The sequence below is a fragment of the Carcharhinus amblyrhynchos genome, chromosome 2 (genome assembly GCF_965287045.1).
Source record: "Carcharhinus amblyrhynchos chromosome 2, sCarAmb.v2.hapA, whole genome shotgun sequence".
Taxonomy (NCBI): domain Eukaryota; kingdom Metazoa; phylum Chordata; class Chondrichthyes; order Carcharhiniformes; family Carcharhinidae; genus Carcharhinus; species Carcharhinus amblyrhynchos.
The window spans coordinates 67,065,630-67,209,808 of record NC_137325.1 but is presented as its reverse complement, the minus strand read 5'-3'; the positions used below and the strand labels follow the sequence as shown (position 1 = coordinate 67,209,808).

The 144,179-nt window shown below is 40.6% G+C and overlaps 1 protein-coding gene and 1 non-coding gene across 2 annotated transcripts; one reads left to right on the top strand and one right to left on the bottom strand.

Annotated features, from left to right (window-relative positions):
- Nucleotides 1-32,970: 32,970 nt before the first annotated feature.
- Nucleotides 32,971-33,126, bottom strand: LOC145362132 (U1 spliceosomal RNA). Its single transcript, XR_013889946.1, has one exon. It is a non-coding gene; the product is annotated as a U1 spliceosomal RNA (small nuclear RNA).
- A 22,753-nt stretch (nucleotides 33,127-55,879) lies between these two features.
- itgb8 (integrin, beta 8) lies at nucleotides 55,880-136,081 on the top strand. Its single transcript, XM_080207146.1, has 15 exons — nucleotides 55,880-56,284; nucleotides 56,467-56,552; nucleotides 58,430-58,595; nucleotides 67,800-68,046; nucleotides 68,131-68,296; nucleotides 75,477-75,635; nucleotides 88,210-88,305; nucleotides 88,780-88,869; nucleotides 101,456-101,590; nucleotides 108,496-108,904; nucleotides 123,348-123,570; nucleotides 125,654-125,751; nucleotides 127,843-127,962; nucleotides 130,778-130,944; nucleotides 131,078-136,081. The coding sequence occupies exons 1-15, from the start codon at nucleotides 56,161-56,163 to the stop codon at nucleotides 131,192-131,194; spliced, it is 2,403 nt and encodes an 800-aa protein (XP_080063272.1). The 5' UTR covers nucleotides 55,880-56,160; the 3' UTR covers nucleotides 131,195-136,081.
- Nucleotides 136,082-144,179: the final 8,098 nt, after the last annotated feature.

The window sequence follows — 144,179 nt, the reverse complement described above, 5'->3', positions numbered from 1 at the left end:
CTGGCATCCAGGCACTGTCCAAGGGCTTACTGGCATTGTCCACTGGGCACAGGGGCATGGCATACTGGGGTAGGGCCTACTGAGGGATCAGTGGTGTGGGACCATCTGTGATTGAGATCAGTGGAAGAAGGAGGGAAGAGGTGATGGGACTGACTAATGGGGGGGGGGGAAATCAGGCCTGGTCATTGGGGTAGAGGGGTGAAGGCTGGCCATCAGGGTGGGAGAGTCAGGGCTGGCCATGGGGAGGGTGTCAGGGCTAGCTGGGGGGTTGGGGAAGATCAAAGCTGGTGGGGGAGTTGGGGGAGTTCGGGACTGGCTGGATGGGTAGATAGACATCAGGGCTGGCCCAGGAAGGAGTGGTAGGCCAGCAATCGGGTGAGGGGGGGTCAGGAAGGACAGTGACCAGTGGTTGTCCAGCAATCGGAGGCCAGTAATTGTAAGGCCAGCGATCAGGAGGCCAACTATGGGCATATCTCTGCACTGACAGGTCAGCACATGCACAGGGGCCTGTCCGGCACCTTGATTCCAGCCTCTCGGGGCAGGACTAGGCCCCGGTCCCTATTTACCAGAGGGAGTCACGCTGAGCATTCTGCAATGCTCAGATGTTGGAGATTCATTCGGGTAATACGCCCCCAAAAACTTTGGCTTGAGAGAATCCTGGCCTTGAAATAGATTGTAAATAGTTGAGGATCCAGCACTGATCTCTGTGGCACTCCACAAGTTATTTTACCATTACAAAAAAGAACCACTTATCCTTACTTTGTATTTCCAATCAAACCAATCCTCTTTCCATGCTGATATGTTATCCCCTACACTATATGCTCTTAACCTGTGTAGTTACCTTTGATGTAGTATCTTTAAAAAGCCTTTTGGAAAACCAACTATACCACATCTATCGATTCTCTATCCATCTTGGATGTTACTTTGTCATAAAATTTTAATAAGTTAATATTAATACGATTTACCTTTCACAAAAGCATGTTGGCTCTGCCTTATTAAGTTGTGATTATCTGAGTGCCCTGTTATAACTTCCTTAATAATGGATTCTAGCACTTTCCCAATGACTAAGTGACCAGTAGTTACTTGCTTTATATACAAGCAAAACACACTGGTCATAGGTAGTTGGAAAGCCCATAAGACGTGTCTGTGACAACATGCCATTGATGGACTGATATTCTGTGTTTTTTTGCTGATGAATCTAAAACTTGAGTAAATTATGAGCTCTTGTATCTTTCTTTTAACTTGACTGTTAATTTATTTCATTGTCAGGTCTCAACATATATTCATTCACTCTCTTGCTCTTCACTGAGAAATGTAAATCTGAAAGGTATTTTAAATTCCTCTGTATTTTGAGTTCTGATGCAGTTGATCACCTTCTTGCCTCATCTATAATAGCAGCAAGCCATTTGCTGATTGTGAAAAATTGGTTGGATTTCATTCTGGTGTATTGGTTATTTATTTTCACATTGTTAGGATGGTAGGATGTCTTGCACAAACCTGCATTATCCATTTCTTCTGGTCACAGACTAGCTGAACATTGAGAGACGGAAGCCTCTATGATTTACATACAGGACTCCTTGTTGCCAGGGAGATTTAAGAGCCATATGAATGCAATTAATAACTCCCTATACCCACGGGAATCTGGAAATTGCTGCAAATGCTAATGGTCTTGCTTGCTCACCTGATCTCTGCTGAATTTGATTAAGTTGTGTGCCTTGGAAATAAAGACATCCATAACCTCCTGGATACATTTGTTGGTGGAGCCTTGCACGTTCCCATACAGATCCCCAGTGGGGACCTGGATTGAACCATTGCCATAGAAACTGAGTGCGGCACTTTCATTACCACTGGCTGTGGATGCCCCCGAGTCCCTGTGGCACTAAATCTGTGAAAGTGACAAATGTGTGTGGCCACTTCCCTTGACATGCACAGTCATCTGCAACACTGATCGTCTCTCACCTGCAGGTAGCACATATGCCTTCTATAGTCCCTCTGATTAATCAATTTGATTACCTGTTAAGACTTGCATTCCAACCATTATCTTGCAATTGAGTCTCTTTCTATATATGCCGTGTTTGTGAACCCCACTCTCCACTCACCTGATGAAGAAGCGGCACTCCGAAAGCTTGTGATACCAAATGAACCTGTTGGACTTTAACTTGGTGTTGTGAGAATTCTAACTGTACTGAAACATGACACAAAGGATTAGGAGTGCACCTCTCTGTCAGTTTCCCATGACCACCTTTACAAGGGCATCCTCAAACTTCCCCAGTTGCTCTATGGATCTGCAGCACCATAGCACTCATCCCATTTTGAAGTTTGTAGACACGGGGTTATGAGGAGCAACAATCACCTGCTGGATTTATGCTGCCGGGAAGTGTGCCCAGGGCTTTCTCATGAGATTTTCCAATCTAGCCATTGAAACACCTTGCCCTCTTTTCCTATCATTTTACTATTTATATGCCTGAAGACTTACGCATTCCCTTTTATACTAGCTGCTTGTCTCTTTTCAAACTTTCTTTGCTTCTCTTATATGCTTTTCACTTCCTCTCTGAACCATCTGTATTCAGCCTAGCTCATAGTTTTATTGTCCACATGATGCCTATGATAAGTACACTTTTTCTTCTTCATCTTAATTTCTATCTCTTTATCGTTCAAGGAGTTCTGGATTTGTTTGACCTACCTCTGTATTTTCTGAGAATATACTTCCTCTGTGTCCAAGCTATCTCTTTTCTAAAGCCAGCTTATTGTTCAGATATTGTTTTGTCCGCCAAGTTTTGATTCCAATTGAGCGGGACTAGATCCATTCTCAGCTCATTGAGGCTGGATTTCCCTAGTTGATTATTCATACTCATGATTGTTATTTGAGCTTTCCCAAAATCAATCTAAAATTTATGACACAATGACTACTATCCCCTAAACATTCCCCCACTAACACTTTATCTTCTTGGCCCACTTCATCCCAAAATCCAGGTATAAAATTGCTTCCTTTCTCATTTTACTGGAAACAAACTGCTGTAGACATTCTTCCAGAACACACTCTAGGAATTGTTGCTCTCACTGCCCTTTACATTACCATATCCTAATCTATATTCAGAAAATAAAAGTGTCCCATTATCTATTAGTACTCAATCATTCTTGTCCCTGTCTGTAATTTCCTTGCAAATCTGTTCCTCCATATCTTTCCCACTCGTTGGTGGCCTATAGACCACACAGAATAATGTAATTGCTCCTTTTTGGTTCTTAGTCTGATCCAAATAGATTCTGTCCTTGACTTCTCTGAGACATTCTCTTTCTCCAGCGCTGCAATCAATTCCCCTGTCCCTTTCCAGATTTCCTGTGGACATTGCATCTAGGAATATTTAATACCCAGTCCTACCTTTCTTTGAGCCAGATCTCTGTTACTGCCACGTCATCATACTTCCTCATGGCAATCTGTGCCAGTAACTCACCAACCTTATCCACCATACTCTATGCATTCACATAAACACACAGTAACCCTAATTTAGACTTTATTACTTTCTCCTTTAATTTGAACCCACCTAGTATTTTACTATTTTCCCTCAGTTCTTTCCTTTCTAATACGGAACTCTTCCTTTCCCTAACACTGCCAGATGTTCCAGTTTTATGCACCTTATTCCTTTCTTTTACTTATAAAGGTTTATTCTTCACATTTGAGCAGAATTAATTACAAAGTCTTAGACTCTGAGCAACTGACAGAAGCACCTTGAACCTCAAATGCTCATGTTTTGTGATGAAGATCCTTTCGTATTAATTGTTAGTTATCCACTAAAGGTCAGAAGTTAACATGGCCACTTCAACCAGTTTCAAAAATCCTGCATGTCTCTCAATTGTTGCATTCCTCCATTCACTAAACCCTTCTGGAATGTGTCACCTGAGTACTCATTCTGGGCCACTAGCCTTTCGATGTGATAAGTGCATGAAAATGTGGGTGATGGAGAAATGGGAATACCTGGAAGAAGGGTGAAAAGATATTGAATTCTGTCGGTGAAGGGGGCAGTGTGCAATCCTTTTCATGCAACAACATGGTCACTCATTACAACATTACCCAGCCCTTGATGACTCTATTTCGTTTCTCAGGATCAATTCAGTAATTCTCTGCAATGGATCAAAACATTAGTTGGTTTTATAGTGCTCTAATTGGTAAGTTCTAATTGGCTGTCAAATACCCTCTAGGGCCAGTTGGCAACAGCAGACATGGGCAGGAGGTAGGAGGCTGAAAGCGCAAACCTGATTTCAAGGGATGATGGCAGCAATATCGCACATGGCAGCTTTCTTCCAAGTTAATTGGAGGTAAAGGTGCAGGAGGGGTGAAGGCCACACACCCATAGAAGGATATCCTAGAGGTAGTGGAAGAGAGGAGAGATGCCTTGTTATCAGAGTATGGCAGGAGAAGGACCAGACAAGCCAGGCTGGAATTGACAAAGCACATTAGCAGCCACAATGTTGTCAGCGGAACCCACCATAAGAAGGTTAATGACCTTCTTTGTTCTGGTAAGTTGAGTGCACCACAAGACCTTCAGCAGCTACCCCAGACGCACCAGCTGAGCAGCTAGAGGATGTATCATGCTCCTGACCATCAGAGATATGAATGGCCAGGGTAATTACTGATCCCTGACAAAGGCTCAAATTTCTAGTACTATTGAGGAGCTGCAGCAATGATGCAGTCAATATCTTATTTGCTGGCATTTGAGAGAAGTCAGCATTGCTGACCTCTCTCACCAATGAAAAGGAATAAGAGAAAATAACTCTGCAAAAAGTGCAAAAAGAATGTAAGCTAAAAAAAAGTGTTGCCGCAATTTTTTTAAAAAATAGCACATAGAAAGCAATGCTTTAAGTAAATGAACTTGCCTTAAGTAAACTGCAGTGGTGTCCCAAAGCACAGGAAAATGAGGAAGCTAAATGTGAGTGACAAGCTTCCAACGTGCAGGGTCTTCAGTAAAAATGGAAAAATTCAAACAAAGGAGCAGCCAGGTTTGCGCATAAACTCCTAGGGCACAGGGCAAACACAGATAAGGCAAATAGCTACTGACATCTGAGAGTAAAAAAGGACAGTCTTAAAGCGATAATACTCTTAAAGAGGTTATACATTTACAGGGGCAATGAACTTAAAGCAGCAACCACAAGGAACAAACAGCTATGGACAGGAAAATTGAAGAAGACCCTGACAGAGGTCAACTTTCAAAAAAAAAGTTCAAGAGGAAATGAAGACCCCAAAGAGGATGCAATAGAGGACACCATAAAGTGGACAAAAGGCTGCAGAAGAAAGGCAAAGAAAAATCCAGCAGAAGAACATTGAAAGCCCCTAAAAGGAAGGCAACAAGAGATTGGAAACAAGTCAACAATTTATTGGAGACAGGCCTGACTAACAGTGAAGCCAAAAAGGTTTTGGCTGAAGTTAAGACAAGTAGAACTGAAGGTTCTGTTTGTGAAATGTATCATGTCCAGTAAGAACTTGATGGATTCCCCTTGGAAGAAATGCAGAAATTAAAGACTTCAAAAGAAACTTGGAAATATTTAATATACAGAGGAATCAGCAAAAAGATGAAATGGCTGACAGCAAACCTGGAGAATAAAAAAGTTGCAAAAATTTACAAAATGAAGTTAAGAAGGAAAAATTAATGAGGCAATGGAGAATAAGCTGAACTCCATGAAAAAGCAATGAGAAAATAAGAACAAGTCCAGTGAACAATTGAATCAGGAGAATAAGAGCTTGAAGAAGGGAATCTTGGCAATGAAAAATTTATTGAAAAGTTAAGAAACATTGGAATTGACAGCAGATTCAGCGATTCAGGCAGAGAAAGAAACTATAGAACATAGAACATTACAGTGGAGTACAGGCCCTTTGGCTGTCAATGTTGTGCCAACCTGTAAAACCAATCTAAAGTCCATCTAACCTACACTGTTCCAATATCATCCATATGTCTATCCAATGACCATTTAAATGCCCTTAATGTTGGCAAATCCACTACTGTTGCAGGCAGGGCATTCCACGCTCTTATTACTGAGTAAAGAACCTACCTCTGACATCTGTTCTATATCTATCACCCCTCAATTTAAAGCTACGTCCCCTCGTGCTAGCCATCTCCACCCAAGGAAAAAGGTTCACACTGTCCACCCTATCTAATCCTCTGAACATCTTATATGCCTCTATTAAGTCACCTCTTAACCTTCTTGTCTCTAACGAAAACAGCCTCAAGTGCCTCAGCCTTTTCTCATAATACCTTCCCACCATACCAGGCAAAATCCTGGTAAATCTCCTCTGCACCCTTTCCGATTCTTCCACATCTTTCCTATAATGAGCCACCAGAACTGTACGCAATACTCCAAGTGTGGCCACACGAGAGTTTTGTACAGCTGCAACATGACCTCATGGCTCCTAAACTCAATCCCTCTACCAATAAAAGTTAACACACCGTACGCCTTCTTAACAATCCTATTAATCTAGGCTCCAACATTCATGGATCTATGCACATGGACACCAAGATCTCTCTGTTCATCCACAATACCAAGTAACTAACCATTAGCCCAGTACTCTCTATTCCTGTTACTCCTTCTAAAGTGAATCACTTTACACCTTTCCACATTAAACTCCATTTGCCACCACTCAGCCCAGCTCTGTAGTTTATCTATGTCCCTCTGTAACCTACAACATCCTTCCACGCTGTTTACAACTCCACCGACTTTAGAATCATCCGCAAATTTACTAACCCATCCTTCTACGCCCTCATCCAGGTTATTTATAAAAATGACAAACAGCAGTGGCCCCAAAACAGATCCTTGCGGTACACCACTAGTAACTGAACTCCAGGATGAACATTTCCATTAACCACCATCCTCTATCTTCTTACAGCTAACCAATTTCTGATCCAAACTGCTAAATCACCCTCAATCCCATGCCTCCATGTCGTCTGCAAAAGTTTACTGTGGGGAACCTTATCAAATGCTTTACTGAAATCCATGTACACCACATCAACTGCTTTACCCTCATCCACCTTCTCAAAGACCACAATAAGGTTTGTGAGGCATGACCTACCCTTCACAAAACTGTGTTGACTATCCCTAATCAAATTATTCCTTTCTAGATGATTATAAATCCTATCTCTTAAAATCCTTTCCAAAACTTTGCCCGCAACAGAATTAAGATTACATGCCACAACAAGATTGCTGAAATGGTCACACAAATAGAAAAGCACAAGACCCAATGTAATAAAATGGTTGATGATAAAGATGCTGAATTGAAATACTGGAAAAAGAAGAAATTCTATCACATGACCTAAGTACCAGAAACAGAATACCATGACCATCCCTTCACACACGTCAGATCAAGATTGTAATAAAACTGTCAAGATGTCAGATTGTGTTGTATTGTGATAATATTTGCCTGCATGCATTAAGATGTAAACTGCACTGCAGAGCAAGAGCCAACATGGAACTGGAGACAACACAGGTCAGAGAACAGTCTAGGCAGAACTCAGTGAGCAGCTAACCCTCCATACCATATTTGGAATTGTACATAGTTGAAGCCTACCAATAAAAGTGGTTACATTTAAACACACAAATCTCAAGATCTTATCATGGGCCATCACCGATGAAACTTAAAAAAAAATTGGTCATGATTTTATCCCGCCCAAGGCCAATGGAGAATTCCCTTCTGCAAGCCTCACCTGCCCCGATTCCAGGGCTGGCATGCCAGTAAAATTCCAGCCATTAAGTATTTAATATGACATGGTATGACAATATGAAACTTCAATTGTGGATCAAGTTATATCCCTAGAATTATTTTCTCAAAGGTCAAACTAAGTGGACATGAAGGCTCAGATCGTCCATTAACACATGAATTATTTGAGGAGTAGAGAGACATTCCAGCAGTCAGTGTTGCTGTTGTGGTAATATAATCAGGGCCTAGTTTTGAGGCTGATTAAATTGGATATCCTAAATTAAAGAATTGACATATTAAAATCAAACACAGTCAAACCTTGGGCAGGCTAGATTTGACTAAGGTCAAATATACAATCACACAGAAATATGCCTGGGCCAGGCCCACCAATCACCCAAAGATCATTGCACTGAGACCTAGCAGAAGATCACTGTAACCCATTGAAATGCACCAGCCTATTGTTAGATACCCAGATCAGCCAAACTTTCTGCCACCTAGGGTGCCTTATCTGGCAACAGGTTACATGTAAGCAACACCATGGAGATGGACACTTGGGAGTGGGCCCCAGTGTCCTGTCAGGCAGACATCAAGAAACCCACTGGGTATTGTGACCCCCTCCCGAGACCTCATTAACTGGAAGCCAGAGAAGTTTCTGGAAAGGCAGGGAGTGAGGGAGATAAAGGAACACTTCTCAGACACATCGGCAGCGAAGACTCGATGAGGGAGGTGGCCTTGACCATCCAAAAGACTGACCAGTGAAGGAAGAAGCTGCCATCGAACTCAGCTTCGTGACGACATACCAGAGGGATTCAGAGAATCAGGCCTGCAGTTTAACCAAACCATCTCTATGGATAGTACATTTGAACTGGGGTATCCTTTTGTTTTGTGTGGGTAATTTAAGGGTTAATAGTGTTACTAATAAACTTATTGAAGCTTTACTTGTGTATGTCTTTTGTCCATCTTGCAAATAAGGGCATGGGGTAAAACTTTTGAATATGTAAACTGGTCAAAAGTATCTGAGGTTTTACAGGTACAACACTATCAAGAAATATTTTCAAAACCATTAGCACCAAAGTACCTGATTGATGTGTTATAGACATAACTGATGTCTCTGTGGAAGCAAATAGTAATGAGCTGCCTGTGTCAGACGGGGTACCCGTTATTGCAGTTCCTTTTAATGTCGATCCTGTGGAAGCATCTCAGTCTCCGGAATTACGCTGTTCTACATGAAACAGAGAAACCGCTCAAAGAGTCAACTTATAATTGTCCAACTCATATGTACAATATGTAGTTAGAATTAGATTGAATAATTCAGGTATTGAAAATTATACATAGAAATTAAAGGGGGAGTGATGTGATAGCTCTTTAAGGGCAACACAGCAGAGTTTGTTTTTTATTCATTCATGGGACATGGGTGTCGCTGGCTGACCAGCATTTATTGCCCATCCCTAGTTGACCAAGGGCAGTTGAGATTCAACCACATTGCTGTGGCTCAGGAGTCACATGTAAACCAGACAGGTAAGGATGGCAGATTTCCCATTACTGAACCAGATGGGCTTTTCTAACAAGTGACAATGGTTTCATCAGTACCATAGAACCCTACAGTGCAGAGAGAGGCCCTTCGGCCCATCGAGTCTGCACCAAACACAAACCCACCCAGGCTCTAGCCCCATATCCCTACATATTATACCCACTAATCCCTCTAACCTTCGCATCCTGGACATTAAGGGGCAATTTATGAGCATGGCCAATCAACCTAACCCGCACATTTTTGGACTGTGGGAGGAAACCGGCGTACCCAGAGGAAACCCATGCAGACACGAGGAGAAAGTGCAAACTCCACACAGACAGTGACTCGAGCCGGGAATCGAACCCAGAACCCTGGAGCTGTGAAGCAGCAGTGCTAACCACTGTGCTACCGTGCTGCCCAGTAGATTCTTAATTCCAGATATTTTCTATTGAATTCAAATTCCACGACCTGCCATGGCGGAATTTGAACTTGCTTCCCCAGAAGACTAGCTGAGTTTCTGTATAGCCTAGTGATAATGCCACTAGGCCATCGCCTCCCCGTAAGGGTCATCTGATCTGGGGAACCAATGCCAATTCAGTGAGGGAGTTCTCTTAGGCAAAGACTCATTTAGGGAGCTAGTTACAGCCCTTAGGCTGCTGAACAATTCTGATTTTGAGTTAATGGAGTCTCTAAAAGTGCATCTTTACAACTTCCAAAATAGTATCATAGTTATAATCTATTTGCCAATGTCAAAGATTAAAATATGCCCCAAATACTAACTTTTCCACTCCTGCCAAGTAATTAAATAATGGATCTCTCTGCTTCAGCTTGCTGCTTTATTTGACAAATAGAACTGTTACTACCAAAAAGCATGAATTCTGACGAGTGAACAAGATCAGATTTATTGCTTGGTTTGGCCAAACTACTGAAATTTGAACCTGTTTTGAACCATGAAGATTACTTCCTCCTCCAGTTTCACGACTAAACCAAAATTTGGCTCAATTTGCTAACTGTGTATTTCAGAGCTGAACAAAATGTTGTTGAAGATCCAAGTTTTGGTTCAATGAAACCAACCAGTTTTGGGGTCAGGCATCATTCAGTTGCAGTTAGAAACAGTTATCATCTCCCTTTTCTCTTGATATAGAAAAAAAGAAAGCTCAATGATATTTTTTGAATTGTGACTGATTTGTTGCTACAATTTTAAATTGTCTTATTTTTGACTTCCTCTGATTTTTCATGATGTATGTCCTTGATTTTGATTCAAGCTGAACTTTACACTTCTGTCATAAGACTGTCTATACAGTCTGCTCTCAGAAAACCAGCAGCCTACGTGCACCTGCTACAAGGCTTTGGGTATTGTATTACATATTAATTCCCCCTCCCACTTACAGGAAATGTTTCAGGCTCCAGTCAGAGTGATCCTGCTTAGCAGTTCAGATTGAGAATTATGAAAGGACTTATGTTGATCCCACTTCTAGGAATCCTGTGTTAGCGGGGCTCCAGTTTAAATTAATATTCAGCATGGCTTGACAGAATGTGTGTATATCTTTGTATGTATGAATATACATGTTGTTTTTAGTGTGGCTGTATGTCTATGACTGGATATGGGCAGCACGGTGGCACAGTGGTTAGCATCAGGGACCTGAATTCGATTCTGACCTTGGATGACTGTGTGGAGTTTGCACTTTCTCCCCGTGTCTGTGTGGGTTTCCTCCAGGTGCTCCAGTTTCCTCCCACAGTCCAAAGATGTCCAGGTTACATTAATTGGCCATAGTAAATTGCCCCTTAGTGTCAGGGGGACAAGCAGGGTAAATAAGTGGAGTTATGGAGATAAGGTCTGGATGGGATTGTGGATGGTGCAGACTCAATGGGACAAATGGCCTCCTTCTGCACTGTAGGGATTCTATGATTCTATGTCTTTGTGTGTGTCTCTGTGTAGTATGAATATACATGTCTCTGGTGTGTCTCTATATCTATGATGATGTGTGTCAGTGGGTATGTCGATGTATATTACTGAGTGTGTCTCTGTTTGAACAACAGTGACATGAATTTTATTGCCCTACCCACCACAGGAATTGGAGTGGGTGAGGGGCGGACAATGGGAAGGTCCATTGATCAGGGAAACTGCAACCTGGGATACCTTTCCACACTGGGGGGCTCCAGGGGGTGATTGGAGCCTAGTAAATTAATGGAAAGATCAAGGCCTTGGAGGTGGGGCGATGGGGAATCAGGGCCTTGTTGGGGGCAACTGGGGGGGGAGGGGTAAGGTGATTTCTGGAGAATCCCAATCATGGAGGCCTCTCAGGCAGGAACCTGGAGTGCAGGTCTCAGGGAGAAGGAATGCACCTCCTCAAACCATCAAGTCTTTGCCTTGAGGAAACTGCCTGTGTACCTGATGACCAGGCCAACAGTGGGAAAAGATCAAAAGTAGAATGAGGTTTGCAGCCTCTTATTATAGTTGAAGTTGCAACCTGCTGACTTCAATCATTTTGGCTCCTGGCCTATTTTCAGACTCGAGGGAAAGAGGTATGAACCAATGGCAGGCAGAAGGGATTAGTTTAATATGGCGTCATGTTCAGCACAACATCGTGGGCCCAAGGGCCCATTCCAGTGCTGTACTGCCATAAACATTGTACATGGTTCAAGCCAGAAATGGGCAGGCTGGAGGTGGGTTAGGGCAGAGAAACAAATCTCTGAAAGCTTAACTTCCAACCCCACTCCCACTGCTGATCTGCCTGTTACCTGCAGTTAAAATTCAGCCCTGAGTTGTTTCTGTGAATTATGTAAGACTGCTTTGAGTTTGGTTTGATTGTCTTTCAAGGCCAAATAGCTTATTGAAGCTGATATAGGAAATCCGATTCTTGAATGAGGCACCAACAGGTTACTGTTATCCTGAAACCACAATCTCTACCTTGAAACCATAAGCTGCATCCTGAAACTTCAATATCTCCAGAAAAAGGAGTGAAAGAAATTGTGTGTGTGTGTATGTTGGGGGGGCTGGTGGTTTAAAAAATTCTATTGTCAACCTTCTTATTTTTTCCTTAAATAAGATTTGTTTGTTTCGGACAATGAGTTGCACTAATTACTGTTGGTTTCATTGTTGGAAAGAGCTATTTTTGCACAGCTAAAAATATAGATAATGAACTTCTATTGCTGTCATTCCTCCATGGCACTGAATTCTCTGGACCAAATGCAAGTTGTTCTCTCAGCACTAAATGTTTTTGTGCTCCAGGGATGGAATGACATTTCTATCCTTAAACAGACTTAATAAGGGGGTTATTATATCAAAATAATAGTAATACCATGGTATTTTAAATAAGATTCTTCCAGTTTGACAGAGTGGTGTAGAAGTTAACCTTTACCCTTATTGTAATACTATCCATGGGAGCAAAGCAATTCACATGCTATAAAAAGGTGCATGATCTGGCGAAAGTCCACTCCCCCACCCGCCATAATGTAATATGAAACTCCTGGCAATCAATGTCTGGTAGCATTATAGGAGAGATAATGTTTAACTGAGAACTCAGCAATGATGACGGAATGCATACTTAAATAACTAGGATTCATGCAAAATTGAAAACATAATATGTTACCTCATCCTTAAAGATGGGTTGTAAAAGTAACAGCAGTCTGACTCACAAGTTTGTAGCTTTACAAAGACAGGTCAAAGAAGAATCTGACTTCCGACACAAGTTAACCCTTTTTCTTACTCTTTAGTTTTTAGTTCACAAAAAGACACCGAAAGAATCATTAAATCGATGGCCAAACCAGCTTTATTATTCTTGTAATATTAACGTTATATAATTAAAATAAACACTTACAGCAAAAATGTAACTAAAAAGGAAACACTTTCATTCTCTACATGTGCTGTATATATATCCTGCCCTTCTGCTCTATTTCTCTCTCAAAGGTCCAATGGAAACGACACGAAATTTTCTGGTGTACACTCATTTGTATAATTATTCTCCATGTCAGATGCAGATTGATGGAAGGATGAGACAAAAGCCTGCATTTTTCTTAAAATTTCTCATATATCCAGTGTTGATTGTATATTCATTTAATATTTAATTATATTCAGCACAAGTACTCACTTGTGCACCACTAATGCCCAGAGCTTCCCAAGAATGTTACAGTATTTTAATGTAAGTTGAAAGATTTCCTTTAAAGCTTTTGTTTTTACCAGGCTGAGGTATTAGTGCCTCTTTCAAATGGTGCACTTAATTGAGTTGTCATTGGTTCAACAACAATGTGTGTGTATGTGTTTGGAGGTGTATATTCACAAGGTGTGTCTCTGTAACTAAAAGCTTTCCAATTGTTTTATGTCTAGGCTCTAGTTCCAACCTTCACTGCCTGGCTATCAAATGTTTCAGCATTTTGGCTAAGATCAAGTGTAGATCAAGCCAAAAAAAAATTTACCACATGCAGACCAAAAGTTCCCTCCTGCGGCATTAATGTTGACATATTGTCTCTGCCGTGAGCAACAGTGACGTTTACACCTACCTCTTACAGCTCACTTGCACTGGGCATGAGGTTGATTGTGTTTGTGAGTCTGCATCAAAGCAGGTCGACTTGAAGGAAAGGCCCATTTGAGAGTGTTAGGTTGTTGTCAGATGTTTGTTCGTTTTGCACCTACAACAGATACAAAGGAAATTGATCTTTTTCCTCTATTCTCAGAAAGATATGACTAAACAATAGGAGAAGGCTTTTCAAGGAAAGACCTTTTTCTGGAAAATGGGAGACTGTGAGATGAAATTGATTTAAATTGCGAAATGATTGAATCACTTGTCAACTTGAGGCAGGGAGTCCAAAACTGGAAGTCATGCATAGTGGTCACAGCAAGGTTAGAAAGTGGAACTTAACATGAGAAGTTGTGGTGAAGAACATTGATGCATTTTGAGGGAAGATAAATGCAGGAGGGAAACAAAGACTATCATATATTTTCGTGGCTACGGCCATCTCCAAGAAGCTTTGAAGTCAATAGACGGAATGTTCCCGTCCTGCCCGTGGGTGGGGAACGGACCATGCAAAGGTCCGTTGACCTTTTCCATTTTGGGGCGAGTGCCATCGGGAAATCTTGCCCAATGAAGCACTTTTGAGTGGTGTCATTGTTGTAAGGTAGAAAATGCAGCCATCAATTTTAACATGGCAACATTCTAGAGACAGCAATGTGACAATGGCCAGACAATTTGTTTTTGTGATGTTGACTGAGGTATAAATGTTGTCCAGGTCATCTCTTCTCCTCTTCAAAATGGTACCATGGAATCTTTTACATCTGCCCAAGCAGGCGATGGATAGGTCCTCAGTTTAACATCTCATCCAAAGGTCAGTGCCTCCAGCAGTGTAGCACTCACTGGCGCATTAACCTAGATTTCTGTGGCTTAATTCTGCAGATGCTGGAAATCTAAAATATAAAGAGAAAATGCTCGAAATACTCAGCTAGCAACTGTGGGTAGGAACAGAATTAATGTTTCAGATCAATGACATTTCATCAAAACAGTTCTGAAAGCCACAGTATAGCTGTGGATGGATATTGACTCCAATGGCAGAGGTGATCAATCTCTATTCTTATAATGTCCACACATTGCGTGAGTGAGAATGAGAACACAGCTTAAAATGATTGGATCCTTTTCTTGCAAAACCAGAAAATAATATGGAAATGTGTTTGGAGATGGAGCTAGTTTGTAAGCTATAGGCTGAGTTAACTTAGCACTCAGTCATGGGTGTTCTTTTGTATTGTGAATTCCTCATAGGACAACATTGCAATCCTGGTGCGTTATGAAGGAAGTAGAAAGTAAAGATTTCATTTTGTTTGCTTTTGCTTTTCTTCTGTCCTGACTTAAAGTTGCCGGCCAGTTATATGAGATTTTAGTAAAGCAGCCACAGAAAAGTAGAGCAGAGGGAAAGATTGTGGAGTGAATTTGCTTTATTCTGGGTAAGACATAGAATTTTCTATTATTATAGTCTGGAATTTTATACCATATAAGATGGTTTTTTCACATATTTTTCAGAACATAAGCAAGATAGAGTTTAAAGAGGTTACAATGGCAAGATAGTTACAACCTATGTGTGGGAATCTTGTAACATGTGGGAGTTCCTGGATAGTTTTAGTTTATGAGGCAAAGGCATCTCTCCAGCTGCATTTATTCAGTCTTGAAGTGACTAATGTTGAAGTAGTGTGGGAGGCTGTCCGCTGTATGTGGGAGGTGATGTCAGGAACTTACAGAGGACTCCAATTTTCACTGGGATTTCACCCCAGTGCACAGAAAACTATCCTTCTTTTTCCCCTGCCTCAAATTTCTTCTCAGTTAGCAAGAGATTTGGGAACCATTCATCACCTTAATTTTCCACTAGTAACTACAAACAATATTAGCTTTTAAATTGAGGCACTGACAGTGTCCTATGTTGGGCCTGATAACAAGATTGCCTGCTTGAAATGGTGAGCAGAAGAGGAAAGGAGATACTTGTTTTTTGGTGGGACGTCAATTCACATTATCCTGAATTTTCACCTATGTTTTCTGGCATGGCCGATAGGGTTTGTAAAATGTTTATTAAACTTCTTAATGCAATCTGGTAGAATCAACAGTCAATTGCAGAGCCACCAGGTGTCAGGTATGTAGCAGTGCAGGGGATTAACAAGACATTGTTACTAATATGAGCTCTCATATTTCCACCTAATGGGCAGAACTTTAGTGAAATCCACCTGTTCGCATTGGGTAATAAGCGTAGTTGTTGCTTGGGTGGGATTTGTTATAATCGTTTAATTCAGCACCTTATTAGTAACTTAGCTAACTAAAGATTGGGAGCATGATAATGACCTGCATCTGTCAACGGAAAGATCCCTATTTAAAGGCATCCCAGTAGAAGCCAGAATAGCTCCAGTACTTATCTATCAATGAAGATGCAGCAACCAGAAGAATGGATAAGCAATTGGGAAGACTACCTCACCCTCAGCTCCCCAGTTACTGGACTCTTCTTTGGAGATCATGCCACAGACAATGAGGGTCTGCAGAGAAGTATCATTCCCTGTGAATGGAAGGAAGAAGGCAGCCTCACAAACCAAGTAGACACAATCCTTTCCCATGCGTGTCTTGTCTACCAACTGTGTGCAACTGATTTAAATTACTGAAAATGATTATCAAAACCACAGAAAGCCATTTACTAGTTACATAGCTGTCAGTATCTTAGTGAATTGCGAAGAAAATTATAAATCATTAAAAGATGTCTATTAATGTCCTTCTGCCTGAAAAAAGCTTTAGTTTTAAGAAACTCTACAAAGGGATGCAGAAGAAAACAACTCATGGAAACTTTTGATCTTTGGGTTTGGCCAGTGTCTTTCACAAATTTGAGCACAACCTAGCGGAGTCACCAGACTAGGATATATTTATAGTGGAATGTTTTGGCAGGTTGTGTTTCTTATATATATAAGTTATTTTCCCATGTAAGGTGCCTCAAGCATGAATTATTTGAGCGTGTATGATACAGAATAAATTTTATGAGGCTCTACAACTGACATGAAGCTATATTTGGAAGGATTGAAGTTCATTCATCGATAATGGGGTTAACGCCTCATATTCTATATTTTTGTAATATACTTATCTTCTCATAGCCACTTACTAAAATTTTAAAACTGGATATCGACCTTTTAACATATTGGATTGTGATCCTCAAACAACAAAAGATATTTGGTGGTGTCGTAACACTTGGCACCTCTTATCTTTGAAGATAGTCTAATGATCCCTGTGGGCTGTAGAGGTCAAATTCAAAGAAGATTATACAAAGGCTATCTACATTTCCTAAGCCAGGTCTGGTCACTGGAGTCGACTAGCCTTCTAGAACAAAGCATCCTGCAAACTGCCTTCTGTATTCTTCATAGTTGAAATGTTGACAATCTCAGGAACAAAGGAATATATACCCTTTATCAAAGCTGAAGTGGAACAGAGGGAGTCTCATGACATGTTTGCCCCCACCCCGTCCCCATAGTTAGAAGAAGCAGTTATACTGTCTTGCTATACTTCAAATCAGCCTGCCACTTTCCATCTACCAATCAGCAGCAAAGAACAAGGGCTCTGTACAGGTTTGAATACCTGGCCCCTAACTACACAGTTTCTACTGAAACTTCTGCACTGTCGCCTACAAAATAAATTAATCTCTGTGTGCCTACCTCATGGTGGATGTCAGCCCTTCTAGAACAGTGAAATTTTCAACCTGTGAATGAATTTGATTCGAAACTCTGGTCATAAATGTACAGGGGGTAAGGGCCCCTCCCGCATTTTGAGTAAGTGCAGAAAGAACCCCTCTGAGTTCACCCTATCATGAGTTGTTGTGGGATTATTAAGGGAAATTAGATCGCATCAAAATTGAGGGGTTGGAAAATTCACCACTGCTTATAAAGGGGGAAATCAAAACACCTCTCTGTTCATGGACAGGTGATGAGAGGAGAAATCAGGACTGCTTAAATTAATCCCCCCCCTGTCCATAACACATTCAATTTACAACATTCCCAATTTGAATGATGCAACCTCTTTTTGTGTATGATGCTTTGACCATAACCCTGTTGAACAGGTTTCCATGTTTAGAACAGAGACTCTCAAAACATACATTGATCTATAACTTTTACAGGCGGTGTGTAGGCCATCTATGATCCAGTACTGATAATTCAATCTTAACTTTAACAGAACAGGGGGCATTAAAATAATGGATGAAAAATATTGATTAATGGAAATGGAAATTCCAAGTGTGAACACATGAACAACTCTGCCATGAGATTTTGTAAAATCAGCTTTGTGAAATAATATTTAATATTCTTTAATTTAATATTCCTTGATTTAATGCAATCGATATTTGAATTAAATATTTTGCCAATAGTCTAGACATGATATTGTACAGTCTCTCTCACTTGTATTTTCTTGATTGTGCTTCAAGATTAAGATAACCATATTCTTCACCTGGACTGTTTGTAGGATTCAGGTGGGTACATAGGTACGGCTGAGGTTGATCTGCAGCTGGAATGTTCTTCTGCAAAGAGGATAGGATACTGCAGATAAGATTGCATTCTGGCCAAGTTGCTGGATCAGGATTTCCTCTTGCATTTCCTCAGCACATTTACTAAAAGTGCAACACTACAGAGAAACTTAGCATAGTCCTTGTGCAGGAATGATAGACAAATTGGTGAAGTGGTCTCTCCAGTGCTTATGAGAATAGCTTAATGTGAATGATGTAGAGAGTGTGAGAAAAAGAAACGAACAGTGATAGTATGGGGGCGCTCTACAGGCTGTGGGAAAGGAGAAGCTTGTGTGAAGGAATGATGCAATGTGTTGTTAAAACAGCTAACATCCTGAATACCTCCCCTGAGGCCTGCACTGACTTTAGCTCATTGTTCATGGTATGTGGAGGAGAACAAAGAATTTCTCGTGTTTTAAACTTTTAAAATCTGCTGTACAAGTAATTTGCAGTATTATATTCAGTGATTCGGTGACAACAGTCTGAAGCTGAATCAGATTGTTTGCAACATTGGTGTGAAACTTGACCACATGATGAGCACATCCCGGCCATCACTGAGACTATTAACTTCCAACTCCATAACATCACTTGATTCCATCTCTTCCCTATCTGGTGCTGAAACCCTTATTGGTGCTTTTATTTTAACCTTTTTTAAAATAGTCCAACACACTCCTGGCTAGCCTTCCACATTTTACTCTCTATTAACTTGATGTCATCCAAGCCTCTGCTGCCAGCATCCTAACTAATACCAAGTCCTCTTCACACATCGCCCCTGTACTCTCACTGACTCCCAACTAAGCAACATCTCAATTTTAAAAATCCTCAGCCTTGTTTTCAAATCCCTCCAGGGTCTCCTCCTAAACTCTGGAATTTCCTCCAGGGTCCAAGATATCTGCAGTCCTCTCATTCTGGCCTCATAAGTGTCCCCAATTTTAATTGTTTCTGTGATCACCAGACATTTAGCTACCAAGTCCTTAAGTTCCAGAAATTCCTCCCACAATTTTTCTACCTAAGTCCACTTACAGGTTTAATATGTTCATAAAGCCAATCTTTCAATCCAACTTCTGGTCATCTTCTTTGACGGGCAGAATTTTAGCTGTCATGAGGATGTGGGTTTAGGTGTGAACATGTGGCATGAAGGTGAGGATTGGGAGTGGATGGGAGGGACGGGGTGGGGACAGTATTGGTTTAAGTCCCAAATAATCCTTTTGGGTCAGGAATCCAACATAAGTTGATCCATTTCCTGGTTTTGCAAGCAAGTGGGGAATCCATGTGAAGTTAGGATGGCAAGGTGGCACACTGGTTAGCATTGCTGCCTCACAGTTCCAGGGGCCCAGGTTCAATTCCCAGCTTGGGTCATTGTCTGTGCGGAGTCTGCACGTTTTCCTCATGTCTGCATGGCTTTCCTCCAGGTGCTGTAGTTTCCCCCTACCATCTGAAAGACGTGCTGGTTAGGTGGATTGATCATGCTAAATTCTCCCTCAGTGTACCTGAACAGGTGCTGGAGAATGGCGACTGTGGCATTTTCATGGTAACTTCATTGCAGTGTTAATATAAGTCTACTTGTGACTAATAAATAAACTTTACTTACTTTAAGATGTTGGGCGAGCAATTAAAATACTCAGAAACCATTAACTGAAGCATGCTGGCTTTAACAGTCAATGCATAGGTTTCCTGAGCTATGTGAAACTCAACAGGGTCAAACAGGTGAGAGCATAGTGGGGAGCGCTTCCTTAATGTTAGCACTGTTGCCTCAGAGCACAAGGAATCCAGATGCGATTCCACCCTTGGGTGATTGCATGAGTTTCCTCCGGGTGTTCCGGTTTCCTCCCACAGTCCAAAGATGTGTAAGTTATATGGATTGGCAACACTACATTTCCCTTTAGTGGCCCAAGATGTATAGGCTAGAGAGATTAGTGGGACAAGGTGGACCTGAGTAAGATGCTCTGTTGAAGAGTGGTTGCAGACTTGATAGGCTGAATGGCCTCTTTCTGCACTGTAGAGATTCTATGATAGGATGGGAAGCCTTCAAACACTGAGACTGACTAGCTGCTGCCGTACCTAGGTAAGAGTTTGCTGCTCATAACAGTTCTTCTGAGTGTGTGCTCTTACTACTTGATGGGTGACTTTCAATTTCTTCTAATTTCTCCTGTCTTGGACAGTGCAAGACAAATGGAGCATCTTCTGCTTAGGCAGCTGATGAGAACAAGAGCAACAGCATTAGGAGCAGCAGGATCAATGCTAGCAGCAGCAATAGTTGCCTTCTCCTCAGCCACATATGCTCTACAAGGCAGAGAGGGTGGAGAGGGTGCCTTCATTCAAAGGAAGTAAGATGCCAGAACAGGGACTGAAGACTTCTTGCCATAGCTGAGAACCAGTACCTCAGGTGGCTCAGGCAATTATGGCAGATCACTGCTGACATCTGCAGCATCCTGGAACAAGATCTCTTTGCCAGTCAACCAGATGGGCACATACTACCAGTGATAGACAAGGAGGCTAGCACTGAAGAGTCACCATCATCTTCACCCTGCACCAGAACAGGACGTGTTACTCCAGTTGAGACTGAACCCATGTTTTATGCAGGTTTGATATAATCTCCTTGATTTTGTACATTATCTCCTGGATTATAAAGCTGCTTTATGCTTTATTAACCATTTTCTCAATCTATCCTGCCACTTTCATTATTTTACATATTTAGGCCCCTCTGCCAGCAGTCTCTATAGAATCATTATCTTTGCTTTATACTGTCTCTGCTTTCTTCCGTGAAAATGAATCCATTCACACTTCTATATTAAACACATCTGCTACTTGCAACCCCCATTCCACCAACCTATGACTGTTTAAAGTTCTAGACTACCCCCAAATGGTTCACAACATTTGCAAATTTTGTATCAACCTCAGGTTTTGGTGTATGATGATCGAAAAGTGAGGTTGAGAGTTTGTGTTTACTGTGCAGGTGGAGATGTAAAGTGCTTGGAGAGAGAGGGAGAGGGGAATAAGCGGTGTGTGGTACAGATGAGTGCTGAGAAAGTCAGTGTGGAGCTTCACATCTGTCAAGTGTACCAAATGCCTTTTCATTCTCCTGAGATCCTGGAAAGCCTGGGGCAAGGTCTTTGGGTTCAAGGGGCCACATTACTGCTGTTCACTTCCTCAACTACTTTCATCCACATCTACTTGGTTTGAGAAGCTGACTTCCTCTTCCCAGTCTTGGCATTCATTACTCATTCGGTCCCTCAATCCCTGAGGGATGGCACACTGAGTTCAATTCTGGCCTTGGGTGACTGTCTGTGTGGAGTTTTCACATTCTTCCCATGTCTGCACGGGTTTCTTCCGGACGCTCCAGTTTCCTCCCATGGTCCAAAGATGTGCATGTTAGGTGAATTAGCCATGTTAAATTGTTCCTTTGTGTCCAAAGATATGTAGGTTGGATGGATTAGTTATGGTAGATGTGTGAGGTTACGGGGATAAGGTTGGGGTGGGAATGGGTGGGAGAGGGCCTGAGTAAGATACTCTGTCAGAGAGTCGGTGCAAACTCAATGGGCTGAATGGCCTCTTTCCGCACTGTAGGGATTCTATGGATCCCAAGGAGAACTTCCAGATAAGAGTCTGAGACCCAGGAAGGCAGTCTTCTCAGCTCTCCTTTCTGATCCTGTTGTTGTTGAAGCCACTCCCAGCATCTCTGTCACCCGCAGGTTTACTCCAACAACCCTCTATCCAATATCTCCCTTTCTCAGTGTCAAGCTTTGTTTTATAATACCCCTGGAATGTTATTACGTTAAAGATGCTCTATCATTATGAGTTTGATGTTATCGGACGCCTTTTATTTACTTCACTGCGATGAAGGGAATCTCCACACCAATAAAGGGGTTATTTTCTCCTGCACAGTGTGTAAATAAATATCAGAGCTGAATTTTCCTTCCCCATCATTGCATCATAAAATTGAAAGGATGCTGGTTAAAAGCTTTGTTTTTAAAGTGCTTGAGCAATTTGCTTTCTGCTGAGATAGTAATGATTCATACTAAATTCGGTAAAATGGAATGGCAAGTGACTGAAAGGTCAGTCAAGAGCTTGTGTTTTGAATAACTAACAAAGAATGCTTGGTTTTACAGCACAGTAGGATTTTGTCAGAGTTCTCGGGACAATGAATACTATTTGTCACAGCTCTGTATAAAGAAATGGAGCAATGATAAAGCCTTTATTGTTGAAGTTAATACATGGGAAGTACCCTTGAAGGAATGATAGTATTTTGGTATGAGTCATCATGATTAGAATCCAGTGGGAAGGTAGCGGAGCTTTTTTAACCAGGCCACAAATGGTTGTTTTGCAACCATATATGGGCTTAGAGGAGCAGGATGGGACAGGTCATTTTCTAAGTGATTGAACATTACTATACACCTGCTTTCCTAATCAAAGGAAATTCATTTCAAAGCATAATTGCGCTGAATTGAAAGCAAACAAAGAACTGATTCAAGTTATGAAGTGATAACTTGCTCGTCCCAACAAAGAAGCGGTGAGTTGCTGTGAAAATAACTCGCAGAATGAGTCATTACCCTCCACAGCCCCCTGTAAAGACTTAACTGGTACCAATGTAGGAGTAATTTTAATTTAACTCATCAGGTATCTGATAGGATTGCATCGGATGCTGATCAAATCAACATAAAGTGAAAAAGGACACCCCGTATGACGCTGTTGAATTTTCACAGACCTCCATTTATTTTCAGGTCACCAAGAATGGAGGGTCAAAGTCAGTGATCAAACACCAAAGTCCCTCTTTCCTGGGACATGGTTTAAAATCTTACCATATAAAGTAATTTCTGTTTCCTACTCTTACTTCCAAAGTGTGTTATTTCACTTTTCCCAGCAATGCATTGCACCTAGCTTACACTTACATACCCATTTTTTAGCTTATTTGCAGCAGCTTTTTACAATCCTCATTACATACCCTTCAATTTGATGATGGGGAGATGCCGGCGTTGGACTGAGGTAAACACAGTAAGAAGTCTCACAACACCAGGTTAAAGTCCAACAGGTTTATTGATAGTAAACGCCACTAGCTTACAGAGCGCTGCTCCTTCATCAGGTGAGAGTGACGAATGCCTGATGAAGGAGCAGCGCTCCGAAAGCTAGTGGTGTTTACTACCAAATAAACCTTTTGGACTTTAACCTGGTGTTGTGAGACTTCTTACTTCAATTTGATGCCATTAGCAAATTTCAGTATTGCTCCCTCAATTCATAAGTGTAGGTTATTTATGTTTGTGGTAAAAAGGGTCAGAAACAGCACTCACCACATCCTTCCAGTCGAGGGAACAACAACATAGTGGTAGTGTTACAGGACCAATAAAGCAGAGAGTTGGACTAATGCTCCAAAAACATGTGTTCAAATCACTCAACTGCTGAGTCATTGCACCTCCATGTTGAATATCATGTGAAAGAAACATTGAGGGTTGCAATGCATTCTGGGTGAAGGATTCTACACCAACAATGGCTCCATGGCACTACTCCTGAACAAGTGGTCAGGTGCTTAAGGACATATCTGCCAGACTGGACCTACAACAGGTAGTGAGAGATCGGGGGAGGGGAGGTTGGAGGGGGGGAATATACATGATCTTGTCCTCCCTAATTCACCTGTTGTAATTGTATTTGACCAAGGCAGTGTTTATTGAAATGACCATGTCTCAGCACTTGTAGAGACCAAGTCACAACTTTCACACTGAGTACCTGCTCCATTATGGTGTGCTGTCCAATGTTTGTGCTGAATTATATAGTTGCAGAACAGATATAGCATCTCAAATTTGGACATCCTTGAGGCGCGTAGGCCACTGTCATCAGTAGAATTGTATTCCATCACAATCTACAACTTTGTGATATGCATTTACCCTCATTCTATCATTGCCATGAAGCCAGGGAATCAACCCTGACTCAATGAGAAGTTTTGGAGAACTTGTCAGGAGCAGCTCCAGGATTACCTAAAAAAAAAGATGCCAACCTGGTCAAGCCACACCACATGTATGTCAAACAACAAAAGCAGCATGTAGTAGATAGAGCTAAGCAACAGATCAGATTTAAGCTCTGCAATCCTGTCGCATCCAATTGTGAATGATGGTGGATGATTAAACAACAAACTGATGGAGGAAGCACCATAAAAGTTCCCATCCTCGATGGAGAAGATTAGTACATCAGTGCAAAAGATTGAAGCATTTGCAACCATCTAAAGACAGAAGTGTCAAGAACATGATTCATCTCAGCCTCTCCCAGACTTCAGATGCCAGTCTTCAACCAATTTAATTCACTTTATGTGATATCAAGAAAGTACAGGATACAACAGGCTGTGGTCCTACTGACATTAGGAGTGAAGAATTGTGCTCCAACCAGCTGTATGATTAACCAAGTATTGCAGAATGGCTACAACACTGCATCTATCCAACACTGTGGAAAATTGCCCAGGTATGTTCTGTTTATAAACAGCAGGACAATCAAACCCAACCAATTATCACCCCATCAGTCCACCCTCTGATCAGCAAAGTGATGGGAGGTTCCACCAACTGTGTTATAATGACATTTACACAGCAAAAAAAACTTGGTCACCGATGCTGTATTTCCATCCTGCCAAGTCCTCACAACTCCAGACACAACTTGGGTTCAAACATGGACACACAGCTGGACTCAAGAGGTGAGGCAAGAGTGACTGCTGTTAACATCAAGATAGCATTTGATCAAGTGCAGCATCAAGTAGTCCCAGAAAACTGAAGAAAGTAGGAATTAGTGAGGAAAACACTCACATTGAATGATGATTGTGATTATAGGTCATTCATCTCAGCCTCAGGTCATCGCTGCATAAATTCCTCAAGGTAGTGTCCTATGTCAAATTATCTTCAGCTGCTTCGTTACTGACCTCTCCTTCATTTTAGGGTTAGATTAGGGTTGTCCACTTTATTGATAATACAATGTTCAGTATCATTCATAACTCATTTTGTAATGAAATGGTTCATGACCATATGTAGCAAGACCTGGACAATATCCAGACTTGGGTTGATAAGTGACAAGTAATATTCACATGACATACAATTTCGAAGCAATGAAAATCTCCAACGAAAAAGAACTTAACTGTCTCTTTTTGGAATCAGTTGCATTACCATTGCTGAATCTCCCACCATTAACATCCTGCAGGTTATCATTGACCAGAAACTGAACTAGACTGGCCATATAAATATTGTGGCTACAAGAGCAATCAAAGGTTAGGAATCCTGCAGAGATCAACTCAGCTGTGTACTCCCCAAAGCTTGCCAATATTTACAACCTGCATGTCAGAAGTATGATGCATAACCTCCACTTCCTGGATGAGTATAGCTTCAATAACTTTCAAGAAGCTTGACATCAACCAGGACAAAACAACCAACTTGATTTGCACCCAATTCACTACCTTAAACGTTCTTCTGCCTCAAATGATACACACTAACATCTACAAGATTGCCAAGATTTATTTGACAGCACCTTCCAAATCTATAATCTCTATCACCTAGCAGCAGATGGTTGGAAACATCCCTTTTGAGTCACAGTCATCCTGACTTGGGAACTATATCACCATTTCGTCAGTATTCCTGGATCAAAATCCTAGAAGTCCCTTCTTAGCAGTACTATGGGTGTACCTGCACCACATGGAGTGTAGCAGTTCAAGAAGATGGGTCACCATTAACTTCTCAAGGGATAAGCAATAGGTACTGACCTTGGCAACAATGGTCACAACCCACAAATATATTTCTTCAAAAAACCTTCATCCTATTCTTTATTTTCCACCTTCAACTATTCACTTCCCCCTTAAAGTGCCATTGTCTTTGGCATAACTTTCCTGCATTGTGTCTCATAAAAATTCACATAATCCACATCTCCTGCATCTCTTTTATCTTTGCTTTTTTTTGCTAGAAAGTTGTCCAAGCATATGGGCTGCCTTTTACACATTACTGCTGATTGGCCTGCATTCATTCTTGTTTCTCCAAGGTTTTGGAATTTAATTCCATATTAATAACTCAATTAAATCAATTTTTATTTTAATCAGGGAAAAACTCTCATTTATGGAAAGGAGGTGGTGATGGTGAAGCTTATGAGATATACATTCCAGTGAATTCTCAGGCTGGGAAACCTTCTGGTTCATGCTTTTGGACATTAACATAAAGGCTTTGTAACAATTAGTCATTGTTCCTCATTACCCCATAGCCTAAGAGTGGTGATTGCCTTCTCACTCCCAGTCAAAGAGTAGGCCTGTGCTAGGCCCACTGAACTGACCTGAAACCAGAAACGCAGATGGGTTCAGATTTCAAGTGCATTTTAGCTGGCTTGTACCTAGGGTGTGCGGTTTCCGATCTTGGAGTGAGGTTGTTGAAACATGAGGAAAATTAACCCTTTGTAGTTTAGCAGCAACCAAAGTAACCTTCAATAGTTTCCCATCTCATTTCTGCCTTTTTCTCCCCAGAGGAAAGTTGCATTTTCCATCCTCTAGTTCTCTGGTACAATTTTTCTTTTCATGGAATTTTAATTAATCTCCTGTGATATTGAAAAGAGCTGAACGAAATCCAGTAATCGGATCAAACCAAACGTAAAGTACAGATACTGTGATGGAAGCAACAGAGGTGACATCAATGAGGGGAGTAGAAGGTAAAGAAGACACAAGCAGAGTTGGGAAGAGTGTGGGAAGAGAAAGAAACAGGACAAAAAGCAGAGAGTTTTGAATGAGCAGAGAGGTTTGGATGAGAAACTGAAAGGGCAAAGTGATAGATGTGCAAGAACAGGGCAGGAGAAGTGGGGAGGACGAAGGAAAGAGGGAGATGAGGAGAGAGGAAAAGGAACTAGAGAAGGTGAATGGGGAGGGGGAAGAGAAGAAGGTGGGGACATAAATGGTTGAGAGAAAGTAATGCTGAATGGGGAAGATTGGACCAATTTCCTTCCCAGTGAGAGCAAGACCTGCATTTGATCAGGGCACAGTTCTATCTGTCTTTGGAAAGGAAAAGTTTTTATATGTATTTGTAGGGGGCTACAGACTGTAAGACCTTTGATCAGGGTGTAGGTTGTGCCCTGGAAGAAGTGGGAGTTGAATCTAAGTGGGTGGAAAATGAAGCGGGGCCAACTTACTACTCACTGGGCACATGGATAGGCTTACATTTGTTCAAAGCTAAAACAGCAGATATAAGCTTTAGCAGATTTATTTGTACTGGAGGATGAACGGAAAGCTGAGGTTTGCATCCAGTAGCGTTGGTGCACCATCCAGACAAGTGAGGAGTCATGGGAGGAAAGTTGAGTGCTATTTTGACAAAGGCTGTCATCTTTATGCTCAGTGGGAACAGGGTCAAAGATCACATTTGTCCTCAGTGTACAGGGAAGGTTTGACTAAACCGCCGCTAAATGAATGGCTTTGGCCAAATTGCTGGTGAGTGGAAAGGTCCAGGGAAGGATGATTGTACTCCTTAATATGTTCAGCCGAAAATTAATGGCTGTCATTCTGCTCAATTTATGAGTGTTGATGACCACATTTCTATTCAGTGGGTGGGGTATTTCTGCTTGCGAGTGAGTGGTTCAGCTAGCTTCTGGAACTTTACGATAAATTTCCTGACCATATAAAGAAAGGGCTCACATTTGTTGAAATTTCACGTGACTACAATGCCCTGATGCACAACACCCTGAAAAATTAACTCCGAAATGTAATCTCTGTTACACTGTAGGCAAAAAGCATTGGTCAACTTGTGCATATTGACCTGGATTTCTGCAAGTAACTACATGACTTGGAAGTTGGGGTCCGAATTACTCCATAATAATGGCGAATACTGATAGTCTCACTATTATTCCAAAGGCATGCGCCAATATAATGAAGCCTTTCCAATGGGCATATGTTTGTTGTAACACATTGATAATATAAGAATATTTCTAAAACTAAAATCTAATTTGACATTATGCCCTTGGCTACAGGCTGCTGTACCAAAATATCTCGTAAGTTCAAAGGATCAGTAAACAGCAGAGAGCTTCATGCAGAGCCTAGCTAAGGTATTTTAGCAATGCAGTAGTCATACTTCAAAATACTCAGTGTACTGGACACTTTGTTCATACAGGAAGGACTGAATGTTAACATGGTGCAAAAGATTGAAAATGTTCTAAATCATGAAGCTTAACAAGTCACCACATATATTTTATGTTGATTCATTGAAACACTGCTTAACATTCAACCTTTTATTTATCTCCACAGATCCCATCTGGAAAACGTATGGGTTTAAAAGCAATAAATTTGGTCAGGACTGGAAAGTTATGATTCTCCCTATCTCTGACTATCTTCAGAAATATCATCAGAATCTAGCCCTGAAACTTTGATCACAGTATAAACGTCAGTAAGTGTCTGCTGGTGACTTCCAGCGCTGACCTTAGCAAAGTTGGCGAAATCAGGGGGGATAATTGCCTTTTTAAAATAAATTGAGTGAATGCCTACATCACTGAGGGATAACCTATTGTGGTCACTGTACGAGAGAGGCACAAAAATAACGAGGAGTGTTAGTTCAGTGGCTTGCAGAGGACCCATTCTGAAAGATGTGTCTCCGAATAGCTGTATATGTAATGAACTGTGAGTGTTAGTACTTTCCCACTGACTGCAAAATGCAGCCCATAAGTTTTTAAGTGTATTTATTAATGTTACAAGTATGCTTACATTAACAGGGTGATGAAGTTACTATGAAAATCCCCTAGTCGCCACTCTTGTTTTGGTACACTGAGGGAGAATTTAGCATGACCAATGCACCTAACCAGCACACCTTTCGGACTGTGGCAGGAAACCGAAGCACCCAGAGGAAACGTACACAGACATGGGGAGAACATGCAGACTCTGCACAGACAGTCACCCAAGCCGGAATTGAACCTGTGTCCCTGGCATTGTTAGGCAGCAATGCTGACCACTGTGCTGGCAATTTTTTCAAGCTAGTGATGTGAAAGATACCAGCTTAGTCAGCTGTTCGGGGAAATCGGCAATGTTTTAATGGCTGTGCTAATTTTTAACATCTTGATCCTCTTTCACCAATGTCTTTACATTAGGGCAACAAATTGGGCCTTATTTTAATTCGATGCAAGTAAATGGGTTTTGAGTAAGTTAAACTGACAGGGTTTATTTTTTTTTCTCCTTGGGAACAGGAAACAGGAGCCAGGACTGTTTCAAGGCCCCAAATCCATTCCCTGGGTAAACACTTCCTCTTCGGAATTTTCTTTGGGGCTTGATATGGAGACAATTTTCCTGTCCATTTAAGGACGGTGGGTGAGATCTCAAAACTGGAGGCCATTTAGCTTCAGAGGAGCACCTGGCTGTAATATTAGTAACCAGGAGGGTGTTTCAAGAAAGTTCCCCTCTTAGCTGCTTCTTTTAAAAAATAGATTAAAAATGAGAGAAAGCAGCCAGCCACCACACTCTCTCTTCTACAATGTGACCTTTGGTTGCATCCATTCTGGCAGGCTGGCGGGGAGGGCCTATAGGCAGAAATTTCCTCCAATTAACTATTGGGAAGATAGAAGCTGCTGTTTTCAGTCTGTGCTCCAAACTTGTTTCTCTAACTACTGATTTCATTCCTCTCCCTGGCAACAATCTGAGATTAAGCCATTAAGTTTGAATACTTGATCCCATGATAAAATTCTGAGCTTGTATTCATGCCACAAGTCATACCTGCCTTTTCCCACTTCTGTAACATTGCTCAAATTTTCTCTGTCTCAGTTCATCTGCCGCTGAAACCTTCATCCATGCCTTCATTATCACAAAACTTGATTATTTCAATGCACTTCTGGTGACTTTCCAAAACTGCTCTGCATGTCCTAATTCCTCACCAAGTCCTGTTCCCCTATCACTCGTATGTTCGGTGATCTACATTGGCTCCCAACCAAGTGATATATTGATTTTTAAATTCTCAACCTTGTTTTCAAAACCCTCCATGGCCTTGCCCCTCCTTATCTCTGTAATATATCCAAAACTACAGCCCTCTGAGATGTTCACACTCTTCTAATACAAGCCTTTTGTGCATTCCCTGTTATAATTTCTCCACATTGGTGGCCATGCCTTCAGTTGCCTCAATCCCATACTCTGGAATATGCTTCCTACGTCTCTCCAGCTTCCAGCACTCATTTTCCTCCTTTAAGACACTCCTGGAAACTACCTTTACCTTAGCATCCGACCGAATGGGCCTGATTTTACGATCAACTTGCGCCCGTTTTCTGGCATGAAAACTTGGTAAAATCAGGCATGAGGCAAGTAGTGCAATTTGTACACGCCTCTACGCTGGTTCCCCTTCAACAAGGGCCAAAAATGGCCACTGTTGGGACCGCGCCTGAAACGGGCAAGACGTCAATTTAAATGTATTTGCGCGCATTTAAATTGACTTAATAGGCTTACCAGCACTTCACCCTTTACCACTGCATTCATCCATCCAGATTCAGCAATGAAACAGACATGGTCCACAAAGGTCTGATTCAAAGGCGCTCCAACTTCCAAGGAGGTAAGTCTGGCTCTCTGCTTCAGATCATTGGCCGGGGGGCGGTGGGGAGTGGGGTGATGATGATGATGAGGGAGGTGGGTCAGATGGCTCGCTGACTCAGATCGGGGGGCGGTGGGTCAGATGGCTCCCTGACTCAGATCAAAATGGGGAGGTGGATCAGATGGCTCTCTGACTCAGATCGGGATGGGGAGGTGGGTCAGATCGCTCTCTGTCTCAGATTGGGGGGGGTGGCGATGCTGGGGGGGGGGGAGAGGCAGAGGTGCAGGGGTCCACATGACCACATTTGCACTGTTTGCCTATAATGAGAGCCAGAGAGTGATGAGAACTGTCATGGAGCAGACTACTGGTATACAGAAACCACCATTCTGCTGTCTGGAACACAAGTGGGAAGCCTTCCTCTACTAGCCAGAACACACTTCCCAAGATTATGGTGATCTACTGTGTCATCCATAACTTTGCGAACTTAAGGGAACAATCTTTGCACCAGGACTTCAATGGACACCTCAGGAGGAAGAAGAAAGAAGATATCTGGTACCACTTTGATCCAAACATGTCATCTCTGAGCAAGTAATCTGACTCTGGCTCCCGAAGATGGGATTCCTGTATCACAGTTGCTCTTGCTCCCCATGTCTGCGTAGGTTTCCTCTCTGTGCTTCGATTTCCTCCTACACTCCAAAGATGAGTGGATTAGGTTGATTGGCAATGGTAAGATGTCCCTGAGAGTCAGAAGTATTAGCAGAGCAAATACTTGGGATTACGGAGACAGGGCCTGTGTGGGATTGCGGTTGGTGCAGGTTCGATGGGTCGAATGGCCTCCTTCTGCATTATAGGAATTCTAAGATACTGCCAAGCGGCCCTACTGAGTTTGCATTTGCCGATTCTGGACTGTGAGATTCATGCCTTGCTCCCTTCCTGGCAAAAATTGGAGCAGTCAGAAAAGGGATGGGACTTCTACATCCAGGTATCATCCACACTTATGAAAGGTCTCCAGACACGGCTCTAATCCACAAAAATCCAGCTTTTTCATTCCATCTCTATGGTGTCACACAATACATCATTGAAGAAATTGAATTAAATAAGTGACAGTGAACCATTTCCGCCTCTTTTTAGGAAAGTACAATAAGAACACAAGAATTAGGAGCAGGAGAAGGCTACCTGGCCCCTCAAGCCTGCTCCGCCATTCAATAAGATCATGGCTGATCTTTTTCTGAACTCACCTCCACTTACCCACCAACTCACCATAACCCTTAATTCCTTTACTGTTCAAAAATGTATCTATCCTTGCCTTAAAAATCTTCAATGAAAATTCCACAGATTCACAACCCTTTGGGTGAAGAAGTTCCTCCTCAACTCAGTCCTAAATCAGCTTCCCCTTATTTTGAGGCTATGCCCTCTAGTTCTAGTTTCACCTGCCAGTGGAAACAACTTCCCTGCTTCTATCTTATCAATTCCCTTCATAATCTTATATGTTTCTATAAGATCACCCCTCATTCTTCTGAATTCCAATGAGTATAGCTCCAGTCTATTCAGTACCTCCTCATAAGCCAACCCTCTCAACTCAGGAATCACCCTAGTGAATCTCCTCTACACCCCCTCCAGTGCCAGTATATCCTTTCTCAAGTAAGGAGACCAAAACCGTACATAGTACTCCAGGTGCGGCCTCACCAGCACTTTATACAGCTGCAACATAACCTCACTGGTTTTAAACTCCATCCCTCTAGCAATGAAGGGCAAAATTCCATTTGCCTTCTTAATTACCTGCTGCACCTGTAAACCAACTCCTTGAAATTCCTACACAAGGACATCCAGCTCCCTCTGCGCAGCAGCGTGCTGTATTTTTTTACCATTTAAATAATAGTCCATTTTGCTGCTATTCCTACCAAAATAGAGACCTCACATTTACACTGTTCTAATCACTGGGGATGATTGAATTAAGCTCAGTATAGGGCAAGGGGAATGCACAATAATCTCTGCATGTTTTCATTTAAGTAGACAGCATCTGGACACTAGGAATTGACAATATTGTTACCTGCTCCCATTCCCTGTTTGGGGTGTATTTTGACCCCATATGGAAACATACGGCTTTCCTTAAGATCTCCATCACAAAGGGCTTCAGTGCTGTAATAGGAAAACTGTAAACACTGTCTTTGACCTTTTGCTGTCCTGCACATTTTACCAATGCCTTTCCGTGAGTGTTAAAGTAGTTCCTGGATTATGACTGCAGCTTCTCTTTAAGAGGTGCAGGCTAACAGTACATCTATTTTTGATGATTAAAGCAGGGGAGAGTGTGAACGCAGTCCCCCACTACCTCAAATTTTGCAGCTGAGTATCCCGCATTTGGGGACACCGCGGGTGTCAGCACTGCAATGGGCTAGCCACGTCCTGGGCGAACCACCAGCTTGACCATGGCTTCACCCCTCCCAGATAAGCTAACAGTGCATCATGCTACATCGAGCCCTTTGCTCAGCATGTAGCCTGTCAACTGTGCATGTCATGCCACAAACATGTTAAGCAGGCGGCACAAAGTTTGCATGCTGTCTACTTAAATGGAAACATGCAGAGATTATTGTGCATTACATTCCCCTTGCTCTATACTGACTTAATTCAATCATCCTCAGTGATTACGCTTCCCTTAAAAGAGATGAAAATTGTTCACTGTCACTTATTCAATTCAATTTCTTCAATAATGTGTTGTGTGACACTATAGAGATGGAATGGGAAAGCTGGATTTTTGTGGATTAGAGCTGAGTCTGGAGTCCTTTTATAATTGTAGATGGGGCCTGGATGCAGAAGTTCCACCCCATTTCTGACTGCTCCGATTTTTGCCAGGAAAGAGCCAGGGCATGAATCTCACAGTCCAGAATCGGCAAACACAAACTCAGCAGGGCCACTTGAAGCTGGTGCTGAGTTCAAACTGACTTCATTTTGCCTGTTCTAAGGGCCTTAACCTGCAGCATGGGAGAAACACACATTGATGGAGGAAGTGTAAAAGCTCCTGAAGGTTAAGGTTGGTAAAGTGCCTAATGTAACTTGATCTGAATATATTTAAATCCCTAGCTATTTAAATATGAAACAAAACAAAGCTGCAGCTGTCAGAGTAACAAACCAAACAGGTATTCCTGGAGTAGCTTAGAAAAATACTAATACTGCTGAAAAAAAGAGACAGTTTTCATCTTGCACTCATTAGGACAGACAAAAGAATGGGAAATTTCACAGGGAATAATTTATACTGCACGATAAAATGATGCTGATTGGTTGGCATGTGGACTTTGGTAATGGTGTTGCCATGGAATATGTACCTTTTTATATTTACTTGTATGATGTGAGCATCACTGGTTGGACCAACATATATTGCCCATTGAGCCTGGAGTCACATGTAGGCCAGACCAGGTGGGGATAACAGATTTCCTTCTCAAAATGACATTAGTGAAAAAGATGGGCTTTTACAACAATTAACAATCATTTCATGGTCATCATTAGACTTTTATTGAATTCAAATTTCACCATCTGCCACAGTGGGATTTGAACCCAAGTCCCCAGAGTCTCTTGATTACTAGTCCACTGACAATGCCACCATGCCACTGCCTCACCACTAGGCAACAGTTATCCATGAACCTTTTGTTTAAATTCCAAAAAGGCAAGTCAACCTGGGGAATGAACTGGGGAATTGTTCTTCCCAGGAAGTCAGGAGGGGGCCCAGGGTAATCGAGTCTGGTTGGGTGTCCATGGAAGATCAGGATGGCTCAATACTGTAGTTATTCAAAAGTTAGAAGTGGGTTTAATTCTTCTAATTTCTTTTGGGTAACCATTACTGTATGACAGTCCAAACCATCAGAAGTTTGTGATTTAAATCAGGCAGGGGGGTCTCCCAGCTCACTTTTGGGGTACATTCTGAGTATGATGCTTCGGAGCTTGGAAATTATTGACCATTGTGTTGTCAGTCAGGATTTAATCTAGGCTACCTGCCTTCCTAAACTACATGGTATGCGACAGAGGAGATTTCTTTGACCCATATCTGACATTCAAGTCCAGCTATCAGGTGTGTCTGTAGCCAGAGAGGAAAGTAGATACAGGGAAGGAAGATGCTACCTTAGAGGGAAGTCAGCCTTACATCCGGCTTGCATCTTTGCAGAAATAGATTACATAAGAACCTGAATTAAGCAATTTATGATGGCAACATATATGTAACAATATTGGATCTGGATAACGTCTACAATATCAAGATGTTTGTTATGATACTCTAATGGGGGGGAATCTTTGGGACAGGAGTTCAGAAATTAAAATATGTTCTCATCTATTCTGAGATCAGTTCCTACTATGATTGGTTGATTAAAATACTTGATACTTTACACTTCACACTGGTGGAACCAGTCCATTGGTGCTATCATTATACTGTGGCTTCATACTGATATCTGCTTCACAACAGTGTAAATTTAGCAATGCTATATTTTCAGCTCCACACAATGTCAGAATGACATTTTAATCTAGTCCCACCCTCAAGAGTCACAGCGCAGCACTGAGTAGTTCCAACTACGCCAGAAGAAAGTGGAGGCCCCTGCATGGACTACAAGGGAGTCCCTGGGAGGAAATGTCACTGATGTTATGGATTGGTGCATGAAGCTAAAGCAAATCCTTTGATTTGATTTATTATTGTCATATGTATTGGGATAAAGTGAAAAGTATTGTTTCTTGCATGCTATACAGATAAATCATACCCTTCAGAGTAAATAGGGAAGAAGGAAAGGAGAATGTTGGAATGTAGTGTTACAGTCATAGCTAGAGCGTTAAAAAAGATCAACTTAATATATGGTAGGTCCAGCAAGAAAGGGTATCCTTTTTGGATGAGATGATCACCCAGAAAAGTAGGTTTTATTCCATAACTTACTTGAAACACTTGTTTAAATAAGCATTGACAGATAGGAGCAGTTTCCAAGTGTTGCAGCAATATCATGGGTCACTCCATTTATTCCTATTATATGTTAAACCTCAATGAATTGTGGGTGCATTCTTTGTATTGAGATTATTTAAGGCTTGCAGTTTTGTGCACTGTCTACTAACAGGACTGGGGTCCTGTATGAGTGGATGTAAACTAAGCCTCCGGAAGTGATTAATAGAAGCCTCAGAATCTGAAGAATAGCTCTGTTTCAGCTGACACCGATCTGTTGTGCAATAGCCTCTGCCTCAATCACCACTTGTGGTAAAACGTTGCATGTTCTAATAATCCTCTGTGTGAACGATTTCATCGAACTTCCCCATTCTGATGTTCTTCTCAAGCTTACAGCCTTCTTAATTATACTGATAGTGTTATGAGATATTAGTCAGCCTTAAATAGAATTGATGTTATTCAATGTTCAACGTGGAGCAAAAAATAGTTTTGTGGCAGTTCTGGATTTCAAAGTTTCAAAAGCTTTTCTGTAGCAGTCTGTTGATAAGTACCATTCAAGAATATTTTAACTGTTGACACTTGATCCCTCTTGGGAGTATTTTTTTGCTCAAGAGTTACCACAAAAGGGTTACACATATTTTAAGTTGTGCCAACAAAACTTTGTTACTGCTCTACAAGATTTTGTATCTTTCTGCAGCAAACTTAATCCCTAATAGCAACCTATCTTTTATAATGAACAGTAAGCATTTCAGAGCCAGTTACCCGATCCTCCACGCTTTTTAGAAAAAAATGAGTATGTTTTAAACTTCTATCACATACAGTCTTCAAACATTTAAGGGTGGAGGCGGGTGATAATAAATGCAGTGAGAAAGCAAATCAGAAAATCTAACTTTCCACTGCTGTGTGAATGATGGCTAAAATCTCCTGTGGTAAGGCAGCTCAGGAAAGAACAGATTGAAAAAGCATGGCACGTTGTGGTGACTGATTTAATGTGCAGTCACACTAGCTCCTTCCAGCACAGGCATGAGACACCACATTCTAATTAAATATAAGCCCATAATCACAGGATAATTTACCCACTTTACAGCAGAGCAAACATCAAATTTCCCTTCAAATCTACAACAGGCTCTCTTTGATTTCCTGTTTTACTTTCTGGCAGCCTGTCCACAGTACTTGACAAAAGAAAATGTTCTTTGGGGTGGCAATCACATCACTGGCTGAAATTCAGGGAATGGAACTGTTCAATTCTTTAACATTGAATTGGGACAAAAGGCAATTCAGCATCATGATAAAATCAACTACCTTGAAACCCGATCGTGAGATTGCAGTAACTTGTTGCAATTTCTTTTTACTCTTTTTTTTAAGAAACATATAAGATTTGCGTGGAGAGATATTGACCTGGATTTTCGGTCCCCGAGGCAGGTGGCCAGAATCAGGAACATTTCTGGCTCGGCTCAATTGTTTCGGGAGAAACAGTCCTGAATAGCTAGATTATCACAATGGGGGAGTTGCTATATGCTGGAGTTGAGTCCTCCTCCCCCAGAAACAATTAGGAAAAGCCACAGGGGCTGCTTAGACACAGGGTTTAAGAAGCCCATGTTGGTGCTCTAGGACTTTGTCCCAGTTGTAATAAAGAGAATTAGACCCTCTAGTCCTCACCTCCTCACCCTCCCACTGACTTTCCATGCCAACACATGCCCCTACCCACCCCTCATGCCCCTAATAGCCTCCAAACCAAACTACTCCTCTCTATTCATACTCCCTTTTTTAGCCCCGGTACCAACATTGTGCCAACTCATGCCAAACTATGAGCCCCACTGATCCACATAGCTCCACCCACCACCCTTTGTCAATTATTACAACCCCAGTTTATGTTATAACTGGATGGGAAGATCCCAAAATTGGCTTTAAAGGCTGTAACTTTTTTTTAAAGGAAATAGGGAGGAACAGAGACACAGGCTGCCAATTAGCTTTTAACAACAAGAAAAAAAATTAAACATGAGACATCTGATTATAATACAATATTCCTTAACTTTCCTCTCATTTTCTCAAATATACCCGAATTTCAAGGATTACACAGGTTACACAATATATCTTACGCTATAATATTTTCAGTAAACAAGTAATCCCTATAACCCAACAGGCTAACTTGATCAGACAACACCCCACTCTGAAACCAAGTGACAGATGCCACTCAATTGGTCTTCTATGGATTTCTCCTCAAATTTCACCCAGATGATTGTCATATGAATGTTTCCAAATTCTACTCTCAAAATTGCTTTAAAATTTATTTCAAGCATTGCTTTCCCTCAACTGTTGTCACCAAGGATCCACTTCCAGGATTTCCAACTATCCTTTCAAACAAGGCTTCTCTCAGCTATCTTAGCAAGAATCTGCAAGATTTTCCAACTATCCTTTAAGTATTCCTTTGCCTTAAATTGCAATGTGCTCACAAACTTCGACACATTCTGGTACTCAGTCCCCAACCAAATACTATTATTTCCAAAGGATGGAAATAAGGACACCAAATCAATAACATATATGTAGCTCCACATCAAAGGCAGCTAATCCCTTAATAACCTTTTGAAGCTGTCAATCAAGCATTAAATTACAACACTCCTCCCCCAGTGACAATGGTAAATCGTGGAAGCGGCCAAGCAGTAATAGCCCTCAGCAATATGTCCATAAATAATGACTTAAATCACAAGCAACTTGGGGAGAGCAGGCCGTTTCTCTTCAAAATTTAAAGTGCAGTGAATTGAAACAATTTGATAGCTTAACAGTTCTGTAGAACGTATCCACCTTTTACACCCATTTATGTCCATTCTTAAAAATTACAAGTTACACTGTACCAAATGACTCTCACTTTGGTGAAAATGAGGTCTGTTTGAACTCAACAGTAAGTTTAAAAGGCCCTATTTGGTTGGAATTTCTCACAGGTGTCTTATCCTTCCCCTATCCCCACCCCATCCCTCTCACTGCTACAAATAGAATGTGCTGGAAATGACAATGGGACTTCTGGATCCGAGGTCCAGCTCTATACTGAATAATCCAGCCCACTAGGTCCAGAACACTGACTGTGAAAGACAGACAATTGTTGCGTATAAATTAGTATTGTTTGATTGTTTTTGATCAATTGATAATGTTAACTAAGTTAGACAGTAGACTAATGGTAAGAAATTGTAATGGTAAAAAGAAGCAAGTTGAGTTCTTAAAAAGACAATTTGCATGAATTGGAATGAATTGCTATTCATAATTTTTATTATCATTATTCAATTTGATCAATGGCTGATAAATTGTTAACAGTGGTGCAACAAAATTTAAATCACATGGCTACTTCAGAAAATTTAATTTGCCAAGAACTAAACTAACGCTATTAAACAAATCCACAGGGGACAGCATTTGAGTGCCAATGCTATGATACACCCACCATGTCCTCTACTGAAGACCTACTAATGTTCACAAGGGGAGGTAGAGGAGTGGTGTGAAGAACACCTCCGATAATTCAGATGTGTAGCTGTGGTGTACTCACACTTAGCAGCCAACATTGATTGATTGCTTTTTAAGTTGGGAAGCACGAATCAAAATATATTTTTGAATTTTAAACATTTCTGAAATGGAAACCAAGGTGGGATGAGATAGGATTAATTGAGTTAAGGTACCCCTAGGTAGCATCAATCATAATATGATTGAATTTTACATTTTGTTTGAACAAGAAAAGAGTGCATCCGAGATTCGTATTATAAACTTAAATAAGAGAAATTAAGTGGTAATGAAAGTGGATTGGCAAATGTGCTTAAGGAATAGATCAATAGAGGTTCAGTGGCAGACATTTAAAGGGCTATCTAAGATTACACAGAATAGACACACTCCAGTGAGAAAGAAAAATTTCCAAGGTGGGGTGAGGGAGGTCCTCCGACATTAACTAAAAATGTTAAAGACAGTAATAAAGTGTAAAAAGAAGCATATAACTGTGCAAAGATAAGTGGCAGGAAAGAAGATAGGAAAGAATATGAAGAACACCAAAGAATGACAAAAATATTGATAAGGAGGGAAAAACTAGAATACAAGAAAAAGCTAGCTAGTAATATAAAGACAGAGAGTAAGAGTTTCTATAGATAATTAAATAAGAAAAGAGTTAACAAATTGAGCATTGGTCTTACAAAAAGTTCATCTGGTGAATTAATAATGGAGCAGAGCCATGGAGGATGAATTAAAGAGATATTTTGAATCGATCGTAACTACAGAGGATATAAGTAACATCCCAGAAATAATTGTGAATTAGAAAATGGAAGGGAGGGAGGAACTCAGAAAAATTAAAATTACCAGAGATGTGGTATTAAGAAAATTGTTGGGTCTGCAGGCAGATAAATCCCCATGTCCAGATGGACTTAACCTAGAAACATAGAAATTGGGAGCAGGAATAAGCCATTTGACTCTTTGAGCCCGCTCTGCCATTTAATAGGATAATGGCTGACCTCAATCTCAATGCCATTTTCCTGTTTTCTCTCCATATCTCCTGATGCCATTAAAATCTAATAAAAATCCATCCCTTTCTTAAATACATTCGATGACTTCAGCCTAAAAGAAGTGGCTAATGAAAAGTGCTAATGTTCCAAAATTTCCTAGATTCAGGGAAGGCACCATTACATTGGAAGTTGGCAAATGTAACTTGTTTATTCAAAAAGGGAGGGAGATAGGAAGCAGGAAACTATAGGCCAGTTAACCTAACATCTGTCCTTGAGAAAATGTTAGAAGCTATCATTTAAGATGTTATAGCAGGGCACTTGGAAAAATTCAAGACATTCAGGCAGAGTCAACATTGTTTTGTGAAAGGGAAATCATGTTTAACCAATTAAGAATATAAGATCTAGAAGCAGGAGAAGGCCATCTGGCCCCTTGAGCCTGCTCTGCCATTCAATAAGATCATGGCTGATCTTTTCGTGGATTCAGCTCCACTTAGCCGCCCGCTCACCATAATCCTTAATTCCTTTACTGTTCAAAAATTTATCTATCCTTGCCTTAAAAATATTCAACGGGGTAGCCTCAACTGCTTCACTGGGCAGAGAATTCCATAGATTCACAACCTTTTGAGAAATTCCTCTTCAACTCAGTCCTAAATTTGCTCCCCCTTATTTTGAGGCTATGCCTCCTAGTTCTAGTTTCACCTGCCAGTGAGAACAACTTCCCTGCTTCTATCTTATCTATTCCCTTCATAATCTTATATGTTTCAATAAGATCTCCCCTCATTCTTCTGAATTCCAATGAGTAAAGCCCCCAATCTACTCAGTCTTTCCTCATAAGCCAACCCTCTCAACCCCAGAATCAACCTGGTGACTCTCCTTTGCACCCCCTCCAGTGCCAGTATATCCTTTCTCAAGTAAGGGGGCCAGAACTGTACACAGTAACTTCTTGGAGTTCCTTGAAGGAATCACATGCTGTGGATAAAAGGGAACAGGTGGACGTACTATACTTAGATTTCCAGAAGACATTTGATAGGGTGCCACATCAAAGGTTATCGTGTAAAATAATAGCTCATGTTGGAGGCATGGCTAGAAGATTGGCTAGCTAACAGGAAAAAGAGTTGGCAAACAGGGTCTTTTCCTGATGGGCAAGATGTGATAAGTGGTGTGCCACAGGGATCAGTGCTAGGCCCTCAACCTTTTATAACATATATAAATGACTTGATGATGGGACTGAAGGAATGGTTGCTGTATTTGCTGATGACACAAAGCTAGATAGGAAAGTAAATTATGAAGGGGATTTAAGGAGGTTACAAAGGGACCTAGATAGATTAAGTGAGTAGGTAAAAATCTGGCAAATGGAGTATGATGTGACAAATGTGGAATTGTCCATTTTTGCAGGAAGAATAAAAAAGAAAATTATCTAAGTGGTGAGAGATTGTAGAGCTCAGAGGTACAGAGGGACATGGGTGCCTTTGTGCATGAATCACAAAAAGCTGATATGCAGATACAGCAAGTAATTAGGAAACTAATAGAATGTTATTGTTTATTGTGAGGGGAATTGATAACAAAATTCAGGATATTATGCTTCAGTTGCACAGGGCATTAACAAGACCACATCTGGAGTATTGTACAGTACAAGTTGTCTTCTTTAAGGAAATATGTAAATACATTGGAAGCAGTTCATAGAAGGTTTACTAGACTAAGACCAGCAATAGGTGGTTGGTCTTCTGAGGAAAGGTTGGAGAGGTTTGGTTTGTATCCAATAGAGTTTAAGTTAAATTTATTTATTAGTGTCACAAGTAGGCTTACACTGCAGTGAAGTTACTGTGAAAATCCCCTAGTCACCACATTTCAGCGCCTGTGCTAATACACTGAGGGAGAATTTAGCATCGCCCATGCACCTAACCAGCACATCTTTCAGACTATGGGAGGAAACCGGAGCACTCGGAAGAAATCCACACAGACAGGGGGAGAACATGCAGACTCAGCACAGACAGTGATCCAAGCTGGGAGTAAAACCCAAGTCCCTGGCCACAGTGCCACCATGCTACCTATAGAAGAGCAAGAGGCAACTTGATTGAAACCGTTAAGATCCTGAGGAAAATTGACAGGGTGAATGTTTCCTCTTGCTGCAGAATCCAGAACTCAGGGTCACCTTTTAAAAATAAGAGGTGGCTTATTTATGACAGAGATAAGGAGAATATTTTTCTCTGAGGGTCATGAGTCTCTGGAACTCTCTTCCAAAAAAAAGACATTGGGAGCAAGAATCTTTGAATGTTTTAAAGCCGATTTAGATGGGTTCTTGTTTAATAAGTTGTGAAGGGTTATTGGGGTAGGCAGGAATGTGGAGTTGAGGTTGCAATCAGATTAACCATGATCTTATTGAAAGGTGAAGCAGACTTAAAGAGCTGAGTGGCCTACACCTAATTCATATATTCATATGTAGGTGCTGAACTTATGATCTTAGCTAAAATTGGCCTGGGACTGCTGTTTTTTTTTAAATGTGCAGTAGATAAATGACAAAGACAAAGTAGCACAGAGTGGGAATGGAGTAACCTGAGCTCAACTCACCTATGCATCGCTGCTGTTCAGCGGAGCAAGCTATGTCACATCCAGCAACAGTTTGGATGTGCCTCCATTGGCCCTTTACACTTTTATTTTCTGTGTATCAGGCATTGACTATTCAAATCAGCAATTTGCACTGCCATATAGGACATTGCTTCCTAACTGTTTCACATTTTTCATTTCCCCAGTGTCTTTGATGTATTTTTATCAACTGAGGTCTTTTCTGACAGGCAGAAGAATTTTGTAATGGTTGAAAATAACCCCCTGCTCAGTAATGAATTCATCTCTTGGCAGTCTCAGCACTATCGTAGCTCAAAGTAGGCTTCAGAGTTTAACACCGTGTTTTTGCTTTGAGCAAGTCAGCAGTCAGGATGGAAATTGCAGTCAGAACTCTGCTAGGTTTCAAAATTGATTTTATGATTCAAGTTTCGGCTCAAACGCATCTACATAATCTTAAATTTAAAATCATCCCTGAGCCATTGTAATTGGGGGAAGTATTTTAGAAGACCCCTTTGTTGCATTAAAATATATTCCTTGTTATTTAAGAGTGGTGACCATGAGCAATTTTATTAATACATTTCAAAATGAATTTATCACAAAAATAGCGTTTTTAATCTGAGTGCCTTGTCCGTCATCTGAGTAATGCAATTTTAAATAACTGAAAGTAATTTAGAAACAAAACAATACAGAATGATTTATCAACTTCATTTATATCCATTAACCAGTTTCATAGCATGTTAACACGTACCTATTAGTGTCCTTGAGCTGGATTACACACTGAGCAGGCTCCCCGTACCCCAGCGTAAAAAAAAGGTTGGCAGGGAGCTGCAAACCTGCCTCCACTTGGCCAGCTGGCCCTGCTTTAATTATTTGGCTGACAGGCCTTTAATTATTTGAAGGCAAAGATTCTGACATTTTCCATCAGAACATCCTGCCTCATGGCCAACTGGGGCCAACAGCTCTGCAGTGATGCAGGGCGACTGGAAACAGTGTTCACTGCTGGTACTGCAGAAGGAAGGCCAGTGAAGAAGGGAAGCCAGGGATGCCCCAGAACTCTGGCATTGACAATTATGTCTGTCTGGATCCAGTGCCTTTGTCTGAAGGTCCCCATGGACCACAGTGCATAGATAATTTCTCTTCTGGTCTCCTCCTCTTGTACTAGCCCCTCCAATATTGGATAATTTTGCATCCAGCTCTCTGAATAGCCCATACACCAAATCATTTTCAGATGACTTCCACCAACTGCTCCAGCCACAATGCACCTCCCCTTTTGGTGGCACAGGCTGACTTTAGATTGTACAGGCTAGCTTGACTTGTGCTAGTCTCTCCTTGTTTTGTATCCCTTCTCAGGATTCCAGGCAATCAACAGTACTCTCAGCATTGCCCGCATGCTACAATCATGCATGTTGTCTGCATTGGAAGGAATGGGCTTGAGGTATCCTGCATTGCAAGTCCCATTGTTTGTTGGGCCTTCTCCAATTTAATGGCCTTTCTCTTCTGCAATGAATAGCAATTTTCAATTTCTGTCACCGTTTCACATAATCTTGCTTGTAACACTTAGAGCCAGGGTACCATTACACACCTATCTAATCACACAATCTTTAACATTGATTACAATGTTAGTAGTTTTGGCTCAATGCATTGACTACACATTGTACCTTAAGTTTTGCAAGTAATATGCGCTGAATTCTTGCTGCGGCTTAATGCATTTTTTTAAAAAAATTATCTTGAGGCTTAGGATCACCACAAATTCATGGAAACACACACTAATAGAACCTTTTATACTCAATACTGTTCTGTAAGTATATATGCATTCTCGATAAGGGCGTATGTGTATTACACGGCTTCAAATATGAGGGAGGCATTTGCTTAGGGTTATTCAGTGCATCACCCACCACCACACACAGCCCATGATAAGGTTGCGCCCATTCCTAAATTGTAAGCATCAGTGATAATCATCACCAGGTGTTGGAGCTGTTGAAACTCCCACCACGCTCATCAGCTCCGTGCCACAGTATGTACTTTACAAATAGCTTTCTCAGCAGTTTGCAGTATTTGACAACTCAGCCTCGAACTTTCGAAAAAGCTTAAAGCAAGAAACTATTCATGATCTTTTCCCTTTTTTTTCCCACGTATGTTTGACTGACTTCACCTTTCTCAGCAGCCTGCAGTCTTTTTGCTGGAAATATATTGGAAATACGTCCAATATAAATGACTGATTACACTTAGAATATCCATAGTCATAAAAATGTGAGGTTCTGCTCATACACCAAAACAAGTTGTTTTTGATATCGCGCCTTCACCGAATAAAACATTCCAATTGATGCTTTGCAGGCACATTACAAAATAAAATGTGACTCTGAATCACTTAAGGACATAGAATCATAGAATCATACAGTGCAGATGGAGGCCATTTGAGCCATCGAGTCTGCACCAACCACAATCCCATCCAGGCACTGTCCCCATAACCCCATGCATTTACCTTAGCTAGTCCCCATGACACTAAGGGGCAATTTAGCATGGCCAATCCACCTTACCCGCATACCTTTGGATTGAGGAAGGAAACCGGGGAGCACTGGAAGAAACCCACACAGTCACAGGGAGAACGTGCAGACTCGACACAGACAATGACCCAAGCTGCGAATTAAACCCAGTTCCCTGGCACTTTGAGGCAGCAGTGCCATCATGCCACCCATATTGGCGAAGGACTGAAAGTTTAGCCTAAGAAGTTTGTTTTACAAGTATCTTGTAGGAGGAAAGCAATGCAGAGAAAGGAAAAGTTTCAATAGTGCAGGGATTGAAACTGAAGATGCCCAATATTTGAGGAGTGCAGATATCGCAAAGGATTGTAGGGCTGGAGGAAATTACAGAAGTAGGAAGAGGCTAGGCCATGGAGCGATTTTAAAAACAACATGAGAATTTTAAAATCAAGGCATTGCTTGACTAAGAGTGAGTATGGGTCAGTGAGCGCCAGGGGTAACAGGTGAAAGGAACTTTTTGAGAGCTTGGACAAAGGGAAGAGAGTTTCAAATGAGCTCAAGTCAATGAATGGTAGAGTGTAGGAGGTTGGGCAGGAAGGCATTGGATTAGTTACGTCTAGGGTAGAAAATACATGGACGTGGGTTTCAGCTGCAGCTGAGCTGGAACTGGGAAATGTGACGGAGCTGGGAAAAGATAACCTTGGTGATGGTGTGGATATGTAGCCAGAAAGTCATCTCATGATCAAAAAGATACCAATGTTGCAAAAATTCTGATTCAGCTTAGGTAGTTATCGGGCAGAGGGATTGAGTGAGTGGCTAGAGATTAGAACTTGTAGCAAAGACCAAAGTCAATGGATGGGATTTTCTGACCCTTCCCAGCAGTGGGATCTTCTGGTCCTGCTGTGGCAAGTACCTCAGTGGTGAGATCTATAAACCATGTAGTTTGTCATTGACTTTGGCAAGACCAGAATATCTTGCCAGTACCAACAGTTTGCCATCTCCACCACAGGAAAAGGTGTGTGTGTGTGTGTGTGTGTTGTGTGTGTGTTGGGGGAGGGGCAGTACATTCCAGCCAATGGCCTTTGTCTTAACGATATGCAATGGTTGGAAATGTATGCTCACCCAGCACTGGATGTTGGATAATGGTGTTATAATTTAGAGATAGGAGTCAAGAGACATGGTGCAGTAGAATGAAGTGTCATCACCGCAAGTGTGGAAATTGATGCTGCACCTTGAGATAATGTCACTGAGTGGCTGCATGTAGATGGAAAATACCAGAGGGCAAAAGGTAGGTCCTTTGCAGATGTCAGAGGTAACAGTCCGAGGGTGGAGGGAATCCATTACAAGTAATACAGGCAAGTGCAGTCCCACCCAGCTAGACGACATTGGAGAGAGGCATTGATGGTGTGGTCAACCCTGTCAAAGGCTGCCGAAATGGTGTCTGCATTACTCCTTTCAAAGTGCTTAAAAAGTGTATCAGTCCATATATCTTCATAAAGCAGTTGACATTTGAAGATGTCAGGTTGACTCATTTGGAACACATCTACGATATTTACTGTGCTATAGGTTATGAGAGTAGATCAGGAAAGGCAAACAGAGTTTTTAAAAACGGATTCAGCTATAACAGATCAGAAATTATTCAATGCAAACCTTAGAGTAAAGAACATCATCGTTATCAAACAATAAAATCTTGACCAAGCTGGATTAAAGTGTAGCTACTGGTAAGATACGAGAATGAAAACCTTCCATTTCACCCATTGCAGGAATCGTAATGGGTGAGACAGAAAATTTGGTGGACCATTTCAAGATCCATTAAGTTCAGGCAGGAATTTCCACTCTTGGGACATGCGTGGCTGGAGATTCCTGTCCAGGGTGTTCTAATCTGGGGCTATCTGTTCAATACTATATCTCCTAGTTTTGGTAGAGATGGGGTCCATATGTGAAGAATGACCAGGGGAGGAGAGAACATTGGTTTTATTGAGGACTGGGCATTGAAGGTGGAGGTGTGATTGGGCAGATCATACCTGCAGAAGTATCTAGTGAGGGACAGAGGGCTTAAAATATAGCCAAATGACTGGGATGAAGTTCCAGAGAGTCCAGAGACAGGCCTTTTAACCAGTTCATGTTGATATTCAGCGTTTGGAGCAAAGATCCCGCCCTTTGTGGACCTTTCTACTGAGATAGGTGTGGCAAACAGAGAAATTTTCTGACTCAAGCTAGCCATCTCAATTATGAAAATCTAAACCCATTTGTTGGGTAATTTCTGGAGCTGGGGTTATTTAATAGGTTTTCTCATTCTCATATCTTACCAGTACCCACATTTACATCCAGCTTGGTCAAGATTTTACTGCTTGATAACAATGATGTCCTTTACTTGGTTTGCATTGAATAATTTATGATCTATTGTCGCTGAACTTGTTTTTGTTTAAACTCTACTTGCCTTTCCTGATCTACACACATAACCTATAGCACAGTTAACATAGTTGACATGTTCCAAATGAGTCAACCTGACATCTTCAAATGTCAGCTTCTTTATGAAGACATATGGACTGATAAACTTTTTAGTCACTCTTGAAAAGATTAAGGTAGACAAGGGTTAAAAACTTCCCGTCTTACCTGTTCTGGGAATCATAGTGGGTGCAACAGAAAATTTGGCAGATCACTTCAAGATCCATTAAGCTCAGGCAGGAATTTCCAGTCTTGGGGCATGTGCAGCTGGAGATTCCCACCCAGGATGTTCTCAGAGGCTTGCAACCTCCGATTTCCTCACAAGCATTCCTTGTGATTGCTTCATCTATTAAAAAGATTGGAATAAATGGGTGCTTTTCTGGTTAGCAGTTGGTGACTAGTGGTGTGCCGCAGGGATCGGTGCTGGGGCCTGAACTATTTACCATATATATAGACAATCTGGAGGAGGGGACTGAGTGTAGGGTAACAAAATTTGCTGATGACATGAAGATGAGTGGAAAAGCGAATTGCATGGAGGACGCGGAAAGTCTGCAGAGAGATTTGGATAGGCTGAGTGAGTGGGCGAGGATCTCGTAGATGGAGTATAACGTTGGCAAATGTGAGGTTATCCACTTTGGAAGAAATAATAGTAAAATGGAATATTACTTAAAGGGTGAAAAATTACAACATGCTACGATGCAGAGGGACCTGGGAGTCCTTGTGCATGAATCACAAAAACTCAGTCTGCAGGTTCAGCAGGTGATCAAGAAGGTGAATGGAATGTTGGCCTTTATCGCGAGGGGGATAGAATATAAAAGCAGGGAGATCTTGCTGCAACTGTACAAGGCACTGGTAAGGCCGCAACTGGAGTACTGTGTGCAATTTTGGTCCCCTTATTTGCGAAAGGATATATTGGCCTTGGAGGGAGTACAGAGAAGGTTCACCAGGTTGATACTGGAGATGAGGGGGTTAGCTTATGAGGAGAGATTGAGTAGATTGGGCCTGTACTCATTGGAGTTTAGAAGGCTGAGGGGTGATCTTATAGAGACATATAAGATAATGAAGGGGCTAGATAGGATAGCGGTTGAGAGCTTCTTTCCACTTAGAAAGGAAACTAGAACTAGAAGGCACAGCCACAAAATAAAGGGGGGTCTGTTTAGAACAGAGTTGAGGAGGAACTTCTTCTCTCAGAGGGTAGTGAATCTCTGGAATTCTCTGCCCATTGAAGTGGTGGAGGCAACCTCATTGAATATGTTTAAGTCACGGGTAGATAAATTTCTGATCGATAAGGGAATTAAGGGTTATGGGGAGCAGGCGGGTAAGTGGAACTGATCAACTTCAGATCAGCCATGATCTTATTGAATGGCGAGGCAGGCTCAAGGGGCTAGATGGCCTGCTCCTGCTCCTATTTCTTATGTTCTTATCCCACTAAGGAATCAACCCTAGAGCCACTTTCATTCTTAATGATTAATTCAGAAACTGAAACTTCTTATGCTAGATACAATTGTATTTACTGAGTCTTCAAGGAATCTGTACTAACAGCCTTATTCCACAAATATAATTACATACCCATCAATACTTCCTTTTTGAGCTTGAAACATGCTATTAAGTATATAATGGTTGTAACAATCTTTGAATTATAAAATGTTCCTCAAATGTCTCCATTACTATCTCCAGTTTCCATTTCTTCTCATTTTTCCATTCTCTCAATCATCATAAGTACATGTATTATGCTTTTACATCCTCAACCAGTGTATACAATAAAGCATTGTTCTACGCTTTGCTATCTTGGGCTCCTCCTTGTTGCTGTTGCACACTTTTAAGCGGCTATCCATATCTTCTCTGTGATTCCATTGCATTTCCTTCTGGTTTCAAATTATTTGGGAACTTAACCCTCAAGAGGCTACCTGCAGAATACTATCAGGAATCTTGTTTTTTGGATACAACATTAAACTTTCCCCAATTTCAGATGAATGTAAAAGATCCCATTCTACTCTTTAAAAAAATCAGGAAAGTTCTCCTGGTGTCCTAATTAACATTTATTCCCCAATTAAAATAATTAAAAAAACTTCAATGCTTATTTATTTCAGCTGCAGTAAATTGCTATCAGTAACTATATGTACCTTGGAAAATACTTCATTGGCAGAGTGAAACATGTTTAGACATCCTAAAGTTTTGAGTGGTGCTAATTAAATTCAAATGCTTTCTTTTTGAAAGTGGAAGAGTAGCTATAATACATTAACATCCAATATGCATCCTGTCAGTGTTATAGGAATATGGTTTAAAATTACTCAGAATACAAGATATTGGGTAGGTAGTATGCACTTCTGTAATATCACTTTATAAAGGACGCTATAGAATTTCCTTATAACCTATAGCAAATCATTTCCAGGTAATATTGCAGCAAAGAATTTACAAAGCTGATTATTAACTATTTGTGAAGAATATGGCACTAGATGCAAAGAAATTATCTCAATAGTAGTAGTCAAAACTAGAATTTGTAATTCGCAGGGTGTTTTTGCAAATTCAACCTCCCAGTGTAAATCTTTTCTGCCAGGAGCTAAAATCAGAAGTTCAGCTCTGCAGAAAATGAGGAATAATTGTGTGGCAATTGCTGATATCATTACCTGAAATCCTGGTGGGTGCTCCAGGCAGAAGCTTAACACCAGGAATACGAATTTGCAAAATTTTACCCTTGTGTAGCAGAAATAACGGAACAGAGGTATACCATTCAGCCCATTGAGCCTGTTTGATCATTTGATTAGATCATGTTCTGCAACTCAACTTCATTGATCTGCCTTTGTTTCATATCCCTGGAACCCTTACTGAACAAAACTCTATCATTCTGTGAAAATCAGTAAGAAGTCTCACAACACCAGGATAAAGTCCAACGAGTTTACTTGGTATCGTGAACTTTTGGAGCGCTACTCCAAAAGGTAAGTCTCACCTGATGAAGGAGCAGTGCTCCAAAAGCTCATGATACCAAATAAATCTGTTGGACTTTAATCTGGTGTAGTGAGACTTCTTACTGTGCCCACCCCAGTCCAACACCAGCATCTCCACAGCATTCTTGAAAATATCAATATTATTGTACAGAGTAGTCAGACACCAAGCACAATATCCAAGTCCAAAGCAGCCAGCATAATTAAAGGTCACACGCACCCCAGACATACTCTCTTCCACCTTCTTCAGTCAGGAAAAAGATACAAAAGTCTGAGGTCATGTATCAATCAACTCCAGAATAGCTTCTTCCCTGGTGCCATCAGACTTTTGAATGAACCTACCTCATACTAAATTAACCTTTCTTTTCACCTTAGCTATGACTATAACACTACATTTTGCAACCTCCTTTCCTTCTCTTTGAACGGTATGATTTGTCTGTATAGCATGCAATAAACAATACTTTTCACTGTATACTAATACATATGACAATAATAGTCAAATCAAAATGTTATATTCTAATCTTGGAATTCAAGCTATAATTATTAACTGCTTGAAATCTGTTCTCATAGTTTATGGCATTGTTGTCCTTGATTACAACATAATTTTGTCTCTTTCACAGATTTTGACAATTATGTCTTCACCAATACAATATTATGATTTTTAATTGTTACACTGCATTAACAGTTAATAAGCAATGTTCATGCATGTTTAAATATACAACTGCATGCCAGTGCACCATTAAACAAAAACTCCTTTTTCAATTACATAATTAGATATTCAATAAATGTATGTCAAAACTGTTCCAAGTCAGATTGAAATCATGGTCTGCCATGGTGTATGTATCAGATATTTTAACTGACATTAATTAAAATCTAGCAGATATGCTTTTGCACAACTCTTTCATTTAGTTTTATTTTAGTCTAGGAAAGAATTGAATTTATCAGATATGTGGAACAACAAGTGATAATTAGTTATTTCTATATTCTGATTGAGACGCTAATGGATTGCAGCAATTCAAATAGAATTTGTTACTGATAGTCGTAATTTTTAGCTAGTGATGCACAAATAGTTGGACATTTACTAGGTTAGGAGATTTAGGTAGTCAAAACAAAAAAAATAGTTTTTGTTTGTACAGTGATCCTTTGTGATGGACATTAGTTGTTCAGATAAACTTAAGTTGGTACGGTACAATGAATAACATCTATAAATTTGAAAGGTAATTTTTATAGCTTAATATTGTCCAAGACCAGTTCTTGCCACATTTCAGCATTTGTCTCATGCACTCATGGGCAGTCTCTGAACCAATCTGTGGGAGGACATGACTTAGACTGTATAATAAATTATTCTGTCCCTGATACTACTAAAAATTAATCATACTCCTAATGAGCTACACCCTCTTGTCAACATTATTAAGAATTGACCACTTAAAAAAAATACCTTCCATTCATCTGGTATTATCAGCACAAGTTTCAGAGTGAGCATTTCTTTTACTCTGTCAACCAGCCAACTGTTATGTAACGAAGAACAAAGAAATTTTGCAGCCCTAAACAAAAATGTTTAATTTGGCTCAAGAGATAGCAGCTTTATCCTATCTTTCTCCAAGTGAGTCAGAATAATAACAAAGATTCAGCTGAGCAGATATTAAAAAATTACTTTTTTACTAGGTAGTGGAAAACAGGAAATCATCTCGGCACATTTTGTTAAATAAACGGCAAGATTTTTCTCCCACCACTAACTTAGAATGACGTTCTTATTAGTTTTTTTCTTAAATGGTGATTTTTTTTGTAGTCGTAATCAGTTTAAAAGCACCACTATAAAGGGATGAAACATTTCAAAGATGATTGGTGAATATATGTGCAGAATCTTTGGGATAAATTTTTGACTGTGGTATGTTTTGTAACCATTCATTTTAATCAAAGGAAAATCAGGCAGGCTCCATGATGGCCTTGTGATCCTTCTAATTGTTGCATGCATGTGATATATTATACCCTAATATTTAAAGATATTAGTGTCTCTGAAAGTTTCCCCACCATAAGCTGAGTGACCTTTTTGAACAAGAGTACAATATTTGCAATCCTCTAGTCCTCTTGCACCACTCCCATGTTTCAGGACAATCAGAACATTATGGCTAGAACCTCCATGATTTCCATGCTTACTTTGTTCAGCAACCTGGGATGCATTCCAACTGGACTGGGTAGTTGTTCCCCTTTGAGTGCTGTCAACCTTTTAAATAACTCTTTTTTAAAATCTATTTTTATCCTACCTAATTTCTTTACTCCTTTCATCATTACCACGACATAGGCAGTATTTAGTGAAGAGAGATGCAGAGAAGTCATTTCGTGCCTCAATCAGGCCTCCTACCTTCACAAAATGATCTTTGTTGTTTCTGACCTGTTACGATCCTGGACCCGACCCCAAGGTCCTTGGTACGATGTGGTTAGGGACTAGGAACTAGACAAAGTTTGAGATTCAAGACACTTACTAAGAGAATAAAGCCAAAAGATTCCATAGGTTTTGAACAAACAAAAATGAACTTTGGTATGCTAAGTTAAAACAATTTACAATGTCTACCTTGTACGATAATATTCAGGGTTAGCGTGAGGTACACATGAATTAACAGGTAATCTGTGGTTTAACACCTCACACGACATAATAACTGACAAATGCAACGAAGATAGATTCCACTGATTTCTCAGCAACCCACCCAGACGTCAGTAAACAATGTGAGTCAACCAATCTTTCTTTGAAACACTGTCTACAATTCAGTCTCTACTTACTGGTGCTATTACAACAGTTTAATAGTCAGCCAGCTTGATTGGCTGGCACTACTTCACCAAGCTCTAATCTTCAGACCTACCACAAGTTTTAAATCACACCAAGGGCTTCTTTGGTGCCCTAACTACACCAAGTCAGCCAACAGTAATACCTTTGCTGCCTGGAGCCTGTTAACAACAGCACCTTTTTGTTCTGGGTTTTCCCCTGTGCAAAACACTCCCTCCCCCAACAAAAACACAGTCTCAGTAATCTTTAGCACCTTCCTAGCTCCCCAATAGTTCTTCAGAGCTCTAACTACACAGAACTATCAGCTGTCTCCTGGGACTTCTCCTGAGCCCCAACTACACCAAGTCAGTCAAAAGCAATACCTTTGCTGCCTGGAGCCTATTAACCTTATCGTTATGGGCTTTCCCCAGTGCAGAACACTCACTCCCCCAGTAAAAACACATATAATTGAAACCCTAGAACATTTTTAAGTTCCATTCCATTCTACAACAACAGGGCTCTCTGAATGTGTTTAATCTAATTGGAGCTTTATTTCACAAAACAAAACAACTCTCTGGGCTACAATTCATTGCATGCGGTGTAAACACCTTCAATGGGATTTTCCAGTCCTGCAGAAGGCAACCTGCATGCCCAGTATCCCGCTGGCAGGGTGGGTGAGCTATATAAAACATGATAGACCTCAGCAGGGTCAAAGGATCCCACTGACGCCAATGCTGAGCCAATTCAGCTGCCAGAAAATACGTTGCAAGGAGACAGAAAATGCAAGCCCATGTTGCCAATTCTCCAGTTAAAAGGGCACACCTGTTCTTTTATATTACCTGCCTAGCTGTTAATCCCTTAAGTCAACATGGCCCCAACCTTTTCAGTGTAATTGTCTTCTAGCTAGTTTTCTCCATTTTCCATAGTTAAACTTTTAGTTTCCCAGAACAAAAAGTTGCCACTAAAATATTATAATGAACTAGGAATTTAAAACAGTCCCTAATCAGTCCCATCATTCTTTTGATTGTTTTATGTTTACAAAGGACTTTTGTTTTCCTATAATGTTACACACTCATCTATTTTCATATACCCTTTTCACCCCCTCTTTTTTCAATTTCAGTTCTGTTCTTTACTTTCTGTACTCTGCCCAGTTCTCTACTGCATTCTGAGTCTGACATTTACTCAAAGCTTCCTTTTCCTTTTTAATCTTTGTTTAATTAATTATCTAAGGAATTCTAGTTTTGGATGTCCTGCCTCTGCTCCTTGTGTGAATGTGTTTATTCTACAGCTTTTCTTTGAAGGGTTCCATTGCCCATTTACTGTTTTTATTAATCCATGGGATGTGGCACCAATGGATAAGGACACCATTTATTGCCCATCTCTAATTGCCATGGACAAGATTATGGTGAGCTGCCTTCTGAAATACAACTGAGAAGCTGGCCAGGTCATTTCAGAAGGCAGTTAAGGGTCACTTGTTGGCAGTCTTGGAGTGACGAGGGCAGCAAATTCCTAAATAGCACTATTGAACCAAATGGGTTTTGACAACAATTGATTGTTTAATGGTCACCATTACTAGCTTTTAAGTCCTGATGGATTTATGTAATTTTAATTCTCCAGTTGTTGTGGTGGGATTTGAACGCGTGTTTCTGGAAGATTAGTCCAGTCGATTAACCACTTTGCTGCTATACCACTTTTACCTGCTGACCTATGAGTACATATTACCTGAGCTAGATTCCTTTAACTCCTGAAATTAACCCTCTTCCAACAGATTTTGCCCCCCCATTTGAATCTTCTCTGTTCTACTCTAATGATATTATGATCACTGTTTCTTAAATGGTCACCCACCCTATCATGATCCACCTCTCTGGCTTCATTCTCCCAGAACGAGATCTAATTTGATTCCTGATTGGGCTGGAAACATACTGATCAAGCAAGTTGTCCTGCAGAATCCCTCCCTATCTTTAATTAAGGATTAGGTGAGATGCTGCTAAAGTGTTTTGATGGTTAGGGTAAAACATAGTCCATGATGGTGAATTGGCTTGACAGGACAAATTATGTTTGTTATTCTAATTTTTCAAGGCTTTTTTGTTTGAAATTAAAGATTTTGTGAACCAGTTCAAATTGGAAGAAAGAACCCATTGAATAAAAGTTTTTATTTAAAAAAAAGCACCAACCATATAACCAAACTTTGGTTTCCTGTTCCTTTTTAACTATTCCGTGATAAACGGTTTAAAGCATTTGGAGCATTCCTCACTCCGAGAGCAATGATTGTGCTGAGAAGATAAATAAATGTAAGGTTTGGTTTATTTTATGGAGAATTTATCTGAGAGGTGCCAGACATGTGTGCTAAAGAGATATGGAATAGGTACAGAGTGTCAAAGCGGGACTTGGGTGTTAGGGCTGAGGTCCTTTGCACCTTTAAGGAAACTATTCTCGAGCACAGTCTCTGCTCGGCGTTTCTGTGGCAACAATGAATCGGGCTTCAGAGAATCTGAAAGGCTTGTCTGGAGAAGCTGCCGCTTCAGACGTCGCGGGGGCTGCTTCTCTGAAATCTGCTGTTACAACTTTACAGATTTTTTTTTCTTCTCATGCCTACTTGAAAAACAAAAATAAAACTCGCCTCTCGTGTGAGACACTTCTTTGGAGGGAGGACCACAGTAGTGTGCTGTATGGGCTTGCTGGGGGTGTAGTTTGTTCTCTCTCAGACGTCCCCTCGACTCACGATAGGCTTTCTCGGTGAATGAGTGGGTGATTAAAGGGATTTCCAGGGCTCAGTGCACAATAGACAGAGAGAGAGAGAGAGGAGGAGGAGAAGAGCCCCGGCCTTGGGCAGTTAGTGCTCTGTACGCTTGGTGTTCTGGGGATGCTTCATTCTCTCTGCAGCCTCTCGTCCGCTTTGACCGGCCACTTCTTCACGCCATGAAGCAGCGCGTGTCTGTCATCGCAACCGGCTCCCTTCCAAAATCCAGGCACTTTCCGGCGAAGATACTTCTAAGCGTCGTTCATATTTTGACCATTGCGGTTGCAGCCAGCAAGACAGGTGGTGAGTGGGGATTGGATTTAAATGTTCTTTCTCGGTGGCTCAAGAGTGTTCAGATTGAACAGAAAGACGTGCATGCGAATGAATTGTGCAGTTTCATGTATTCCAATTGACCGTCAGAATCCGAGAAGGGATTAAATGCAACGTTTTAATTGCTTACAATTCTTTTTCCCCTCACGTTTCAGTAAGGAACAAATGCACTGCTGACAAAACAACCCGGTGCACCGACTGCCTCCGCCTGGGTCCTGAGTGTGGATGGTGTTTTCAAAAGGTGATTTGACTTGTTCTTGATGCAAGATTTCTGTAATACCTTTTCTAGTCCTTAGGGCAAGCCAGATTGGGTTAAGGTTGACGAATAATTACCCAAGATAGGAATAAACAGATTCAAGCTCATTAAAGTTTATTAGAGATGTAATAATTTGAATATTTATTCTTACATAAGCGGTATACTTGAACAATCAATTTTGTACAGTATAGTTCTGCTATGCTGAAGCTTCATAGTAAATGGTTATTCTGTGTTACTTCATATTGATTTCATTAGCTTCAATGACAAATTTGGCATTTACACTGAGGCATCCGTTTCACCTCGCTCTTCTCTGCCTCTGATTTATCACACTGTTTGGCTGACATACAGTATTATTTTATTCATTTGTGGGACATGGGCGTTGCTGGCTGGCCAGCATTTGTTGCCCATCCCTAGTTGCCCTTGTAAAGGTGGTGGTGAGCTGCCTTCTTGAATCACTGCAGTCCATGTGTTGTGGGTTGACCCACAATGCCATTAGGGAGGGAACTCCAGGATTTTGACCCAGCGATTGCGAAGGAAAGGCAATATATTTCCAAGTCAGGATGGTGATGATTGAAGAGCAAAAATTTCTCCCAATTAAATATCAGGAAGAGCAAAGCCATTATCTTTAGCCACTGTTACAAACACATGCTTCTAACCACCCAGACTACTGTCTGAGGCAGAGCAAGATTGTTGGCAATCTTGGCGACGTATTGACCCTGAGCTGAGCTTTTCATCCTACATCTGTCCATCATCAAACTTGCTAGCTTTCACTTTTGTCACATTTCTCATCTGTGTTCACTCCTCATCTCACGCATCCACTGCTGAAACCCTTACCTATCAACCTTGTTACCTCTGGACTTTCAGTGCATTCCTGACTGTTCTCTCCCCCCACCCCCACCCCCACCCCGACCCCCACCCCGGCAATAAACTTGACCGCCCAATATCCTGCTGCTTGGATCCTACTATACGTAAAGACACATTCACTCATCTTCCCATGCTTCTTATATTATCTTGGTTGCTAGTCCAGCCACACCTTGTCTTTCTCGTTGTTCTTGCTTTCAAATCTTATCCCACCTTCCTCCTCCCTATCATTGTAACCCCTGGGGCTTTACAATCCTCTAATTTCTCTGAATCTTCCCCTTTCATATTCTCAATTTTCTTTGTTCTCTGGCAGCTGTGTCTTCAGCTGTCAAGGCCTTGACCTTAACTCTGGAATTACCCATCCAAACTTCTTCATCTCCCTTTAAGATACTCATTATCTCTTTGATCAAACTTTTAGTTACAGATTCTTATATGGCTGGGTGTCATGTTGTTTCTGTGAAATACGTTCAGATGTTTTATCTAAGTATGCAATGTAGGGCAGCATGGTGGCACAATCGTTAGTATTGCTGCCTCACAGCACCAGAGAACCAGGTTCAACTCCGGCCTTGGATAACTGTCTGCGTGGAGTTTCCACTTTCTCCCTGTGTCTGCGCGGGTTTCCTCTGGATGCTTTTGTTACCTTCCACACTCCAAAAATGTGTGGATTAGGCTGATACACCATGCTAAATTACTTCTTAGTTAGTGTCAGGGCAATTAGGAGGGTAAATACATGAGTTATGGGGATAGGGCTTGGGTGGGATTGTTGTCAGTGCAGGCTGGATGGGCTGAATGGCCTCCTTCTGCCCTGTAGGGATTCTCTGAAGTGCAAATTGTTGACTTTATTATGGTGCAGCATCTGTTAAGGTTCGTGAGGTTGGAATAGTGGATAAACAAAAGGAAACAAAAGTAGTGACTATTTATGTGCATTTCATGGTAAATTATAATTAATTTTGGATTTTCAATTGTACTGCATTTACAGTATATAAAATTCTGCACATTAGGACTTTCCAGATGAATCGCTGCATAGGTGTGACTTGATTACCAATCTCATTCAAAAAGGCTGCAATTCAGATTTCATTGAATTTCTTGAAGTCAAAAAAATCATGGAAGAAGAATCACAAAGCTCTCAACTGAGTCCCAGTAAAGTCTCTTTACAGCTGCAACCAGGTTTGATTCAAAGTAATTTTGTCTACTGATGTGGAAAGTATTTATAAAACATCTGAACACATTTTACACTGTGCCTAATGTTGCTGATTTAAATTGAGTTAGCCTTAAGTTTTGTTACCTTTCCTAATGAAAGTGTTTTGAGTCTTAGACTTTAAAAAATGTGAAGAGAATTTCTTATTTTCAATTTTACAAATCTTCCCACCAAGTTGCATGTAGTTGCAAGTTCTATGAATGATGGGATGGTTCAGGAATTCCATTAAATAATTTGGTTCTTTGCCATTTCACAAAGTTTAGCATTCAGCGTTCGCTTGTGTTTTCCAAAGCATGTCATGTTCTGTCTTGTTACTGGTTTTTATCAGTGTAGTTGTATCAATTACAAATAACAACTGAAAAAGAAAATGACCATTGTATTTTCAAGTATATAGAAAAACAATATTATCCTTACAATACTCTGAATATAATGTTGCTAAAATATCTCCTTGGCACCTTGTTTAAAGCACACAGATTGTGCAAATGCAGTTCTGGTTTTGAGGAGTTCACTGGGTGAAGTTCTTGCATCGTCTGCTGAATCTGCCTCTGGATTGTCCTCAGTCATTTTAAAATCTGGTCCTTGTTTCCATAATCCAACAAGATATACACACAGCTTGGACATGATTCACACTTCTGGGATGCCCCATGGGACATCTTACTATATTAAAAGGCCCTATATAAATGCAAGTTGTTGCATTTATTAAGCGGCTCAATGGTCAAAGGGAGCAGGAATTCCAACAGTTCCATTCCAATGTCAAGACCGAAATCTTCTCCAAGATGGAAATGGAAGGCTGACAATGAGATGGGATGTTTTGGGGGGACAAAAGCAGTATAAAATCCTGTCCCCCCCCCCCAAAAATAATTTTTTTAAAATAAACTTTCTTTTTGCTTAACCTCCTTGTTGGAGTACTCAGTTGCTGCTATGAAGGGGCAGAATATGCATGGTACATGTTCCAACCATTAGACAGTTCCAATTGTATTGGGGCCTATTTACATTACACCAATAGGCAGCTGCCTGAGCCACCTGGCTGAAGGCCCTGAGAAAATGGCACTGCTCATACCAGGGTGGGAATGGGCCAGCAAATGATATTCTGCCATTTTCAGCTCTCAACCACCCTGTTCCCACTCATGAAGGCCATGAAAGTTAATGCCTTTCAGTTGCCTCATTTTGTTTTGATCAAAATGGCACTGGAAAATTATTTTAAAAAAAAGTATTAATTACTTGAACTTCCTCACAGACTAACCAAATGAAGAAGAAAATTGTTTGGGTCAGAGAATATTTTACAATGACAGAAATGTCATATCATGCAAAAGAAAACCCTAGATTTTTGTGGGGATCCTTCCAATCTCCAGTTGTAACTTTGATGGGAGATCAGCAGAAAATTTGAAGAGAAAAACCTACATTACAGGAGCAAAATCGTTTGTATCTCCTTAATGCTAAAATCTGACAGATTGGCATGATTCATTTAAGAGGCTGTAGATATTATGGCTCCATTATTTTGTGCTCCTGTAAAAGTTATTATTTTGGTAATCTGTAACCTCCAGTATAGTTTTTACATGAAGCTGTCCACGTGACCTTGTCTGTTTAAGGCCTTTGTTCAGCAAACGCCTTTAGAAAGGGATCAAAAAGGGCACACCTTTGGAAGCTAATTTCTATTTCAGGAGAGGTTTCTTTAGATGACAGCTCATGTTAATCTCTGCTCAAGTCATCAGGAAATGACTGATTCACTTTCTATGTTAAAGATCGTTCAGTTGTGGTTTCTTTTTTTGTTCTATTAATACGACATTTTGACCAACGAGGTGCAAGTGTGACACATGATTAAAGTAGGTCAGATGTACATTAATAACATATATAAGTAGAAATAAATAACTGAAACAAGTGAATTTATCTAATATAATTGAGTTTTGGACAGCCTGGAGTAGTTGTCTTCAACTTTGAAATGTATCATTTCCATAAATGATCCATTATTAAAGCAGGGCTTTTATTAGAACCCAAAGTATCCTGAAAATGTCTTCAAATGCTGTTGTAAGAATTGGCTTTGTGATAGATTATATCTCAGTTTTCCACAGAATTCAACAAAAAAACACATATCCACCTTCCACGCAGCAGTCCAGTGCTATCTTTTGCGGATAAACTTAAATAGAAGGTAATTTTAAAGGCAATTTTAATTTGACAGGCTGTTATTTCTGCAACATTTCCAACAATTAGTTTGTAACAGTTTTAGCATAATGACGAGCAATTGCTTAATGAAGAGGTCAGAAACAATACTCTTTATGTGAATATTGTTGCTAGAATCGGGCTTTTTTTTGCAAATCCCACTTAAAAAATGTAGATTAACTGGTCATTCAACTCGTTTGATTTTGTGAGACGTTATGTAGAATTGGCACTTCATTGTTCTTCATGACAGTAATTTACAACATGTGAAATACTTGAGCTAGTCTGAAGATATGTTAATGAATACAAATTCCCTCTCCTGAAGTACGCGCACACTGGAACAAAAATCTGTAAATGAGAGGGAGTAGGTGCCCCAAGTGGGACACTGTAACTAAAACAAAAACGTGACAAGAAACTTAACTAATGAAATCAAGGTATCATTCCTGAGGGTGATGATTGCGCCCTAGCCTCTAAGCACACATATATGTATTGTACTTCTTTAACTTGGCTTTTAAACTTAATGGATATTAAGGTTTAGCTTTTTAACTCTTGTCATATGCGAGCTGAAACATATTAAGCTAAAAATTAGTTTACCTCCTTTGGTTTGGCTTGTGGGTCACGATACACAAGTTGCCTTTCAGATCAAGTGGAAAACACACTGACGTGGTGTGCCTACCAGATCTATATAAGGATAGTGCCTGGCTGAGTGGGTCACATACAGCTTGCTCCCTCTTAATATTTCTCGTTTCCTTTGCACTGGAGTGGGGAGCCAAGTAACATGGTTCAGAAACCATGTAGTGTAGCTATTCTTAAAGGCTCAGTTCCTATTAAAGAGAGGGTTTACATTTGAACTGAAGGCTGCTGGAAAAGCAATTAGGAAGACTGAATGAGAAGGTACACCAGTCAAGGAGAAAGGACCCAAAGGCTAAGTATTGCCTCCAAAGTTATGGTGACCCAGGCATTGTCCATGGTTTCATCGGGGATGCAGGAACTCCTTAAGGATCTGCCTCTGAAGAGAGTGGGAGCAAGTTGCCAGGAAGGTTAGTGCCCGCAGGGTGACCTCAAGTAAGTTTGCAAATAACACCAAGATCAGTGGAATAGTGGGCAGTTAGGTTATCTAGTATTGCAACGGGACTTTGATCAATTGGGCCAGTGGGCTGATGACTGGCAGATGGAATTTAATTTAGATAAATATGAGGTGATGCATTTTGGTAAACTGAACCAGTGCAGGACTTACTCAGTTAATAGGACGTTGGGGAGAGTTATAGAACAAAAAGATTTAGGGGTATCGGTTCATAGCTCCTTAAAAATGGAGTCGCGGATGGACAGGGTGGTGAAGAAAGTATTTGGCATGCTTAGTTTCCTTGGTCATAACGTTGAATACAAGAGTTGGGACGTCTTGTTGAACTTTTACAAGATATTAGGAAAGCCACACTTGGAATATTATGTACAGGTTTGGTCATTGTGTTATTAGAAAGGATACTAGTAAACTAGAAAAAGTACAGAAAAGATTTACTAGGATGCTACCCAGACTTGATGGTTTGAGTTATAAGGAAAGGCTGGATTGATTGGAACTTTTTCTTTGGAGCGTAGGAGGGTTATGGGTGATTTGTAGAGGTCTATAAAATAATGAGGGGAATAGATCAGCTAGCTAATCAACATCTTTTCCCAAAGGTAGGGGAGTCTAAAACTAGAGGGCATAGGTTTAAAGTGAGAGGGGAGAGATACAAAATGGTCCAGAGGGGCACAGAGGGTGGTGAATGTTTGGAACAGCTGCCAGAGGTAATAATAGAAGTGGGTACAATTTTGTATTTTAAAAAGATGAAAAACATTTGGACAGTTCCATGTTTAAGTTGGCTATAAAGGGAAATGGGCCAAATGTGGGCAATTGGGACTAGCTTTGTGGTTACAAAAAAGGGCAACATGGACAAGTTGGACCAAAGGGCCTGTTTCCATGCTGTAACCTCTATGACATGTTAACAGTGCTGGCAATGAGCTGACATTGGTGGTCCAAGGCAGTGAATTTATCCTCACATTGCATTTCCTACCTAACACATCACCAACCTCTCACTTTGCTGAATACACCGTATCGTCATCACTCTCCCAGCAGCACCCCCTGGCATTTAGGACTATTCACATCACCCACACACATCATCCTGTGATGTCAGCATCACACCCATTTTTCCCTGGTCCACACACCTGCGACCCAAGCACAAAGTTGCATAATCATTGTAGTATACTCTTTGTCTCTTGCAGGAGAAGGTCATATACAACACCTGGGAGACTGAGAAAACTCCACAATTCCATTCCTTGGTGTTCCAATTCATGGATGAGAAAGCAATAGAGTCCATGGCCTTCAGTGCCAGAGAGGCTGCCACAGGCTGTTGATAAGTGGTTTCCTTAAGCTACTCTTCAACTTCCTGCTCAACTTCATCCTGGGATGTTGTATCCAATGGAAGTTACAGATGGTTCAACCATGGACCTTCTGCTTTCCTCCTCACCCCAAACTACCACAACCAATCAACATCTTTTACACTTTTGTATGTTAAGGAATTTCCACCTAGACTATCACAACAAAACCAATAGAAAGCAAAAGAGCAAAACCACATGACAGGGGTGAGGGGACACTGTCACTTAATCCTACAATCCCAGTTACTGGTCCCAGATACTGGAATGCAAACCTTCAGGGCGAGGTATAGGATTGGAATTAAGATATGGTGAGCCATTAAACACAAATAGGCTACCAAACCAGAGGGAAAAGGAATGCCAGCTCCCTGAAGACGAGGTCATAAATAGATTCTGTTGCCAGGGACTTGGAGAAGTACTGGCATGAGATGGCATATAGGAGAATGCTGATGCACACTGAGATCTGTGCGGCCATGGTCTGTCAGATAGCATTCATTCGCCATCTGGAAACACGGAGGAGCCCGGCTCAAATAGGGCACAGTCAATTTCGTAGAACTTGGAGTACATCCTTTTCGGTGTGGAAATGGTGGCCAAGGTGATGAGAGGACAAATGTACTGAGTAACAATGGAGAGCCTGGTGAGCTTTGTCTGAACTTGAACTTCCACTTCCACTCCAGCACCGGCAGAAGTATCCAATGTTTCAGTGCACAGTTGAAGCTCAATTAGAGATCGTGAGATCCATGCTGGTTGCCATGCAACCTCAGGCTGATGTCATCTTGGCTGTATATCTGTGCTCAAAAGGGCTTGCTGATTCTTACAACAGCCCGGCAATCTGTGCTGCTGTCGGTTACAAGGATTGCTGAGTTGCCACCCTGGAGGAATGGTAGTGGTATTTAGAACACAAACCCACAAGATGACAGCTTTGCTGTTTTTTCAATAACAGTGCATGTTATAAGGCTGAGTTTACAAAGTCCTTTGTTTCAGGAAATCATGGCATACTCCTATGGTTATGTTGCATCAACCTCTCTTAGCTTAATGGATTGAAGATTGCCTGGGATTTTTGGCATACCACTCAGGTTCTCACTGTTTGTTTCTTGCACATGAAACCAGGAATACTCATTTGTAAAATCTACCCATGTATATTTTTCTGATGTGCCATTATCTCCGTAACCAATCGTTACAGTTGGACATTAAAATGTAAATACAAAAATTGGAGCAGAGACTCACCTCAATGTTTCACTGAAATGCAGTCAAGTACTGTCCAATTCTTAGATGTCAAGGCAAGTGCAGGAGGACCATGACGAGGAAGAAAGAGATAGGCCACACCGCAATAGGGACTCAGAGGCACTCCCACCTTTCAGTCCTTGGGTCTCCCTTCCTCAGGCAAAGCCCAAATGTTGCCTTGTGGCCTGCTGATTTAGTCTGCCCATGGACAGGTGCAGGTAGGGCAGGGCCCTCATTACCCCCCAAATCCAGAGAACGTCTATCCCGGGCATCTCCTGTGTCAGAGCAGGGAAACAAGCAGATTGCCTCTAGCTCAGCTGAAGCCATAGGGGTTGCACCATGTGGGAGTATTAGAAAGTAAATAAGAAAGAAATAATAGTTTCACAAGGCAAGGGGTGTGAATGGCCTTTTTTTTAAAAGGAACAGATGCCAGAAATTTAGAAGCAATTGTATTGTCTCTGATTGATCTTAGGAGTTTACAGCTAGCTACAGTTGCCTATTTGGACCATTACTCCCTTGGATATACTTGAACAATGGCCTTAATGGAATAGATTAACTCAACAAAATGAAGGAGATCATCATTGACTTCAGGAAGCATAAAGGAGAACATGCCCCATCTACATCAATGGGGCAAAGTAGAAAGGGTCAAGAGTTTCAAGTTCTTAAATGTCCTGATCACCAATACCTTGTCCTGGTCCCCCCCCCCCCCACCCCGGCCGACAGTTAACAAAGCCCACCAACGCCTCTACTTTCTCAGAAGACTAAAGAAATTTGGCATGTCAGCTACGACTCTTAGAGATGCACCATAGAAAGCATTATTCCTGGTTATATCATAGCTTGGTATGGTGCCTACTCTGCCCAAGAGTGCAAGGAGCTACAAAAGATCACACACATAGCCCAATCCATCAAGCAAACCAGCCTCCCATCCAATGACTCTGTCTAGACTTCCCACTGCCTTGGCAAAGCACCGAGCATAATTAAGGACCCCACACAGCTGAACATTCTCTCTTCCACCTTCTGGCATTGGGAAAAAGATACAGAAGTCAGAGGTCATTTACCAACTGATTCAAGAACAACTTCTTCCCTGCTGCTGTCAGACTTTTGAATGAACTTACCTTACATTAAGTTATCTTTTTCTACACCTTAGGTACAATTGTAACACGACATTTTGCACCCTCTCATTTCCTTCTCTCTGAATGGTATGCTTTGTGTAGCACGTAAGAAAGAATACTTTTCACCGTGGGCTCGATTTTTACCATTGTGTTGCGCCCATTTTCAGGCGGGAAAACATGATAAAGTCGGGCATGAGACCATTAATGTGATCTGCATCTGTGCAGATGCCCACTTTACCAAGGCCTGTGATCTGATTCACGCCCAAAATGGGCTCAATGGCGTTGTAAATATATTTGCATGCATTTAAATTGAATTAATGAAAGGTCCGCCCAAACTTAGCAGTGTTTTCCCCCGTACCGCTGTATTTGCTAATATGGAATTGGGCTGAAATGGATATGCTAAATAAAAGTCTGTTTTGGGCGCTCCAGCTTCTGAAGAGCTGAGTTCAGAGCTCCCAACGGCTCTCTGACTCAGATCGGGGGTGGGGGGTGGGGGGTGTGGGGGGGAGGCAGGCCAGATCATTCTCTGGGGAGGGAGGAGGAAGTGGGTCAGATGTACCTCTGGGGGGGGGGGGGGATGGGGATGGGGGAGGAGGAGGAGAGTGAGGCCACATCATTCTCTGGGAGGAGGGAGGGAGGGGGAGTGAGGACAGATTGTTCTCTTGTGGGGATGGGGAAATGAGGCCAGATCGTTCTCTGGGAGGGGAAGGGATGGGGGTGGTGGGAGTGAGGCCAGATCATCCTCTGGTGGGAGGGGGGGGAGAAGGGAGGTGGGTAAGATGTATCTCTGGTGGGGGGTTGGGGGGAGGCCAGATGGATCTCTGTTGGGAGGGACAAGGGGGGCAGGGGGGGTCTGCTGCCACCCTGCAGGCAATCGGTGGGGGGGGGGGGAAAGCGGCAGAGAGGGCGCTGATTAGGGGGACAGTGATGCCTGTGGGAACCATCGCTCCCGCTTTTTGCTCCTGGGCCGCTTTGTCTGATTTCTGTGGCCCAGAAGCGAGCTGATACGGGCGTGCTTTTTCAAATTTTGTTTCTAACTGTGCATATGCAGTTCAGAGCTCCGATCATTTTGGGTGCGCTAAGCCCCGCCCACAGCATGATTCTGACCTGTGATTTCTTTTTCAGGCTGAGTGCATATGGGGCGCCTGAAAGCAGATTCCCAAGTCGGATCTGAATTGTGCCCAGATTCAGCACTTAGAATGAAAATGATAAAATCGGGCCCAGCATGTTAATACGTGTGACAATAATAAATCAAATCAAATCAAAAATCAAACCATCTAAAATGTGTGGAGTTTGCACATTCTCTCCATATCTGTGTGTGGCTTTCCTCCGGATGCTCCAATTTCCTCCCATAGTGCAAAGATGTATGGATTAGGTGCATGAGTCGTACTAAATTGCCCTTTAGTGCCCCAGGATTAGTGGGGTTGCAGGCTTCGGGCCTTGTTGGGATTGTTGTCAGGGCAGAGTCAATGGGCCGAATGGCCTCTTTCTGCACATGTAGGGCTTCTGTGATCTCCATTGTATACTCCAGTCGTAAGGCTCCCTCAGGGGAAACACCCGGTGGAATCTTCCAGCCATTCCTGCCAGCGGGATCTTCCAGTCCTGCCAACAGCGACCCCATGGTGGGAGTTCCCTTGTGCTGAGGGTACGATCGATAGGAAACCCCGTTAACAATGGCGGGACTGGAAGATCCCATCGCTGGCCAATGGCTGGCTCTGCTTCTGTTACTTGCTGCAGGGTGGGGGTGAGTTGGAAATCCGACCCATCGTGTGAGATCCACCAATATAGCTACAGCTTTATAGATAGTCCAAAAGTGTGGGTTAGGTTGACTGGTCCTGCTAAATTGACCCTCGCGTCAGGAGATTAGCAGGGTAAATGGGTGGGGTTAGGGAAATAAGGCCTGGGTGGGGTGTGATCAGTGCCAACTTGATAGGCCGAATGGCCTCCTTCTGCACCGTAGTGTTTCTATCATTCTAGATGTTAAGAAATGTGGATACGATTGGAATTCTGATAGAAAGGTGACTGTAAATTCATATGGTTTATCTCATTCTATTTCATATTAATATAGATGTATCCATGTTAGCATATATAATTCAGATTCTGTTTGAACAGAGAAAAATTGATTGCTTTATCAATTTTTGGATATTAACTGTGCATTTTCAAATTTTGTTCATCTTTCAGATCTGTAGCACTTACAATTTTTTCATTTTCTCTTACAAATAATCTCTATATGCCTGATGATAAATGTGCTGTTTTTTCATTCCTTTTGTCAAACAGGCAGTGAGGCAAGCTTTGTAGTGAAAGTTCGGCAACTGCACGACTATCCGGTGGACCTTTACCATTTAGTTGACACATCAGCTTCAATGGTGGCTAATTTAGAAAGATTACACTCCATGGGACATTCTTTATCACAGAAAATGGCAAAATATTCCAGTGATTTCCGATTTGGGTTTGGATCTTTTGTTGATAAGCCAGTGTCGCCGTTTATTAACATTCATCCAGACAAACTTATCAATCCATGCAGGTAATAATTGCTGACAGTTATGTTTTCAACATCATTTTTGTTTATTATCACAATGCCTGTTTTATTGAATCTTCTCTAATGCAGTATTTACGAAACATCCTGTCTGCCAGCACATGGATTTATGCATGTGTTATCCTTGACTGATAATATAACTGAATTCAGAAATGCAGTGGAGAAACAACAAATTTCTGGAAATGAGGACACACCCGAGGGAGGGTTGGATGCGTTGCTCCAAGTTGCGGTTTGTGAGGTGAGTTTTGTTGTACAGAGCCAACAAACCGATACTAAAACATTTTGTTTTGCCAGAGGAACTCGGATGTAGCTAATACGTGTAACCAAAAGTTATTTGGTTCCTCATAATAAATAGACTTTCATTCCTTCATCCTGACCTTCATAAAGAGAAGCCTTCCAGTTATCACCTTGGAAACCATCTAAAGATGAATTTCAATGAGACATTCAGTAATAGCATACAAGATAATAGTTGTTCCAAGGACATAGAGATGGATGGAATTTTAAAAAAAAATTGTAGCTGAATTTCTCAAATTGAATCATATGATTCCACAGGCCAAAGCAATACTTCATACTTGCTATTTTTATTTGACCCTCATTAAAAATTCTTTTGAACTACATTGTTCCAGTACTTCGGTCTGAAGCCAATATTATTTTTTCTTTCAACAATAGTCTGGTGAGTTGTTTAGGATTTCTTGGCCTGAACATGACATTTTTTGGCATATTGGGGTATGAACACACATGTGTTCTTAAAAATAAACAGGCAAGAATTTCCATTCAAAGATATAAGAATGTTATCTGCTGTAAATGTTTGTATGCTAATGTTACAAGTTGCATTTTCTAGTTCCTTAGATGTAGCACATCATCTGATAATTATATTCTTTTCATTTTGGAGAATGAACGCAGAATCATGAGAAGAGGCTGGAAGGAAAATGTCATGAGTTTATTTCCAGGCATGCGTATCTGTCTCAGTTTCTAATATTGGCTATATCCAAGTAATGCAGTACAACTGGCAGCATGCCCAGACAAACTTTCCTGATAAGAGTTTTGCAGCATAGAAGGAAACCATAACATAGAAGGGTTTGGGAAGAGAATTGGGAATAGCATAGAAAGAGACTCTTCCATCTAATGTATCTCTTCTCACTCCCAAGAAAGATCTATGCCATCATTTCATATGCTTATCCGTACCTTACAATCTTTTACATTTTTCTTTTTCAATTACTTAGCCACCTTTTAAAAACTATTAGAGTCTAGCAGCAGCTTTGGAAGCAAACTCCAGTCATGAGATAAAATTCTCCTATCTTTTCTCTTGTCCTTTTGGTGACAGTCTTTGATTTATGCTGTTGACTTACTGACCCATTGACCAGTAATAGCCTATTGAAAAATTTGAACAGTTTTTAATCTTTTTTCTATTGGAAATTCTCTATCTTTTCGAGTCTCTGTGAGTAAAACATTTAATCCTGGGAGTAACCACTTCTCAACCTCCTCCATAGCTTTCTCATTCCTCCTTAGAAATTATCAGACAATGGTTTGTACACATAATGGATTGCCTCTTTTATTTTGCACTCCAACCTATAAAACACATACACAACATTATTATCTTGTTCTCAGTTTCAAGTGCTCCTGTTCCTCTTATTTATTTCAAAGTTTTATCATTTAACATATACTGATTGTCCACATTCTTCTTTTGAAATGTATCAAGTGGGATTTTCCAGCCGTGTTCACCTCAAGACTGGAAAATCCCACCCAAGGTCAACAGATCTTTGCATGGTCTGCCCTCTCCTGCTATGATTCCTGTAGCGGGCGGATTGAATATCTAAATCACAGATTAAATTTAATATAGTAATCTGTCTATGCCTACCTTAAGTTGTTTACTGTTTGCAATTAATAATAAGAAGTAATTCTGTTGTAGCAGCTCCTTGGATTTTCCCTTACCCTTCCTTATTTCACTTAATTTTGGCAACTAAATTCAACATTTCCTGTTAAACTAAAAATACGTGTATTGAGAATCACATGTATAGAAGCCTCTCTTTGCTCTGGAAACATTCCTTTGAAAAGTGTAACAATGATGGTTTTATTCAAGTTGAGAGATAGTATCTCTTCCTCACTGATTTTGATAAAGAGGTTTGAGAATTCAAGAGACAGTTCATGACCGTCAGCTTTATAAATTGCTTCATGAACGTTGAACAGGCCACATGCCTTGTTATTCTTCATCTGTTGGATGGCCTTTTGTATCTCAGCTAGTGTTGGCAACATACCCAAACTTGATCTCTCAAGCTGTTGAGGGATTGTTTGACTGTTAACTCTGATTTGAGAAGATTCTGATTCTCTCTCGGACAACTACATCGTCTTTGGGAAGAGTGTTGTCATCCTCAGCTTGGAGTGGGGGAGGGACATTTGTTTTTGGTCCATTGATCGTCTTGGTGATCTAGAAGAAGCTACACAGGACATGCAGGTCTGTGTAACATGGATTTCATTGACATTCTCTACCCATTACAAATTCTTAATAACACATTTCATTTTCTGACCTTTGAGCAAATCTGTGCGAACCCTCTTTGCTACCTCCCTCAGCCTGGTTAAGTAACTCAATTATGAGAAAGTTTAGTTGCAACAGGAAGTTTCTCAACTTCAACAGGCTGAGATCTAAGAGTATGGTGACTCTCCAACATATCCATATTACAAGGTGCTGGTAGCTGAGTAGTTGGGGCCCACACTGCAAGCAACATTCAAACTCCACTCAAACTCCCCAACGTCAAATACAAAAAAAATTGTATGTCTCTCTCTTTCTCTCAATATCAGCAAAATAAAAATCCTCTACCAGTCCTTCCCGCATAGACACCTATATCTCTAGCTATTGTTATTGATGGGGAGACTTGAGAAGTCTTTCCATCTCCCAGCAGCTACCTTTCTTAAAAGGTCATCATTGAAGAGGGGATCCAATACAGAATCAGCTTTCCCAGCACATAACCTTCAACATTAGCCTTCTCCCCATACTGTTGAAACTGTTCTATTTACAACTGTCCCAATATAGGAGAGTATAACTATCTAAAAAAAAGTTACATATGCATTGTTGAATATATTGCTGTTGACAAAGATTTTTTTATGCTCTTATCTCTCCCAGTGGCTGGGGAGGTTCACATCAGTCAGTTATGCTAAATTCAGCTTATTGCTTTGAAAGAAAGTTGGGAGGATTTCAGTGACTTTATATCTTGGCACGTCCTTTGACTTTCATTTTTTTCAACACCATGGCTGAAAATCACCTCTGGGAGCAGTATTTCCTCTGTTTATGTTAAACTTTTTCAGCTGACTGCAGCCTTATCATGAAGGGAAATTGCTGAAATGCATTGGGTGCAAGGCTGGTTCTGCTTAATATCGATAGATATAGAATAAACTCATTGTCAGGGAACTTGAGCATTTGTGAGTTGCACCCTTAAGCACTTTATGCACAAGTATCTGTGATCTATTACATTGGTTCCAAAAACATAAAACTGGCTATACCCCGACATCTCAAAGATGAGATTTTCCCCCTAATTGTGCCCCTCTCAGTGCAGGGGGAAAGGGTGGGAGGTCATCAAAATGCACTCAGATTCTCACTCACAGGTACCTGCAATCACATGAATCCAGCTTTTGTCACTGATGAGCAGTCAATTGAAGCTATTGGCCCAGCTTTGTTTCTCTGCAATTAGTTTAAAATCAGTTAATTGATCTACCCGATCTTGTAAAGACTGGAAAACCAACAGACAAATGTCCAGTTCTGCTGTGGAAATATCAGTTTGTTAATTGAAGATTATTCAACTCCCTGCTCGTCAGACCATGAGAACAGTTTATTTGTGCTTAAGCTTGTGACCTTGGGCTACCTTCTGACAAAAGATTTGATTTCCCCCTTGTCTTTTATAAGCATATCAAGTACCCCGAGGCCCCATTGACTCTGTTCCTGTCACAAATGATTACAAGTGCTTGATTGGAAATGTTACATTTGAGCCAATGCTGATTGATTTCAGTGCATTCCTTCAACACTGGTGCAATATCCAACACATTAGCAGGGCAGTTTACAGTAAGGCTCCAGTCCTAACTGATTTTGCTTATCAGTTTTTCTCTGGGATTCGAATAGTTTGGAGATCAGATGGTCGGTGCAGACATGTTGGGCTGAAGGGCCTTTTTTCCATGCTGTAAAACTCTATCAATCACCTGATTGGTGTTACTAATCTGCTTTTCAAATAGTGTGAAAATGGGAGGACAAAATCAGCTCTTGAAAAGAATTTTGCATTGGAAGGTATACATTATCCATTTTGCCTCTGTGGAAAGACTATAAGAATGACAAGTGTGAGATAAAGTTAAATTTAAAAAGTTTATTTATTAGTGTCACAAGTAAAGTTTACATTAACTCTGTAATGAAGTTACTGTGAAAATCTCCTAGTTGCCACACTCTGGCATTTGTTTGGGTCAATGCATCTAACCAGCACACATTTCAGACATGAAATAGATACAGAAATGTAATTGTGGTTCATTAACATTGCTGTCCTGAGCTCGAGTGTTAATGGTTTTTCACCTCCACAAAGTGGGGTGTGTATGTTTAACCTACTTAGTAGTAACAAATAAAAATATTACTTCAGTTTCCTCCTTGTATGTTCATGAGGAATGAATTAGGTTATAGTCACCCAATCAGGATTTTCCTGTAGTAATATTTAAATTGTGTCTTTTAAATGGCTCATCAGCTATTCAACTCTTCAGCAAACAGGCCATACTGTAACTCTAGCTCTGGAAGATAGAAAACTGTTGAATACATCTGTGTTATGCCCTATGTTGTTGTTGTTGTTGTTTCTGGATTTGGAAGGATGTGAAAGAAATTCCATGGGTGGAATTTCACAGCCCCGGTAGAGTGAGGGTGCAGCTGGAAAATCAGCTAGCTGTTCAAAACACCTATGACTGGAAAATCCTTCAGGCGGGGGAGCTGTAAGATTCCACCCCATGTTTAAATCCATCCAACTGTCACAGTACTGAAACATATCTTATCAAATTCACAAATGGCATCCCATGGGACTGACTGTGACAAGGACAAATAATCTTTGCTCATCCTTCTTGATCTGTCTGCAACCTTTGACACAGTTGATCACACCTTTAATCGCTTTACCAACCTTTATCACAGTGACCTTTGGTTCTCCCTACAAATCTACCTATGGCCTTTTCCTATTTCTCATCTTGCTACTCTTTGTTAATAACACCTGGAAACACAGCCACAGTTTCCGCATTGATGACTCCCAGTTGTACCTCACCACCACCTCTCTCATGCTGTCTAATGTTTCCAAATTGTCAGACTACTTACCCAATGTCTTGCACTTAATGAGCTGAAATTTCCTCCCATTAAATATTGGGAAGACTGAAAACAGTTATTTTCACAACAAACTTCACTCCTTCACTACTTTATCTTTTTTTTTGGCAACAGTCTGATGCAAAACTAGACTGTTCACGATCCCGATGTCATTTTGACCCCGAAATGAGCTTTCAGCAACAAATTAGTGCAATCTAACATTACTCGTCACCACTCTGCACAGCTGTTTTGTTGCTGAAACCCTCATTCATGCCTTTGTTAACTCAGGACTTGGTTATTCCAGTACACTTCTACCTTGCATAAACACTGCTGATTGCCCTTCTAACTCGTACCAAATCCTGTTCATCTATTTTCTCCCTGTGCATGCTGAACTATACTGGCTCACAGTTAAACAACATCCTGGCTTTAGAATGTTCATCTTTGCTTTCAAATTCCTCCATGGTCTGTCTTCCCTTTTTCTGTAATCGCCTCAAGCCCTACAACTCTCTAAGACATTTACTGTCAGTTAATTGAGTTCTCAACTGTGGTTCAGTTGGTAGCATCCTTGTCTCTGACTCAAAAAGTTAGGGTTCAAGTCCTGCTCCAGGGATTGAGGGCAAACTCAAAAGTGACACTCTAGTGCTGCACTGTCAGAGATTTTGCCTTCTGATGAGACGTTAAAAAGAGATCATCCACCCTCTCAGGTGGACATAAGATTCTTTGGCATTATTTTGAGGAAGAGCAGGGGAGTTACTCTAGTGTCCTGTTTAACACTTAACCCTCATGCAAAAGAAAATCTGATCATTATCACATTGTAAGAGCTTACTGTGCAGAAAGTTTGTCTGTTTTTCTTACATTACAACTGTGACTATACTGAAAAAGTACTTGGATTGTAAAGTGCTTTGAGACATCTGGTGGTTTTGAAAAGTGCTTTACAAATTCTCTTGAGCATCCCCAATTTTAATCACTTCACCACTGGAGTTGTCTTCAGCATCCTTGGCCCTAAGCTCTGGAATTCTCTCCTTAAACTTCTTTACTTCTCCATGTTACTATGAAGTCACTTCTTTGAACAAGCTTTTGATTATCCGATCTTGTATCTCTTTTGTGGCTTTGTATCATAATTTGTCTCATGATCCCTCCTGTGAAATGTTTTGGAATTGGGGCACCATATAAGAACAAGTTATTGTTAATCTATAGATTTGGGATTAAAACAGTAAATGATTGCTCTTTTGTGTCTAATTTTCCTAAATTTTGAAATTTGAAACAAAAAAATTAGATTTGAAAATCACATCAGCTGCTGTGTATTTTGTATTAGCAATTAGATTTTGGTGAGTTCTAGCCTTCTTCCTCCTTATAATTTCTCTAACTATGCAAGATATTTGATTTCCCAGGAGGGAGCATGAAACATATCTCACGAGTTCATCTGTTTAATGTGCCCCTGAATTCAGTGCCGTCCAGCTGATTAAAATGTCAATCATTGGTGAGTTGGGTGTATGTGTTGGCGGTCTTTCCCCACCAGCTGAGGCATTGAAACAATTAATGTAACAATTACACCAAACTCCATATTGAACAGACCTTCTACCAAAGAGATTAGTTGTTGCCTCTAACATAGTGAGTGAGTTAATTACTGCTGGGTTTTAATTTACCTGATTCGTAAACTGACGCATGATACTCTGCATAGCTCAATTGTAAGACTCATGGGTTTTTGACGCAGAAAGGGAAATGTTTGAGATTTCAGTTTATCTCCATTTTCCAGGCCAATCTCTGCCATTGTTGTTATTAAATGATAGCAGAAAATACCCTTCATTTTTGTGGCAGATTTCAGATAGCTTTATTCTGTGTCTAAACTATGCCGTCCCTGTTGTTGGAATGCTTCGTCTTAATGCTGGGTGCAAACATGTTTAATTCCCAAACATTCAAATCATAATGGAAAAAATAATTTACAGAATGGGGATGTGGTTTTGTGTTGTTACCACTTTTTTGCTTCTAGGCTCAAGTTTGGTTTCAGCCTGAGAGCTCTGTGATGAAGAAGGCCACATCAGAATGTAGCACATACAAACAGTTTCTGTGTACTACTTGGTTTATTCAACTTGGCCTTTTTTCTTTGCTTTAGAATGAAATAGGATGGCGTAAGGAAGCAAAACATTTGCTGCTGCTGATAACTGATCAGCTATCACACTTGGCCCTTGACAGCAAATTGGGTGGTATTGTCCTGCCAAACGATGGGAACTGCCACTTAAAGGACAATATGTACACTCATTCAACTATTATGGTAAGGTAACTTGAGTGCCTCTTACTGCTTTAGCCTAACAAAGCAAAGCTATGGTATGGTTCATTGAAATACGTGTTTGTAGAATATTTCCTTCCTCCTCCCCTACCCCAACACTCTTTAAGGAGCAGTACAACAACATAATCTGAAAGTATCTACATTTCTGCTTTCAGGAGAAGGAAAGCATTTATTTCTTTCGAAGAACATGGTCAGATGTTATTAGTATTAAAGCCTTAATTTGGAGAAATTAAGTAGTGAACTGGATTAGGACATTGGGCGGGATTTACTGTGCACCTTGCTACATACATCTCAGTGGTGGGAGGCAGCCTACCTTTGGCCTGTGGCAGGATCTTCTGGTCCTGCTGCTGTTAATAGGGTTTCCCATTTAAAATACATCCCTTTCATCTCAGCATTTGAATTCAGTCCAGCCTGATATGGTCAAGTTTCTTTTGATTATATGTCCTATATACAATGACTTGAGCCAGTGTCATCCCTGTGCAGTGCTGGATTTAGATTTGGTGAGGCTCTAAGCTATATAAAGCTTGGAAGCCCCTTGTTATAAAGTTACACCGAAGGCCTCACAAAGGTGCGTACTAAAACAGGACCTTGGCTCACCACAAAAAAATTGAAGACGTAATTATGCCTTTTAATTATTTAATAGCAAGGTATTTAAAGCGAAAAATACAAATTATTTTCAAATGAATGTATTTACTGATTACATATTTATCATTTGGCTGGCTTGATCTCACTCATAGATTACAATATTGTATACCCTGGAAACAATACTTAAATGTAATCTTTAAAATAATATTAAGATACATTAATTTATTTATATATACACAAATTTATTCCAGATTTTGTTGTCTCAGTAGCAGAGGCACTAGGTTGTGGTTGTTTTGGACTTTGATCACCTTGGGTTTGTGAATCCTTATCTGGTTCTGGAGTAAAGTAACTGTCAACTTTTGGCAATTCTTTGAGTTGCTCTTCAAGCTGGTGCTTTCTTTTTCTTTTCTGGTATCTGCTCTTAAATGTTCTCTTCATTGTAAACCTTCTGAAATTTAGTGAGACCCTAAGCTGTTTAGCTTATGCCTAAATCTGGCACTGTCCCTGTGGATGGCAGATGTGTTACTATAAGAAAAAATGCCTTAATTTCTGCGCTGCTGCAATCTAGGAATATGACACTGAAAGTTATGCTGGTTTCTGCCTTGTACTGAGGGTGACTATTGCCGGATGTTACCAATTCCAGGAATCTGTGTGACACATGCTGGGTGATCTCCATACATACACTTGTGACATCATCATGTACAAGCATATCTCCATTCCATTTTTGAGATTCCACACATTTGCAGGAGACCATGGTTTTGGGGGAGGGATGGAGGGGGGGGGGTGAGAGGTTGGGATGTGAAAGAAGTATAAAACATAACTGATTCTAGGGCCCCATCTCATTGCATCTGCTGCAGGTGGGGAAAGGAAAGAATGAGGCCTCTGCTGGTGTTTCACTAAGCTAAGTAGACTAGCTGTATTGCCAGTGGAAACTAATGTTTCCTGCAGTGCTCATTTGTCCTTGGCAGAACTTAATAAACAATATAAAATACATACCAATAGAACACCATTAATAAGAGTCAGAGCAGATGGGTTGCTGTTGGATATAATGGCATTTTACTTTAAGGGCCAGTTTTTGCAGAGTTAGACTGACTTCAGAGGGCCTTAAAATGATGGGTGGGATCCAATTCTGGGATGCCTGCCCATCACAATCCCCCCACTCCATTTCCCAGTCCTGGCTGACAATTTTCATCAAACATTCATAATAAGGCCATTTGAAGAAACAGATATCTGTCCTCTCTTTCTGTTGATCTACTTCACAGATTGCCTCATTGTGAATGTTTGGTTAAGTTCTAAGACTTATTAATGGATTGGTTAAAGAGAGACCTGTATTCAAGGGGGAAATGGAGTGCCTGGTTTTTCAATCGGCATTTTTGTGAGGTTATAATTTATTATTTCCTTTAATATTTTGTTTCAATGCCTGGATATTTATTTGGACAAGGTGAAGAGGTAAAGAATCTGTTTTGTAATGGCTCTGATACATTTATAGAGTTGTAAAAACAGCACTTTTTTAAAACAAGATTTGAATGGGCGCTTAAGTAAATTTCAAGACTTGCCATTGTTATATCATTCATTGATTCAACAGTGTATACTGGGTGAGTGAGCATGGAGAGTTTGGGTGACCACCATGTAAAAGATATGGAGCCTGAAGGGCATGGAAGGGATATGGGAGGAAAATGAGTGCTATAAGAAGATATGGGAAGTTCTGATGGGGGGTTGGGGGGTGCTGCTGAGAGAGTGGGGGATGAAGGCTGGAGAGCCTAACAGCCTCTACTGCAACTGGGCTGAAATCCTGGAGAACCGAGGTAAACTTTATAACCATCCTGCCTTGGCACTCACCTACGTCTGTGGCTGCATCTGAGCTATTTCCATGGCTGGTGGACCCAACTTAGTACCTTCCCCACTTCCCTGAACAAAAGTAGTGGGTGCAGAGGCGACTTACATAGAGACAGTTCTGCTAAGTCAGGAAGGTTCCTGATTCATGCTTCTTGCCTTGATGGTGAAAACTGGCCCTAAGTTTCTGGCCTGTGCTGCTGCTTCCCCTCTCACACTATTATGCACATCCCAGTCTAACGCTGGCACCTCCACATCAGAGCAGGAATATGCCCATTGGGAAGGGCTTTCCTGTTGAATACATTGAGGGTTTCCAACAAATTTCAGATATATGGTACTGTGTTGTAGCTCTTTCTAAGAAAATTTCAAACAACCTCACAAAGATCGACATCAAACTCCTAAAAATGCTGTTGGGCTGATGTCACGTGACGATGGACTGTGCTATATGTAGATTTCCGGGTGTACCCTACCACACTATTTTCTTAAATTTAGGAAAGCTGTTCTTTCATTTGGTGCAGAGCTATATAAATAAACAGCAAGGGTTAAATAAATATATCCAGGACGCGATGCAAATGATGGAGGGAATTTGTGCAGCAACGTTTCAGCGTAAAACCATTCAAATCGGTTGTGTGTATTTGCTCTGATTAAACAGGGAAATGCCACTCATGCCAGAATTATTCTGAACCCTTCTGGGAAATTCCAGATCAGTGATTCAGCATGTAGGTTTTTACTTCTGATTGTTTAATTTAGCTCTTGAGTTGTCCTATACAAATATAGACACAATTTATAAATATTCAATGACAATTTGAATACGAATAGAAACCAAAGGACTGACTATCACCATTTAACTCAGCTCACCTTACAAGGAGTGCAGATTTTGTGTGTTGTTATTATTAACAGGTATTTTATTAACTACCTCAACAAAGTCATAGATAACTGAATATATGCCATAACTCAAATATGAATTTCCAACAGAGAGCTGCTGTTGATTTTAATTGGATATTGTACCACATTTTATTCAAGAGACTACACTGGGGTAGGTTTTCATTTTAATCGCAGGCAGAAAAGAGCCACCTTTTATCAACGCTGTCTAATTTTCCTCTCCAAAGGGAGGTCAGATGGATTGTGTCACTGGCAGTAAACCTGCTGCCCCCAGGTTACCTTTTAAAGTTTAAACTTTAAAATTTAAAATTCCCTCCATCACTTTCTTGCTGTTCTATAATGGATCAGAAAGAAAAATTATCTTTTTAAAACTACATTTTAATTGGTGTTGATTCACATGGTATGAATGATTATCTGACACATTAACTGTTGCATCATAACAGTTTGGTCTTTGGTAAAAGTGTGCACAATTTTTTTCAAAAAATTATTTTTAGTCGCCTTGGTTCTTCAGGGTAGTCATTTTTTCCTAACCATCAGTGTGTAATCTTGAAATGCACCAGATAATAATAACTGTACATCTGTTCCTGGTTAGCTATTAAGCTTACAGCATAAATTGCTACAACAACTGTTCAAATACTCTGGTAGGCAAACTTTATGAATAGTTCTCATTGAATTGTCAGCTGCTCGATTCCATATTCCTCTGGCCTATACGCTGAGATGTTGGATCATCCTGTGTCCCTTTGTTATGACAATTTGAAATGTGTTATAATGCATACAAAGTGCAATAATATTCACATTTTCCCCAGAGATCAAGATATACTCTAAGGTGCTTCAATTCAGTATTGAGAACATTACAAATATTTCAATATTTTTGTTAGAAAATTAAATTGAACAGAAATTTTAAAAAAAGCCTCCATTCTTAAAGTTACAAAGCTAATGTCCAGAGTGGACAGAGCAAGCCCTTAATTCAACTCCTTGCATGCTCCAAAAACCAATTCAAATTCAAATTGAATCTAATTCATAGTCCCCACAAGAGATACATACAGGATCCAAGCTGACAAGGTAAGGTGTTGTGCCTCATCTTGTGCTTGAATTTTTCCCTTTGCAAAAATGTACTTTATTCATATAAAATCTAAAGGCATGGAACAATTTGAAATGTTTGTAATAATAGTAAGGTGCAATGATATTTAGATTTTCTCCAGCGATCAGGATGGACTCTGATGTGCTTCAGCTCAGTAATAAGAGCATTGCCTCTGTAAGCATCACTCCTTGCCAGGAACACAAGTGAGTTAGCACTTTTGAGTTATAGCTGCCAAGACTGCATTGAGAATTTGCTCAAAACAAAAGTGCAAGATGACCAGTTGGGCAATCTGCAACATAAAAGATAGTAATCTAGATTATGGTGTGATTAAAAAGCCTATAAGTTTTATTAAATTCTGAGTGTATTTGAATACATAGTCCTTAGTGAGCTTTCTCAGTTGTTTTGCTTGGCTAATTTGTTGGGAGTGGTAATGTACCCAGTGACATTGAGTTGCATGGTCTGTGCAGTATGAATTACAGCATGGTTACTTATGTAGTTTCAGTAATGGGGAACTGAAAAACACTTCTTATCTTTAAAAGCAGGAAAAAGTGCTGGAAGAATATGTTCCACTGAAAGAAAAAGGCAAGTAAACATTAGTGGGACTTTCCATAGATAGATAAAGGTTTAAAGCAAGATTTGAACATCAGGAATGAGGCATCTTATGTAGCAGGGGCATGCATGATAAAACAAAATGCAATGAGATTAGGAGAAAAGTCAACAGAATAATTCTGAAGGCTGCAAAGAAACTGTAAAATTAAATTATCAGGGAACATAAAATGTGAAGTTATAGGTACATAATTAAAAATGAAAGGCTATGAGGAGAAGTAGAGGCAGGATAATACCATAGGTAATGATAAAGAAATGACAGAAATATGAGTTAGTACATTCTCCCTGTGTCTGCATGGCTTTCTTCTAGGTGTGCTGGTTTCCTCTCACAATCCAAACATGTGTGGGTTAGGTTGATTGGCCATGATAAATTGACCCTGAGCATCAGGAAGATTAGCAGAGTAAATATGTGGGGTTATGGGGATAGGGTCTGGGTGGGAATATTGGTGCAGACTTGATTGGCCAAGTGGCCTCCAATTGCACTGTAGGGATTCTGAGGTAATTATTTCACTTTGTTTATTACTAGGGAGATAAAACTAGTAGACATGACTATGAATGATGAGTTGAGCAATAAGGTAAGTATATTTGGAATAAAAAGAGATGTATTAGAATAAACTAAACAAATTCAAAGATGTTAAATATCCTGATGTAGATGGATTATGTAATTTGAAAGAATCTAGGGAAGAAATAGCAGAGACATTGCTACTCATAACGCAAGGTGTACTTAACTTCACTCTTCGGAGGAATGATTAAAAATAACAGGAAAATGATCCAACAGTAATGTATTGCTGAGAATTAGACTGCTTTCTTTCACTGAGCTAGGATAGGGAAGACTAGCTATGTCATATTCCTATAATACCTTTTCATTTTTGGTGTTGTATGATAGATCTTCCAACATTATTAGATGTAACACCGTCAACAAATTCTTGTAAAATTGAGATTTTGTTAGGTAGTATACTGTAAAATATAATGTAATTATGTGTGTGGATCCCTTTATATTGTTGCTCACAGGGTTAAGGAGCAGGTCAAGCTCTGTATCAGATCAGACTGCGTGTGTGAAGTAATTGGATCTTGTTCAAGTCTAGAGTTGAGGCAAAATGTGGGGGTGTGTTTGTACTGGACTGAGATTTGGTTGAATTAATGGGGATTAGGTGCTGGGGAAGAGAGCAGATTAGGAAAAGAGAGAAAAAAAGTTAAATCTAGGGATACAGCTGAAGCCGCCTTCTTCATAGCTTACTTTCCCACCTTAGCTTTGTTTTGTCAGCATTCTTGAATAAATTCATCCTGGTCCCTTCATCTGATGTGGAGATGCCAGTGTTGGACTGGGATAAACACAGTAAGAAGTCTCACAACATTAGGTTAAAGTCCAACAGGTTTATTTGGTAGCAAAAAGCCACTAGCTTTCGGTGCACTGCTCCTTTGTCAAGACTCACCTGACGAAGGGGCAGCACTCTGAAAGCTAGCGGCTTTTGCTACCAAATAAACCTGTTGGACTTTAACTTGATATTGTGAAACTTCTTACTCCCTTCATCTGAGTCATGGCATATACACTAACTCTTGCCTCTGACTGGAAAGGCATTGGGCAATGAATTGGGGCTCTTAATTACAGGGTCAATGTGTTAATGTGTTAAGCCCCACGTCAGGTGATAATTTTTTAATTTAATATTTTTAATTAATCTTATTTTTCATATGAAACACTGAACCATTGTGGACAAGTGCCACACTTATAACAAGTAACCAAGGGCTTCGTGGGAGACCACGGCTGCCGAAGAATACATTCATTTTTAGAAAAGTTATTTTGTTAACATTGGCAAAAGATCTAATAAAAAACAAGATACTAATGTATTTCTGATGAGAATTTTAATAATAACTGGCAAATGGATAGAACATTTTGGGTTTAAATTTACACCATAATATCAGGTTTCAGTTTGCATCTCCAATCTTAATTTAGGATATCCATCTAGTCGCAAATGATAAAATGAGTTATGAAACATCAACTGCACTTAAGTGTCTCTCTTTCTGCAGCTGGCACTGCCTCTGCACATGTGCAGGAATTGCTCCCCCTAGTGTTGCAGCACAAATAAATTCAGCCTAACAAATTAATTGTCCATTGGTTCACCTTCATCTACACTGCTAATTACATTCTGCAAGCATTTGCTTAGATTGGTCCAACATGATTCCCCTTAGATAAAACCAGGTTGATTCTGCATAATCATATTATAGCTTTGTAAATGCATTTTTATCACTTCTATAATATTGGATTGACTGATATCTGTCTAAATAGCCTGTAGTTCCCTGTTTTCTTACTGCCGTTTTTGAAAACAGTGTCACATTTGCTAACATTTGGTCCAATAGGACCATTCCAGAATTGAGGGGATTTTGGAAAATCACAAACAATGCATCCATTATCTCTAAAGTCACCTCTTTTAGAACTTGGATGTAAGCCATCAAGTCTCGGAGGTTTGTTGGCTTTCAATCCCTTTAATTTCTTTCATTTTATAAATATTCATTATATTAAGTTCCTCATTCTCATTAGCCAGTCGACCACCCATTATTTCTGGTCTTTTTTTTTGCTGTGGCTTCTACTGTGAAGGCAGAAAGGACAAAATCTTGTGCAGTGTAAAATATAATCGCAGGTCGGAAACATTTCAATCCCTCATTGGCTGTCAGGATACTTTCCTTGCAGAACTTTCATCCAATTATGGGCTGCATACAGGTTGATAAGTCGGTGAGGTGGGACAAGTGTTCCTGCGATAATAGGCCACATCAGAGTGCTTGTACCTTTTGAGAGGACAGCAGCCCGATTGGCAGAAGTGGGTGTTGGTGCTGCAGAAGGGCATAATCAGGAGTTGTGCACTATCTGAAAAGGGATTTACTTCAATAAAATAAACGTGGAAATTCCTCCACAGGATGATCCGTGAACCACTGGGGTGAGTGTAGGAGGCTTCAAAGACCCCCCCCCCCCCCCAACCACAGGCCTGCCAACAACATACCAGCTCCATGAACAGGCCAGGCTTGCTAAGGGGCCCCTCTATTGCTGGGAAGATCCCAGTCAGGCCACAAAAAGGCAATTAGTTGTGTGCATTGAATTCTTGCCGCTTGGTAAACCACCACCTCCCCGCCCCCAACACTGGGACGATCACCCTGAAGGGGCTTCGTGCAAGCTGGCTGATCCAGCGCCAAGCTTTCAGAATTTCTTCCCTGCCCTGCCTTCAAGCCTACTCCAACACGACCAGAAATATTCCAACCAAATTACTTGGTTATCATGGCTGTCACTTCCTTATTCCCATTATCATTTCTCCTGCCTCAATCTTGAAGGGTTAGGATTTCCATGCTCGTTGTACAGTACTCTTTTGCTGTATTTGTGGTTTCAAAAAAGGGTGTGGTGTAGTATATGCAAATATGTGGTTTATTGACAGGTTTTACAGAGAAGTTGAAATTGCATTATTGGACAAAAAAAAACAGCACATTACTTTCTCTAGATTAGATATAAAAGGGACCAGCATTATAGTTTTGATTAATCTCTGCTGTTGAATATCAGCCGAATGAGTTATTTGAACTTAATCTTCAGCATTGAATTAAATTGGCTTAGAACAGTGGTCTGCGGTATTTGGTAGTCTTCCCATTGATTATATCACCTCTATAACAGCAGTGCTTAAATAAAGTTAAAGTTTAAAATTTATTTATTAGTCGCAAATAGGCTTACAGTCACACTGTAATAAAGTTACTGTGAAAATCCCCCACTCCAGTGCCTGTTCAAGTACACTGAGGGAGAATTTAGCATGACCAATGCACCTAATGTGCACATCTTTGGACTGTGGGAGGAAACCAGAGCACCTGAAGGAAACCCACGCAGACACAGAGAACATGAAAACTCCACACACAGTGGTGGGAATTGAGCCCAGGTGCCTGCCGCTGTGAGACAGCAATGCTAACCACTGTGCCACCGTGCCGCCCCCATGTACATCAAATTTGCTTCAGTGTAGGACATTTTGTTTATCTGTTTTCTTTTCCATCCTGACCATGTTAATTTCTTGCTGGCGTTGTTCCACAGGTATTTATTGTTGTCTAAAATCTTGTTCAGGTGGATCCACATCATGCATAATGCTGGTTATTTGACACTGGGAATAAATCTTGTCCTATCCTACGTCAGCATCTATCTACTCCCAAACCAACCTTTCAGCTGTTTTCCTTCCCCAACCAAGCAGTGCAGAGAGCGGTTGTCATTCCTCCTGCAACATTGGTAACTCAGCACAGACCAAGGATCAGGTGATCACCTGTCATGCCTTTGTGGCTCAATATTTATTGATAGTCTTACAGAATCACTGGGTTTCAAATGTTTCTTGTTTTATAGTCAGAACCAAACTTCATTTAACTTTTGGTGTAAAACTACCACAAATATCAGAAAGCCATTTTGTTATATGTATAGAGTCAGCCTTGAATAGTCTCGGCATAGCAATGATGTCCCAACATTCATTAGCAGACGCTACATTTGGGAACGTGCCTGAAGTACCAACAACTCTAGCCATATGATAATGCAAACCTGGGTGTATCAATAGAATCATTGAACCCCGATAGTACAGAAGAGGCCATTCAGCCCATTGAGTCTGCACTAACTCTCTGAGTATCTTACCCAGATCCCCTCCCCCCATTGTATCCTTGTAACCTCACATATTTACCTGGTTAATCCATCTTACATGCACATCTTGGGACACTAAGAGGCAATTTAGCATGGCCCATCCACCTGTCTTTTATATCTTTGAACTGTGGGAGTAAACCTGGATGAAACCCATGCAGACACAAGGAGAACGTGCAAACTCCACACACACGGTCACCCAAGATTGGAATTGAACCTGGGTCTCTGGAGCCATAAGGCAGCAGTCCTAGCCACTGTGCCACTGTAGGGATTTCTCTTAGAACTGGACACCATGCCTTTTGAAAGTGATGCTATGTGCATTTCTTCAATATTTTTCCAGTTTTGCTGAGATGAGGAGGGTTTGCAGAGTTTCTTTCTTGTCTCATTCTGTATTTTGTTTCCTGAAATGCTCGTTCCCCTGGATTCAATCAGGATCACTATTTCTAACCTCCACTAAAATAGACAGCAATGTATTTAGCTCCTTGTGTTTCAATTTTCCTTCCTTCGGGTTAGATTCTGTTCAATGTCACAACACTTAACTCACTTAACTTTCTTACTGTCTTGGCAGCCATTTATGATCCCATTAATTAGGCTTTTATGTTTCTTAAATACTTCCCTTTGTACATTATCTTTTTAAAGTTTCAGTAAAATTTTCTGTTTTGACTTCGTTTATTCTTTTTGCACTATTTCAAAAGTAAAATAAAGCAGCACACAAAAATTAAATTGCAACACGGTGAATAAAACCTTTATCTTGCAATGCATATGAACCCACATCCTGTTGGAAGGTGCTACATTGTAACATTCGGGGCTGCAATCTTTGGCTGCCGACCAGAAATGGGGGTCCTGGAAGTTGGAGTCAACAACATACAAGTGTTGAAGTGGAAATTTTCCTGCTCCTTGACTGTGATAGAAAGACTCAACAAAGTTCATTCTGTCAAAGTAACGTCTTTATTTCCGAAAGACTGCATGCAGTATTGGCAAAAACAAGCTAACTAAGGCTGACATGATTTTTTTAGGTAACACCTGACAATTATTTGCTGTAGATCACATTACCATCATTGAACTTAACTTTCTAGATCTCCTGTTGCTGCATCATCTTATAACCTTGTATTACAACTTCATATCCCCTTCAATTGTATTAAGCCATACCCATTCCAGAACCGTGACACACAGTACTAGTTTATGTCAATCTCTATCAACAAGCAACAGGCTTCTGAACAAATCTGATGTTTGTGTTGTCAGAGGCTAGTAAAAACTGCTAGTGTTTAGAATTTAGTGGGTGATAAAATGCATTCATAACTCCCTTATAAATGATTGGGGGTCTCTTAAGTGTCTGATGAGTGCTGAGAAAGTGTAGAAATAAGTGTAATAGTGGTTGGGTTCGCCTTGATGGGGCCACTTGTGTCCTCTGTGCAGATTGCACTGTCAAGAAAGTTCACAGATTTTTAACTTCTGGCTTTGGCACAAAATTGGATTTCTTATTTGCAAAATGGCTTCTTTAGTTGCTATTGATAGATCCCTTAACAATTTCCTCCATACACACTGGGATTCTCTAGTGTTGTTCACCCCGCCATCGCTGCCAGTGAGGACGAAGAATTTGGCGCTTAGCCAAATCTCCATTCCCAGCAGCGGGATCAGAGAATCCCACCTGTGGGTGGGATCAGAGAATTCCGGCCCAAATCTCGCATAAGATATTTCTTGCGCTGACACCAAATTTACAGTATTACTGCTTTTGATGTTGCCACAAAAGTTAATTCCCAGACTGGATACCCTGAGTGTGAGGCAGGGATTTCAGGTCAGGATGTTGGAGTCCACTGTATCCTGTTCATTTAAATGAATAGATGGAAAAATCACAGGGGTCAGTTTTAACCATCGGGCTGGTGAACAGTTAGATATGGAAGGGATTTCTTCCCCTGATCATATCATGACACTATCCTGGGCTGTGCAGCCGTATGAGGTGCTCAGCTAAAGCAGGTTTATAGAACTCTGAATCTCTGGGTCCTGCATGAAAAGGATTTTGATTGCGTTTTAATTAGGGTCTGATTTGGGAAGACACTGTGGTTTTCTTGCGAGGCTGAAGCAACGTTCCCAATGATCTGCTAACAGAAGAGACCATCCAAGGGTAAATATATAACTTTCCGTTGTGAATGGGTCCCACAAGAAATGTCATAACCTCCTATGCCGTAGAATCTCACAATGCGCTCCCTGTCCCTTCCACAAAATCTTTCTAAAAATCCCTACAACTTTTTGGCAAGTGGCTTCTGACTACACGGACATTCTTTTTTAATCTCCTTGTGGGCAGGCAACTTACTGGCCACACGTACATGAAACACTAATATATTTAGGGCCTCAAACTCATGCACTCGCCTGGCCCAAAACATACTTGAGATTAAAAATCAACTGTTTCTGTGAATTATCAACCTGAACTGCCTGTTAATGGAGACTTAGGAGTCAGCCCTATATCTTTGTTATATTAAGGTGTTATTGTATCAGTTTTTAATCATGCCAGTATTATGGCAGCAGGAATAATGAACATACATGCATTCATCTGTTTGATAATGTTGGCTGGAATTATATTTCAATTTTCTCTGTCCTCCTATGTCAGCTGGTGCACTTATCGAGCTTGCAATAGGTCCTTGGATTTTGCAGCTCTCTAGATTTCACTCATACAGGTCTAAACAGCAGTCACTGCTGCAGCTCAAAAAGATCGGCAACAAACTGTTGTGTTCACTCTTCCAGATACTTTATTCATCAAATAATGTCTATTTGTGAAATGAGATGGATGTAGAACTAATGTTAAACACACAAATTGTTTACTGAATTTTCCAAGACGTTCTTACTGTTACGCGAATAATTCTGAATGCCCCCCCCCCCCCCCCCCCCCCCCCCCCCACCGTGGTGTAATGTGTGTATGCTTATGTCCTGACTTCTAACAGGAACATCCATCTGTGGGCCTGCTGGTGGATAAACTGCTGGAAAATAGCATCCATGTCATTTTTGCAGTTCAGGGATCATGCATCAGCTGGTACAGGGTAAGATCTATGCTGTTAATATCAAACTGAATAAGACACAGTGTTGGGCTTCTTGTGAAAAATGAATTTGGGTGCATGTGTTTAATTTGTATTTAATCACCTCTCTGAAATATTATTAAAATCTAATCATGTTTCAACTAACAATAATTGAAAGTAAATTCCAGTACTCAATAAAATGGTTGCATTTTGCTGTGTATTATCTTTGACCAATCAGATTATGTATGAGATAACTTTGAATGTTACCGTTGCTTTCAAAGTATCCGTAGTGCTTTAAGTATGCTCAAGCAAACAATAACTTTCACTTGGATAGATTGGATTTGAACCAATGCATCAGTTGATATTGGTGCTTTCAAGGCATAAACTTACAGTTTGAGAAGCTTTCTTTTAAGATTTATTTTCATAATAATTGCCCTTTCTAAGAAAACTTGTTTAAAAACAAAATTTAATTGAAACATCTCTTTTATTTTCTTAAAGGATCTTCTTCCATTGATGCCAGGTGCAGCTGCAAGGCAGTTAAATGCAGAATTATCCAATCTCTCTGAACTAGTGGAAGGTGCCTACAAGGTATAGTGCTATTTTTATTATCCCTTTATTATGTTTTTACATTCATCGTTCATCCATTCAATGAATGGTTAAACCTTTCATCTGTTATATTCCGAGTCAGAGGTTGATACAGTTAAATAAATAATTGCGCTTCACTTTTGTCTGATTCATATATAAGAATCATTTTAACTTTTTCTAATCAAACCATCGGTAAACGTGGCATCCTCTTCAGCAAAATATTCTTGCACATTACTATTTGATTTTGTTCGTGGCTATTTATATCGACATAAAATGTATGCTGCATGTTACATTTCCATTCTGTTATAAAGATCATACTTCAATATCTTTGAATAGTTCTGAATACTCATCAGTTTAGTCCTTACGTTGATACTATTTTTGTGATGTTGATATTCATGGTACCAAAGTATTAACATAATAGCAAAGAACATTGGTACAGTTGTCATGCGTCAAAGTTCTGGCATATGTGGTGTTGGCTAATTCTCAGACTGAAATAAGCACTGTATCAAAACTGAAACTGATTTTTATGTTGACGTTAAAAACAGGACGAAGCATGTTTGGGTTGAATTGACATTAATTGAAGAGTAACAACGTATTCAATAAAAAGGCACACATATGAAATGGAATTGCTTTGTATTCAGAGTGATCCAGATAATTTGCCCCTTTTCCCATGTACATAAAATTATAATTTATCTTCTGTACTCTATCTCATTGAGCATGCAAAAATCATTTGTTTGAAATGTGTCTTCAAATTGGCAAAACTGGCTATTGTACAATGGAGTTAACCTCTAACTCTGTTTCATCAACTCTTTCAACTTTGTGACTGACTTTTGATAGCTTTCTGACGAAAGAGAGTGTTGTTGGATAAGCAAAAGCTTTCTTATAACTGCAGTTTATGAAAAAAGTGTGCTGCTCCTCTTGAATGAATAGATTTTGAAAGTATTTTTGATCTGTCACATGAACTGCTGGATTTGGAAAATCAGTGATTTAAGTGTGACTAACTTGAAATTTTCAAATGGTACATGCGAAGAACAAAATGTCGTTTTATGACTGTTAATATAACTGAAAAACTTCTGCACATCATGATTATTTGACTATCAGGGTAAGGTTACCTGTTGGCTGCTCAGAATTCTCCCCCTGACATTTATAGGGAATGAGCAGGGGCGCATGTTTACCGAATAGAAGAATACCAGAAATGCTGGGATCATGGACCTCATTATCATATCTTTACTCATTGTTTCACCCAGCAGCTGGCCATATTAACTGGCTATGGGAGGGAAAGCTGGAGGGAGAAAGCTGCAGTCAGGGACCACTGGATGTTGGAGATAGTACCCCGAAACATCATGGGTTGGCGGGAGGATAGAAGTTCAACAGGCAATCAGGGATCGCAGGTTTGGGGGAATGCAAGCCGATTGCGGCAGAAGATATGCTTGCAGGACTGTGAGAATGCACTCGTCCTCCTCTTGGCCAGCAAATTGTGCTTTGTTATAGTACTGCTGGATGCATCTGCAAAATTAGCTGTATTTGTGTGCTTACAGCAGATTGGGGTAAGCTTTCAGTTTAACAAGCAGCTCATTGACAAAGGATATGGGTCAAATGTCCCCTCAATAAAGTTACTGTTATAAAACCAATTTTATTCCTAAATATCTATTCTTTAGGGTGAGATTGGCCTGCCCTTATAGCATGGAAGGAGGGATTGTTGCAGCCATTTCCCGTGAATAAAACTGGGCTACTGATTTACCACCCATTTCCATGCTATAGGCACAGACTAATCTCTCTCCCTTTGTCACCTGAAAGCACTGACCCTTATTGGATCCAGTAGATCCACAGGCTTCCTTTTGACCTTCCTTGGCACAAGTGGATGTTCTTCGTTCGGACTTTTGGCCACCTTTATACTAGGCATTTTTGTGCCATAATGTTGCTGTTCTATTTGTCATTTGGGCAGAATTTCTGACTGTCCAGTATTAATTAATTTCTGGTGTATGGTCAGTTCATGACAACCCAGATATACTGGCAGTTAAATGACCACCCTTTTATCCTAAATGGGAAGAGGAGGCATTTAGTTGTCCAGTAAACCATTCAATTACATCATAAGCCCGAGGACAACCCCGAACACAAGAAATATTTAGCTATAATTTCAGTGGTGAGCTAAGCAATCCCAAATTCTCTGGATTCCAATGGGGCTGGGTCGTTTACATATTTAACATATGCTCATTGCATATTTTCCACAAGCACAGGGACCTCCTAGCTAGCTGTTTGGCAGGGCATTCAGAGTGCAACAATTGTTAAAAGCTTATTACATTTAGAGTGTGTTTTTGAGCGTTGTACTGCTGTTATGTTCGCTAAAGCCATATGTTACAATTATGTTGACTTACGTCCCTTTGTAACTTCCTACTCTGCACTATACAACTTGGCATGTCTCAATTACTTAGTATCATCTGCAAATTTGGATGTGCTATTCTCTATCCCTCATTAATATGCATGGTAATAGTTAAGGCCAAGTACAGATTCCCAGAGAATTTGTCTCACCAAAATGAGCATATTCCTGTTATCCTTATCCTTGTTGCTCGCCAGCTGGACAGTAAGTAATAAGGTTACATATAATTCTGCACACTGTCATACTTCAGTAATGTATGGAAACTATGGGGAGGAAGTAGCATTCTGGCATTGTTGCTGGACTAGAAATCCAGAGATCCAGGGTAATGTTCTGGGGACCAGGGTTCATATCCCGCCATTGCAAATTTAAAATTTTAAAAATCTAGAATCAAAAGTTTAACAATGACCATGAAAGCATTGTCAAAAAATCCATCTGGGGTTCACTAATGTCCTTTAAGGAAGGAAATCTGTCGGCCTACATGTGATTCTGGATCCACAGCAAGTGGTTGACCATTCAGTGTCCTTGGGGATGGGCAATAATTCTCACTCCCCATGAATGAATCACAAAATCAGGGAAAGGTTTTCTGGATTGACAAAGAGCAGTAGACTAGGGGTAATGAAAGCAGCCTGTCCCAGATAGTGTTGAGGACCAGCAGCATGTCTTTGTCTTTTGAAAAGCAAATATCCTGAAGTTCAAAGTTAGTCCCTATTTCTTCAGTGTGGTGTTTGCTGTGCATCCATTCCTCCACTTTCTCCCAGCTTGTCCAAAGCCCAGTTGCCTGTATCATAACATTTAATATTCTCCATGGCCTGCCCTTGTCCTTTCTCTGCAACTTTACTTTCAATCCCTTACACTCCAGTACGCCATCTGTGACCTTTTACCATCTTGTCTTGTCTTTGCCATTACCACCACCAAACTGGACCAGCGTTTAGCTGTCTTTGTTCCACTCTGTGGAAATGCTTTCCATAGATTACTCTGTATCGCCATTTACTCTCTTTTCAAAACAAAACTTTCAGTGCTTTGTTTTTTTCAGTCCCTTATATTTTTGAAGCCTTGGTTTCTGTCACTTCTTTCAGAGCTCATTGTTCAGTAATTTCCATTTAAGCTCCTCTTCTTCCTCACTTCTCTGCCTGAAGGCAGGTCAGACCCACCACGGATAGGGTTGGAAGGGACAATATTAGTTGGGACTAAACTCAACTATGTACAGATGGTTACTGACTTTTAACTGGGCACTGCAGAACATTGGGTCACTGATTAGATAACTTCCATTTAGCGACAGCAAATCTCTTTATTACATTCTCTAATCAATCCCAGCGCCACTTCAGAAGAGAATGACTATGACAGTTACTATTTTCCAAGACAGGTAGCTATCACAAATTCAGGAGTTCTGTATGTGGAAGGTCACTTGAGGCAGCTTAGTTTATTTATGTAGAATAAGCCTGCAGTGGCCTCATCACAACACCCAGCTACAACTTAAATCACCACAATTTCTTTACCTGCCGTACCCATAAACTCATTCTGAGTAGCAATCAATCTTTGCATGAAGAAGAATTTATTGGTAGCCCTAAAATTGCCTCTTGCCAGTTTGAATATTGTTCTCTTGACCTGTTGTCCTGTGTCAGTTATGTTCTGTCCTGCAAAAAAAAATCAAATTATACTAATTAAATTTGTGTTATTTGCATTAATAATGGAAACAGAGGAACAGTGGTATTGTCACTGGACTAGTAAGCCAGAGATCCAGGTCAAGATCTGGGGATCTGGGCTCAAATCCCACCATAGCAGATGATGAAATGTGAATTCAATAAAAAAAAGCAAGTGTGAGGTCATCCACCTTGGCAGGAATAATAGTAGGAAGGGCTACTACTTACAGGGTGAAAAGCTGCAGCATGCTACAGTGCAGAGGGACCTGGGGGTCCTTGTGCATGAGTCACAAAAACCCAGCCTACAGGTGCAGCAGGTGGTCAGGAAGGCAAATGGGATGCTGGCCTTCATAGCGAGGGGGATTGAATATAAGAGTAGGGAGGTTTTGCTGCAACTGTACAGGGCACTGGTGAGGCCGCAGCTGGAGTACTGTGTGCAGTTTTGGTCGCCACACTTGCGCAAGGATATTTTGGCCTTGGAGGGAGTGCAGAGGAGGTTCACTAGGCTGATACCGGAGTTGAGGGGGTTGAGCTATGAAGAGAGGCTGAACAGACTGGGCTTGTACTCGTTAGAGTTTAGAAGGATGAGGGGGGATCTTATTGAGACATATAAGATGATGAAAGGGATGGATAGGGTAGAGGTGGAGAGGTTCTTCCCGCTCAGAAAGGACAGCAGGACTAGAGGGCACAGCCTCAAGATAAGGGAGGGCAGTTTAGAACAGAGTTGAGGAGGAACTTCTTCACTCAAAGGGTGGTGAATCTCTGGAATTCTCTACCCGTTGAAGTGGTGGAGGCTACCTCGCTAAATATATTTAAGCCGGGGGTTGATAGATTTTTGGTAGGCAAGGGAATTAAGGGTTATGGGGAGAAAGCGGGAAAGTGGAACTGAGCCACTTCAGATCAGCCATGATCTTATTGAATGGCGAGGCAGGCTCGAAGGGCTAGATGGCCTACTCCTGCTCCTATTTCTTATGTTCATAATATCCCAACTGACTCACTAATGTCCTTTAGGGAAGGCAATCTGCCATCCTTAACTGATCTGGCTTACGTATGACTCCAGATCCACAGCAATGTGGTTGATTCACCGGTGTCCTCTGAAATGGAGAGCAGTTAGAGATGAGCAATAAATGCTGGCCCAGCTAGCAAAGCCCAAGTCCCATAAATGAATTAAAAAAAAACTATATTTTGCAGAATTGCATTTCCTACAGTAAGTCTTATTAGGAATTCAGATATGAGGATGATTATGGAATGTGCATACTCAAATGCTGAGTAGCTGAGGCTTCAGGCCAGGATTGCAACTTCATACAGTTGGCCTTTATAATGTGCACAATTTCTCTGCAGCCATGAGCCATGTACATTAGTGTGTGGGTGGAATGTTTGCATATCATAACAGATTATACTGTGCATTTTTTGTATTGTAAGGGCCTTGAATAATTCTGCTGTGCTATTTATAACATACTGGTTTACTGTGTAAATTTTCAATAAAACCACTGTCTATTTAATAAATTGCAGTATATGGATAGGAAAACATTCAAAGCTGCTTCAGAGACATGGGGCTAGATTTTATGCTGAGGGTGGGCTCCCTGCACCTTAGCATAAATTGTGATCTCTGCTTAGCTTTCTCATCATGCTTTAATGTTTCGAATGATGGCACTTTAATTACTGTGAAGCAGGACTTCCCTGTACCTCCAGGAGGAAGGCTCCCTTGTAGAGCTGCTGTCAGCTCTGCAGTCCCACGGAGCCAAACATGGGCGGAGGCCATGCTGCAGGGAGGGCAGGAAGTGGTGTCCAATGATGGACCCGGACACCTGAGGTAAGTCCAAGATGTCTCCAGGGACAGGCTGTCAGGTCCAAAGAGGAGGGGTGAGTGCTTGTTGGATTTGGACAAGGCGGGGGAGGGAATTGTAAAAGCTTGGGCAGTGAGGAAGGAAGTGGATCTAGGAAGATTACTTTGAGCTTGCAGCTCAGTGAGCTGAAGGCACAGTTACCAGTGATGGAACCAAAGTGGGATGATGCACAAGAGGCTGCAGTCACAGAAATAACGAATGAAGAGACAGACAAGTGAGAGGTGCACATTTTGTGCAATGTGGAGGAAACTGAGGTCTTGGGCAAGTTTTGATTTGTTGGAGGGGGGAAGCAGCTGAATGGATGGTGATGAAGAATTCTATGAATTCATTGTGCTTGTTGGAAATTTAGGAGATAATGGGTAGTGTAGATATAAGCAGAGAATTCTGTGCTTTCTAATGTAATGGATAATTTTGGCAAAGGGGTTTGAGGCCTAATAGAACCTGACATAGCTCTGGCGGCACTTGGGCAGCTAAGCATGTTATGTACCACAGAGAGGATGTTGACCTCTCTATTTCTAGAATTTGCTTAACAGAAGGTAACTCAGATTCTTGGTGGTGGTTTGTTTATTTTCAGTACCGTTACCTCATGGTAGGAACTTCCTACCTCAGTAATTGGAAGGTTTGTAAATTAGTTACCTGGTTGACATCAGAAAATAAAATGTTAGGGATAATGCCATTTGGGTTATCAGAGTTGCTCATTTCTTATTTCAGTCTAAATAATTTTGGAAATAAAGTACCTGGGTTTAACAACAGATTTCTAATTTCATGAACAATGTCCGGAATCTTGACACCGTTTTCGTGGATTTTCCCATCCCGCTGCAGTGAACGGCAATTTCGCTGGCCGCCAAATTCTCCGACTTTGCCGCAGTGGGAGTGTGGCGTGAACGGCCGGTAAGATCGCACCCATTGTCTTTTCTATTCCAACTACTTCAGAAACCCTGCTCCTCAGTCCAGAAAGAATCACAAACCTATTATTCTCAGAGCTGAAAATCGGATGTTGCACACAACAAAATACTTCTCATACCAAGTGTCTAGCTTATTGAGCAAACTGAATAGCAAGTCTTTATGACTGTTATAAAATTGTAGAAGCAAATGAAGAAAACAATATGGCTGATGTTTACAGTGATGGGATCTTTCCAATTACACAGGAATGAAATAATTGGCAGTAGATTCATCTGCAAGTTTACTGGGGGAAAAGAAAAGTGCCTTCCAAAACTTTGAAAATCTGGTTCCTGTCTCCTCTATCAGTAAGATCTATAGTCTAAATCCTGTTTCCTGGAACATTTGAAAACTAAAAGGCGAACAACAAATGGAGGAAATTTATCAAAAACAATTTGAATTTGTCCCTTTCACCTTGATTTATTTGGCAATAGTCTCACTTTTAACCTAGAATATTGAGGGTTCAAACTCTACACTGGAATTGACTTAAATTGGTTAGTGTGGTTATCATGCACGAGGAGGTATTGGCCTCGTGGTATTATTGCTTCATTATTAATCCAGAAACTCAGCTAATACGCTAGAGACTTGAGCTCGAATCCCACCACAGCTGATGATGGAATTCATGAAGCTATTGTAAATTGTTGGAAAAACCCATCTGGATCACGTTAGGGAAGGAAATCTGTCGTCCTTATCTGGTCTGGCCTACATGTGACTCCAGAGCCACAGCAACATGGTTGACTCTCAACTGCCCTCTGAAATGGCCTAGCAAGCCACTCAATACAAGGGCAACTAGCAATGGGCAATAAATGCTGGCCCTGCCAGCAATGCCCATATCCCACAAATGAATAAAAAAGACAGATGTAGGTTCAGCTTGGAATCTGTCCTGGTGAAGATGCTATCAGTCTAGATGTCCCTACCTAGGGTATCAACCAATCACATGGTAAGAGGCAATGAAACAGGTAAGATTTTGGGGTGGGAAATGATAGAGGTGTGCAGGGGAAAGCGCTCCTGCTTCTCCAAGCCCACAAAGATACTGCTGAATCCAGCCTGCTGCTCCCTTCTCAGCTGAGTTTCCTGATCTTGAGAAAACCAGACCCTCGGCCATTAAACCTAAATCCTGAGGCATTCAGCTAAATTAACTTGTTTAAATTACTGTAATTGTTGACCTGTCTCTTGAGAGCAGGCTGCCCTGGAACCCATTCCGATTAAACAAAGCTTGCAGTGGGTTTGGGTTGAATTTCCAGACTTTAAGCATAAATGGCAGCTCAGTTCAAGGTTAGGGTGTGTTGTTCAAGTTTCCCAATCGACTTTCATATGCATTTTGACTCATTTGCTGGTGACCTGAAGGAGCTCAGTTAATTGCAATTTTCCTTTTCCATGTAACATCTTGTGTTTTTCTTTCTGAACTATTGAGTTAGATTTGATGCAGTCTGTTGCAGCAGGAAACGTTGTGGCCTTGCCCACTCATTTGAGGAGATATCCCACTTCAATCTCTCAACGGCAGCTAAATGCTCCCACGTTAAGTCAGAGTGTGGAAGGGGTTGATGGGGTTCACAGCTACTATCTGTGAGATGTCAATTAAGTTCATTGATGAAGCAATTGATTCCCATTATCCCTGAGCCCGCTGCAATTTAGTGATTTGTAGATTAAATCGAGTCTGCACAGCTTTCCTGCTCCCTTGGAAGGCCGGTTTGCCAGTGGCCTCCCAGGAGGTCCCTCATATTCAAACACTCTGTTCCTGATTGCCGTTCCGTTGCTGAGTCCCTCAATGTCCTCTGAAAGCCACTTGCCTCCAAGCCCCTGTCCCATGCCTCTCCTGGGACCCCCACCCCAAGGTCCCCATCCTGCTTTCACTCAACTTTGGTCTGGAGTCCTTGGTGACCCTGACCTCTGATGGGTGCATTCCCTTAGCAGCCACTCCTCCTGCTAACACCAGCAGCTTGGATATAAGTAGAATGGAACAGCCATGAAAATTCTAATCTACATTCCTTTACAAAAATCAATGAATCTGTGAATGTATTCATTGAAGATTCATTGTCTCATGGTCTGTTTTTGAACATTTTCATTGTCTTATTTACCTATAGATCAATGATTTATCTTGAAAAGTAATCAATTAGTTGCACAGTGCTAAATGATGTTTTGGGAGGCTGATAATAGACAATATAAATGTAGGAACCAAATGATAAAATGCTGGAAAATCTCAGCAGGTCTGGCAGCTTCTGTAAGGAGAAAAGAGAGCTGATGTTTTGAGTCCAGATGACAGTTTGTCGAAGTTTTCTCTCCTTACAGACATTGCCAGACCTGCTGAGATTTTCCAGCATTTGCTCTTTTGGTTTCAGATTCCAGCATCTGCAGTAATTTGCTTTTATCCAATATAAATACAGGTACCAGAACTCTCCAAAAAAAAAATTCGAAGTGTGGAATTTGTGGGACAACTGGAGTAATTTATGCTGGCTTTTTCAGTGGGACTTCACACTAGAATCTCCTGCAATCTGTGAACTGCAGAGGCCACCATTAGATTTCAGAGGACGGGGCCTATTTCCACCTGGGAGGCTGAAACCAGTGGGCATCTGCACGTGCGCAGTGGCCCTGAACTGTCAGCTTTCCATTTGCTGGCCACCTCATTCGCAGCCTGTCAGCCCTGATTTAGCCCCATCCCGATTTTCCAGCTCTTCTGCAGCCCACCCCCTCCCCAGGCAGTGCTGACAACCCAGCAGACAGACCCCACGCCAATCTCCAGCCAAACCCCACTCCCTGCATTGCCGACTCTCCCAACAGGCTGACACCTTCACCCACGCAGATTGCTGGCCTCCCTCTTGGCCCAACCAATCCCAAATGCATACTGGCAGAGGGACTCCCCACCCACACCAATCACCCCCTTGGCGTTGCCCCACGCATGGTGGACAGTGTCAAGGTGCTCCCTGGGCATGGGCACTTTGCCCCTTGGGCAGTACCATGGGCACAGGGTGGCACTGCTAAGGTGCCCATGCCCAGGGGGCACGATTCCCGGAGGTCCTGATTTTCTTCCCACCTTTCACTCCATCTCCTGTGAGACGCGCTCACGGTGGCCAGGCATGCGAGAATCCCAAGCATGCCTGGCAGCGAGATTTCCCTCAGCTCATTGTGCTAGAAAATTAGGAAGAATAATTGTTGCTGATATTTTTCAGAAGCTTAATCTACTGATACCAGATTCCTCTCTGCATAATATTAGCACAGATCTTGATCCATTTGTTATACCCAGGTTAGCAACTGCATTTTAACAGCAGCAAGATAAAATTGGTGCAAGAGCATTAAAGTGATGCAAAAACAGTGCCACTCCTTGTATTTATTTTGCAATCAGGAGAAATATCACTTTCTGAATGGGCTGTGAATTCAAAATATTTGCACCCAATCTTTGAGTATAAAACAGGCCCAATGATGGCAAGTTTAGCATTGAGTCAGCCTGGGCCAGGTTTGCATGTGTCCAATTCAGCAAGGACTTTTTAATCGGGTGATTCTGAAGCCCATCTGATGAGAGGCTCCTGATCCCATTCCAGAAATTGTTGGGAAGTAGCAAAAGTTTGTGTTTCCATAAGCTGCAACTACTTTACCCATTTTAGGCCTTCAAAGCAGCCAAAAAGTAAGTTGTTTTTAGCAAGTATAGCTGTAGCTGAAAGCTGTGTTTAATTAACCAACCCCAGCTGATTGGCTCCCCAATACCTGGATAGGGCTGTGTGCCCAGCCAGATCCAGACAGACATGAATATGATTGCACACTGCTCGTTGTACTAATTTGATGATGAGGTCTGACAACAAATTTAATGGATGGTCTTTGGATCTTTCTGTTTTTGTGTGACTTGAACGAGGGTGAAATAGGTCATAGCTGTTTTAGCAGGTAATTAATCTGTGTTCTATTTTTAACACGGTTTTCTCCACACCTGAGACTATTTATATCCCATCAATTATTCATCTGTTTTAACAGAATATTTTATTGAAACTTGGCGGCAAAGTATGCTGCTTTCTCAATTTGTGTGTATCAATGCAAAATTCTTCATTTAATTACATGCCAGTCATTATGACAGTGAACACTAGGAATATAATGGGGAAAATTCTGAAAAACTTGCGTGTTTATGGTTCTGATATTTAGATAAATTGGAGAAATATTTATTTTAGCAGAGTGCCAAATGAGGCCCACACCTTCCCATCCAATTGAAAAGTCTGTGAAATTTCATAAAGACACTTCTCCCTTTTCTCGGTAGAGTGCTTCTTTAAATGCTAGAATAACACAGCGCAGAAGATTATCATGCAGCCCATTGTTCCTCTTTAAAAGGGCAATTCAGTTAGTTCCATAAAGGCCTGGAAACTGGCAGACCACTATCTAAAGATGTGGAAACGAAAGTGATGCAATAGCTTGATGCTGTGCTGAGTTCAGATTAATTGAAATGGGACATAAAGGGGTGAAGCTGAGACCATTTCTAAGGACAGATCCTTTTGGGTTGGAGAATGGAAGGTCAGAAGGTATCATGAATACACAGCAAAGTGCAAGATTACCAAGTAGGAATGGGGTGAGAGGGAAGTGGCGAGGAAGAAAGATCTGGAGAGGTTTAAGGGACCATGTGAGTGTCAGCTGTGGCTCAGTTGATAACACACTCGTCTCTAAACTACATAGAGCGGGATTTATCGAGCATCCCACTGTGAGGTGGTCCACCATCTTACAGTCCTGTCATTGTCAATACAGTTTCCTGTTGAATGGACCCCTTACATCCAGGAGATCTTTGGTGGGGTGCGTTGTTGATGGGACTGGAAGATCCTGCTGCCATGAGGTGGCAGGAAAGTTCTGGCCAAAGTTTTAGGTTCAAGTCTTACCCAAGATTGAGCAGATAAAATCAGGACTGACACTCCAGTATAGTACTGAGGGAGCACTGTGCTGTTGGATGTGTTGACTTTCGGGCAAGATGTTAAATGGAGGTCCCCTTTGGCTGCTGAAGTGCATGTAAAAGATCCCATGGTACTATTCTGAAGAAGAACATGGGATATCCTAAACAATATCTATCTCAATCAGTGTTGCAATAAGACAGATTACTTGGTCATTGATACATTCTTTAAAAAAATGTTTATGGAATATAGATGTTAGTCTGTGTTGCTGACATAACCAAAGCAGAAACACAAAGGGCTGTTGCAAGTGCCCACCTGAAAGTGTTAAAGGAATTTCTTCATGATTTTTCCTTAATTGGCCACAAGCATTTTTTTTTGCTTCTTTGGAAGCTGTGAGAAGACGGGCCTCATGCTAGTTTTCCTCATGTATGATTTTGTTTCTTTCATTCATTGGCTTTGTCTATAATTTAGATTGTTAATTTTTTATCTGTGGTGAGTTGTGCATTGCCTGCTGGGCATTAAGATATCTGCCTTATTTCTGATATGTATCACCAGTCTGTGATGTTCCCTGCCATCAGTGATAAGAACTAAAATTTATCCCTGAGTTCCACTTGGAACTTATCTGAACTGTTTTTGAAAAAACACTAACGAAATATTCCTTCCACTTCCTGTTTTGAACACAAAAAGCCATTGAAGGTTTATACTGAGAACGAAGTTCCAGAAAGTATTGAGCAATTAATACAAACGTGGTGCATCATTCATCTTTTGTGCTGATTCCTTTTAAATACAACAGTATTGCATTTGAAGAAGGATTTATTTGTGCCATGAAGCTTTTGCTTGCTGAGTCATTGGGTTTGTTTTACAGTGATAAAACCGCAGAATTACAGTTAGTGGGTAAATGAGTGATTTTTCTTTTTGTTTTTTTTAATACAGACGCTGCTTTCTGAAGTAGAACTGCAGGTGGACAATCTTATCAATGGGGTCTATGTGAACATTACTGCAGTCTGTCCTGATGGGGCTGAACATCCAGGCCACAATAAATGCAAAAATGTGAAAGCCAGTGATACAGTAAGAATTGTATTCAACATGAAACTCCACACAATGCTGCATACTGTTAATTTAGATTTATATTCCTTTGGGTTACACAATACATGCCATACTTTCCAGAGTGATATTGCATGCTTTGTCAACGAGTGATTTAATAGTCATTGTCTCGGGTTAATACTAATTCCCTCTCCCATTTGTAGCAGCTATTCACATTTAAATTGCAGGACATTAGGAAGATTAAGGCAAATTTATTTGTTACTGCTCTGTACAGGTCTTGATTTAAATATAATTGGTAAGAAACCATGGGCAGAATTTTGCCACCACGGGAATCTTAACAGGTGGGAAGGAAAATCTGGCAGACCGCTTAAAGGTCTGTTGACCTAGGATGGTGGTGGTGTGGATTGGGGGCGTGGTACTTGGGACACGCTTGGCTGAAAAATACCACCCCAGGTATACGTATTTTCTTGTACTTTATAGATCTTTATGCTCATGCAATTGCTTACATTAGGCGGAAAAAAACACTGTCCAGAGGAACTAAACATTTCTGCATTTTTATTTTGCACCCATTGTCAGCAGAGTTAATTAGGGTTTGCTTATTTCTCAGAGTTGTCCCTAGACATTCCAGTACTAATTTCTGGCTTTAAATTTAAGGATAACTTCATTATCTTGCCCACTGGAAATGGTATTTGCCGAAAAGTGTATTTCAGGGAATTGTGTGTTTGTAGCTTGTGATTTTGTCAGTTCGTTTTAATGTGATGAAAAATATCACAAACCACGTAGTCACAGCTCTTGAGGTGAGGTTGTAGAATATTACTTCCATTAATAAAGAAAGCCGCACTTGTGTGGCACGAACCAAAACCTCAAGATGTGCAATCGCTTTGTGTGGGAATAAAGCACCCAACCTCTGAACTGCAAGGTCTGAGGAAGAGCAATTGGGGTGGAATTTATCATGGAAAATTATAAACTCCCCCCAGAAACACAGCCAGGTTTTCATCCCAGATCTTCTGATGTTTTGTCAAAAAAAAACAGGGGTTCGTGTTTTGCGCCATTGTTGTGGTGCAGGCCTGATAAAGGCAGTATCCACAGAGACAGGACACTCCTGATCTCAAAGTAAAGTTAATGGCCCTGTAACGACCCCAGACGGAAAAGAACACCCCCACCCCTGGAGCACAGAGGTCAGTCTGCCCCCGCCATCCCCAGAACACAGAGGCCAATCTGCCCCCACCACTTAATGGGAGGGCCCAGGAACATGACGCTCAGAAGGCCCGTTTTGAACCTCTCGCAGGATCTAACGGCCATGCCATGATTTATGCACAAAGTGAACAGGTGCAGAGAATCGTGCCATAGGTAAGTGGACAGATAAGGCTTTTGAGGGTGTTGGCTAAAGAACTACTCTTGGCTTTTCTTCAAAGTCTTCCAATATATCTTGGTTTAATATCTCACCTTTGCACTCCTTCAGCACCACGTTGTGTTTACGTTAACTTGACTGGAATTTGAACCTGTGCTCTTAGTTTGTGTGCAAGAGGCCCGCTTGCTTCCTAAGCTACATTGCTCCTATTTAAGCAACACCTCAATTTTAAAAGTCTCATCTGTGCTTTCAAATTCCTCTCACTCCCTTGATGATCTCCTCCAGCTCTACAACCTCTAACTATCTGCACTCCTCCAATTCTATCCTCTTGCGCAACCTTAATTTTGATCGATTTGCCCTTTGTGACCACACCTTCAGCTGCTTGGCTTCTGGAGTTCCTTCCCTAAATCTCTTGTCTGTCTTTTTTCTCCCTAGTCCTTAAAACCTACCATTTTGACCAAGCTTTTGGTCACTTGCCGTAATGTGTTCTTATGTGGCTCGCTGTCAAATTTTATTTGATGCTGCAGCTGCAATGTGCCTTGTGACATTTTATTGCATTAAAGGCATTATGTAAGTACAAGTTGTTGTTGAAATATCCGAATGGTTGTGTATGGCCTTTCATCCCTCAAGGATATGGGCAGTGCACACTGCCTGCTGCTGACCAACTGCTGAAAACACATTGGATTCAAATCGGGCATTGAGGTGCAATGTTGGATTGTGCTCCTATTCTGCCTGTGGCTCACCTCAAAGTAATCCATTCCTACTGGCAAAAAAAGACACATTGCCGGTTATCACCCAGCCATAATCAGGTAGAAGTTCTGCCTACAGTCATCAGTTACTACCTTAAGTGCAGTTTGATTGCTGAAGATGATTCTGTTAAATTTTATTTAGGATTTACCTTGAGTCCAATTGCTCCATTTAGATGCATTAATCTTTTGAGACAATAATGTTGTTTCCTTTAAGGATTTCCTTTCACTTCACTTTTGAAAAGGAAGAAGAAGGGAATTTGGAAGAACCCTACAGGGATTCCATCAGGACTTTACCAACAGTTACCCACACATCTGCATTTACTACCCAAAGCACTCCTAACCTAAACATTCAGCATTGTGTGAGAAGCCGACATTTGCCTTAGCAAGTAGCATTTGCGATGGACTAAGTGCTTGCACAGTAAAATGTCTGACAACACTAGGTTTATGTCCAACCTATTTATTTGATAGTAAACTCCAGTAGCTTTTGGGGTTAGTCCCTTCGTCAGGTGAAAGGGACTAACCCCGAAAGCTAGTGAGTTTACTATCAAATAAATCGGTTGGACATAAACCCGGTGTTGTCAGACTTTTTACTGTGTTTACCCCAGTCCAACGCCGGCATATCCACATCATGACTAAGTGCTTGCCTCAGACTTGGAGAATCGCCGTCAGAGCAATGTATTGGGCAAAGCAGTGACTAACCACAGACTTAAATGTTTAGGCATTATTGTACCCTCGAATTGTATCGGGGATATCTGTCATTTGCTATCAATGAGCTGTACATAACTGAACCAAACTAACCACTTCCATTGTTTTCTTAAACCAGGTTGTTCATTTCCTTATAACTATTGTTCTTCAGCAAGAGAGAGTTGTCCAATTTTACCATGTGGCAGGATTCCACATGTGTAACTGATCATTGATACTTGATGTACTGAATATGTCCCCAAAATATTACCATCTTCCTGATCACAGAGACTGTGCCCTTTAAGATGCTGCGACCAATACAATGCTGTAACAACACTGGATTGTCCTCCCTCAGAAGTTTGCACCCAATAAAGTGTGTAGATATGTCTGGAGCCTACTACCATGATGTTGAACGAAGGAATAGGACAAGTGAGACCACGCCTGTGGGAAGAACTGCAACCTAAATGCACTCTCAGAAATTGAACACTATGGTGGCATATTCTGAGTTATGCAAGTTCCTGTTTGACAAATGCATATTTATTGTTGCAAATTTAGTATTTTGTTAATTGGAATAATTGAGTTTCTTAAATTTGTTTGACATCCGCTAGTATGAAATCCAATTACTCCATTTTATAAAAAATGACAAAATCCCATGGAGATAAAAAATGTTGTGTGTGTGACCTGAATGGGATTAACATTGTTTGTATCTTGGATTGGTCCCCAATTTACACAAGGGTCTTGTTACATTCAGATTCAGAGTCCTAGAAAATTTAAGGCCAATTAAAGATTATCTTATGCTAAGCTACCAACAGTGCTTCAGGATGCGTTTCTGAAGAGTTAATTTTTATCAGTGGTAAATGACTGACAGTGACACCTTTTTTAGCCTATTTCCACCAGCATCCAGATTATCAATTTTGGCAGGTTGAAATGAAATGACATCCCAGGCTTTCACCAGAGCCTTGCAAGTAATTCTCATTAGCCAGTACAGATAAGGATGTGTGATGAAAATGGACTTTCCGTGCAGTTTGGATGAACAAACTTGTGGAGTGTGTGCCACACAGGCAGTTGTTCCTTGGCATAGGTTGGCTTTCCCACAAGTCTCTAATGCTCTTCTTGACACCCCTAAAGTCAACTCTTCAAATGTGACATTTTCTGCAGGCCTCTCGATTGCTTTCCCCTGGTCCTCCAACATATATGGACTGGCACAGATTTACCTTCTTTTCTGATTGGTGAGCGGCTCCAAATGCACAAGTTGCTCACTGATGCTATTCACATGAGGCCTGAAAATGAAGATTGCTCAGGCTCAGTAAGATTATGCACTTGTTCCAGAAATTGCCTTTAGTATAAACCCCAAAATTGCAGAATCCAATTGTGTTGCGATTACTGGAGGTAATTGAGATTTTTATTTATTTATTTGTGAATAGTTGCAGAAATCAGCACAGAATGTTTAAATCCCTAATTGAGTTCAAATCAAAGCAAATTTAGCTTTAAGCAGCTTGTAGAAAGATTTCCCAATATATATTTTCCATGACAATGTGTGTGCTGAATTAATCATGTGACCCTTGATTTTCAGTGGAAGCTTAATAATTAATAATGGTGGCATTGTAAAAATTATTGATATTTTGTTACTTCAATTATTGACAAAGTGGATTTATATTCTCCAATGTATTATGGAATATTATGTCCTCGAGTTATTATTGCAAGTTTCAAACCTGCTTTAGATATTCTGCCAGGTACAATGGTGCTGGATATGTCCATAAGCAGTTCAAAGTGTTCACATCCTTTCCAATATTTAATTCTGTTGTGTGTCAGTCTTGGTTCAATGGCAACTCTCTTGACTTCAGGAGGTTGTGGATTCACCCCCATTTCAAGCACTTGAATATGTAATCTAGGCTGACACTTTAGTGAAGTGCTGGATGAGTGCTAGAATGTTGAAGATGCTGGCCTAGAAAGTATAATTTGTACCTCGTAATGATTGAGAGATGAGGGCTCTGGCTTCCCAGCTAGTGGACCGCAGGCTTCTTTGCAGTGTTCTTGTCAACGGGTGAAATGGAAGCCTTGGTCAGGAATTGGGATTGGTGCTTGGATTGTGGATAAGCAGGGGAGGGATTAGGATTAGATGGGACCTGGTTTGGGGATCAGGAAGAAGGAATGATTTTGTATTGGGGCCAGGGTCCTGAGTTGGGAGGGAAGACATGGATGGTGCATCGGCAGAGGTATCTTGATCAAGATGGAGCTTAGGTTGTGGATCCCAGGATTGGATATCAGGCAGTGTTAATCATTCTGTGATCAGATAATTCTGTGTTGGGAGCAGAGAATGAAGACTAGTGATGGGTGGGGTCAGGACTGCTGACCATGGGATGGGAAATCAAAATTAACAATTGACCTCTTTTATATAAGATCAGTAGGAGCCCTGTAGCTCCAGGATCCTATTTCAAGTAGTTGCATCCTTTGTTGTAGTTGATCCCTTGGGCTGATTAAGCTGATTGCAGCTGGTGGTGTCGTGGCCAGTCTCAAGGCAGGGCAGTCTTGGAGAGGGGACTTCAAAAACGGGTGTTGGCCCCTTCACCTGATGCCTGCTTTAGGTGTGGGTAAAGGATGCCTCGGTCTGTGTGAAATATGGTGGATGTGTGGCACACATGCTTCTTACTTGCCATATTAGAGCTTGAGTAGATGTAAGGAAAAATAAGTCTTGAATAAACCAACTTCTAGGATGCTGGCTTTCACAGTAAATAATTAACTATCTAATGAGGATAATACTCCAATAACATTACTTAATGAAGAGTAGGGAATTCTTCTGAAGCCCTAGCCAACATTTATTCCTTAGCCAACACCAGTAAAAGAGATTATTTTACCATTTATTTCTTTTGGACCTTGCTGTGCCAAAAATGGCAGCTGCTTTTGCTTACAATGCAAGAGTGACTACGCATTTAAAAAGTGCTTCTTGATTTGTGAAACATTTTAGATTGTTCTGTGTTTATAAAAGGCCGTGTACAGTTGCAAACTTGTAATTTTTCCATATGAGGCATAACCCAGTGTGTGATAGATGCCCTGTTGCACAAGCACTTCTCAAACATTTTGACGTGAGACGGAGACATTTGGTAAGATGAGGCGGATACAAAATGATGATAAGCTGCTTTATTTCACAAGGAGCAAGGCAACATGTATAGCAACGTCCAAAGCAAATTTCTCTTACTTGAGAAGTAATTTCCACAGAGAATGGTTGAGGCAAATAGCAGAAATTCATTTAAGATGAAGCTAGCTAAACATACGGAGGGTGGAAGGGTAAAGCAATTTATGGTTATGCTGATATGATCAGAAGAAGAGTGGGTGGGAGGAATTCATGCAGAATGTGAACAACTGGCATGAACCATTTAGATTTAATGGCCTGTTCCTATGCTGTGCATTCTATGTAATGTCCACATGCAATTCAATCACATCCCTTAGAAAGGGGGTGTGAAAAATAAACCCCTAAATGGAGCCATGGCATGACTTCCCCAAGACGTGCCAAATCATTGTGCGGATCTCTGGCTATTCCTACTGGCCGGAATCTCTGGACCCACTGGCAGCATATCCCCGTTCATCGGTTTCCCAGCAGCATGGGATGGCTTCAATGGGAAATCCCATTGGCAGTAGTGGAACCTGAAGATTCTGCTGCCAGCAAACAGTGCACCACCTCCCCCTGCTGAAAAACACCTGGCTGGAGAACCCTGCCCATATTATCTTTTATTTCCTAATTATTAACTTTTAATTATCGTCTGCCATTTTACCATGCCATACCTTGAATTAATCAAAGATTGAATCACAGAATACTGACTTCCTTATCTATTTTATTGATGTAGTAAAATGGATGCTAATATTTATTTTTGAGAATCGTTTCAGGGGGCAGTGGGGAGGTAGTTTTCCTGTTCCTGCTGGCCGCAGGAATCGGAGAGAGTGGGGGGGGTGCGTTGACCTCGGGAGTGATTTTCCAGTTTTGTGGCGAGTACGAGTGCTGGAAAATCCCACCTGTTGTTTTACCTGCAACCCTAGAAACAAAGTGCTACATGCAAAGAACAAAAAGCATGACTAATATGAATTTATAATATGTATTTACAAATTAACCTGCTCCTTCACCAGCACTAATTTTCCCATTTTTCTTGGTTTAGGTTTCTTTTAATATAACAGTTGGAATGACAGATTGTTATGAGGGAGACAAGCACATCATTTTAAAACCCGTTGGGTATAATGAAACAATTGTTGTTTCTGTAAGCAGCACTTGTGCTTGTCAGTGCAAAGGACCTAAAGGTTATACTGCTGGAAGATGCTTCAATAAAGAGCTTGACCCAGATTGTAGACTTTGCCAGTGTGAAGACAGAGTTACTAATTCTTCCTGCAAAGAACAATGTCTCATTGAAAGCTGTCGGCAGTACAAAGAACAGCCTGTATGCAGTAATCGAGGGATCTGCAACTGTGGGAAATGCTTATGCTACCAGAACAAGCTAGGTAGAGTGTTTGGAAAATATTGCGAGCTGGATAACTTTTCTTGTCCTTATCACCAAGGCCGTCTATGTGCTGGTAAGATGACAAATTCATGAAAATCATTGACTTCTCTAGAGCTAGCTGTTTACTGTTTGTTACACTTTTTCTTTGATTATTGGTAAATCCAACAATAATGTGAAAGTTTTGATGTTTTACCTACGTGTATAGTATCTTTCAAATAATGTATTTTTCAAGTATGGGGACTTGGCCTAGCAACTGTGCACAGCAACTCATTAACAGATACGTATACTCAAACAACCCTTTGTATATTATCTATGTTCTGAGAAATACCAAAGGCAATACTGTAAATCTGAGCAGAAAGCCTGCCAACAAACAAACCGACTTTTATATCAGCCTTCCCTCACACCAATTTTATATCTCCCAGCATCTTTGTCTATACTGGGGAGGAACTATTATATGCTAATTAACTGTACTTATCTGCTTCTTAAGTTTGCCATTTAGCTATCAATAAAAATCGGCCTGAATTTGCTGAAAACATGCCCCAATAATTGTATGACTGTAGCTTGTGTCATTGTTATGACAGAAATTTTAGCAAATTATGGAGTAATAACTTTTTTGGCATTGGCATGCTACAACTTGCTTGGAATTTGCCACTCAAGCAGTACCCCTCATTGAAATTATAATTACAAATCAGTGGCAATTGTGAATTTGCTGCAGTAAAGCTTTTGAAAAATAGTTTCACTGGAAATCTGCAAGTGGCAGGATTCACAAATTTGCCTTTGCATTTCCCTAGGTTTGGGGGTCTTTGTGGGATTCAGTACAGGACACATGAACTCTTGCCTATTGACTTATATTGCCATACAGTAAACCTTATTGGAAAATGATCTAACTTTGAAATTAGCCTGATATATTCACATTTTCTGACTGTGAATCCAGCGAGGTTCAACTCATTGATGTTCGTATTAATGCTGGCATACCATTAAAGCATTGCACTAGTTAAAAAGCTTGATTTGTTATATGATGCAGTATGTGACAGAAATACCTGAAATTGAACCATATTTATAAATAAATGTTTGTCTTAAATAGAAATTGCGATACTAGTCCATCCAGGATTCTCCAAAAATAGGAAAATGATTTTAATGTTAGTATAACAATTTCTGGGGTTGGGAGGTTGCCAGATTTCAGTGTTACACTTTGAAGATAAATTGTTCCCATTTTCCCCAGTAATTGAAATTTCAAATAAAGTTTTGAAAACTTTTTTAAAAAATCAAAATGTAATTATTTTACAGTAACATCTACAAACAAATCAGTTGAATTGTTTTGTAACTTTTATTGTATCATTAAAGCTTGTACTTGAAGACTTCAGTAGACTCTCCCAAAAAATATAGAAATTGAATTAATATTTTGTTTCCTGAGCAGTTACTTCACTGTCTGAGTGTGAAAAGTGTATGATTCGTCATTTATATAAATGACATTGACTGCGTGGAGGTAGAATTAGTAAGTTTGCAAATGACACAATGATTGGACGAGTGGTTAACAGTGAGGCGGAGTGTCTTGGGCTACAAGAAGATATAGACGGGATTGGGCAGCTAAGTGGCAGATGAAATTTAATCTTGAAAAGTGTAAGGTGATACATTCTGGAAGGAACAATTTGACAAAAATGTACTCAATGAATGGTAGGACACGAAGTACTGTGAAACAAAGGGACCATGGCGTGTTTGTCCATAGATCTTTGAAAGTGGAAGGGCATATTAGTAGGGTGGTGAAAGAGGCATATGGGACACTTCCCTTTATCAATCAAGGCATAGACTACAAAAACAGGGCAGTCACGTTGGAGTTGTATAGAACTTTGGTGAGGCCACAGCTGGAGTGGTGTACAGTTCTGATCACCAGATTATCAGAAAGATGTGATTGCACTGAAGAGGGTGCAGAGGCGATTCACCAGGATGCTTCTTGGAATGGAACATTTAAGTTATGAAGAGAGATTGCATAAGCTTGGATTGTTTTCGTTGGAACAGAGAGGACTGAGGAAGTGACCTGATCGAGATGTACAAGATTGTGAGACATGGACAGAGTGGATAAGGAGCAGCTGTTCCCCTTAGCTGAAGGGTTGGTCACGAGAGAACTTAGGTTCAAGTGAGGGGCAGGAGCTTTAAGAGGATGAGGAAAATCCTTTTTACCCAGAGGGTGGTGATACTCTGAAATACACTTCCTGGGAGGGTGATAGAGGCAGGTTGCCTCACATCCTTTAAAATGTATTTGGATGAACACTTGGCACATCATAGCAATTAGGGCTATGGGCCAAACACTGGCAGATGGGATTAGATGAGAGTTCAGATGTTCCTAATCATTGAATCTATGGCACAGAGACAGGCCCTTTGGCCCAAACTGGTCCATGCCACCCAAAAGCCCATCTACAGTAACCCCATTTGCCTGCATTTGGCCCAAATCCCTCTAAATCTTTCCTGTCCATGTATCTGTCCAAATACCTTTTAAATGCTGTCAATGTCCCTAGTGTGTCAGTGTGGACTCAGTGGGCCGCAAGGCCTGTTCTATGCTATATGGTTCTATGATTCCCTGGAATGATTAATAGCATTGAATCTATCCAAATGATGGAATTCTCTAACAAAACTTATTGAATTACCTTTCAATGCTTATGAATAAATGTTGAAAAAATTTCAGAAGCTTTATTAGGTAAAATTTGTATTGATGATTTCCTTAAAATGAAGAGGCATTATGGTCTGAAGGAGATTAAGAAAGAAAGTTTTAAAAATACAGTCCGTACTAATTATGTATCATTTGCAGCTTTAGTTTGTGTTTGAATTATACATCGGACTTCAGAAACATATTAAGCTGTGATGAAAGGAGATGAAAAGAGGCATGAAAATTCTAGTGTAGATCATGGGATGTGGGGAAATCAGTGCTCAGTGGTGCAGTGGTTAGCACAGTTGCCTCAGCGCCAGGGATCTGGATTCAGTTCCAACTTGGATTACTGTCTCTATGGAGTCTGCGCATTCTCCCCGTGTCTGCGTGGATTTCCTCCAGGTACTCCAGTTTCCTCCCACACTCCAAAGATATGCAGGTTAGTTGCATTGGCCATGCTAACTTGTTCCCTCTGTGTATCCGAAACAGGCCCCAGAGTGTGGCGACTGCATTGCAGTGTTAATGCAAGCCGACTCGTGACATTAATAAACTTTAAAACTTAAGGCACATTTTCCTTTGATTCTATTTTTTTCTGAAATGTTACTGCCTGACCAGGGGACAGTTTAAACATCGTACAGTTGGTCTTAATTTTTGAATTTCCTTGATTAAATTCCTGTGTCTCCAATTGTAATGAAAATTAGCTCTATAAACTTGTTGTGCTTTAATTATGTTCCCCTGCCAATTGTGGCATTTGTTGTATTCAGTCATGGTAAACTGGTGGTCTAGATATAATTCCCTACACTTTAGAAATATCAAGTAAAGAGGATAAAGCTACTGATGAAAGTCTTGACTGACCAGAATTCCTGACATTTAATTACTTGGTTAGAGAGAAAACGGAAGGCAAAGCAAAATAGCAATTAGATACCATTGTATAGCAAGTCAAGACATAATACAAATGTGCAGTGAAGACCAGTGAGAAAGGTAGAAATTAAACTGATATAAACTGGTGAAGAATGTCGCAAGATAATGATTTTGTTTTAAATGTTGGCAAAATTTTGAAGTAGGCTTATCAAAAGATAAGGACAAAAATAAAACCTTGAGTGCCTCATGACAGTGGAATTTTTTTTTTGTTAACTGTTCCAAGGCACCATGAGATCCTCTCCAGAAAGGTCTGAACATTAAAGATAACCCTCTTGACTTCCACTGAATATCGCAAAACTACATGTGAAATCTTGTTTGTTTAAATTCTGGAAAGCTCTGGTGTAACCATTTTCCCCTTTAAGCTTGGGAACGAGCCCCCAATTTGTTATACGCCCCATAGTGACTGATAACTTTTAAAAGAAAGGAATCCTCATGAAGCCAACATTTTAAAAAGCACAATCTTGTCCAGCAGTTTTCTTCCTGTTGTCTTTATGGGGATTCCATTCTTTTAAAAGTTGTCAGTTTCTTTAGTGATTTTCTGTCCTCACTGGCATCCCAGGTTGGATGCCATCAACAGCTTGTTTGGCAACTTCAAAGGGTAGTTAAAAGTCAGCCATATTTGATCTTGAAATTAAAATAGTATCTCCCAGACTGGTTAAGGATAGCATGTTTCCTTCCTTAAAGGGCCTTGGTGAACCAATTGCATTTTTAAAGTAACTATTTGGTCATTTCTACAGGTACAGGTCTTTGGATTTTTGAAGTAAGTTCAAATTCCCAAATATAGGAAGATTTGCACTTACAGGTCTAGAAAGTTGGTCACGCAGTGCTGGTTTCTTGGGCACTAAATGATCTGCCAGCACTCCAATATTACATCAAAAGCACATGAGGTGGAAAAGTAGACGTATTCAAGGTGCTTCTTGCATTACACCACCACTCAACCATAGTATAATGCATCAAAATAGAAGTACCTTTTGAGAATTGCTGGTACCTTAATCCCCAACCAATTTCAGCTAAAGAACTCCTTGTGTTGCAAAAAACATGTGGGGACCATATGAATCCAAAGAGCTCACATTTGAAACAACATACTTCCTGTACCATGTTCGTGCTATTGTAGAATAGCTTATGATTTCTTGATGTGAAATGCTTTCTTCATAAACTAGACATTTGCAGAATCAGAGGAGGATATCAGATTCATTATACTTGGCTATATTTTGGGTTTTGCTGGAGGAAATGTTCTGTTTGTCTGTTTCAATGACAACAGACTGACTTGTTATTTTATATGATGTGACAATCAGTCTTAAAATCCACCATAAAGTACAAGATACTCAGCAGTGAGTGACAATATAGGAAAATGCTGAGGTGGTGTGGGAAACCCTTTTTTTTTTAGGCAATTCTGAGATGAAGCCGAATTCTTACTGCATCATAAATGTGTCACAACATTCTTTCAAATCTTAAGGCCAGACCCATTTGAATTCTGTTTGCTGTCTCCCATGTCATTTTATGCATAACTGGAGTGCTTAATTGACTCACATGGGATGGGGAAATGTGCGAAGTATTTTGCCACAGAGTAAGTGGACCATGGCTTTCGGAGAACAAAATGTAATCATTAGATTAATCCCTTATTAGTGGGTAAAGGCTTGCCAAAATGGTGCTTGTTATTTTCACATTTGACGTGGGTGGCTGCAGATTGTTTGCTTTCCTTTCAGTTGAAGTGAATAGACATTAACATCTCTCAGTCAGTATATGACAGGCAGCCGATCCAGAACTGGTGATTTTTCTGTCCAAACTGAAAGTGAAAATCAGTCTCTCTGTCTCTGCTGGATGGAATGAGCATGTGATTAGAATAGGCATATCAGTCTTTAGTACCATTCGGATCACTGGAACCCAGACATCCCTTGAGCTGTGTTACTTGAATGTAGTTGGAAGGAAATGTATCATGTGATTATTGTCCTTATTTCCAAGCCATCAAAACATATTTTGCACAACTCCCAAGGAAATTCTAACAGCAAAAAAGAGGACATGGACTTACTCTGAATGTGTCCCACCCTAATTTCTGCATTCCGTGACTCAAACTAAAGTTTTTGTTCTGCCACGTTTTTGTGCCGAAATGTGTTCACAATTGCTCCGCACTGGTGAGTTGGATCCTACTTTTTAGAAGACGTTTGAAAATGGCCCATAATGCATGCTCCTGCCACTGTCTTCCTCTTGCTGATCTCCTGCATGTCACTGTACATAATACTGGTATCCTGCTCTATCTTCCACAACCTTGGCTCTTCTTATCTTTATTCCGGACTCCTCTGTTCCATACTTGGTTGGTTAGGACATCAATATTATGCAGAATGATATACAAAAGCTCAGCACAGTAGAGACTGGGGCACAATAGTCTGCTGCAGCATTTCCTACTGCCTTGATGTTCCACTCTGCTTTCTGTTTTACTATTACTTTTCTTAGCTCAGGTCACTGTATGATAGGACAAAATTAGTTGGAGTGAGGCATCTCTCTACACGTGTAAACCATTCAACTAGTCTGGATATTTGCAACTTATTTCATATCTCTTTATTCTCTGGACTGGCGGGAGAATGTATGCATCAAATCACACTTCTTTACAGATTGTATGTGGAATTAGATCATGGATCAGTCACGATCACACTGAATAGCCAAACAGGTTCAGGGAGCTAAATGGCCTACCAGGGCCTCATGTATCTGCCATTGTGCCATTAGATAACATTTTCAGGAAGGCTAAATCTACTGGCATGATTTTCCCACCCTGCTGTGCTGGTTGAGTAGTGTAGCTGAGCGGAAAACGTAAATGGGAAAATAAAAATCCTAATTGCGACCAGCACTTTGTGGTGTGATCAGCCTTGTGCCGACGATCCGAGGGAAGGGAAGGGGGGAGCTCTGCATCAATGGGAATGGGGACTGATGTGGGCTCTGCGATCAGGGCCAGCCAGCAGAGGTTGGTGCTCGCAGTTGGGGTCAGGAAGGCATGTTCATCGATTTCCCAGTATACTGGGTATTTGGAGTGCTCCCCCATGCACTCTGCTGTCAGTTTCTCCAGTGGGATTAAGCTCTGCCCCCACAGCGTGAATTTCCCGACTGTCTCTGTTTTGCACAGAGTGCCGTAAATGATCAAAAGTCAGCTCAGCTAAAAAGATGACAGGAAAACCTCCCATTTTCCCGCCTGTTAGGCACTTGGATTTAGATTAGGAAAATCTCACCCAATATATTTTAACATTGTAATTACCAAAGTTGGCTGTTACAGCCTTTAAGTTTTCTTGCACCTTAAATGGTTTTCTTTTGAAGGAAAAAAATCACTGCGGTCAACTTAAAGTCCACAGTAATATTATAAAACTTCCCACTTTTTTTCATCTCAAAACCTTTGAAAAGAACAAAGTTTTAACGAATGGAAAATCATATTGTGCACATGCCTACGATTCTGATCTTCATGACTTCCAGGCAGTGCACTACATAGCAATGGATAAAATGATCCCTGCATTATGAATGTGTGTATGGTCTGTATCAAAAAGTTAATTCAGTACTGTTTACATCTGTACTGTATTATAATAAGTGGCTTCCCCTGGTGGTTAGAAAATGTAATTTACTGATAATCCAGAATCCTGTACAGGAAAACAACACATGATTTCTAAAGCAAATCAGTTTGTCAGTAATTGCATAACTGATAGTTGACTGATATAAGCAGGTTACAGTACCTATTTGTACAAACTGAGACTAAATAATAAAAAGGGAAAAACATGTTAATATATACAATTAACAAAAAAAATTAATTTATTTCTAAAACCGGGCATATTTCTACGGTCCCCATCCTTCACCTTAGTTTCCGCAAGTAAGAAGTGAGAACAGTATTCCTGGTGCTGGAGTTGGTTGGGTCTTCTGTTTTTAGCTGCTAGTTCCAAATTTGAGTCTTTAAGTGAATTGCAGATCCTCATAGTTGTATAAAGTAAGTAACGGTAAATTATGTTCATGACATTTCAGAAAGTTTATGGGAAACATTGTTGCTTAATGTAATACAATATCTGTGCGAGAATCTTGTCCAATAGATGCTAGCAAGTCTATTCCATTCATGACTGGTTAAGTGGTTTTAAAGGATATTTTGGCTTTGAGTTGGTCTTTATCATACATGCTTTATTCATAAAATATAATTTGTGCCACATATGTAACAGGATTCCTGCAGCACCACCAACTGATTTGTGATGGTAGTGAAGCAATGAGGCTCAATAAATGAGCTACCAATGCAAGAAGTGCTGCCCAATATTATTCCCATGATTAACACCTTTAGCATCATTAGTAATGCTGGCCATCAGGAAAGATATTGCTTTCCTCTTGCTTAGTGATGTTCAGGATGTTGGAAAGAGGCCTTTAAATGATTGAAAAAGGGTTTGAATCCATTAGGTGATATATCTTTTTTGGATATTAAAAGTTATATTTTTATTTCTGCTATAAATTTTCTCAAGGAACTATTTTAAAAAAAAATCTTTGTCTCGACCTCATCCCAAAAGTTTTATTGGGGTCAATACTCAAGCGTTGTTCTCCAGAATTAAAAAAAATCTCGATCATAACTTCTTTCTATCTATTGCTTTGACGTTTGTGTTTAGGTAATATTTTCGTATTTCCCGCTTGCTGGTTCCCCCCCAAATTGACATCAATCTCTTGCACCCTACCATCCCTGGAGTTGGAAGGGGAGGTGCATAACACTACAGGCTGATGAAATCACACTGTAACAGATTAGAACGAACATTTGTGTATTCCAATTAAATAAATCAACAGCAGGCTATCACAGAATCCCTTCAGTGCAGAAAGAGGCTATTTGGCTGTTTTGAGCCTGCACTGACAATAATGCCACCCAGGCCTTATCCCATAACCCTACATCTTTGTCCTGCCAATGCCCCTGACACTAAGGGGCAATTTAGCATGGCCAATCAACTTAACTTGCAAGTATTTAGACTGTGGGAGGAAGCCCACGCAGACATGGGGAGACCACACAAATTGCACACAGACAATCACCCGAGGCCAGAATTGAACATGAGGCAGCAGTGCTAACCATTGTGCCAGATAAACCACTATTTAGGAAAGCTCATGCATTTCTGAGAAGATGATAAACTCTGTGAATTTCACTCATGACCTACTTTGTCAAATAGGAATATAACAAAAGGGCAGATCATGCAACGCAGAGCAGTTTAATGTCCCAGTCTGATGACCAATGGCTATCATTCATTATGCGTATGAAGTCAAGGGATCTCAGCACAAAATGTGCCACAAACTCTACAATCAGGGCAAGTAGATGAGCTTAAGAGGGAAGGAATACAAATTGTTTACAGTCAATTATTTGACACAGTGATGAAGATGTCGAATGGATTGTTTCGGATGATGGACAAATGAGTTACACAAGAATGTAAGAAATGAGATTAGGAGGAGACAGCACAGTCCATTAAGTCTACTCTGCCATTCAGTAAGATCATAACATCAACTCTACTGCCCTATCCCTATATTACTTGATTCTCTTCTGACCAAAAACATCAATGTTTCAGTGTTACATATGCTCATCAATAGAGCATCCACAGGTGTCAGAGGCAGAGAATTCCAAAGATTCACAACTGCTTGTCTCAATCCTAAATGGACAATCTTTTATCCTGTTGAAAGATGTATGGGATAATCAGATAGATACCAATGGAATGGATTTTGAGGAATGGCTGGATGGTAGGTGAAATAACTCCTTAGCGGTCAGGGTCCCTTCACCACATTCCCCTTATCTACAAACTCAATTCCACTCCTAAGAGTACCTCAGTGACACAGTCAGAATCCAGAGTTTCAGTATCCCTGACACTCCTCAATATATACAGAGGTGAGACGCCCTGATTGGGCAGGCAATAATTATCTCCATCAAGAAGCTGCTCCTCTGAAAGGCCAACCTCGTAGGCCTTATTGAGGTCATTGCAATTGGTCTTCTCTGTTTCTTTACTTTCCAAAAACAATTCTCCCATATTTGTCCCAAATTAATGCAATATCATGCACTTGGTCTCTTGCATGTATGCACACAAAGATTGAATACAGATAAAAATAATACACTTATATAGATTACTGTTCATTCAGTCTTTGATTTATGACTTCTGGTCTCCCACGTGGCTGGCCTGTGGTTTCCAAAATAGCTTTGATGATTTGAAGTTAACGTAAGCATCTTGTAAAACAAAAAGGGTTCAAGGCAGGTTGCAAGGTTTCTTTTGTCAAGTGGCTCAACGCTTAGTTCTCAAGTGAAATTTGAAACTGTAAATACTTTGACATACAGCTAGTTTCAGAGTCTGGTTCTCTGACTGGATAACAAATAATGGTTCTTCAAAAGCAAAATGACCTTGCCTTTTCTGCTGTTGCTATCTCTTTTAGTGTTTTTTTTCTGCAGGTGACCCTGGTTTCTCTGAGCCTTTAGATAAAATTCACTATCACGGGCTGGTTTTGATCACATGATCAACACTGGCATTATCCAACCAGAGTGGCTTGAAAGTCCAAAGTCATCACTACATGGTTGGATGTAGATGGTGATCTTTCACATTTAACTAGTGGATAACTGATGTTTCCTTTTGTTAAATTGCAAACCTGGGGACACAAAATCTAGGAGTGTACTGCCCCTTTGTTTTCAATAATCTGTGAACAATTGGGCAGCATGGTGGCACATCGATTAGCACTGCTGCCTCACAGCTCCAGGGACCTGGGTTCAATTCTGGCCTTGGGTAACTGTGTGGAGTTTGCATGTTCTCCCTGTGTCTGCATAGGTTTCCTCTGGGTGGTCCAGTTTCCTCCTGCAGAACAAAGTTGTGCAGGTCGAGTGGATTGGCCATGCTAAATTGCCCCTTAGTGTCCCAAGATAAATACATTTGGGGAATAGCAGGATAAATATATGGGGTTACGGAATAAGCCTGGGTAAGAGTTGGTGCAGACTTGATGGACCAAATGGCTTCCTTCTGCACTGTAGGAATTCTATGAAATGGCTGGCTTGAATTCCACAGAGAGGTGCTGTTTTAATATGTCCATTCCAGTTAGAGATCCCCCACCCAGGGTGATTTGGTGAGAACTTTCCAGAAGCTTGATAGTCTGTGTTGAATAAACGAGAGTCATCTGACCCTTTGTCAGCCATCTTAACAGCTCATTAGTGTCCATTTTAAACAATTAATAGTTCCAGAAACTTCCATATGATTACTGTCCGTGCTTAAAGTTATGCAAATGACATACCTTTACTGGGCCTGACACTGTTTGGAAATATTTCCAGAAGCATTTCCTCCTTCACAATGAACAGGCATTTGTGCTTAAGTGATCTGTGGATTGACGTTTAGTTTTGTGATAAAATGTGGTTGATAGAACCCTGGCTTTTTTATTTTCTCAAATAAACACGAGTGAGAAAAAGTCAACTCAATCGCCAAAACTTAGTGGAAAATCACAGAGTGGTACCTGTCATTTTCTTTATATTTTGGCAGTAGGTGAGATTTGTCGCTGGTAAGAAAAGTTCTGGAATTTAAAGAAAAACCTGACTGACTGTTAGAGTTTTGCTTTTGTTTCCTCTTCCCACTACAGATATGTTCCTTGTGCCCAAACCATGCAGGGAGCGTGGTGCTAATATAGCTATGTGGATCTCAGTGTATGCTGAGGTCACTCTTGTGTATGGCAATGCCCGCTCTTACTGTTGTTGTTACAGTCCCACTGCTACTGTGACACTACAGTATTTACCCTGAACTTCCCAATGGGAGTTTTTCACTGCTTGCATTGCTTCCAACAGTTATAAGGTCCAAGTCTGGAAAAAATTAAATTTCAAGTGTTCTTGCCAGTTTCTTACATCACAGCTTTGAATGATAACAAACATTTGCCAGAAAATTAAACATGTGAAATAGGATTTTGAATTTTACTGTACAGATTCATCAGCAACAAAGAGTTACCAGTAATTAGTACACTTGCATAACATATTGTGAGTGCAACTCTCAAAAGTTATGCGGGGAATTTTGTGTTCAATCTCAGTAACACAGGACTAAAAACCTGAAAATCCTGACTGGCTGGATCAACAATGACAAGACAATAAATTCATTGTCGATGGATGGTATCGAGCCCATGAAAATTTCTGGCATCAGGCAGAATGAAATGGAGAGGTATCCTTGCCAGTATTGATGCAGATGGGATATCTGGAATGGGCAAGCAGAGAAATTGTTGGAGAACAGAGCAGGCAGAAGAGGAAATGAACTAACATTGACCCTTTCCATAAGGTTCGCTTTCTTTACAGGAACTAATTATTTTGTAACTGGCTACTATAAGAAAAACAGCCTTTAGAGTCTGGTGGGTGCCTCTTCTGTCTCCCTGAGGGAAAAGGATGCTTGCTTCATGTACATTTAATGGGGGCATTCATCAAATGAAGTGCAAAGGGGCCCTTCGGCCCATTGGGTCTATATTGACACATTAGAAACATCTGAACTCGCAGCTAATCCAATCTGCCAATACTTGGCCCATAGCCCTGAATGTTAAGTGCCAAGTGCTCATCCAGATACATTTTAAAGTATGTGAGGCAACTGTCTCCACGACTGTCCAGGCTGCGCACTTCAGACCATCACCACCACCTGGGTAAAAGGATTTTTCCTCGCATCCCCCTTAAACCTCCTTTCCCTCACCCTGAATCTATGTCCCCTCGTAACTGATCCTTCAACTAAGGAGAACAGCTGTTCCTTATCCACTCTGTCCATCTGTCGTAAACTTGTAGACCTCGATCAGGTTGCCCCACAATCTTCTCTGCCCTGTTGAAAATGATCCAAGCCTATGCAATCTCTCTTCATAACTTAAATGTTCCACCACAGGCAGCATCCTAGTGAATCTCCACTGCACCCACTCCAGTGCAATCACATCTTTCCAATAATATGGCGACCAGAACTACACACAGTGCTCCAGCTGTGGCCTCACCAAAGATCTATACAACTCCAATATAATTTCCCTGTTTTTGTAACCTGTGCCTCAACTGATAAAGGCAAGTGTCTTGCATGCCTTTTTCACCGCCCTACTAACATGCCCTTCCACTTTCAGGGATCTATGGACAAACATGCCAAGGTCCCTTTTGTTCCACAGAACTTCCTCCTAGTGAGTTACCATTCATTGAATACTTTGTTATTAAATTACTCCTTCTAGAGTGTATCATCTCTCTCTTTTCAGGGTTAAATTCCACCTGCCATTTAACTGCCCATTCGACCATTCCGTTTTATATCTTCTTATAGCCCAAGACACTCTGCCTTACTGTTAGCCGCCCATCTAATGCTTTGTCATCTGCAAACTGACTAATCCTACCCCCCACATATTCATCAATGTCATTTATATAACAATGAACAATAGGGGGCCCAACACACATCCCTGTGGCATGACACTGGCTTCCAGTTACTAAAGCATCCTTCTGTCACCACCCTTTGTCTCCTACAACGGAGCCAATTTTGAATCCATTTTATCAAATTGCCCTGTATCCCATGTGAATTTACCTTCTTTAGAAGTATCCCATGTGAGACCTTGTCAAAGGCTTTGCGACAATCCATATAAACTACATCGACTGCACTGCTCTTATCTACACACCTGGTCACCTCCTCAAAAAATTCAATCAAATTTTTTAGGCATGACCTCCCTCTGATGAAGCCTGCTGACTATACCTGATCGAGCTTTGTCTCTTCCCATGAGACTCACTGGTCGGTAGTTGTCTGGTTTTTCTCTACAACCCTTCTTAAATAGCAGAACCACATTAGCTGTTCTCCAGTCGGCTGGCACTTACCCAACGGCCAGAAAAGAATTGAAAATTTGGCTCAGAGCTCCTGCAATCTCCTCCCTTTCCTCCCATAACAATCTAGGGCACAATGCATCTGGAGATTTAGCCACTTTTAAGGCTGTCTGCAACTCCAATACCTTGTCTTTCCCTGTGTCAATTTGCTGAAGAACCTTACAGAATCTTTACCTGAATTCCGTACCATTGTTCTCATTCTTTTGAGTGAAGATTGATTTGGCTGGTTGGAATTTCCACTGAGAACCTCATCCTCCCAGTCTTGCTTTCAACTGGAATGATAGTTTCAAAGGACAACTGCAGGAACTCAAACAACAACAACTTGTTTGTTTAGAATCTTTATTTAGAGTAATAACACGTCCCAAAGCGATTCACAGGAGCATTACAAATGAACGATATATTTGTCTGCTGAAACCATATTTGATAAGTTGGGTAACATTAAGTTTATTCATTTGTGTCAGAAGTGGGCTTACATTAATACTGCAATTAAGTTACTGTGAAAATCCCCCTGTAGCCACACTCCAGCATCTGTTTGGGTATACTGAGGGAGAATTTAGCATGGCTAATGCACCTATGGCCACTCACTTGACGAAGGGGCAAACCCCAAAAGCTAGTGGGTTTACTATCAAATAAACTTTAACCTGGTGTTGTGAGACTTCTTACTGTAATGCATCTCAACCAGCACGTCTTTCGGACTGTGGGTGGAAACTGGAGCACCTGGAGGAAACCCACGCAGACGCTGGGAGAACATGCAGACCCCACAGACAGTGACCCAAGTTGGGAATCAAACCCAGGCCCCTGACTCCTGCAAGGCAGCAGTACTAACCCCTGTGCCACTGTGCATATCCACAGTGATGATTACAAATGAAAATAGTTGCTTCTGTTAATGCTTCATATAAGAACAACACGATTTTACCATAACTCCAATAAATAAAACTCCCAAGTGTCTATTTTGCAAGACTTGTTTTCATAGTGTTTTCATACAGTCTGCTGAGAAATGTAACCACATCTGAAACCTGACAAAGTCTGTGAGGTGACTTGTGAATTAAACTAATTCCGATGAATTGGTGTTTTTGATTACAGCCAACAAGCTAAGCTGTGGCATGCCTATTTAAGTAGTGTTCTGGAACTTTAATATGTGTCTCTTAACTGTTTCAGGCAATGGTGAGTGTAAAGGAGGAGAATGTCAATGCTTCCCTGGCTGGGAAGGTGAAAACTGTAACTGTTCATCGTCCCACATGTCCTGCGAGACAGGGCATGGCCAAATCTGCAGTGGAAGAGGGGCATGTATCTGTGGTAGATGTCATTGCACTGAATCCAGAGCATCTGGTCGTTTGTGTGAGGTTTGCCCTACATGTGAAAACTCGTGTGAAAACAGCTGGTATGCTTGTATAATTCTTACACACACACCATTTATTGTTTCTACACTTAACAGTTGCTAAATGAATGGCTTACTTTTCACATAAGCAGAAGTGATCCAAATCTAATCTGTCATAATGAACTATACATTTAAAATGGTTATAATATACAAATATATAGTACTAACACTCTAAGCAGTACAGTGGTTAGCACTGCTGTCCCTCAGCAACAGAGATGGGGGTTTGATTCAGGCCTTGGGTGACTGTGTGAAGTTTGCAAATTCTCCAAGCAACTGAATGGATTTCCTCCAGTTTCCTTCCACAATCCAAAGATGTGAAGGTTAGGTGGATTGGCAATGCTAAATTATTCCTTAGTTTCCAAAGACATGTAGGTTAAATGGATTAGTCATGGTAAATGTGTGGAGTAAGGGGGATAGGGCAGGGGGGATTGGGCCTGGATAAGATGGTCTTTCGGAAAGTCGACGCAGACATACTGAGCCAAATGGCCTCCTTCTGCACTGTAAGGATTCTAAGGCTCTAGGAATAGTAAGATCTTTATCTTTTATCTCTAAAATATTAAAAAGGATGTTTTTTAATTTTACTTTTCACTTCAGTACCTAAGTAATGAGTGCCACTAAAAAGGAACTTTTTTATTTATTTATGGAGTTTAGGCTAGGGCTGCATTTATTGCCCGTCCCTAATTGGACTTTAGAAATGTTGTGCAATGTTTTATGGAATATTTATATAACTATTTACACAATAATGTGAATGTCAAAACAGAGGATCCTCTGACACACACCATTAGCACTGGGTGTGTTTGTACTATTGCCAGGAATTTCCACTGAACTACTTTTCCACGACTAACTTCTACCACGTCACAGCTCCCACTCACATTGTTGTGATTGTTGTTTTTTTCGCAGTTCTGCAGAAAATGTTGGTCCTCAAACGAATGCCAACCTCAAACTCCCCCTTTTCCCAATGGTGTAGTCCTTCTTGTCAACTTTTCCAAATCTATTTTCTTTCTTCCCCTACCCACCCACCCACCTTGTGATGTTTTCTACCTTAAAGGCGCTTTATGAATTTAATTTGTTGCACATTGTGAACTTCATTGACTAACAAAAGGTTTGTACAGTATATATCAACAATACTATTGTGGACCTGGCACAATCAATCCATGATACAAATGTAGGCAAGAACATAGCCTGAAATTTTCTGGCTCTTCCCACTGTTGGAATCCTCAAGTCCTGCCAATGGCATGTTCCCCGGCAGCAGACGGTGCAGGGCATTCGAAATCCTGTTGACATCAACAGGATCTTCTGATCCTGCCACTGGCCAATAGAGGGACACATCTGCCATCAGAAAATACACCGCAGGGGTTGTGGGGGACGGGGGGTGTCTGGAAAATCCTGCCATTGGAACAGGAGTAAACAGCTCCTGAAGTTGACTGAACTGTGCTTCAACTTCTATTATTCCATATTCCTTTAAACCTAACACAGATGTATAAAGCTCGGTTTTGAAAATTTCAATTAACCACCGTCCAGAGGTTTTTGGGGATACACTTCCAGATTTCCATTACCTTTTATGTGAAAAATTACTCCCTGACTTCATTGCTAAATGGCATAGCCACTTTTATGAAAGACTCTCAAACATTGCAACCTCAATCAAAACCAATTTCTATAAGGGGTTGGAAAATTGATGTTAGGCCTTTTCTTTACATGTGTGAACAGCCTCTTTAAGCAGTTGCCCAGGACAACTGAAAAATTACCATTTACCAATATGGCGGCATCTGTAACATGGGTACAGTTTAAACGTGAGATATTACGTCCTGAAATTGGTCCTTCTTGTCCTTGGTTTCCATTTGTAAATGAGGGTCAAATGTACAATTTAACTTGTTTTAGTTTATTAGAAGCTGTTCCCTTTATGCCCTCGATGTAATTGGTGAACTTGATTTTTGGTGAAGTGACACAAATAATGGTCAAGGATCTCAAACAAACAAAACTATGTACAAATTTGCACCTTTTCAGCTCTGAATACCTGAATTTACTGAAGTGAATGTGTACACCTTCACTAACATTACTGAACGTTTATGGGACTTTTCATTTCTAGGAAGTGTGTGCAGTGCCATGTGTTAAACTACGGGGCAGTGTCTCCTGCCAATTGCACCATTTCATGTTCACAAATGGTGCTAGTGGACAAGCTTTCAGGTACCTATTTCTTTTAGGATTCTGCTGCTATGTATTCAGCACTGATTGATGGGGTGGGGGGGGGGGGCGTACTTGTTGATTTAAGCTTGTTAGAGTAGAGAAATGTTCCAAAATCTGATATAACAAGTACATTACAGCCCTTTAGATCCCTGCATCAATCTAATATTCCCTACCTCTCAGTTTCTACTACTACTCTCAGTCCTGTCTGTTAAGAGTTTTCCCACTTAATTGTTGATACCAGATTCAGATTTGGCTTTTGCAGTAATATTCTCTGTAACACTAAAGGAGTAATAATCCATAATGCATGAATAGTATCACCATGGAATAATAATTCAAGTAGTTCAGCAAATAGAAATGTGTGCACTATAGACACACTAAATAAACGGCGTGTTTATTCACTCAGCTTTGCCATGTCACCGTGGTTGCAAAAAAATGTGGAAAAACTTCCTTATCAAAAGCCCAATGCACTGCCTAGAATCTGTAGAACACTGAAAAGAGGTGAAAGTTGAAAGGCAGAAGTCACCTTTGGCATTATTGAGAAACAAGAAATATTGGATTCTGCCCTCCCTTCCATCATACACCTGTCCACTTGCCCTTCCATGTTGTTTTCCTTTTATTCTATTGAATTCAGTGTAATGTAAATTGGCTGGCTGATCCAATATTTTCCAGGTTTACAGCATGGCTGATATTGAAGCTTCTGACACATGTTTAAATGCATTATTTGCATAGGAAGAAAATATCAGTCATAAAATTACTCTTGAAGGCTATGTAATTATCAAATTGGCACATCTGAATGTTTTCCTCTTAAAATGGACAAAATGCCCGACTGACTTTGGACAATTACTGGTCAGTTCTTGAAGCTTCCAGAACTGGAACTTTTTTGTTTTGTTTGAAAAAAGTTGCACATTTCTAACACCGAATTCTATAAAATGAAAGTTGAGAAATGTACAGAATTGTATTTAGAATTCTTTTAGTAAAGCAGATATCAGTAATGAAAAAAATAGGATTGTCCCAGTGAGTGAATTAGATTGTTAACAAAGAGGTTATTTGGTTTTAGGTAGAAAACTTGAACTGCCTACATTCCCAGATGATTTTATTTAGATATTTTGATTGCTGTTGAATTTCCTTGAATTTTTTTGCTTTCATAATAGCAGAAATGTGACAATGCAGCATCTAGTCCCCAAAGAAATGGCTGATTTATGTTGGTTTGGTACTGAAACCTCTATCTGCAAATTTCACGAACCATTTCTCAGCTTATGCGTTATGTTTGCGAAAACCCCTCCGTTCATCCTCTGTTCATTTTCATAGCCCACCTCGCACTAAGAACAGCTTGTGCCTTTTCAGAATTTACACCAATAGCCTTACAGCGCCTGGGAACCCTGGTTTGACTCCCGGCTTGGGTCACTCTTTGTATGGAGCTGGTGTGTTCTCTCTCTGTTTGCATGAGTTTCCTCCCAGAATCCGAAAGATGTGCTGGTGAGGTGCATTGGCCATGCTAAATTCTCCCTCGGTGTACTCGAACAGGGGTGTGGTGACTCAGGGATTTTCACAGCAACTTTATTGCAGTGTTAATGTAAGCCTACTTGTGACACTATAAAAAAACTTAAGTAGATAATGTGCTTGTTTAGATGTTACATGAGATGTAATATGAAGTTTGATATTTTTAAAGACTTCCATACTGATAACTGCATTATGCATAAATAAAGTATTGTCAGTGTCAGTGCACAGACAAGCTTTGTGCTTCTCCTCTTCCAAACTGCTCTGAAAGACTAAGGAACTTGAATGGCCAAAAGCAGCAATCATACACTATTATCCAAATTGAGAAGGCTGCATTTGTGCTCGTTTTGTCTTTTTTTTAATATATATTTACCATAGGCAAATAAGCTGCTCAAGAATTTGAGTGCAAATTCCTTTTGAGAATAGATGCAAATTTCAGTATAATTTCTTTGTAAATGTGATCTAGGGAAATGTTACATTGTTGATTTCATTAGTTTTGTCTTTGAAGAATTCCCACTAGTTTTAATTAAAGGTGGGATAGCATTGAAATATTTGTCTTGTTGAACATGTCATTAGTTTATATTTTGTTATCAGAATCCGATGAAGAAAAAGCACAATCCTGTGTTTTTCAAGCACAAAATAAATGCTTATATAAATTCAAGATGGTAGCAACTGAGACTGAAAAAGAATATCTTTATATATTGAGAAACTCAGGTAAGTGTTTTATGTAACTACATAAAAACAGAAAAAATGTTAGGACAGAAATAATATCAATTAGCTCATTAAAGTTCATCCTTTTATTATGGTAGCTGTATTTAATCGTAATCCCAATGTACTTTGCTTTGCTTCATAGTTTATTTCAAATATTAAACATTCTTTTGCTAAATAAGTTTTCAGATATCTGTTCTCGATTTATTCTTGATGAACTTCAAAGAACCTTATCCGCATCATAATGAACAGACCTGAATTTTCACACCCTCAGAGTTGGGCAATTCCTGACTCTGCAAACCTGACCCAGGAGAAAGTGCCCTGGGTGTTCCAATTTTCGGTCTGGAGTGGGAGGGGGAATGAGTGAAAATGGGAGTTGTCAGCAACCCCAGAAAGAGTTCGGAGGCAGCCTCATTACTCTGGCATTTTTGTTTCATTTGAAGATATGAAACGAATGAAGAAAACAAGAGAAACAGTTCTCCAGCCTTCACCCATCACGCACAATCCCCGTGTGGTATCAGTGTCAACCCATGCCAGTTCATGCCCAGTAGAAGCTAGTGTTGTAGCTCTACTGGAACAGCTTGACTGGGGGCATGGCATGTTCTGGAACACAAATCTTCAGTATTGCCAGAATACTGTCAAGGCCCACGACCTTTGCAATTTCTAGTGCCTTCAGCCATTTCTTAATGTAACATTGAGTGCATGAAATTGAGTGAAGATTGGAATTTGCTGGGAACCATTGGGGGAGGCTGAGATGCGCCATCTATTTGGCCCTTCTGGCTAAAGATTATTGCGAATGCTTCAGCCATATCTTTTACACTGACGTGCTGAGCTTCTCCGTCATTGAGGATGGGGATATTTGGGAATATTTGTGGAGGCTCCTCCTCCAGTGAGTAGTTTTATTGGCTACCACCATCCACAGCTGGAAGTGGCAAGACTGCAGAGTTTAGATCTAATCTATAAATTGTGGAATTGCTTAGCTCTTCTTATCACTCACTGTTTATGCTCATTGACATGCAAGTAATCCTGTTTTATAACTTCATCAGGTTGACACCTTATTTTAAGGTGTGACTAGTGCTGCTCCTGGCATGCCGTCCTGCATTCTTCATTGTATCTGAGTTGGTTCCCTGGCTTGGTGATAATAGTAGAATGTGTATATGCTGGGCCATGAGGTTACAAGTTGTGGCCAAGTATAATGCTGTTGGTGTTGATGGCCTCAGCACCTCATGGATGCCCAGCCTTGAGTTGCTATATCTGTTTGAAATCTATCCTACTTAGCATAGTGGTAGTGTGTCACATCACAATGGAGGTTATCCTCAATGTGAACATGGGGCTTAGTCTCCCAAAGGACTGTGCAGTGGTCACTCCTACCAATACTGTAAAATACAGATGCATCTGTGGCAGGCAGGTTGGTGAGGATAAGATTAAGCATGTTTTTTCCTCCTGTTAGTTCCCACGCTGCCTGCCACAGGTTCAGTCTAGCAGCTATGTCTTTTAGGACTTGGCCAATTCATCAATGATGTTACTGAGCCACTCTAGGTGGGAAAATTAAGTGTCCACTAACAAGAGTACATTTTGTGCCCTTGTGCAAAAATGATGTTCCACGAGAAGAAGTAACAGCTGAAGGAGTGGCTGGTGCATGGTAATTAGCAGGGGGTTTCCTAGTTCATATTTAACCAAGTGCCATGAAACTTCATGGAGTCCAGAGATAAAGTTGAGGATTCCCAGGGCAACTCAATCCAGACTATATACCGGTGTGTTGCCACCTTCACTGGATCTGTCTTGCCTGTGGGACAGGACATACCCAGGATATGGTGGTGGTGTCTAGGACATTATCTGTAAGGTATGATTCCATGAGTATGACTATGTTAGGCTGTTGCTTGACTACCCTGTGAGACAGTTCTCTTAATTTTGGCACAAGGCCCCAGATGTTAGTGAGGAGGACTTTGCATGGCTGTCAGGGCTAGGATTGCCGTTCTCATTTCCAGGGCCTGGGTAGAAGCTGGGTGGCCATTCTGTTTTATTCCTTTTTTATATAACTGAATGCTTTGCTAGGCTATTTCAGGGAACATTTAAGAGTCAGCAACATTGCTGTAAATCTGGAATCAAACATGGAGAAGGATGGCAGATTTCTTTCTCTAAAGGACATTTTAGCCCAATGGAGCCATTCTGCAAACATGTTCGCAAAGAAGCGAGGTTCCTATCTAACACTCAAAACTCAGATTCTGATAATGCTTGGTGACAACCTTACCAGGGACATGCATAATTCAGGGTCAGCAGAGGTCCTTCTCTGACTTTGGTGTCAGTTTTTGAGTTGAGTTGCATTTCCTGAAAAAATGAAATTCATGGACTGAATATGATTTTCCAAAAGCTTAACATAATTTTCCCACCAGTAGCTTGCATCACCAAAGTTTCCTATGGACACAGTTTTGTTTGCAAAACAAAGGAATGCCTTAAGCCACAGGAATTGAGAAATTTTAGTAAAAAATTGAGTATTTCTTGAACTGTATTAATTTGTATTAGCCAATAACTTTTGAATGTAGGTGAGTAGACTATTAAAGCAAATAGTCGAAGAAGGGTCGTCTCAACTGATAATTCTGCAAAAGTTTGTTTGAAGTTAGAGTAAATCTGCAGACGGCTTTAAAAATCTAATGTATTCTAATTTGAAATTTCATATACATTAACTATAATATTGAATGTTGAATTTTTTGAGCATTTCTTTAATTACAGTAATGTACAATGTATAGCCTCACATTATAGTGAATTTTTAAATATGAAAGACATATAATATTTTTAGGCTTTTTTTATAATTATTTTGCAGAATACAATTCTATCCACAATATCCTTGCAATGTTTCTTGTCTTCTCTGCTGGTACGATTATTACTGGATTAATCGTTGTGATGGTAATCAGGCAAACAATGATGCACTGGAATTCAAATGAACCAAGTCATCCTGGAAGCAATTGCAAAATATCTCCTCCACAAAAGGTAGAACTAATAGGTTATAGATTTACAAGTGACCAGAAAGTTTAAGAATGTTTAGGTTATTTATGGTAATTCATCATGAGGGAAGTATATTGGGAAAAACTACTGAAGGTACAAATTTCTTTTCTTTTTCAAGGGAAAAACATCCTTATCTATAGTTAGTTCAAAAACTATAGCACACAGGCGTGACAAACCGGAGGAGCATCATGTGTACATCAACAAAATGCAAGTAATTCAGAAGCTTGACTTGTAACAGAACCATTACAAAAAATATTACAGGATCCCAAGCTTCTTAATGGGCTCCAGATCAAATGACCAGCTCACAGAATAGACGTGGATGAGGGAGGCATGTTCAATCCATCCAACCTCACCCATTCAGAAAAGCCAACAGTGCTCATATTTCCCAGTTGTTTCTTAAATGGTTTGAAATTTGTTATCTCCATTTTTTCACCCAGAGGACTATCCCATGAGGGTGAAATTGGCCTTAAGTGGTAGCACAATGCAGGTAGCAGAATTGGAAAAGAAAATCAGGCTGCCACTTCACAACTGTCTGTTTTATGTTGCTTCTTGGAGGCCTATTTCACCCCCGTTTGGTGACTACTTTACATGAAGTAGACTTTGGGACATCAGCCTTAAGTTAGTCTTTCACTATTTTAAGCTTGGATTCATTGTCCTATTGTCATCACTTAACTGCAAGTAATATTTTTCATTTACCCTTTCTATGCCATTTCTTATTATGCAAATCTATGAGGCCTTGTTTCAATCACCTCCAAGGCTGAAGAACTCAACTTCCTCCAGTCTCTCTGCATAATTCAGTGACACCAATTATATTCTTAAGAAAACCATTTCCACGATGAAGCCTGTTTCCTTTTCTGTTTCCCGATTGATGGCATTTCTTTAAACCCAAAAAGCTTGTGAAAAATGTTATCTGACAGGCAGCTAAATACAAGGTTTAACATTTTGCTGCAACTTAAGAGCTGCAGTAAGAAAGTCATAAAGATCTAACGTAGTGTGACGAGCATTGATACTGTTTTGTTATGGTAATGATGGTTTAAAAACATTTCTGGTTCCAACTAATTGAAATTCAATGCGAGTTAAATCTAAGTAACTTCAGAAATAGTGACCTCTGTAGAGCTATCCTCTAATTCTGTGAATGTTTAGTTTTATAACAATGTTTTACAACAAAAAGTTTTATTTGTTACGTGCTGAACCTATGTGAATCACCAGTCTTGGAACTGAAGAGATAGATGTGAGATAGACCAGCAATAAGTGACTCTCTGTGCAATAACACGTGTAAACAAACCACTGGAAATAATTGCAGTATTGTTATGATTTGAGTTATCACTACGGGGGAATTAAGTTTAACAGATTACAAAATCATTAGCAAACTGCATAGGTACTAAAATCTGTGAAACTATTTTTTTCCAAGAAAGAAAATACTGTGATAGTCCAAAGACTACTTAAACTCTTTCTTCCCTATTTACCAAAGTTATTTTGAATAAATGCCTGGCTGGTAAGATTGGTATTTACATTTTGGTTCCTATTTTAATGATTATTTATTTTGAAGTTGATTTAAAAATAAACTAATAAATAGAATTCAATCTGAAACACCAGTGATTAAACCATTCGGGGGGTGAACTTCCACTCAGTTTCCTGCTTGTCAGGTGTAACTTTGCACAAACAGCTGCCTAAATCGCCCAAACAATGGTGTAGATGCTGTTTCTCTCAGATTTCCTTGGCTCTTCCACCAAAGTTACAGCAAACAATTGGAAAACCTCCCTGGAGATTCACCATTATAAGTTTTTAAATGTGGATCAGAATTTTTGACAGGATCAGAGTCCGGATTTGGCGCGCAGTTTGGTACTGCTGACCTATCTACTAGTGCTTTGCCGTAGTCTCAGCACCAAGACATTTTGAATGAGAGCAAATCGAGGACGGATCAGCCAACAGCCGAAAAGCTAATTAAGGTCACTTATTGTAAATTGTGGAGCCTATTAAGACCATGTTCTTGTGAAATTGGAATTTCCAGTCAGCAGTATGGCCAGTCCATATAGATTTGGACCAGTTCCAGGCCAACATGGAGGGGTCAAGTGAAGAACCTCATCCATCTTCCATTGACCACTGAGATGCTGGAGCCCATTGCCTGGTCTTTAATTGGCTGATGCCAATTGAAGATTGCAGTTGGTATCTAGGTTTGTCCTAAAAATATATATTGCTGTTCCTTCACTTTCAAAGGGTGGAAATCCTGGAACTTTCTCCTTATCAGCACTCTGTGTGTACTCATATCACATAGATTTCAGCAGTTCAAGAAGGTGACACACTGCCACCTTCTCAGGTGATTAGGGATGGGTAGTAAATGCTGGCCTTGATGTGATGCCCATATCACTGAACTAAAAATCTTCAAAAATTCTCTCTGTCCATCTGTTTGTTAAACAAAAGGATAGACTTTAACTTTCAGTAAAGTCAAAATCAAGGAGGCAGCTCACCGCCGCCTTCTCAAGGACAACTAGAGCTGGGCAATAACTATTGGCCAACCAGCAACACCCATGTCCCACGAATGAAGAAAAAAAATAGTGGCAGAAAACAATTGGTAATGAATTAACTGCTCTTTCTGCACCTCATCCAATTTCCTTTTTTGTTTTACTCTAAAAGAACGCTCAGATTCCATTTCGAGTGAATGAAATCTTTAGAAACTTTCATCTCCCACCATAGAAACATGCCAGATGAGTTTTGAGCCTTATGATACATTAATTAAATAGCATATAGAAACTCCCATTGTCATGATTTACCTTCCCTTGTGTGCAAAAATATGAATGTTCACATTTACACGTTTGTCGGTGTAGTTTTCCTTTCCTGTAAAACTGAGAATTTTATGATGCACTGACGGCAGTCTAGCAACAAAATAAGTATGAAACTAACTTCAACTACATAACTTATCATAAATGAAAGCTGTGTCAAGACAGGGGAATCTTCTTTGTGAGAAGTTTCAAAGAATCACTTGATCAAGTATGTTCATTGTTATGTGGAAAGGTTCCCCCCCACTCAGCAGGTTGTTCCAGTTACTGTTCATTTCCAGCATGATTGAACTTGCTGTGATGCATTACTTCCATTTCATAGATTTGTACATACAAACATGGTAATTATGGTCATGCAAATGAACATTTAACCCTCAAATTATTCTCCTCCAGAAGCCATTTTAGCCCAGGTAGTTGCCTACTTAAAATATTCAAGGCATTATTTGAATTGAAATGATGTTCAGCGGAATGTCAGTTGATGCATTGCGTGTTTGTTCACTAATACTGCGAAGAGTTGTTTCTGGGTGTATGTCCTCATACATGCAGTATTTTCTTGCAATTAGTTAAGAGAGATACAGGCTGGAATTTTCTTGTTCCATCCATCATGGGAATTAGAGCAGGCAAGGAGCGGACTGTGGAAAGGTCCATTGATCTCAAGCAGGATTTTATGGTTTCAGGAGGATGAGCGAGGATGTAAAATCCCACCCATAGTTTGCTTTTGTAAAGTAGTGCCCCTTGAAGTTGTTTATTCAAGTGACATTGCAATCATTTTTAACATGAATGCTCATTCGGCAACAAAAATTAGAAAATATTAGAATCATCAAAGTTATGTTCTTGTATCTCTTCAGTTTGCAAGATGTCATATTAAGGCTGTTTTCTCCCCAGAGAAACAAAATCTCAATTTGTTTCCTATCTGTATCATTATTTTTCATATTTCTAAAAAGTGCATTGATACTACTGATGTAACTGTATAAGGTACAAATGTAAGATAAATGAAGCATATCTAGTATGGTTGAGAATAATTATAAGTAAATCCTGTTTTGCAATAATATTTAATGTTCAGTTAATGACAATTCCCCTATTATGAATTTTTTGGTTAACACTGTGCACTTTAGAAAGCAATATAATTAGCAATTGATTTAACTGGTACAATTTCGTACATTAATTATACAAATAGGCAAATTGTTGTCAGTCCCCTTTCTAAGACTCTAAACTTGCACTAACAATTAATAAAGTTTTGATATTTATTATGAATTCTGACTTTAGGATAAATCATTTAATAAATCATCTTTATTCATTCTGTTAATTTATTTTGGTTTATTTGTATCAGAGACTATTTTTCTTGGTTTTCTGATGGTTCCTGTATAAAGCTATATGTTGCTACTGTTTAATAAAACCATGTTAATAATTAATATTTCTTAAGATGTTGTTTAAGCAAACTCTTATCAAATGGCTTATTCTTTAAGTTTGACATATTGAGGATATATTTATCTTTTTGTAATTGCTGCTAATTAATCATTACATGCAGTTAACCTGAGAAATGCTGTAAACAGACTGTTAATCTGTTTGCTGTAATACTTTGCACATGCAGAATAGATGAATGTTAATCTCTTAACAAGGGCTTATGTTAATAACAGAAAAACATGCTAAAATAATTTAAGCATATGTAAAAACAATTGTCTTAAATGAATTGTTGGTAAAAGAAAACAGGTGATGCGGCCCAATTTCAGTGCCAGAGTGCCAAAGTAAAATTCCTTTCCACCTTCTTTAACTAATTTTCCAGAACTTTTGATATTGACACTACACCAATTGAATCTCAGATATGGAAGCTGGAGTGCTTCAGTTTGCACTGTAAGCCTGAGAAGGAGACACCCCCACCTCCAGGCCTCTTTTGCCACATGTTAAATAAGAAGGTAGCAGGATGAAACCCTTAATTGGAGTTTAATTGCCCAGTTTAAGGCCTCAATTGGGCCACAGGTGGATGGTCTACCCAATGCCTCCCATACAGCCTATAAAGTTGTGGTGGAAGCCCAAAGACATGGCAACTAAATTTATTGTCCACCCACCTGTTGCCCTGCTCACAGGCTGCCTGCTAAATTCAGCCCATGTACATGTTAGATACCAGGGCTGGGAAATTAGAATCCTAAAGCATTTATTAAATATTACTGAATTGTACTAAACTGGGCTATCCTTACAATTTGTTGACTTTGAATAAACCAATTTGATTGCTTAAACAATGTAACTAGCACTGAATGTGTACATTTTTGTAGCATTGTTGTTTTGTATCATTTGAGTAGCATTGTTACAACATGTCACAGTATGACAGTTTTAAATATTTTTAGAAATAAAAAAAATACATTAAGTTTGTATGAATTAGTTTTTCTTTCCATGTTCGACCTTGTAAATATTCTTGCCAAAATTATGGATTGTGTAAACAAATGTAAAGTTTTCAAAAGGTTCTGTTGCATAAATTTTTAATTTATACATTGCTCTCCCTATCTATTGAATTAGTAGCAATCAGGTAAGTGAGATTTGCCTAGCTCGCTCATGAGGAGAGCCACTTGAAGAGATATTAGACAAGATGACCAAAAGTTTGGTCGTGAAGGTTAAGTGTTGAGGAATGTCTTATTGGGCAACCTGTGGCACACATGTAGTCCATCAGGGTTCCATATGTGGCCCACAAGACATTGTTTTGAGCACTGTGCATGGACAGAGTCCCCAGACTCCTCTGCTTTCCATCTGCATAGTTTTTTTTCTTACTTGAGTGATATGCATGTAAAGAAAAGGCACGTGAAGTGAGGTGTAGTCTGATTTCGCACACTGACCTAGAACCTTGTGCTCTCTCTGCATACAACCAAAGCGCTCTTAGTTCATTTGGCATGCCCTGAAAATTCTAGATACACAAACGCAGTTAACAGAATTATCCTATCCTGGGACGCTGTCTTGGTTATGACACCAGTAGACGTGGGAGCTTGTGGTTTTTGTTACTCTCTTGTTCTTTAAGTAAGGTAAGAGTAAGTATTTTGTTTTTACCTTTTGAATTTGGTAACAAATTTGATGGGTTAATCATACAGAAAATGATTAAGCATATTCGGTGTGTATTCATAGAATTCAGAATAGCTATGCCACAGAAGGAGACCATTTGGCCCATTGTGTTGCAGCAGCTTTCCAAATGAACATCATGACTTATTGCCATTCCCTTTTCCCCATAACATGCGCATTTTCTATTTAAGTAATCATCTAATGCCTTCTTAAATACCTCAATTGAAATTGCTTCCACTATGCTGCCAGATAGTGCATTCCAGACCCAAACACTTGCTATGTGAAAAGGTTTTTTTTCACATATCATATTTGCTTCTTTTGCAAAGCAATAAGATAGTGGTATTATCACTGGACTAATAATCTGGGGACCCAAGTTCAAATCCCACCACAACAGATGGTGAAGTTTGAATTCAATAAAAATCTGGAATTAAAAATTTAATGGTGACCATGAAACCATTGTCATTTGTCGTTTAAAAAAAGACATCCAGAAGGAAATCTGCCTTCCTTACCTGGTCTGGCCTATATGTTGTTCAGATCCACAACATTGTGGTTGATACCCAAATGCCTTAAATGCCCTCTGAAATGGAGGCAAGTTAAGGTTGGCAAATAAATGTGGGCCTAACCAGTGATGCCCACATCCTGTAAAATTTAAAACAAAATCAATTTAAATCTGCATCCTCATTCTTTATCCTTTTAGGAGTGGGAATAATTTCTCCCTGTCTACCCTGCCCAGCCCCCTCAGGATTTTGAACCTAATAAATCTCCTCTTAGCCATCTTCTCTCCAAGGAGAACAGTCCCAACCTCTCCAATCTATCTTCATCACTGAAGTTTATCATTCCTGAAACCGTTCTGGTAATCCTCTTCTGTGTTAAACATAATCAATCTTATTCATGGTTTCATGTTAGTGCACATGCCCAATTTCAACACTGTGGCCCACTGAGAAGAAGGGCCACTTATGCAGACCACTCACTAGCCTGGATTGCTTATTTTGATCTTTAGAGGAAAGTGAGGTGAAGAGATATAGGCAGGGAATTCCACTGCTTGGGCCAAGACAACTGAAAGACCTTATAGCTGGGCTACCAACGTAATTCTCAATTTTATCTTAAGTTAAAAGAGATACTTTGTAACAAACATTAGACTTTACAAGTTATAATGTGAAAACTAACATTAAGCTGTAGGATCATGTCACCAAGGTGTAGTTGTATATAGATGAAAAATATGAAAGAACCAAGTATAGATACCTGTGGGTACCTCTTGGGTAATGGTGTGGAGCATGAAGAGAAGCCATGGCAAGTGATTCTGTGTCTACGATTAAATGGGTAAGAATGGAACCACATGAGAGCAGTATTACCCAGCTGGACAGCAGTGGAGAGATGTGGAAGAGGATGCTGTGGTCAACCCTGTCAAAGCTGAAAAGCGTGAGGAGAAAAGTTTACCTTTGTCGCAATCACATACAATCCAAATTGTGACTTCAATAAGAGTCATTAGCAGTACTGTGTAGGGCAGAAACCAGATTGGAGGGTTTCAAGCTTGGAAGAGATGGAAATCGATTTGCAAGACAACAGATTCGAGGACTTTGGAATGGAAAGCAAGGTTGGAGATGGGATGGAAATTTATAAAGATGTTGGGGTTGGTAGTTTTTAAAGGAGAGGGATGACGACAGAAGATTAAATGGAGAGGCGGAGCCATTAATAATATTGGCTAACATAGGAGCTGTGGTGTAATTAGTTAATTAGGGGTTTAATGAAAATAAGATCAAGAGAACAGAAGGTATGTTTCATGGAGAAGATGAGTTCAGAAGGATATGAGAGAAATTAATATTCAGCTGCAAATAACGTCATTCTTAAAATAAATATTTTAAAATTGTGTAATGATCCAAAAATTCTGCCCCCATTTCCAGAAGACCCCTTTCTCACCAGGAAGGTCAAGGAAATGAAGTGCGAAACACGCAGGCATGTATTAAAAATCGGCTGACCCATTTAAACAGGACAAGCAGATTTGATTGTTCACTCCAGGAACAGCCTCAACCTGCAGTGTGTGTTACAGTGGAGATGTAAATGTTTATAAAGGACAGACAAGATGTACAGAACATAAGAAATAGGAGCAGGAGTAGGCCATCTAGCCCTTCGAGCCTGCCCCGCCATTCAATAAGATCATGGCTGATCTGTCGCTGCTCAGTTCCACTTTCCCGCTTTCTCCCCATAACCCTTAATCCCCTCTCTTATCAAAAACCCATCAACCCGCGTCTTAAAAATATTTAGCGAGGCAGCCTCCACCACTTCAATGGGCAGAGAATTCCAGAGATTCACCACCCTTTGAGTGAAGAAGTTCCTCTTCAACTCCGTTCTAAACCGCCCCCCTTTTATCTTGAGGCTGTGCCCCCTAGTCCTACTGTCTTTTTTGAGCGGGAAGAATCTCTCCACCTCTATCCTATCCATCCCATTCATCATCTTATACGTCTCAATGAGATCTCCCCTCATTCTTCTAAACTCTAACGAGTACAAGCCTAGTTTATTCAGCCTCTCCTCATAGCTCAACCCCCTCAACTCCGGTATCAGCCTAGTAAACCTCCTCTGCACTCCCTCCAAGGCCAAAATATCTTTGCGCAGGTGCAGCGCCCAAAACTGCACACAGTACTCCAGCTGCGGCCTCACCAATGCCCTATACAGCTGCAGCAAGACCTCCCTACTTTTATATTCAATCCCCCTCGCTATGAAGGCCAGCATCCCATTCGCCTTCCTGACCACCTGCTGCACCTGCAAGCTGGGTTTTTGCGACTCATGCACAAGGACCCCGAGGTCCCTCTGCACCGTCGCCTGCTGCAGTTTTTCGCCCCGTAAGTAATAGTCCTTCCTACCATTCTTCCTACCAAAGTGGACCACCTCACACTTGCCAACATTAAATTCCATTTGCCATTTCCTGGCCCATTCGCCCAGCCTATCTAGATCCTTCTGCAGACTCTCCACACCCTCCGCACAATTTGCCGTTCCCCCAATCTTGCTGTCAAGTTATTTAAACATCCTGCCCTTTACATTTTGAAAACAAACTGCTGATGTTTGTGAGAGTGAAGAAATGTTTGTTCTTGCAGTTCAATGAATGCTTGTTTACATAACCCTCAGTGTTATCATTTATAACATTATTTTTCACAAGTTGTCATATTGTAATATTAGGTTGGGGTGCTAGCGATGCTGAAAGTTCACCGTTTGATTCATAGCTCCAACAGATTGTTGAAGGATTAATGGTCTTTGTGGGGTTATGAATACAAATGCTTATTTTTTGAGGGATTAGAACTTGAGTGCCTTTTAAATATATTGAATGGGTTTTAATAAAGTGTTTTTCTATGTAGTGATGTCTGTAATAGATACCTGGAACTTCAGTTTATTTCAGCTCAGGATGGCACCTAAGATCTGCACATGGTGGATACTATGTGAGTTGGCACGGAGGGTGTAGAAGTGCAAAGGATAGCTGGTAAAGAGTCATGAGTTGGCACTTAAAGACTGTGGGGATAGATGTGTGGTCATGAAGTTGCATGGGATTAGGGATGAGTGGCCATTGGAGGTGAGTGAAGGAGCATGGGTTGGCATGGAGAGTATGAGAGAATGTTGTGGGTAGCTAACAGCATAGTATGGCATGAGTTCACATAGAGCATGGGACTGTTAAGGTGGTATGTGAGTTATAGGGCCTAATATTAAACAACTGGGACAAAATCTGCAAGCAGCAAGATGGCCTTTTAACTAGCCTGCCTTGGCATTTAGCTCTGTGTCCAGGGCCAACAGGCCTGATTGCAGTATGCAAATACCCTCACCCCTGGAACCACTCACCTCTTAAGATGAAAATTGTGCCCTGTAGTGTGGTAGCAATGTTGCTGGACTAGCAATGCAGAGGCTTGAACTGTAGACATGAGGCTTAGGTTTCATCATGACAGCTGAGAATTAATATTTAGTGAATGAAATAAGTCTGGAATAAAATAAGGTATCATTCATTAATGGTGATTATCAATGTTCTTCAGAGAAGAAAATCTGTCATTCTTATCAGATCTGTCCTATATGATGCCAAACCCACAGCAATATGGTTCACTATTAATTGACAACTCAGGAGCCCAGCAAATCACTCAATTGTATCACATCATTGCAAAAAATTGTATATTTAAAAAAAAACAAATGAACAAGGTGCAAACAAGTCCAGTCAACCCTGTAGAGCATTCCTTGCTCTTATCTGGTCACTTTTTAGTCAAGCAACAGCTGCATACAGTCACATTCAAAAAAGCACATCTTTTAACTAGAATCCCAAGCTCCTCTCTTCATCATTTCTGGGTATGTTCTTTCCTCAGTAGTGAGACAGATCCATCTCAGGTGATGATACAATGTGATACGGCCTGTGTCAAGGGTCCTGGGACTTCTCAACATTGACTCTAAATCCTTCAGATCATTTGGTCAAATGTGGGCAAGAAAAGGTCCTGGTGATTACCATCTTTGCCCTCTCTCAGCCAATGGATTAATACTCCTCCATGTTGGAAGAAGAACACAAAGTAGCAGGTGTATTCTGGTGCAATCTTCAATGCCCATAGCCTACAGTGACTTTGTAGCACCAAGTTCTGAAGAACATAGCTGTCATGTGGCAGGTGGTAAGAGTACCAACACCAGAGGAATACAGACTTAATCTCATCCTCACCAATCTACTTGTCACAGAAACATCCATCCATGACTACTTTGCTACCTCTGTGAAGATTGAATCCTGACTTCAAAATAAGAACACCCACGAGTGCATTATCTGACATTATCCTGTATGAAATGGGATGGATTCAGAATGGGCCTAGCATCTTAAATCTAGGCATCCATGAGGTGCTGTGAGCTATCAGCATGATATTCCAACACAATCTGTAATTTAATGGCATACATACCTCTCTCTCTCTCTCTCTCTCTCTCTCTCTCTCTCATTACCATCAAGCTAAAGGATAAGTTCTGGTTCAATGAGGAGTGGATTTGAAAAACTGGATGAAAATTTTTAAGCGTTCCTCAACGTGGAGCTAATGCAGATCACTGAGCACCGGGTTGATGAATGAACGGGATTTTGTGTGAGTTAGGATAAAGGCAGCAGAATTTTGGATAACCTCAAGTTTATGCAGACTGAACCATAGGACGTGGGGGAGAACTGTGTGGGAGTAGTCCAGTCAAGAGGTAACAAGGGCATGGAAGGGGTTTCAATAGCACATGAGCTGAACATAGATTCAGCCAGATAACATTCAGAAATGGAAGTAGGTGATTTTAGTGTTGGCACAAAAATGCATTTGGAAGTTACAAATCAGATATAACATTGAAAACAATTTGGTTCAGTTGTACACAGCTGGTGGACAGATAGATGAAGTCAGTGGTTAGGTGAGTTTGTGGCCTGGGTCAAAAACAGTAGCTGTGTGCTTCAGTAATCCAGTCAAAGGTACACTGACTTCTGGCCCATCAAACAATTCTATTAGTGGGTGGGGCTGGAAAACTCCCCCACCCCAATTGTTTTGGTCTTCCCAGTACTTAATGGAAGAAATTTCTGCTCATCCAGCTCTTGGTGTCAGTTAAACAGTCTAATAATTTGAATGTGGTGGAGTCAACATAAATGTGAAACCTGACACAATTGGCCAGATTTTGTCATTGCGTCACGCCTGTTTTCGGGAGTGAAAACTTGGTAAAGTTGGGCGTGAGGCCATTAACGCACCACATCCATGCAGATGCTCATTTTACCAAGGCCCAAAAATGGCCATGATCTGAATTGTGCCAGAATTGGGCGCAACAGCATTTAATTTGAAATAATGGGCTGCCCGCCCAACTTTATCAGCATTTCCCTCTTTACCATTGCACTCACGTATCCAGATTTGGTGTGAAACAGAACTGCTCGGCAAAGGTGTGTTTCAGGCACCCCAGCTTCTGAAGAGGTAAGTTTGGAGATTCCAATGGCTCTTTGACTCAAATCGGTGAAGGAGGGGGAATGGAGGGAGGTGGGTCAGATCATTCTCTGGTGAGGGAGGAGGAGGCAGGTCAGATGTATCTCGGTGGGGAGGGAAGGAAAGGAGGAGGGAAGAGGGAGGCCAGATCATTCTCTGGGGGGGGATGGATCACTGGAGGAGGAGGGAGGCGTGGAGAGTCTGTTGCCACTCTATGGGCGATTGTTGGGGGGAAGGGGGCAGGGTGTCATGATTGGTCTGGGTAGTGAGGGGCAGTTGATGGATTAGGGGGACAATTATGTTGTGGGGCTGGGGCGATGTCTGTGGGGTCCATCACTCCTTTTCGCTCCTGGGCCGCTTTATCCACTTTTTGCGGCCCGGGAGCGATGTGGCAGGGGCACGTTTTTTCAAATTCTTTTCTCGTTGCGCATGCACAGTTCAAAGCTCCGATCCTCTGGGCACAATAAGCCTTGCCACACCATGATTCAGACCAGTGATTTCTTTTTCCCAGGCTAAGTGTGTATGGGGGTGCCTGAGAACAGATTTCCAAGTTGGATCTGAATTGTGCTCAGATTCAGCGCTCGGAATGAAAATGGTAAAATCGAGCCCTGTGTGTATGATATCAGAAAGGGCAGAATAGAAATGAGAAATAGTTGGTGGTGGTAGGGGGTGGGGGTAAGGATTGATCCTTTGGGACACTAGAAGTAATAATGCAGGAGCAGGAACGTAAATAAATTCACTCCAGATGAATCTGTGTCCACTATGATGTTCTGATTCCATCTATCCTGTTACCTGTTCCTTCAGTCCCTACTTTGTTATCCAATAACATTTTTTTTCTGTACTTGATTCTTCACTGATTCTGGTAGTGACTGGATAGAGAAGAATGGAACCAGATGAGTGCGGTCACACCCAAGTTGGATGGTAATGGAGAGGTGATGGAGAAAAATGGTGTGATCAACAGTGTTGAAGGCTGCATATAGTTTTTGAAGAGTGAGAAGGGATAGCTTAACACAGTCACAGTTACATAGAACAGGTAACAGAATAGTTGGAATCAGAACAAGAATATCATTGTGGACACAGATTCATCTGGAATGAATTTATTTATGTTCCTGCTCCTGTATTATTACCTCTGGTGTCCCAAAGAATCATTTGTGACCTCTTAAAGTAGTATCAATGAGGAACAAGCAGTGGCTTGCTACATTGCCTGCCCCTGGGGAATCGATGAAAATCTGATGCAAATGAATTCCATGAACATCTTACCTTTATCAATATAACACTATGTGCATGGAGAATATCATTTATCCTGGGTAACCCATATGTTATTAAGTTTTATCCTGCACTGTGTAGTAGCTCATGAGGTGTTCAACTCACTGCCCCTGCTATTTGCCTCCATAATGTTTGAAATAACTTCTGAAGGGGTTCCTATTCTGTCACCCAAGAGTTCCTCTCTTATTAACTTTATTTCTGCAAG

Coding starts and splice junctions, on each gene's coding strand:
- itgb8 (XM_080207146.1), top strand. CDS start 56,161: ATGAAGCAGCGCGTGTCTGTCATCGCAACCGGCTCCCTTCCAAAATCC. Junction 56,285..56,466: donor TGCAGCCAGCAAGACAGGTG/GTGAGTGGGGAT, acceptor CTCACGTTTCAG/TAAGGAACAAATGCACTGCT. Junction 68,297..75,476: donor TCCAAGTTGCGGTTTGTGAG/GTGAGTTTTGTT, acceptor TCTTTGCTTTAG/AATGAAATAGGATGGCGTAA.